Here is a 138,311-nt window from a genome sequence, read left to right as displayed (position 1 = left end):
GTCGGTGGGGATCCTCTTTTTTTTTTTCTTCTCGGAAGCATCCTGACAGGGTTATCTATAGTACATTAGGCGGAGTTTGTGGTCATGCCTGTCTGCATCTGGGGGTCACAAGGCTGTCTGCATCTGGGGGTCACAAGGCTGTCTGCATCTGGGGCTGTTTTTGGCTCCTGGTATTTTTCCATGGGTTTTACATTCCCCCATTTCTCTTGGAACTGAGTAAAATCTTTTACTTATAATCTTATGTCATTTTGGCTTGATGGCTGATACTGACTAGTGAGGACGAACGCCTGGATAACTGAGAGCTTGTCCCGTATAAACTGTACCAGCCTATTGAGAATACATGGACCAAAGGTTAATAGGAGCACAAGAATGAGCAAAGGACCCAGGAGAGTGGATAAGAGGGTGGTGAACCAGGGGGATTTATGAAACCAACTTTCGAACCAGCCCTGTCGTGACTCTAGCAATCTCTGCCTCTGGGCTAGTCTCTCCCTGAGCATTTCCATAGATTCCCGGACTATGCCCGTATGGTCAGCATAAAAACAGCATTCTTTCTTAAGGGCAGCACAGAGGCCTCCTTCTTTTAGAAACAACAAGTCTAGGCCTCTTCTATTTTGCAATACTACCTCTGAAAGGGAAGTAAGGGAAGTTTCTAGAGCAGAAATAGATTTTTCTATGGCCTGTAAGTCTGTGGTTATCGCTTCTTGTAGGGCTCGGGTCTGCTCAGAGTGTACCAGGGCAGTTGTTCCAGTTCCTATCCCCGCTAAGATTCCTCCTGCTCCCAAAAGGAGGGCGATGGTAAGGGTTATGGGCTCCCGCCTAGGTCTGTTTTCAAATACCTGAAGAATGAATTCTGATCTATGGTAGGTAGTGCGTGGCCATAACTGGACTAGGACACAGTAATCAGCAGTAGAATTAAGGACAGTAGCAGAAACGCAAGGAGTCAGTCCTGTATTACAGGCCCAATAGGTTCCATTTGGAGATTCTAAGTAGTAAGCTCCAGGGGACACAGGAGTGGTTTTGTTACATAAATGTTGAAGAGTAGTGGGTATGGTCCCAATACAGGAGCCCTGGCCAGTTACTTCTGCAAGAGTTAATTTATGAGACGCAACAGCAAGACATCGAGTAGGAATGTTAGTGGAGTTGGTAAAGTTTCCTGGTAAGGCTATGCCTTCATAGTAAGGAGGGTCAGCAGTTAAACAGAGCCAGCAGTCTTGGGTATAGTTACTGTCAGAGGCATTTAGGGAGAGATAAGCCCCCTGTATTAGACTAAAGAGTCGATTACCTGTTCCCTGGGGTTTATAGGGATGAGTGGTTGGTCTTTTAGGAGGGGGAATTATAACATTGGTAGGTTTAGAAGGCGGGGCCAAGGAAAGTGGGAGTCGGGGGATAGGTTTTTGATCTGGTAGAACTGGGTTGGGGCCTATTGGACTTATGTCAGTCGATAATTGGAGCTTAATAGTAAGGAGGAAACCTGGGTCTGGCCCATCTATGTAAAGACGGACCCCCCAAGTATGGCCTTTGAGCCATGTCCTATCTGCCTTGCCGGGAGAAGTGAAAGTAATGTTTAGAAGCATCTTGTTACCCTGATTTAGGCGAGTTACAGTAATAAAATCCCAGGAGGATTTGGGTTGCCAGTATACATTTCTAGTGGTTTCATATCCCCAGTTTTTACAATAATAGTCCACTCTAGTTCCACAGTTTGATGCCTGGGCATGTTGGGGGCAAACATATAGAGTGGAGTTTAACAACTGTCTGGCAGGTTTGGAGTAACATCCTGGGCTAACAGGAGGGTTGTGTCTCTTCTGGTGAGTCTTTTTTAAAGTCTCTTTAAAAAGGTTTTCTATGGGCAGTCAAGGCGCACAGATTGGGGGTTAAGGAGGGCCACCATGTCCATAACGGGGCAGGGGAGGTATTAGACCAAATAATTTGTCCTCCCTCAGAAATGACTAGCCAAGTCAAAGATAAGGGAAGGTGAGGACTAGCAGAGACGTTACTCACAAAACTGAAAGTTAAGAAGAGGTATGTTAAGATCGAGAGAGTCTTATCTTTAGGGGATTTGGAGTGCGATGTGCTTTCCATGGTGCGAGGTTTGGTGGTGTGCTGTCTGGGTACTCTGTCAGGGCAGCCTTGACGTGGGAGGCGTGGATCCAAGTGGCGATTCCGTCTACTTTTAAGGCCGTGGGAGTTGTCAGGAGCACGGTGTAAGGTCCTTTCCAGCGAGGTTTCAGATTCTTGGTCTGATGTCGACGGACCCAAACTGAGTCCCCTATCTGGAATGAATGGGGGATTAGCGGTTTATTAGTTGCCTCTTTATAGGCAGCTGCTAGAGGTTTCCAAACTTCCTGGTGTACCAACTGTAGGGCCTTCAAGTGAGCCTGTAGGGTGGGGGTATCAGTAAAATTAGAAATTTCTGTAAGCATGAAAGTGACAGCTGGCGGGGGACTGCCATAGAGGATTTCAAAGGGGGTTAGGCCATGAGGGCCTGGGGTGTTTCGGGCCTTGTAAAGGGTCAGGGGTAGGAGTTGTACCCAATCCTTTGAGCCAGTTGCAAGCGTTAATTTAGATAAAGCCTCTTTAATTGTTTTATTTATCCTTTCTACCTGACCTGAACTCTGGGGTCTGTATGCACAATGTAACTTCCAATTGATCCCCAGTGTCTTGGCCACTGACTGACTTACCTGGGAGACAAAGGCAGGCCCATTGTCTGACCCGAGTGCCTGTGGCATTCCATACTGAGGAAAGATATCATCTAGCAATTTCTTGGTTACCACTCTGGCGGTTTCATGCTTGGTGGGAAATGCTTCTACCCATCCTGAAAAAGTGTCTACAAAAACTAGGAGATATTTGTAACCATACATACCCGGTTTTACCTCAGTGAAGTCGAGCTCCCAACAAGCCCCGGGTTGGTGTCCCCTCAGGCGAGACCCAAGGGCCATCTGGGCTATCCAGCATTTACCTGAGCACACACTTTGCAAGTGTTTGCAACTTCTTTTAGGATTGAACCTTTGTTTAGAAAAAGATGTCCTGTTTCCTTTTGTTCTAGTAGAGTATTCATCTTTTGAGCACTCATGTGGGTTAGCCTGTGAAGTTGCTTAATGAGGAGGGCTGTAATCTTTTGAGGTACAATAGTCTTTTCTAGGTAAGTCCATTTGCCGTGGGCAGCATCATATGATGCCCCCAGTTTCTGAATCAAGTCCAAGTCCTCATTCGTGTATTCCCATCCCGGAGTTGGAGATGCTGCTTTAGGAGTCCCCTCCTCAGTGGCCATCAGAATCAAGAGTTGGGGTCCCAGAGCTGCCTCACGGGTGGCTTTATCAGCGAACCTGTTCCCTATGGCCTCGGGGCTGTTTCCTTTCTGATGACCTGGACAGTGTATAATGCTGAGCTTCTGGGGTAGGTACAGAGCCTTGAGGAGGGCCAATATCTCAGTCTTATTTTTGATTTCCCTCTGAAGTCAGCAGGCCCCTTCTTTTGTAAATTTCCCCATGTATGTGGGCGGTGGCGAATGCATACCGGCTATCAGTGTACATATTGAGTTTTTTACCTTTAGCCTGCTGGAGGGCTTGAGTCAAGGCAATGAGTTCCGCTTTTTGTGCTGAGGTCCCTCCGGGCAGGGCGCTAGCCCAGACTACCTGGTCTCTGGTGGTCACTGCAGCCCCGGCTCGTCTCTCACCATTCAGTAGGAAGCTGCTACCGTCCGTGTACCAGGTGAAATCTGCATCCTGCAGCGGCTGGTCAGTGAGATCCTTTCTGGTTCCGTGTACCTCTGCAAGAATCTGCTGGCAGTTATGGGTCTCTGGCCCCTCAGGGAGGGGCAACAGGGTGGCCGGGTTTAGGGCCACTACCGGACCAAATTGCACACGGTCTTTGTCGAGAAGCAAGGATTGGTAACGAGTCATACGTATATTAGACAGCCAGCGATCTGGGGGCTGTCTCACGATAGACTCAATGGCATGTGGCGTTAGCACAGTCAGAGGTTGCCCCAGGGTTAGTTTACTTGCATCCTTGGTCAAGACTGCAACTGCAGCGATTATTTTTAGACATGGTGGCCAGCCTGAGGCCACTGGATCTAACTTTTTTGAGAGATATGCAACCGGGCGCCTCCATGGTCCAAGCTGCTGAGTTAGCACTCCCTTCGCAAACCCCTGTCTTTCATCTATGAATAGCTCGAAGGGCTTGGTGATGTCAGGCAAGCCCAAAGCCGGAGGAGAGAGGAGAGAGTGTTTAATTTTGTCAAAAGCCTCTTGCTGTGGCTTAGTCCAATTGAAGGGGGTTCCTTGTTTAGTCAAGGGGTAAAGAGGGGCTGCCATTTCAGCAAACCCTGGTATCCATAGGCAACAGAACCCAGCGGTCCCCAAGAACTCTCTGAGTTGTCTATGGTTCTGGGGGACAGGAATGTGAGCTACAGTGTCTATGCGGGCCGGTGTTAACCAGCGTTGGCCATTTCTTAATTTATATCCCAAGTAGGTGACCTCTTGTTGACAGATTTGGGCCTTCTTAGCAGAAGCTCTATAGCCCAAGCGTCCCAGAGTCTCAAGCAGGGCCCCGGTACCTGTATGACAGTCCTGATATGAGGAGGCCGCAAGCAGGAGGTCATCCACATATTGGAGCAGAATTAAAGATGGGTGCTGGACTCGAAAGTCAGCCAGGTCCCGGTGTAAGGCTTCATCAAAGAGGGTGGGACTGTTTTTAAATCCCTGGGGAAGTCTTGTCCATGTTAATTGCCCTGAGATTCCACAGTCAGGGTCCTTCCATTCGAATGCAAACAGTGGCTGACTCTGGGAAGCCAGTCTCAGGCAGAAAAAAGCATCCTTTAAATCCAAGATTGAATACCACTGATGAGAGGGAGGTAAAGAACTCAGCAGGTTATAAGGATTAGGCACAGTGGGGTGGATATCTTCCACCCTTTTGTTAACTTCCCTAAGGTTTTGGTCAGGGCGATAGTCCCCGGTCCACTCTGGGTCTGGGTCTCCTTTGGTCTCCCAACCTATTAGTCCTATCATTGTTCTGTACTACAGTGGCCAAGAGGCGGCTCAATTCTCTGCTTCTCGTGTGTTTCCTAGCATTTTTCTTTTGTTTTTGTTTCTTTTTTTATGCTTGTCTTCTCTATTCTCTGCCTCCCTGTGTAGGTGGTCCTCTCTCTTTTCTGCTGTCTCTCATTTATTAAAAATCCTCTCTGCTTCCTTAATTCTCTCTAGAAAGGCAGCAGGGGATTTATCTGGTTTTTGTATTACTTGCTTTACCTTGGCCAAATTAGTAGGGTGGCGCCCAGCACCACGGAGGCCCGCTATGAGCAACTGGCGATAAAGGCGTAGGTGTCCCCTACCGTCTGCTGAGGTGTGGTCCCAGTCGGGGCGGGTCAAAGGAAAAGCATCATCAATCTCATCTAGTATCTGGGTGGGTCTCCCGTTATCGCCTGGAACATTCTTTCTGGCTTCCAGAAAGACTCTGCTTTTCTTCTGTCCTGAGAAGAGCCTCAAGGGAAAGGCTTGTGAAGTCTCCCCCTGTGGTGGCTGCTCTCGGTGGCTCCGTAGGCGTCCAGCCACTGGGGAAGGGAGTGCAAGGGGGGGCGCGGCGGCGCGGCTGGTGCCTGGGTTTGGGATCCATAGGTAGGGGGTCCTTCCGAGAGGAGATCTATAAGGGGGGGGGTATTGAGGTCCGGGGGAAGTACCGGTTTCAGGGGCTGCTTCTTGGTATCAACCGGACAACAAGAGGAGGAAGTAGGGGCAGGGAGAGGCAGTGGCGGGGCAGGTTGGGGGGGGGATAAAAGGGGCGACCCAGAGCGGTGGGCCAACTGCTAGACACTCCCAGGTGACTATATAGGGGACTTGGTCTGGTTGTCCATGTGGACCGTGATCGAACACCTTTGCTTTCACCTGTAAAATAGTAGAGAGGTTAAAGGTCCCATCCCTTGGCCAGCCCACATTAAAGGTGGGCCATTCCATGGAACAGAAAGTTTGCCATTTTTTCTTTTTGACATCTACTGACTGGTTGGAAGCAATATTTCGAACGTCTTTCCAATGATCTAGGGTTAAACTCAGGGGGGGTCACTATTTTATTTTTTTTGACCCATTTTGTCAAGAGACAACACTAAACAAACACCAAGGACTAAGACAACAGAGAGACAGCCGGCACAGAGACGCGCAGCGCGGCTTCAGTAACAGACTGAAAATGCAGATTCAGACGGGGAGACCATTTGTCCACCCAACAGACTAACGTATCCCTCGGATACTTGTTGAGCTCCGAAAAATCGGGCTCCCAAATTCCCTGAAGCGTCCTCCAGGGTGGCGGGGGAGAAGTCCGAGCCCGTCAGCTCCTTCTCAAGCCGCCCAGATACAGAACGACACGGATCCGAGCCGATTTTCTAACGCAGCGCAAAAAACGGAACTAGACGTAGACAGACAGAATGGTGCACCAAATTAAATGCTTACCTCCCGGTGGGCAGTAATTGGGTTGGGCGGGGGTCCCCAATCCCGGGCGAGCCCCCAGCTGTAAGATTCCCGGGGGAGGGGGAATCTTCCGTGGTGGGAGACCCGCGCCCAAGAACCAAGACCGAGCCACTGGATGCAAAGGCAAGAGGCAGCTTTATTGTTTACACAGGCGCCTGCGGGCACTCCAGTCCTTCGAGAGGCTGAGTGCGCCGGGCAAGGGGAAGGGTCTCTTTTTATAGAGTTAGGGAGAGCAGAAGCAGGTTTACAGAAGCAGAAGCATGATTTCAGTCCCAGCACTGGTTACTGGTTACTTATTAATAGACTTGGAGTCGGTGGGGATCCTCTTTTTTTTTTTCTTCTCGGAAGCATCCTGACAGGGTTATCTATAGTACATTAGGCGGAGTTTGTGGTCATGCCTGTCTGCATCTGGGGGTCACAAGGCTGTCTGCATCTGGGGGTCACAAGGCTGTCTGCATCTGGGGCTGTTTTTGGCTCCTGGTATTTTTCCATGGGTTTTACAGCTCCATCATGCCCAACTCCCACCCTACTTTCTGAATGAAAATTTGCCAAAGGTGAATTAGTTCACCTGGTCTTGTGGCACAAGCCTGTAATCCCACCTGAGGCCTGAGGATCTCAAATTAAGGCCAGACCCTGTCTTAAAGTAAAAATAATAGGCTAAGGATGTAGTTCTGTGGTAGAGAACAGTTGGTTTCTCCCAAAACAATTATGTCTCTACTATACCAGTGGACTCGTTTTGCCTGGCTGATCAGTTGTTTATCTCCAAGGGCTCACTCCTGGGTAAGACTTGGTGACTTTCCTATCCCAGCAGCCTGCATATCACCTTCTAGCACTGGAATGGCTAACTAGCAGGGAGGGAGCTTCCAGCTCAGTTCCAATTTGAGTTTTCAGTGTCTTGCAACCACAACATACATGTGGTGTCTTCAGCAACAGAGTCTCCCTCTAGCTCAGGCTGGCCTGTAATTCACTATGTAGTCTCAGGGTGGTGGTACAACTCTACTGATTTTATCAGAGGATAAGTAGGGGAGCCCAGCCTGGAACAAAAAGTTAGTTTCAGATCAGCCTGGGCTGGAGTGAGACCCTACCTCATTAAACAAAACAAACAATGGGCTGGTTTAGGGGTTAAGGCATTTGCCTGCAAAGCCAAAGGACCCAGGTTCGATTCTCCAGGACCCATGTAAATTAATCCCAGCACTCTAGAGGCAGAGGTAAGAGGATCACTATGAGTTCAAGGCCAGCCTGAGACTACATAGTGAATTCCAGGACAGCCTGAGGTACAGTGAGACCCTGCCTTGGGAAAAATAAATAAAGAAGTAAATCTTGACATAGAAGTATGTTCAAAATGTCTGAATGATGGAGCCCAGAAAAGTTCCCCAGGACAGGGCATCGCATCAGGACATCTGAGTCTCGAATGAGGAGCAGCATTAGTGGAGCACTCTAATGCTGCCAAAGAAACAATGTGGACAAATACAAGGAGGTTAGAAAGCAAGTGATAACTCCCCATGGTGAAGTCTCCATTGCAAGAAGCCACAGCCCTTGGGACTGGGAAAGGAAGCAAGGACCCCACATGGAGCAATCACACACAACTAGATAAACCAGTTTGACTCACTTGCAATAGATTGTTTAAAGATAAAGTAGGAACAGTTCAGGAGTGTGACAAATAACTGCAGTTTTTAGGTTAAATGTATAATACTTTTTTGGGGTAGGGTCTCTAGCCCAGACTAACCTGGAACTCACTCTGTAGTCCTAGGCTGGCCTTAAACTCACGGCAATCCTCCTACCTCTAGCTCCAGAGTGCTGGGATTAAAGGTATGTGCCACCGCACCGCACCTAGAAGAGTATATTTTTAATCTTTAATTATAAATAAAGGTAATTGTCTTTAACTATGAACAGTCAGTGAGATGTAAATTAGAAAGGGTAGTTTTAAGAGATCAAAAAGAGAGGTAGGGGGATCACTGAGTTCCAGTGAACCGCCACACCGGCTTCTCTGCTAGCTTGCCTGGCTGCTTGCTTGCCTGCCAGCCAGCCTGCTTTCTCTCTCTCTCTCTCTCTCTCTCTATTTATTTATTTATTTTATTAGAGAGAGAAAGAGAGTGAGAATGGGTGCGCCAGGGCCTCTAGCCACTGCAAACAAACTCCAGATGCATGTACCACCATGTGCATCTGGCTTACGTAGGACCTGGAGAATAGAACCTGGGTCCTTAGGCTTCACAGGCAAGTGCCTCAACAACCACTAAGCTATCTTTCCACCTCCTCTCTGCTTTCTTTACCTCTTACTTTGAAATAAACTATATTCTAAAAGAAAGGGAGAAAAGAAAAGAAAAGAAAAGAAAAGAAATAAAAGAAAAGAAAAGAAAAGAAAAGAAAAGAAAAGAAAAGAAAAGAAGAGAAGAGAAGAGAAGAGAAAAACACTAGCATAGGCATGGTGGCGCAGATTTTTGTTTTTGTTTTTCAAGGCAGGGTCTCACTGTAGCTCAGGCTGACCTGGAATTCACTATGTAGTCTCAAGGTTGCCTTGAACTCACAGCAATCCTCCTACCTCTGTTCCCAAGTGTTAACAGTAAAGGCATATGCCACCATGCCAGGCCGATTTTTTTTCTTGGCTTTTTAAGGTACGGTTTTGCTGTAGCCCAGGCTGACCTGGAATTCACTACATAGTCTCAGAGTAATCTCTAACTCACAGCAATCCTCCTAACTCTGCCTCCCAAGTGCTGGGATTAAAGGTGTGTGCCAACATGCCCAGCTTTTAACATTATTTTTATTTATTTGTAAGCAGAGAGAGAGAGAGAAAATGGGCACACCAGGGCCTCTAAACAAATAAATTCCAGATCACATGCCACTGTTCGTTTGGTTTTACATGGATTCTAGGGAATTGAACCTAGGTTGTTAGGCTTTGCAGGCAAACACCTTAGCCATTAAGCTATCTCTCCAGCCTATTTTTTTTTCCAAATTTTTTCTTTCAAGTTTTTAAAAAAATTTTATTTATTTATTAGAGAGAGAGAGAGAGAGAGGAAGAGAGATAATGGATATACCAGGGCCTTCAGCCACTGCAAACAAACTCCAGACACATGTGTCACTTTGTGCATCTGGCTTATGTGGGTCCTAGGGAATCAAACCTGGCAAGCATCTTAACTGCTAAGCCATCTCTCCAGCCTGGCTCAGACTTTTAAACCAACACTCAGGAGGCTGAAATTAGAGGATCATGTTGAATTCAAGGCCACCCTGGACTACAGCATGAATATCAAGTCTTTCTAGGTATTCCTGCTAGAGTGAGACTCAAGGAAGGAAAGAAGGAAAGAAGGAAGAGAGGTGTGGGGGGGACTCAATATAGATAGTGGCAGACAGATGGACTGATCTCAAACCCATGGCATTCCTCCTGCCACAACCTCTGGAGTGCTAGAATTACAGGCCCATGCTACAATGTTTTGCTATAATCTTTGGTCTTTTTTTTTTTTTTTAAGGTACGGTTTCACTCTAGCCAGCTGACCTGGAACTCATTCTGTAGTCCCAGTCTGCCCTCCAACTCTCAGTGATCCACCGACCTGTGCCTCCCAAGTGCTGGAATTAAAGGTGTGTGCCACCATGCCTGGCTTTCTGGTTTTTCCAAGGAAGGTTCTTGTCTTCATGCCTCAGCCTCCATGGTGCTGGGATTACATGTACCATCATGTAAAGGATAGATATGAGGTTTGGGGGTGCTCCCTGGAACCCCAAGCCCTGAGTTCATATCTATAAATTAATCAAAGAATTGTCAATTCCAGACTAGATAAAGTGACTTTTTTTTTTTTTTTTTGATTTTTGGAGATAGGATCTCACTCTAGCCCAGGCTGACCTGGAATTCACTATGTAGTCTCAGGGTGGCCTTGAACTCACAGCAATCCTCCTACCTCTGCCTCCTCAGTGCTGGTATTAAAGGCTTGTGTCACCACACCCATGAGAAAATGATTTTTAAACACCACATTTTATTCACATGCCAGCGATATGGGGAAGGAAAAGGGTTGAGGGCTGAGGAAGGTAAGGTAAGGGAGGGAAAAGGGAAATACACCACATGGTCCAGGAGCCCTTGTAAACAAACATGGATTTTAGATTAAAATAATAATAATAATAATGAGTGCCTGAGATTACATAGTGAATTCCAGGTCAGCCTGGGCTACAACCAGACCCTACCTCCACCCCCCCCCCAAAAATAAAAAAGACTTTCCAGTTTCTACTTTCCTGACTCAGCATTTTTAAAGTATTTGCTTCCACCTAGAATGTTTTCCTTGGCCATTCCTTTACCCCCTTTATTTTGTTTGTTTTAAAAATATATATATATATATATATAATTTATTTATTTATTTTGGTTTTTCAAGGGAGGGTCTCACTCTAGCCCAGGCTAACCTGGAATTCACTATGGAGTCTCAGAGTGGCCTCGAACTCACAGTGATCCTCCTACCCCTGCCTCCTGAGTGCTGGGATTAAAGGCATGCACCACTACACCCGGCTTGTTTTTAAATATATTTTTTGAATTTTTTTGTTTATTTATTTGAGAGCGACAAATAGAGAGAAAGAGAGAGAAAGAGGAAGAGAGAGAAAAAAAATGGGCACGCCAGGGCCTTCAGCCACTGCAAATGAACTCCAGATGCATGCGCCCCCTTGTGCATCTGGATCCTGGGGAATTGAGCCTCGAACTGGGGTCCTTAGGCTTCACAGGCAAGCGCTTAACAGCTAAACCATCTCTCCAGCCCTGTTTTTAAATATTTTTATTTACAGGGAGAGGGAGAGATTTTAGAGAGAATGGGGCATTCTGCAAATGAACTCCAGATGCATGTGCTACTTTATGTGTCTGGTTTTATGTGGGTGCTCTGGAGTCGAACACAGGTCATCACTTTACAATTGAGCACTTTAACCATTGAGCCACCTCTCCAATCCCTGTATTTTTTTTCTTTTTTTTTTTTTTATTAACAACTTCCATGATTATAAAAAAAAAAATCCCCATGGTAATACTATCCCTCCCCCCACTTTCCCCTTTAAAACTCCATTATCCCCATCTCAGTCAGTCTCTTTTTTATTTATTTATTTATTTATTTTTTTTTTTGAGGTAGGGTTTCACTGTAGCTCAGGCTGACCTGGAATTCACTATGTAGTTTCAGGGTGGCTTCGAACTCATGGCAATCCTCCTACCTCTGCCTCCCGAGTGCTGGGATGAAAGGCATTGCACCACCACGCCCGGCTCTTTTTTACTTTGATGTCATGATCTTTCGCTCCTATTATGATAGTCTTGTGTAGGTAGTGTCAGGCACTGTGAAGTCATGGATATCCAGGCCATTTTGCGTCTGAAGGAGCACAATGTAAGCAATCCTACCCTTCCTTTGGCTCTTACAGTCTGTCCGCCACCTCTTCTGCAATAGACCCTGAGCCTTGGAAGGTATGATAGAGATATTGCAGTACTGAGCACTCCAGTCACTTCTTTCTGTCACCATGATGCCTTCTGAATCATCCTAAGGTCACTGCCATCTGAAAAGAGAAGATTCTCTACCAAAAGTGAAAGTAGCATTAATATAAGGGCATGAACATTAAGAGAAGTGCTTACCAGGCAATTGATGAGCATAGTATATACATTTAGACAGGCAGCAGCAGACACTATACCCCTAGGGCTCATGATTATTCCTGTTTTAAGTTTTCAATATCAGAGATGTATTCCCTCCCATGGAATGGACCTCCAGTCCAATTAGAGGGCAGTTGGTTTCCACCATGACAGATGTGCCACTATTGCACCTGTTGGCTCATTTGGCCTGGCTGGCCAAATTAAGGCTTTCAGTGTCCACTGTTGAGTATGTTCACTGGTGATTTCTCTTTCTCCCATTGAACTGCATGCAGAATGGTTTCTTCCAGCTTTCTGTCAGCTGTTCTACATAGAAGAGGTTATCAGTTCAGTTCCAACAGGATTTCTCAGTGGCCTTGCAGCCCCAAGTATGTGGAGTCTTCAGCAATAGGGTCTTACCATCTATTCCTGGTGGGGAACCAAGGGCCTTGGCAATGGCCTATAATATTTTGGGGGCATCAGGGATCTCCCTGGCCAGCAACTCACTGGAAGGTATCCCATCCCTGGCACTGAAAATTTTCTAGCAACAATCATGGAAAATGTTACTAAAAATTGAGAAAAAAAAAAAAAAGAAAATTTTCTAGCAACAATCTAAGGCTCCTGAGTGTTCCATTGTTCAAAAAAGTACGTTTCCATATGATTTATTTATATCCTCTTAGATTTTGATTAGCCCTCCCTCCACTTTTCCTTTACTCACTCTCTTCCCCTGACCTCACTTTGGGCCCTTTCATCCCGATTAATCTATTCTTCTACTTACATATATACAATGCCATCATATTAAGTAACCCCCCTCCCTTTCTTTCTCTTCCCCTTATATCTCTTTTCTAGCTTACTGGAATTTGCTGCTGAGTTTTCTTCCTACTCACACAGAAGTCCAGTAATCAGTAGCTAGGATCCACATATGAGAGAGAACATGCGACATTTGGCTTTCTGGGCCTGAGTTACTTCACTCAGTATAATCCTTTCCAGATCCATCCATTTTCCTGCAAATTTCATAACTTCGTTTTTCTTTACCTCTGAGTAGAGCTCCATTGTATAAATGTGCCCTGTATTGTTTCTTTTTTTTTTTTTAAAAAGATTCTCATGGAGCTCAGGCTGTACTTGAACTTGCTATATTACTGAAGATAACCTTGGACTCTTGACCTCTCTGACTGTACCTCCCAAGTTCTAGGATTACCAGCTGTGTACCATTTTGCTGAGTTTCCCATCTACCATCAAGGCCCAAATCATACTGACATTTCACTGTCCCGTCTTCCCAGCATGTGAAACCCTGCAGCCTCTATTTGAGCAACTCATAGGCCTGCTTGTCTTATCTCCCCTATCAGTCAGCAATTTCTTTTCCACAGAACACTTAGCACAGCACATTTCCTCATAAATAGCACAGTAAGTGTGTTGTCCTTCATCTATCCTCTTTGTTAAATACCCATAAAGAAATATGACATGTTGATCATTTAAAAACAGAAAACTTCTGCATTTAAAAAAATTTCCCTTGATGGCTTCAAAATTTGAATACTGTATTGGTTATTCTTCATTGATCACTATGGCATCACCTAGGAGACAGACACACCTCTGGGTGTCCATGAGGGTCTCTAGAGAGGCATAACTGAAGGAAGACTACCTTCACTGTAGGCAGCACCATCTCATGGCTAGGCTCCCAGATTTTTTAAAAGAGGAAAAAAACGAGGAAGCCAACTGAGTGGCAGCATTTGTAGCTCTCTGTTTCCTGACTGTGGATGCACTATGACCAGCTGCCTCCCACTCCTCCCACCATAGCTAGAGCCATTCTTGATACTAAGGCTTCCCCATCATGATGAAAGGTACCCTCAAACCTTTCCTTCCTCAAGTTGCTTTTGTTAGATATTTTGTCAAAGGCCTAAGAAAAGTAACCATTAGGGCAATTAGGAGGTAGTGAAACTGTGGAAGGTGGAGTATGGATGGAGGACGTAGGTCACTGGCCCTCATGTGGAGGTGTGGGGTAGATGGTCCTCCTGTGGAGTTGGAGTGTGAATGGAGGATCAGGTCACTGGTCCTCCACTTATAACTTCCTAGCTTCTGTGAATTGAGTAGCTCTCTTCCTCATGCTCCTACCTCCATTGATGTTCTGGCTCCCAAGAACCATGGAGTAAGTGTATGATGCCACAGGCCAAAGTTAAATCAAATTCTCCCTTAGGCTGTGTTATTAGGTGTCTTGGTCACAGCCCATGTTCCAGTGCCCGTTCTGTCACAGGCACCTTGTCTATCCACTTAGTCATTAGCTTGATTTAATGTGAAATGTTCCTCAGAGCCTACCTTGAAAAACCAAAAAAAAAAAAAAAAAAAAGAGAGAGAAAATTCTCTACCAAAAGAGAGTAGAATTAATATAAGGGTATGAACATTAAGAGAAGTGCTTACCAGGCAATTTGGTGAGCATTATATATACATTTAGACAGACAGCAGCAGATGTTGCACCCCTAGGGCTCATGATTACCCCTGTTTTAAGTTTTCAGTAGCAGGGATGTATTGCCTCCCATGGAGTAGGCCTCCAGTCCAATTAGAGAGCAGTTGGTTTCCACCATGACAGATGGTCTACATAGAGGAGGTTATCAGTTCAGTTCCAGAAGGAGTTCTCAGTGGCCTTGCAGCCCAAGTATGTGAAGTCTTCAGCAATAGGGTCTTACCATCTATTCCTGGTGGGAAACCAAGGGCCTCGGCAATGGCCTGTAATGTTTTGGGGGCATCAGAGATCTCCCTGGCCAACTCCTCACTGGAAGGTATGTATCCCATCCCTGGCACTGAAAATTTTCTAGCAGCAATCCATGGCTCCTGAGTGTTCCATTGTTCAAAAAAGTAGGATTCCATATGATTTATTTATATCCTCTTAGATTTTGATTAGCCCTCCCTCCACCTTTCTTTTACTCAATCTCTTCCCCTGACCTCACTTTGGGCCTTTTCACCCCCATAAGTTTTAATTTTTTTAAAACTTATTTATTTATCATTTATTTACAGAGAGAGAGAAAAAACAGGGTTCTCTGGGGCTTCTAGCCACTAGCAAATGAACTCCAGATACATGTGCTACCCTGTGCATCTGGCTTATGTGGGTCTTGGGGAATTGAACCTGGGTCCTTTGGTTTTGTGGGTAAGTGCCTTAACTATTCAGCCATCTCTCCAGCCCATATTCCATTTATATATTTATTTATTTATGTATTGGTAGTACTTTATTTATTTGAGAGAGACAAAGCAAAAACAGAGAAAGAGAAAGAATGGGTACACCAGGGTCTCTAGCCACTGCAAATGAACTCCAGATGAATGTGCTACCTTTTTTTTTTTTTTTTTTTTTTTTTGGGTTTTCAAGGTAGGGTCTCACTCTAGCCCACGCTGACCTGGAATTCACTATGTAGTCATGGTGGCCTCGAACTCACGGTGATCCTCCTAACTCTGCCTCCCGAGTGCTGGGATTAAAGGCGTGTGCCACCACACCCGGCTAATATGCTACCTTTTGATCTCGCTTTATGTAGGTACTAGGAAATCAAAATTGGGTCATTAGGCTTTGCAAGCAAGTGCCTTAACCACTAAGCAATCTCTCCAGCCCCATATTTTTTTTTGAAGTAGGGTCTAGCTCTAGCTCAGGCTGACCTGGAACTCACTATGTAGTCTCAGAGTGGCCTCAAACTCACAATGATTCTACTACTTCTGCCTCCCAAGTGTTGGGATTAAAGGTGTGTACCACCATGCCTGGCATTAAAATTTATTTGAAGGCTTAGGGACCATTGTGGAAGAGGTGGTGGAAAGAATGTAAAAGCTAAACCAAACGAGGCGGCACACACGTTTAATCCCAGCACTTAGGAGGCAAAAGTAGGAGGATCACCAAGAGTTTGAGGCCACCCTGAGACTACATAGTGAATTCCACATCAGCCTGGACTAGAGTGAAACTCTACCTTAAAAAAAAAAAAAAAAAGAATTACTTGCGAGAGACAAGACAGAATGAGTATGGACAGGTTGTTAGACTTTGCAAGCCAGCACCTTAACCACTGACAAATCTCTCCAGCTCCCAACAGTTCTTTTTCTGGTTTGTCTTGTTTATTTTATTTATTTTGGGGGGGGGAGCATTTTGAGGTAGGGTGTCACTCTAGCTCAGGCTGACCTGTAATTCACTATGTAGTCTAGGGTGGTCTTAAATTCACAGTGCTCCTCCTACCTCTGCCTTCCAATGTTGGGATTAAAGGTGTGTGCCACCACAGCTGGCTTCATTTCTTTTTAATTTCTTTTTTTTTTTAATTAACATTTTCCATGATTATAAAATATATCCCATGGTAATTCCCTCCCTCCCCACCCCCACACTTTCCCATAATTTCTTTTTTTTTTCAAGGCAGGGTCTCACTGTAGCTCAGGCTGACTTGTAATTCACTATGTAGTCTCAGGGTAGCCTTGAACTCACAGCAATTCTCCTACCCCTGCCTCCTGAGTGCTGGGATTAAAGGCATGCGCCACCATGCCCAGCTCTAATTTTTTATTTTACCAACAACTTCCATAATTGTAGACAATAACCCATGGAAATTCCCTCTCTCCCCCCACTTTACCTTTTGAAATTTCACTCTCCACCATATTCCCTCCCCCTCTCAATCAGTCTCTCTTTTATTTTGATGTCATGATCTTTTCCTCCTATTATGATGGTCTTGTGTAGGTAGTGTCAGGCACTGTGAGGTCATGGATATCCAGGCCATTTTGTGTCTAGAGGAGCACATTGTAAGGAGTCGTACCCTTCCTTTGGCTCTTACATTCTGTCTGCCACCTCTTCTGCAATGGGCCCTGAGCCTTGGAAGATGTAATAGAGATATTTCAGTGCTGAACACTCCTCTGTCTCTTCTCAGCACCATGGTGCCTTCTGAGTCATCCCAAGGTCACTGCCATCTGAAAAGAGAAGGTTCTCTAACCCAAAGTGAGAGTAGCATTAATTTATGGGTATGAACATTAAAAGAAGTACTTACTGGGCAGTTTAGTGAGCATGGTATATACATTTAGCCAGACATCAGCAGACATTACACCCCTAGGGCTCATGTCTACCCTGTTGTAGGTTTTCAGTATCAGGGATGTATTCCCTCCCATGGAGCGAGCCTCCAGTCCAGTTAGAGAGCAACTGGCTTCTCCCATAACAGACATGCCACTATTGTACCTGTTGGCTCATTTGGGCTGCCTGGCCAAATTAAGGCTTGCAGTGTCCACTGTTGAGTATCTCCACTGGTAATTTCTCTCTCATTGAACTGCATGTGGCATAGCTTTATATAATATATATATATATATATATATATATATATATATATATATATATATATGCGTGTGTATATGTGTGTGTGTATGTGTGTGTATATATATATATAAAATTTATTTACAGTCAGAGAGAGAAATTAGGTCTGGGGCCTCTAGTCACTACAAATGTACTCTAGATGCATGTGCCACTTTGTACATCCAGCTTTATGTGGGCACTGGGGAATTGATCCCAGGTCATAAGGCTTTGTAGGCAAGTGCCTTAACTATTGAGCTGTTTCTCCAGCGCCCCCCTTTTTTCTTTTGATTTTTCAAGGTAGGCTTTCACTGTATCCCAGGCTGACCTGAACTCACTATATAGTCTCAGGGTGGCCTTAAACACATGATGATCCTCCTACCTTTGCCTCCCAAGCGCTGGAATTAAAGGAGTGTGCCACCATGCCCAGCCAGCCTAGCTTTTTCCACCTTTCTGTAAACTGGTCTACATGGAGGAAGTTTTCAGCTCAGTTCCAGCAGGATTTCTCAGTGGCCTTGCAGCCCAAGTATGTGGAGTCTTCAGCAAGAGGGTCTTACCATCTATTCCTGGTGAAACCAATTTCCTTGACAATAGCCTGCAGTGTTTTGGGGTTATCAATGACCTTCCTAGCCAACAATTCACTGGAAGGTATCCCATCCCTGGCACTGAAAATTTTCTAGTAACAATCTATGGATCCTGAGTATTCCATTGTCCAAAAAAGTAGGTTTCCATATGACTTATTTATAGCCTCTTAGCTTTTTTTTTTTTTTTTTTTTGAGGCAGGGTCTCACTTTAGCTCAGGCTCACCTGGAATTCACTATGTATTTTCAGGGTGGCCTTGAACTCACAGCCATCCTACTGCCTCTGCCTCCTGAGAGCTGGGATTAAAGGAATGCAACACCACGCCCGGCAATCCTCTTAGATTGTTTTTTTTCCCCTCTTAGATTTTGATTAGCCCTCCCTCCACCTTTCCTTTACTGAATCTCTTCTCATGACCTCACTTAGGCCTTTTCACCTCCATTAATCTGTTCTTTCTTCTTTCTTTTTATTCTTTGAGGTAGGGTTTTTTGTTTGTTTGTTTGTTTGTTTTTTGGTTTTTTTGAGGTAGGGTCTCACTCTGGTCCAGGCTGACCTGGAATTAACTCTGTAGTCTCAGGGTGCGATCCTCCTACCTCTGCCTCCTGAGTGCTGGGATTAAAGGCGTGTATCACCATGCCCAGCTGAGGTAGGGTTTTGCTGTAGCCCAGGCTGACCTGGAATTCACTATGTAGTTTCAAACTGCCTAGAACTCATGGTGATCTTCCTACCTCTGCCTCCAGAGTGCTGGGATGTTCTATTTACATATATACAATACCATTCTATTAAGTCCCCCCTCCCTTTCTATTCCCTTTATATCCCTTTTCTAGCTTACTAGATCATAAGATGAAATCTCAAACTAGTTTTAATTTTTATTTGCTTGAGCCAAACCAGGTGTTGTGGCAGACACCTGTAGTCCCAGCTCTTGCGTTTAAGGCCAGCCTGGACTACAGAGTGAGTTCTAAATCAACCTGGGCTAGAGTTAGAACCTACCTTGAAAAAAAAAGGGGGGGGGGGCTGGAGAGATTGCTTAGTGGTTAAGATACTTGCCTGTAAAGCTATAGACCCAGTTTTCCACCAGACACAACCATTCTCTCTCTCTCATGAATCAATGAATAAATTATTTAAAACAACCAAAAATAGCCAGGCATGTTGGGGCATGCCTTTTTTTTCCCCCGAGGTAGGGTCTCACCCTGACCTGGAATTCACTATGTAGTCTCAGGGTGGCCTTGAACTCATGGCAATCTTCCTACCTCTGTCTCCTAAATGCTGGGATTAAAGGCGCATGCCACCACACCAGGCTGTTGGTACATGCCTTTACTCCCAGCACTTGGGAGGCAGAGGTGCTCTCAAGCTAACTACTGCTGCGTGGTCAGCCAGGTCAGGCATCTGTCACAGCCTTTCAACACTCTCCTGCATGGAACACACCCCGGGCTGGCCCAGAGCAAGTGCTTTTGCCAGGAGGCAGCTCTGGAAGTCACAGTCTCTAATGTGACATGAAAGCCTTCTCTGGCTGCTGAAGACAAGATCAACATGTCCTAGGCCAAGTGCGGGTGTGAGGAATTTGGAGAGAGGGTTGCAAAAACAGACAACTTCACTGCTATAGATTAAAGAGGAGAAATGACTGAGAAAATGAACTCAAGAAATGCACCATAGCTGGGTGTGGTGGCACACACCTTTAATCCGAGCACTTGGGAGGCAGAGGTAGGAGGATTGTCCTAAATTCAAGGCCACCGTATGACTCCATAGTGAATTCAAGGTCAGCCTGGGCTGGAGTGAGACCCTACCTAAAAAACCAAAACAAAACAAAAGAAAGAAAGAAAGAAGAAAAAGGAAATGTACCATGGGAGTTGAGAGAAAACGTTGGTAGTATAGCATACAGGGTCCATAACCAAGCCAATGTATTGGTGACAATTCTCCCCTACCAGCCTGACAGCCCTTTGAAAGCAGGTCCAGGGTGGAAGTTTCCAGTTCAGTCCCCTTTCTTTTTTTTTAATCTATAATTTTTTAAAACTTGTATTTACTCATTTATTTGATAGAAAGGGAGAGAGAGTGGGCATACCAGGGCCTCCAGCCACTGAAAACGAACTCCAGACGCATATGCCACCTTGTGCATCTGGTTTATGTAGGTCCTGGGGAATTAAACCAAGGTCCTTTGGCTTTGCAGGCAAATGCCTTAACTACCAAGCCATCTTCTCCAGCCCTAAATTTATTTATTTATTTATTTGTTGTTTTTGTTTTATTGAGGTAGGGTCTTACTCTAGCCCAGGCTGACCTGGAATTCACTATGGAGTCTCAGGGTGGCCTCGAACTCACAGTGATCCTCCTACCTCTGCCTCCTGAGTGCTGGGATTAAAGGCGTGTGCCACCACGCACAGCTAAATATATTTTTTTATTGACAACTTCCATAATTGTAGACAATAATTCATGGTAATTCCCTAACTCCTCTGCTTTCCCATTTGAAACTCTACTCTCCATCACATCCCCTCCCCCTTCAATCAGTCTCTCTTTTATTTTCATGTAATGCCAGACTGGCATCTAACTCTTGGCTTTTTTTTTTTTGAGGTAGGGTCTCACTTTAGCCCAAGCTGACCCGGAATTCACTATGTAGTCTTAGGGTGTCAGGGTGGCCTCAAATTCATGGTGATCTTCCTACCTCTGCCTCCTGAGTCCTGGGACTAAAGGCATGTGCCACCATACCCAGCTGGCATCTAATTCTTGAGCTCCAGTGATCTTCTTGCCTCAGCTTCCTGAGTAGCTGAGATCCAAGGCACAAGGCCTGGCTGTCATTCAAACAAAATTAACTAGCTGTGGTAGCTCATCATTTTAATCCCAACACTTGGGAGGCTGAGGTAGGAGGATCACTGAGTTCAAAGTCAGTCTGAGCTTAAGGGAGACCCTTAAAAAACAAAACAAAGGGACTGGAGAGATGTCCTAGTGGTTAAGGCATTTGCCTGAAAAGCCTAAAGGACCTCAGTTTGATTCCCCAGGACCCATGTAAGCCAGATGCACAAGGGGGTGCATGCATCTGTAGTTTGTTTGCAGTGGCTGGATGCTCTGGTGCACTCATTTTCTCTCTCTCTCCCTTTCTCTCTCTGTCTTCCACTTTCTCTCTCTGAAACAAATAAAATATATTTTTAAAAAAGTGCCAAGCATGGTGGCACATGCATTTAATCCCAGCACTCAGGAGGCAGAGGTAGAAGGATCACCATGAGTTTGAGGCCACCCTGAGACTCTATAGGTCAGCCTGAGCTAGAGTGAGACCCTACCTCAGAAAACAAACAAACAAACAAAATCCAGGCGTAGTGGCACACGCCTTTACTCCTAGCACTTGGGAGGCAGAGGTAGAAGGATCATTGTGAGTTCAAGGCCATGCTGAGACTACATAGTGAGTTCCAGGTCATCCTGGACTAGTGTGAGACGCTACCTCAAAAAAACAAAACAAGGGCTGGAGAGATGGCTTAGCGGTTAAGCACTTGCCTATGAAGCCTAAGGGCACCCTGGTTCAAGGCTCCATTCCCCAGGACCCACATTAGCCAGATGCACACGAGGGCGCACACGTCTGGAGTTCATTTGCAGTGGCTGGTGGCCCTGGCATGCCCAATCTCTCTCTCTCTCTATCTGCCTCTTTCTCTCTCTGTCACTCTCAAATAAATAAAAATGAACAAAATATTAAAACAAACAAATAAATAAATAAAGACCTCAACACCTTCACTCTTGGCTCATGAAACCATCTTCCAGTTTTTCCTGATCCATCATCATCTCATGGGTTTGTTAGGCAAAGTCTAAAGTCACTTAGAGGATTTGAAAATTGATTTGTAAAACTTGTGTGTAACACGCATTAAGCCCTGGGTCCAGTCCCTAGCACCACATAAAAGGTTTGGTGGTGCATGCTTATAATTTCAGAACTCTGAAGTTGGAGGCAGGAAGATAAATTCAAGGTCATCCTCAAGTACATAGCCTATTCCAGGCCAGCCTAGATAAGTGAGACTATATTCTCAAAAATAAGCTTCAGCTGGAGAGATAGATGGCTTAGTGGTTATGGTGCTTCCCTGCAAAGGCAAAGGACCTAGGATCAATTCCCCAGTACCCAAGTAAAACCAGATGCTACACACAAAGTGGTGTATGCATCTGGAGTTTGTTTGCACCAGCTGGAGGTCTTGGCATGCCCATTCTCTCTTCTCTCTGCTTGCAAAAAATAAATTTAAATTTAAAAATAAATAAATAAACTTGCTTTGTGTTTTGTATTTTCTCAGCACTACCTATAAACTTATTTAATGTAGCTTGTGAATACATTTGTGTAAATTTATTGTTCAATTTGTAAATATAAATTACATTAAGTTGCCATATGATATATCTTTTATAAAACATCAACATAAACTATTGGGGTTGATTTTTTTTTATCTGACTCTCCTGTGGAATTTTTAGTGTCTTCCATGACTATTTTATGTCTTTTGCATCCTCCCCAGAACCCCATTTGGCTCTGACTTCATCCCTGCCATGAAGAGCCTGAGAAGCAGGCTGGTGATGCAGTTCAGTGGCAGAGTGCTTGCTGAGCCGGGGTGCAGGGATGCCCTGTGCACATACATAACTTTCCTTACTGGCTCTGAGAAAGGGCCTCTTCTAAGTATTTCAGACAGGCATGGTGGCACCTGGAGCCCCAGTACCCCAGAGACAGGCAGAAAGCCTTGAGCTTAAGGCTACCCTGAGGTACATATTCAGAATCTATGTTAAAAAAATGTAAATAGCCGGGCCTGATGGCACACCATTAATGACTGTACTAGGAAGGCAGACATAAGATCACTGAGTTTGAGTCTAGCCTGAAACTACAGAGTGCTTTCCAGGCTATCATCAACAACAACAAAAATATAAATGCTGCCGGGTGTGGTGGCGCACACCTTTAATCCATGCAGTAGGGAGGCAGAGCTAGGAGGATCACTGTGAATTCTAGGCCATCCTGTGAATACAGAGTGAATTACAGGTCAGCGTGAGCTAGAGTGAGACCTCAAAAAAACAAAAAAAAGTAATTGCCCACATCATTTCTTCTAAGTTTGCTTCTATCCTCCCCCCACTTTGCCCTTTGAAACTTCATTCTCCATCATATCCCCTCCCCCTCTCAATCAGTCTCTCTTTTGTTTTGATGTCATGATCTTTTCCTCCTATTATGATGGTCTTGTGTAAGTGGTGTCAGACACTGTGAGGTCATGGATATCCAGGCCATTTTGTGTCCTGAGGAGCATGTTGTAAGGAGTCCTACTCTTCCTTTGGCTCTTACACTCTTTCCGCCACCTCTTCTGCAATGGATCCTCAGCCTTGGAGGCTGTGAGAGAGATATTGCAGTGCTGAGCACTCCTGTCCCTGCTTCCCAGCACCAGGATGTCGTCTGAGTCATCCCAAGGTCACTGCCATCTAAAAGGAGAAGGTTCTCTTAACAAAAAGTGAGAGTAGCCTTAATGTATAGGTATGAACATCAAGAGAAGTGCTTTCTGGGCAGTTTGATGAGCACAGTATATACATTTAGCCAGACAGCAGCAGATGCTACATACATCCCTAGCTCTCATGACTGCCCCTGTTGTAGGTTTTCAGTATCAGGGATGTATTCCCTCCCCTGGAAGAGGCCTCCATTCCAATTAGAGGGCAGTTGGTTTCCACCATGACAGACATGCCACTATTGCACCCATTGGCTTATTTGGCCTGGCTGGCAAAATATAAGGCTTGCAGCATCACTGATGAATTTAATCAGTCCTTCAGGGAAGAACTAACACCATTGCTTCTTAAGATTTTCCATAAAATAGAGTGATTGTTGGGGCCAGCAGACAATAAGGCAGCCGAGGCAGTGCACTGTTGGGTGGAAGATGAATGCCAGAGGACTTGGATCTCAGCTTAAAGACAGTATTCCAGTTACTGAACAGTCAGTAAGTGGGCCTTTTGAAAGTCATGATCTTCTTCAGAAAGGGTTTTCTTGTGTAAAAACATGAACTTTTGCCCAGCCATCCTCTTGAACTATCAGATAAATATTTCTAGCTTAACCAAGATCAAATGAATTTTTCCACACTGAAGAGCATCCAAGGTCTGTTTGCTCCACTGAAGTTACAAATGGAGTTTAAGGCAGTGCAGCAGGTTCAGCGTCTTCCATTTCTGTCAAGTTCCAACCTTTCACTGAATATTTTGAAAGGCAACGATGAGACCATTGGCTTTGAAGATATCCTTAATGATCTGTCACAAAGTGAACTAATGGGCGAGCCACACTTGATGGTGGAACACAAGCTTGGTTTACTGTAATATGCTGTGCTGTTCATGGGTGACAGGATGCATCTGTTTTAGTTGTTTCTGTTGTAATTTGATGTATAAAACATTATTAAAGTACTGATAAGAAAAAAAAAAGATTTTCCACAAAATAGAAAAGGAAGGAAACCTACCAAACTCCTTCTATGAAGCCAGCATCACCTTGATACCAAAACCAGGCAAAGATAGAAGAAAAAATGAAAATTACAGACCAATCTCCTTCATGAACACAGATGCAAAAATTCTCAACAAAATATTGACAAACAGAATACAAGAATATATCAGAAAGATCATTCTCCCAGACCAAGCAGGCTTTATCCCAGAGATGCAGGGATGGTTCAACGTACACAAATTGGTAAATGTAATACATTATATAAATGGACTGATGGACAAAAATCACATGATCTTCTCATTACATGCAGAGAAAGCATTTGACAAAACCCAACATCCCTTCATGATAAAAGTCCTACAGAGACTGGGAATAGAAGGAACATATCTCAACATAATAAAGGCTATTTATGACAAGCCTATAGCCAACATATTACTAAATGGGGAAAAACTGGAAGCTTTTCTACTAAAATCAGGAACAAGACAAGGGTGTCCACTGTCCCCACTTTTATTTAATATAGTACTGGAAGTCTTAGCCATAGCAATAAGGCAAGAGACACACATAAAACATAAGACACACAAATTGGAAAGAGATCAAGTTATCATTATTTGCAGATGACATGATTCTATACATAAAGGACCCTAAAGACTCTACAGAAAACTGTTAACACCTATAGCCATGAAGCAGGACACAAAATAAACACACAGAAATCATTAGACTACCTATATGCTAACAACAAACACACAGAAGATGAAATCAGAGAATCAATCACTCCCGTTCACAATTGCATCAAAAATAAATAAATAAATAAAGTACCTTGGAATAAACTTAACCAAGGAAGTGAAGGATCTCTACAATGAAAACTTTAAAACATCCAAGCAAGAAATTGTAGAACATACTAGGAAATGGAAAAAGATCCCTTGTTCTTGGATCAGAAGAATCAATATTGTGAAAATGTCAATCTTACCAAAAGCAATCTACACATTTTTAAAAAAATTTTTTTTGTTGTTGTTCATTTATTTATTTATTTATTTATTTGAGAGCGACAGACATAGAGAGAAAGACAGATAGAGGGAGAGAGGGAGAATGGGCGCGCCAGGGCTTCCAGCCACTGCAAACGAACTCCAGAGGCATGCGCCCCCTTGTGCATCTGGCTAACGTGGGACCTGGGGAACCAAGCCTCGAACCAGGGTCCTTAGGCTTCACAGGCAAGCGCTGAACCGCTAAGTCATCTCTCCAGCCCTACACATTTTTTTTTTAAAGATGTTAGGTATTTTTTTAAAGTTTTATTATTTTTATTTATTTATTTACTAGAGACAGAGAGAAGGGTGGGGGGTGAGAGAGAGTGAGAATGGGCATGCCAGGGCCTCTAGTCGCTGTGAATGAACTCCAGACGCATGTGCCACCATGTGCATCTGGCTTATGTGGGACCTGGAGAATCGATCCTGTGTCCTTAGGCTTCGCAGGCAAGTGCCTTAACCGCGAAGCCATCCCTCCAGCCCAACAATCTACACATTTAATGCAATACCCATCAAAATCCCAATGGCATTCTTCACGGAAATAGAAAACACAATCCAAAAATTCATTTGGAATCACAAAAAAATCTCAAGTATCTAAAACAATACTGAGCAACAAAAATAAGACTGGTGGTATCACCATACTTGATTTTAACCTATACTACAGAGCCATAGTAACAAAAACAGCATGGTGCTGGCACAAAAACAGACATGTTGATCAGTAGAACAGAAGAGAGGACCCAGATGTAAGTCCAGGTAGCTATAGCCACCTGATATTTGATAAAAATGCCAAAAATACTCATTGGAGAAAAGACAGCCTCTTCAGCAAATGTTGGGAAAACTGGATATATATCTCAGAAGGATGAAAATAGATTCATCTCTCTCTTCATGCACAAGAATTAAGTCCAAATGGATTAAAGACTTAACATCAGACCTGAAACTCTGAAACTGCTAAAGGAAAAAGTAGTGGAAACCCTTCAACATATTGGTCTTGGCAAAGACTTTCTGAATCTAACCCCAAATGTTCAGGCAATAAAACCACAGATTAACTGCTGAGATCTCATGATATTACAAAGATTTTGTATGGCAAAGAACACTGTGAATACAGCAAAGAGGCAACCTACAGAATGGGAAAAAAAAATCTTTGCCAGCTATACATCTGATAGAGGATTAATATCTAGGATATACAAATAATTCAAAAAATTAAATAATAAGAAATCAAACAAGCCAATTAAAAAATGGGCAATGGAACTAAATAGGGAGTTCTCAAAAGAAGAAATATGGATGGCATATACACATCTAAAAAATGTTCTACATCCCTAGTCATCAGGGAAATGCAGATTAAAAGTACATTGAGATTCCATATCACTCCTGTCAGATAGGCTACCATCATGAAAACAAGTGACCATAAATGCTGGCAAGGATGTGGAAAAAGAGGAACTCTTCTACACTTTTGGTGGGAATGCAATCTGGTCCAGCCATTTTGGAACTCAGTGTGAAGGTTCCTAAGACAGCTAAAAATAGATCTACCATATGACCCAGCTGTAGCACTCCTAGGCATATATCCTAAGGACTCATCTCATTACCTTAGAGATACTTGCTCAATCATGTTTATTGCCACTCAATTCACAATAGCTGGGAAATGGAACCAGCCTAGATGTCCCTCAACTGATGAATGAAGATTATGGCACATTTATACAATGGAGTTCTACTCAGTGGTTAAAAGAAAAAAAAAAAAAAGAAGTTATGACATTTGTAGGAAAATGGATGGATATGGAAAGGATTATATTAAGTGAGGTTACCCAGGCCCAGAAAGCCAAACATCGCATGTTCTCATATGTGGATCCTAGCTACAGGTGATTGGACTTCTGTGTGAGTAGGAAGAAAACTCAGCAGCAAATTCCAGTAAGCTCAAAAAGAGATATAAAGAAAAGAGAAAGGAAGGGAGGGGGGTACTTAATAGGATGGTATCGTATATATGTAATAGAAGAATAGATTAATGGGGGTGAAAAGTGAGGTCAGGGGAAGAGATTGAATAAAGGAAAGGTGGAGGGAGGGCTAATCAAAATCTAAGAGGATACAAATAAATCATATGGAAATGTACTTTTTTTGGACAATGGAACATTCAGGAGCCATAGATTGTTACTAGAAAATTTTCAGTGCCAGGGATGGGATACCTTTCAGTGAGTTGTTGACAAGGGAGGTCCCTTATGCCCCCAAAACATTACAAGCCATTGCCGAGGCACTTGGTCTCCCACCAGGAATAGATGGTAAGACCCTATTACTGAAGACTCCACATACTTGGACTGCAAGGCCACTGAGAAATCCTGCTGGAACTGAGCTGATAACCTCCTCCATGTAGACCAGCTGACAGAAAGCTGGAAGAAGCCATTCTGCATGCAGTTCAATGGGAGAAAGCGAAATCATCAATGAAGATACTCAACAGTGGACACTGCAAGCCTAATATTTTACCAGCCAGGCCAAATGAGCCAATGGGTGCAGAAGTCCAGAGAGAGAATGGGCGCACCAGGGTCTCTAGCCACTAGCCACTGGAAATGAACTCCAGATGTGAGCAGCACCTTGTGCATCTGCTAACGTGGGTCCTGGGGAATCAGACCTGAGTCTGAGTTTCACTTTGCAGACAAGTGCCTTAACCACTAATCCATCTCTCCAGGCCCTGTTCCAGGCTTTTGACTACATTTTCAGGCACGTATTCCTTTCCATGGAGCACACTTCCAGTCCAATTAATGAGTAGTTGTTTTTCCCCATATGACATAACAGACATGCCACTATTGCACCCGTTGGCTCATTTGGCTTACCTGGCCAAACTTAAGGCTTGTAGTGTCCACTGTTGTTTAGCTTCAATGATGACTTCTCTTTCCCATAGGGATGCATTCAATGTAGCTTTTCCAGCTTTCTGTCAGCTGGTCTATACAGAGGAGGTTTTCAGCTCCAGCTTGATTTCTCAGTGACTTTACAGCCCAAGCATGTGCAGTCATCAGCAATAGGATCTTACCACCTATTCCTTGTGGGAAACCAAGAGCCTTGTCAATGACTGGCCTGTAATATTTTGGGAGCATCAAGGACCTCACTGGTCAACAACTCACTGGAAGGTATCCTACCCCTGGCACTGAATTTTTTTCTAGTAGCAATCTATGTCCTCTGGGTGCACTATTGTCTAAAAAAGCAGGTTTCCATGTTTCTATATGGCTTATTCATAACTTTTTAATGTTTTTTTCAAGGTAGGGTCTCACTGTAGCCCAGGCTGACCTGGAATTCACTTGGTAGTCTCAGAGTGACCCTGAACTAATGACGATCCTCCAATTTATGTCTCCCTAGTGCAGGGATCAAAGGCATGTGCCACCATGCCCTGCTATTGATTTTTTTTTTTTTGCCTCTGACTTTTTGTAGGTGTTGAGGAACTGAACCCAGGCTGGCAAGCCTTAGAAGTAAGAAAGCACTTTTAACCACTGAGCCTTTTCTTTAGCCCCCTTATTTATTAAAAATAAAAATTTCAACCAGGCATGGTGGCACATGCCTTTAATCCCAGCACTTGGGAGGCAGAGGAAGGAGGATTCCTGCGAGTTTGAGGCCACCCTGAGACTTCATAAATTCCAGGTCAGCCTGGGGTAGAGCTAGACCCTACCTCAAAAAAATTGTTTTTCATTTGCATATGTGTGCCTGCCAGGGTCTTTTGCTGCTGCAAATGAACAGCAGACATTTGTGTTACTGTTTTTTGCATCCATCTGGCTTTACGTGGGTGGTGGGGAATTAAACCTGTGCCAAAAGGCTTTGCAAGCAAGCATTCTTTTTTTTTCTTTCCAAGGTAGGGTCGCTAGCCCAGGCTAACCTGGGTCTCACTCTGTAGTCTCAGGCTGGCCTAAGACTCACAGAGATCCTCCTATCTCTGCCTTTCTAGTGCTGGAATGAAAGGTGTGCACCACCATGCCTGGCTATTTTCATCCTTCCTTTTTTCTTTTTTTTTTGAGGTAGGGTCTCACTCTAGCCCAGGCTGACCTGGAATTCACTATGGAGTCTCAGGGTGGCCTTGAACTCACAGCAATCCTCCTACCTCTGCCTCCTGAGTGCTGGGATTAAAGACGTGCACCACCACACCCGACTCTTTTTCATTCCTTCTATTTGACCTTGAGCTCTTTGTTCTCTTGTGTCCACATTCCCAGTGCTGGATTACAGACATGCAAGACCATGGTTGCTTATCTTCAGATAGGCTTTTCTTTCTTTTACTTGTAGATTTGAAAATTCTTTTATTTATTTATTTATGTTTTTTCCAGGTAGGGTCTCACTCTAGCCCAGGCTGACCTGGAATTTACTATGGAGTCTCAGGGTGGCCTCAAACTCATGGGGATCCTCCTACCTCTGCCTCCCCAGTGCTGGGATTAAAGGTGTGTGCCACCATGCCTGGCTTTCTTTTTTTAAACATATTTTATTTATGTATTTGAGAGAGAAAGAGGTAGAGAGTTAGAAAGAGAGAATGGATGCACCAGGGCCTCCAGCCACTGCAAATGAACTCCAGATGCATGCCTCCCCTTGTGCATCTGGCTTATTTGGGTCCTGGAGAGAATCGAACCGAAATCCTTTGTCCTTGCAGGCAAGTGCCTTAACCGCTAAGCCATCTCTCCAGCCCAAAATCCTCTCTCTTTTTTTGATTTATGTATTTGAGAAAGAGAGAGAAAGAGAGGCAGATAGAAAAAGAGAATGGGCACTCCAAGTCCTCCAGCCACTGCAAACGAACTCCGGACATTTGCACCACCTTGTGCATCTGGCTGTGGGGAATCAAACTTGGATCCTTAGGCTTTGTAGGCAAGTGCCTTAACCACTGAGACATCTCTTCAGCCCTGAAATCCTCTCTCTCTCTCTCTCTCTCTCTTTTGGAAATCCTCTTCTTAAAAATATTTTATTGACAACTTACATACATATTGACAATATATCAAAATCATAGTACTCTTTCACCATCCTCTCTTTCCTCCCTCCTGAGCTCTCCCTCCACTGAATTCTTTCTTCTTTCCAACTAGTTTTTATATATTTTGGTTTATCGAGATAGTGTCTCACGCTAGCTCAGGCTGTCCTGGAATTCATTATGAAGTCTCAGGCTGGCCCCAAACTCACAGTGATCCTCCTACCCCTGCCTCCTGAATGCTAGAATGGCATGTGCCATCACACCTGGCTCTCTTCTATTTTGATGTCATCATTTTTTTTTCTCCTATTATACAGCCACTGTGAGGTCATGAATATCAAGATCACTTTGTGTCTGGAAGACAGTGTTGTAACCAATCCTATCCTTCTTTTGGCTCTTACAATCTCCCCATCCCCCCTTCTACAATGGGTCCTGAGAGTTACAGGGTGTGATAGAGATGTCTCATTTAGTGTTGAACACTCAACTATCACTTCTCAGCCCTTTGGTGAGTTTTGAGTACCCCCAGTTTTCACCACCATCTGATAGAAAAGTTTCTCTAACCAAGAGTGAGAGTAGGGAGCTGGAGAGATGGCTCAGTGGTTAAGGTGCTTGCCTGCAAAGCTTAATGACCTGAGTTCAATTCCCCCATACCCATAAAGCCAGATGCACAGTGGTGCATGCCTTTGCAATTTGCAGTGCCTGGAGGCCCTGGAGTGCCCATTCTCTCTGTTTCTCTTTTCTTTCTGCTTGCAAATAAATAATAAAAAAAAATTTTTTTTTAAATGAGAGTAGGTGTGGAGAGATGGCTTGGTGCTTAAGGTGCTTGCCTGCAAAGCCAAAGAACCCAGGTTCAATTCCCCAGGACCCACATAAGCCAGATGCACTAGGTAGTGCATGCATTTGGAGTTTGCGTAAGGTGGTGCATGTGTCTGGAGTTTGTTTGCAGTGGCTGAAAGACCTGAAACATCTATTCTTTCACTCTCTATCTGCTTCTTCCTCTCTCAAATAAATAAACAGATAATAATTTTTAAAAAGTGAGAGTATGTGCAGGGGGTGATGGAGCACACTTTAAGCCCCAGCATTCAGAGGCAGAGGGAGGAGGACTGCAGTGAATTCAAGGCCACCCTGAGATTGCATAATGAATTCCAGGTCAGCCTGGGCTAGAGTGAGACCCTATCTCAAAAAACAAAAACAAACACAAACAACAAAAATGCTTTAAAAAGATGGGCTAGCAATGGCTTAATAGTTAAGGCACATGCCTGCAAAGCCTAAGGACCCAAGTTTGATTCTCCAGGTCCCACTTAAGCCAGATGCACGTGGTGGTGCATGCGTCTGGAGTTTGTTTGCAGTGACAGCAGGTCCTGGTGCACCCATTCTCCCTCTCTCTGTCTCTAATAAATAAATAAAAAAAAATAGGGCTGGAGAGATGGCTTAGCGGTTAAGCGCTTGCCTGTGAAGCCTAAGGACCCCGGTTCCAGGCTCGGTTCCCCAGGTCCCACATTAGCCAGATGCACAAGGGGGCGCACGCGTCTGGAGTTCGTTTGCAGTGGCTGGAAGCCCTGGCGTGCCCATTCTCTCTCTCTCCCTCTATCTGTCTTTCTCCCTGTGTCTGTCACTCTCAAATAAATAAATAAATGAATGAACAAAAAATATTAAAAATAAATAAATAAATAAAAATAAATCTTAAAAAAAAAAAAAAAAGAAAAGAGAGAGAGAACCAGGAATGGGCACTCAGGAGGTAAAGGTAGGATCACGATGAATTTGAGGCCAGCCTGGGACTACAAAGTGAATTCCAGGTTAGCCTGGGCTAGAGTGTGAGACCCCTACCTGTAAAAAAAAAGGGGGACTGGAGAGATGGCTTAGTGGTTAAGGTGTTTGCCTGCAAAGCCAAAGGATCCAGGTTTGATTCACAGCATTATCAGTGCTCACATTTAAACACTGTTTTTTTTTGTTGTTGTTGTTTTGTTTTGAAAATATGCTTTGAATATTCTATTGTGGCATCTTTTGGTGAATGATGTCACCAGAATCTTGGACTGGCTCTGGCTGCCCCATAGCTCCCTGGTCCTTGTGATCTCTGTGGAAGAAATATGAGGCACATAGAATAGTTATTTTTTAAAAATTAATTAATTAATTTATATATCAGAGAAAAAGAGGCAGAGAAAGAGAAAGAGAGAAAGGGAATGGTTTCCATGGATCCTGGGGAATCGAACCTGGGTCCTTTGGCTTTGCAGGCAAGTGCCTTAACCACTAAGCCATCCCTCCAGTCCAGAACAGTTTTTAAAACAGGCAGAGCTTATTACAAAGGAATGTGGGTAGCCATGAAAGGCAGCCAGTGGCCAAAGAAACCACTGCAGAGGGAAACGCTCTCATGGGATGAGAGTGGGCAATGGCCAGAGACCACTGTGCTAACCTATATGCTGAGGTGGGCTTCCCATTATATCTCAAGTTTCTAGACCATCTTTCCTGAGGGAGATTTGCCGCCCATGTTATTCATGATTTACAAGCCCTTTTGGTATTAAACTTTTTTTGAGATAAGGTCTCATTTTTGTAGTCATGGTTGGCTTAGAAATTGATATGTAGAATAGGGTGCACTTGAACTTTCAGAGATCCTGCTTCTGTGTTTAACATTATAGCCTTGCAAGACCTCCTGGGTTAACTCTTTTTTTTTTTTTTTTTTTCAAGGTAAGGTCTCACTCTGGCCAGGCTGTCCTGACTTCACTCTGTAGTCTTAGGGTGGCCTTGAACTCTTAGTGATCCTCCTACCTCTGACTCTCAAGTGCTGGGATTAAAGGTGTATACCACCACGCCTGGCTCTGTCTCTCTTTTCTCTTTCTCTCTCTGCTTGCAAATAAATAATACATGCATATATATATATATATGTATATATATATAATTTAAAATATATTTTATTTATTCAAGAGATAGAGAGAGAGAGTACCTCAACAGGGCCTCCAGCCACTACAAACGAACTCCAGATGAATATGCCACCTTGTGCATCTGGCTTTTTGTGGACATTGAGGAATCAAACCTAGGTCCTTTGACTTTGCTGGCAAGTGCCTTAACCCCTAAACCTACAATATTCCTATATACAAATCATATATTTATTTATTTGAGAGAGAGAGAAAGAGAGAAAAAGAGAGAGAGAATGGGCCTCTTGTCACTGCAAGCAAACACCAGACAAATGTGCCACTTTGTACTGTGTGTACACTGGGGAATTGAATGCAAAGCCTGCAAGTACCTTTAACCACTGAACTGTTGTTTCCTCGGCTCACAAAATTATGTAATTTCTTGTTTGTTAACAAAAGTAGAATAAAACAACATATGTTGTTCAACAAATGTTTGAATGATTTCAATTTGAGAGACCTTTCAAATTGTACTTTGTTGTGCTAAGGATTGAACCTGAGGCCTTGCATATGCTAGGCAAGTGCTTTACCATTGACCTACACTCCACAGCCCCCACAAACATTTCTTTTTTTTTTTTTTAATTTTTATTTATTTATTTATTTGAGAGTGACAGACACAGAGAGAAGGACAGATAGAGGGAGAGAGAGAGAATGGGCGCGCCAGGGCTTCCAGCCTCTGCAAACGAACTCCAGACCCCTTGTGCATCTGGCTAACGTGGGACCTGGGGAATTGAGCCTCGAACCGGGGTCCTTAGGCTTCACAGGCAAGTGTTTAACCGCTAAGCCATCTCTCCAGCCCAACATTTCTTGAACACTTCAAAGACCTGACTATTCCATCAAGATTCATCAGACAAGTATCTTTAATCCCAGCACTTGGGAGGCAGAGGTAGGCAGATATCTGTGAGTTCAAGGCCACCCTGAGAGACTACATAGTGAATTCCAGGTGAGCCTGGGCTAGATAGTGAGACCCTACCTCCCCCCCACCCGCTCTCCCCGCCAAAATTCAATCTCAACCTAGCTTCCAGGGAAATGCATGCTTCAGGTTGTCCAGTGAAATAGTAAAAGCCTCAAAACAAGAGCTATTTCTAGGTCACTGAGGCAAGTGTAGTCCCGATATCATGCATGATCCCAACAGGTGTCAACATTGTAGAAAACATCAGCACTTAAAGATTTGATACTGCATATGTATATGTATTCATGTGTATACTTATGAATGTCTTCCCCTAGAGTCTATGCTAGCATAATCTGAGAATGTGCACATGGAGAGATGAGCTTAAATACTTTTGGTTTTTTTTCAAGGCAGGGTCTCAGTGTAGCCCAGGCCACCTGAAACTCACTCTGTAGTCCCAGGCTGGGCTCAAACTCATGGCTATCTTTCTACCTCAGCCTCCTGAGTGCTGGGATTAAAGGCGTGTACCACCACACCTGTCTTAAATCCTTTTTTAGCTCAATTGTGTAATCATGGCTTCTCACAAGTGCAGACTGGCAGTGATGTGGAACTTCTAAGTTTTCTCTTCCCCCAGTATCAAGATAAAGTGGAATAAACAGGCACTTGGAAAATTACTAGTGTTCTTCCTCAAGGCCTGTGAGAAGAGAGGGCAAGCAAGTCATTGTGTTTCCTATATTCTCATGATTGCTTGGATTCACAGCTTCCTGTCCAATGAAATTGTAAAAGCATTTCCTGAATTTTCCTTTTAAAAAGGCCTTGTGAGCTGTCTGAATTTACATTTTTGAGTAAGGTAATTTATTTTTTTTAGCCAAAATTAGGAATTTACCATATGTCTATTTAAAAAAACATATTTTAATTTATTTATTTGAGAGAGGGAAAGAGAGAATGAATGGGCGCACCAGGGCTTCCAGCCACTGCAACCAAACTCCAGATGCATGTGCAGCTGACTGACATGGATACTGGGAAATTGAACTGAGGTCCTGTGGCTTTGCAGGCAAATGTCTAAACCACTAAGCCATCTCTCCAGCCCTACCTTATGTCTATTTATGTGAGATAGTAACATGCTTTTTTTTTTTTGAGGTAGGGTCTCACTCTAGCCCAGGCTGACCTGGAATTCACTCTGAATTCTCAGGGTGGCCTTGAACTCACAGCAATCCTCCTACCTTTTCCTCCTAAGTGCTGGGATTAAAGGCGTGCACCACCATGTCTGGCAGTAACATGCTTTTATTGGGAGGGACTAGGTCATTTCCTAGTGTTTTGCCTGCTTTCAAATTCATTATTTATTTATTTATTTATTTTTGTTTTTGGAGGTAGGGTCTTGCCCAGGCTGACCTGGAATTCACTATGTAGTCTCAGTCTGGCATTGAACTCACAGTGATCCTCCTACCTGTGTTCTGCCTCCTGAGGAGTGGGACTAAAGGTATGAGCCTCCACATCCAGCTTCATTTTGACTTTTTTATTTGAGAGTGAAAGAGAGACAGAGACAGAGATGGGGGGGAGGGAGAAAGAGAGAAAGAGAGAGACAGAGAGGGAAAGGATTGGTGGGCCAGGACCTCAGCTACTAAAATCAAACTCCAAGCACTTGTGCCACCTAGTGGTCATATGCAACCTTGTGCTTGCCTCACTTGGGATCTGGAGAGTCAAACTTGGGTCCTTAGGCTTGACAGGCAAGTGCCTTAACAGCTAAGCCATCTCTCCAGCCCTTTATTTTGATTTTTGAGGCAGGATCTCATTTAGCTTATGCTAGCCTTGAACTCCATAGCCAAGGATGATTCTCTTACCCACTACACCTCCTGAGTGGTAGGATTATGCTTTTATGCTGCCATATTGGCCACCATGCTAGTTCTGCCTTCACAATGACTGTTTTTGTTTTTTTTTGTTTTTTTTTTGTTTTTTGCTTATTTTTGTTTTTTTAGGGTCTCACTCTGCCTCAGGCTGACCTGAAATTAACTATGTAGTCACAGGGTAGCCTTGAACTCATGGCGATCCTCCTACCTCTGCCTCACAAGTGCTGGGATTAAAGGTGTACGCTGCCACATCTGGCTTGCATTGAAATGCTACTTGGATATTTTTTCTTTTTCTTTTCTTTTTTTTTTTTTGAAAACACCTACTATACCTTTGAAGTGAAATTCTTCTCCTTCGACTATACCCTGGATTCTTACGTTTGATCTTTTCAGTGTCCTGAATATATTGAAATTAATATTCATACTTTCTTATTAGCTTGTCTTTCTCTTTATTGGACTGTATTAGATCTACCACCTAGTCTTCTAGTTTAGATATTCCGTCCTCATGCATTCTACTGGTGAGATTTTCTATAGAGGTTTTTTTTTTGGTTTTTCAAGGTAGGGTCTCACTCTAGCCCAGGCTGACCTGGAATTCATCACTATGGAGTCTCAGGGTGGCCTTGAACTCACAGCAATCCTCTACCTCTGCCTCCCGAGTGCTGGGATTAAAGGCGTGAGCCACCATGCCTGGCTATCACTGTTTTTTTTTTTTTTTTTTTAATTTCATTAACTGTGTCTTCATTGCTAGTAAATCTGACTGGTTTTTCTTTATTATTTCTATTTCCTTATTTATGTCTTGTATTGACCTCTTTATTTCATTAAATTGGTGTCCTGTGTCTTCTTTGATTCCTTTAATTTCCTCTTTCATTCCTTTGATTTCCTCTTTGACTTCTTTGAGCACATTTATAATCATTCTTTTGAAATCTTTCTCAGGCATTTCCTTTAACCCATTCTGACTGGAGGTCATTTCTGATGCATTAAAACTTTTTGGTGGATTTATATTGTCTTGATTTTTGGTGTTTCTTGTGTTGTAATGTACATAATTTTGCATCTTGGGTTAATTTAAGGCTTAGATTTTCTAGTTAGCATCTGGTTTACATGGGTCCTGGGGAATTGGTCCTTTGGCTTTGCAGGCAAGTGCCTTAACCACTAAGCCATCTCTCCAGATGAAGCATCTGAATTAAAAAAAAAATTATTTATTTGCAAGGAGAGAGAGGGATGGAGAGAGACAGAGAAAGAGAAAGAGAGAGAGAGAGAGAGAGAGGAAAAAGACAGACACACAAAGAGAATGGGCATGTCAGGGTCTCTAGCCTCTGCAAATGAACTCCAGACATATATGCCCCTTGTGCATCTGGGTTATGTGGATCCTGGGGAATTGAACCTAGGTCCTCTGGCTTCACAGGCAAATTCCTTAACCACTAAGCCATCTCTGCAGCCCCAAACATCTGGTTTCTTAATGAAATAAAGGCTACAGAGAGACATTATAACCAATGGCTTAAACTAACTGCTGACCTCAGTGTCTGTCTCATTTCTTTCATAAACCTGATTTACAGATTGGCACATTAATTCCCACAGGATTTGATTGCTGGGTGTATAATGATGTTTTGCATGGAAGTTTTCAAAGACTGGAATTTAAGAAAAAGGTTTGAAGCCAGGTGTGGTGGTTAGGCCTATAATCCTAGCATTTAGGAGTGTGAGTGAGGTAGAAGGATGGCCTCAAGTTGAGGCCAATCTGGGCTACATAATGAGCTCCAGGTCAGCCCAGGATACAGACTGGACCTTGTTTCAAACCAACCAACAGCGTTTCATAAATAAGAATGTAAGGGCTAAGGAGATGGTTAAAAAGGCATGTGCTGGCGGGCCGTGATGGAACACGCCTTTGATCCCAGCACTCGGGAGACAGAGGTAGGAGGATCACTGTGATTTCAAGGCCACCCTGAGACTGCATAGTGAATTCCAGTTCAAAAACAAAACAAACAAACAAAAAACCCCAAATCCCCCCCAAACCACCCAAACCAAACAATTCCCCTAGAACTGCTCTGTTGTCAAATTTCTATTGCTGGGATGAACCAGCAATAGGAACCAGTTTATGGGAGAAAGGGATTTATTTGAAGCTTACATATCCAGGGGAAGTTCCATAGTGGCAGAAGAGGCTGGTTCCCTTTCACAGGTTCAAGCAGAGACACTATATCACCACAAGCAAGCACACAGGGTCAGCAAGCAGCAAGGACCTTGGCAGAGCACAGACTGCTCTCTTACACCTTTGGGCTGGAAATTAGATTTACCCCAAGTTAACATCTTAGGGCTAGACCCCTAGGATCTGCTCCCAGGGACACCTCCAGCCAGGCAGCTGGAAGCAGGTTTTATTTCATGTTTGTTTATTTAATTATATATTTTTTGAGGTAGGGTCTTGCTCTACCCCAGGCTGACCTGGAATTCACTAAGTAGTCTCAGGCTGGCTTCGAACTCATAGCAAATCTCCTACCTCTGCCTCCTGAGTGCTGTGAACAACGGTGTGTGCCATTTCCCTCAGCATTTTTTTTTCAAGGTAGGGTCTCACTCTAGCTCAGGCTGATCTGAGATTCACTAGGTAGTCTCAGGGTGGCTTGGCCTTGAACTCATGGTGATTCTACCTCTGCCTCCCAAGTGCTGGGATTAAAGGTGTGCACCACCACGCCTGGCATTTTTTTCAATTTCAATTTTTTTTTTTTTTGGTTGGAAAGCTTTAATAAAACATCTAGTGTATGGGAGGGGCATACATTCAAACTACCATACCCCCAAAATAATTTCATCACTTATAACTTACTTTTCTTTCTTCTCAAGACAAGGTCTCACCATGTAGATCAGGCTAGCCTTGAACTGACAGCAATCCTCCTGTCTTATTCTACCAAGTGCTGGAATTACAGGTTGGAGCTTTCAAGGTTGTTTATAATTTATTTTGAGTGTGTATGTTTTTTTTTATTATTTATTTATTTATTTGAGAGTGACAGACACAGAGAGAAAGACAGATAGAGGGAGAGAGAGAGAATGGGAGCGCCAGGGCTTCCAGCCTCTGCAAACGAACTCCAGACGCGTGCGCCCCCTTGTGCATCTGGCTAACGTGGGACCTCGGGAACCGAGCCTCGAACCGGGGTCCTTAGGCTTCACAGGCAAGCGCTTAACTGCTAAGCCATCTCTCCAGCCCGAGTGTGTATGTTTTGAGACAGGTTCTTGCTAGGTCTGGCTGGTTTGGATCTATGCAGATAGACCAGGTTGGCATCAAACTTCTACCTTTGCCTCCCTCCAAGTGCTGGGATTATAGGAATGAATCATCACACTCAGTTATTATTTACTTGGAGTTAACAAGGTGTCATTTCATCCCTATGAGTTAGATTTGCCAGGTGTGGTAGTGCATTCCTAGAACCTAGGGTCTCACTGTAGCTCAGGCAGACCTGGAATTCGCTATGTAGACTCAGGGTGGCCTCAAACTCCTCCTACCTCTGCCTCCCAAGTTCTGGCATTAAAGGTGTGTGCCACCACGCTGGTTTCCTTTAATTAAAAAAAAATATATATATATTTCAGAGAGAAACAGGCAGATCAGGGTGGGGAGGGAGGAGGATGAGCATGCCAGGAACTCCAGATGCATGTGTCACCTTGTGCATCTGGTTTTATATTGGTAATTAGGAAATTGAACCAGAGTCCTTAGGCTTTGCAGGCAAGTGTCAACCACTGAGCAATCTCTCCAGCCCGTTTTGTTGTTGTTAAGAATAACATTAAAAAATATATATGAAGCCAGGCGTGGTGGCGCACGCCTTTAGTCCCAGCACTCGGGAGGCGGAAGTAGAAGGATCGCCATGAGTTTGGGGCCACCCTGAGACTCCATAGTGAATTCCAGGTCAGTCTGAGCTAGAGTGAAACCCTACCTCAAAATAAGAAAAAATACACACACACACACACACATATATATAAAGCTGGCATGGTAGCACATGCCTCTAAGCCCAGCACTCAGGAGGTAGAGGTAGGAGGATAGCTGAGAGTTTGAGGCCATCCTAAGACTACATAGTGAATTTCAGATCAGCCTGGGCTTGAGTGAGACCCTACCTCGAAAAAACAAAATGTGTGTGTGTGTGTGTGTATGATGAGAAATTTCAGTTTTTAGTTCGTTCAACTAAAGAGTTTACTAAATATTTAAAAACTAGAATAGCTTAAGCACATGCACAGAAATCTTGCTGAGGCGAATCCAATTGATGTTGCATTTAAGATACTTGTGAAGGGCTGGAGAGATGGCTTAGCAGTTAAGGCACTTGCCTGCAAATCCAAAGGACCCAGGTTCCATTCTCCATGATCCACATAAACCAGGATACACAAGGTGGCACATGCATCTAGAGTTTGTTTGCAGTGGCTGGAGGCCTGGCACACCCATTCTCTTTCTCTCTCCCTCTCTGTCTCTCTCTCTCTGCCTCTTTCCCTCTCCCTCAAATAAATAAAAATAAAATATCAATTAAAAAAAGATGTTGTGAAGAACCTAAGAGAGATAGGGACACACAGAAACATACTCCTAGACAAAATGACCAAGGATAGAGGGCTTAAGGAGACCTACTGAGCCCCAGGGTGGCCAAGGTCATGTACACTGCACTGTGTCCTTACTGCCTAGCAAAGAGTACATACTTAATGTTTGCTGAATAAATACACATTCTCTTTTTTAAAACAGCCTGTCCATGAGTTTAAAATAACTGCAAATAAATAAATGTTTAGTGGATCAGAGAGATGACATCTCAATCTGAAAGGTGGAGAAGCCAGGTGTGTTGGCACATGCCTTTAATCCCAGCACTTGGGAGGCAGAGGTAGGAGGATCGCTGAGAGTTCAAAGCCACCCTGAGACTACATAGTGAATTCCAGGTCAGCCTGGGTAGAAGGAGACCCTACCTCGAAAAAAAAAAAAAAAAAGTGTGTGTGTGTGTGTGTGTGTGTGTGTGTGAGAAATTAGTCATGGAGATGGGGTTGAGGAACAACCTTCCAGTTCTAAAGGACGACATTAATAAAGGTGTGGAAAGGGAAGTTGAAGCAGGAGTAGAGGGACATAGCTGATGTTGCTATCAGTCACAGTGAGAGAAGATTGAGAAGGGTAGGGCTGCTAGTTACAGGCGCTTACTGGGTGTGTGAAGAGAATCATGGGGTTCATCTCGGGAGACCCCAACCAGGATGCACTGGTGGGAAGCTGGTACACGGGAGGGTCAGACCAAAGGCAGTGAGACCAGTTCATTAATTCATCCCCTAGGTATAAAAGCCACAGATCCACCCTCAGACTGCATAGTGAATTCCAGGTCAACTTGGGCTACAGTAAGACCCTACCTTGAAAAACCAAAAACACAACAAAACAAACAACAAAAACATCCAGAGACATGAGAAAGCCTAGTACATAAGATAGGTGGTTGATTAGCCACAGGCTAAGGGCGTGAGATTGGGAAGAGAGAAAAACAACTCTAGGTCTAACCCCAAGTGACAAGGGAAGCTGGTAGTTTAACCAGAAATAAGAGCAGCTGGCATTATGAGATAGGGGCTCAAAGCCGGGCATGGTGGCGCATGCCTTCAATCCCAGCACTCAGGAGGCAGAGGTAGGAGGATCGCCATGAGTTTGAGGCCACCCTGAGACTACATAGTGAATTCCAGGTCAGCCTGAGCTAGAGTGAGACCCTACCTCGAAAAACAAAACAAAACAAAACAAAACAAACAAACAAAAAGATACGGAGTCAGGGAGCAAAGTTGGATTTACCTAGTCTCAGTTGCCAACCTGGTGGGTATCACAAAGCAGTTTGAGCAATATGTGCTTTGCTTTGTCAGTGGTGTTTTGACTAGGTGACACTCCCTCCCTAACCTAGGGGCCTGGCCTGTCTTCCCTCTGTATAATTAATTGTTCTTTTTTTCCTTTCCTGTTATTCAGTTCTTGCACATATATATTTTATGTTCCTAGGACATTTTTATGTTGTTTAAAAGCTAGAGAAGATTAGATTTTTGGTGTCAGGGTGTCATTTTAGCTCAGGCTGAACTGGAACTCACACTGTAGACCATTTAGTGATCCTGCCACCTCAGCCTTTTGAGTGCTGGAATTAATTAACTCTAACCCAGGCAGACCTGGAATTCACTATGTAGTCTCAGGCTGGCTTCCAACTCACAGTGATCCTCCTACACTTCTGCCTGCCAAATGCTGGGATTAAAGGCGTGTCACCACACCCGGATGTGACTCTGTGCAACCAAAAGAAGAGACAGAGGTTAGAAGCAAACTTAGAGGAGGTGATGTGGGAATTTACATTTTTTTAAAAAAATATTTATTTATTTATTTGAGAGAGACAGACACAGAGAGAAAGACAGATAGAGGGAGAGATAGAGAATGGGCGCGCCAGGGCTTCCAGCCTCTGCAAACGAACTCCAGACGCGTGCACCCCCTTGTGCATCTGGCTAACGTGGGACCTGGGGAGCCGAGCCTCCAACCGGGGTCCGTAGGCTTCACAGGCAAGCGCTTAACCGCTAAGCCATCTCTCCAGCCCGGAATTTACATTTTTGTTGTTGTTGATGATGCCCTGGAAATCACTCTGTAGTTTCAGGCTAGACTCAAACTCAGTGACCTTACGTCTGCCTCCCCAGTGCAGTCATTAATGGTGTGCCAACACGCCCGGCTATTTACATTTTTTTAACATAGATTCTGAATATGTACCTCAGGGTAGCCTTAAGCTCAAGGCTTTCTGCCTGTCTCTGGGGTACTGGGGCTCCAGGTGCCACCATGCCTGTCTGAAATACTTAGAAGAGGCCCTTTCTCAGAGCCAGTAAGGAAAGTTATGTATGTGCACAGGGCATCCCTGCACCCCGGCTCAGCAAGCACTCTGCCACTGAACTGCATCACCAGCCTGCTTCTCAGGCTCTTCATGGCAGGGATGAAGTCAGAGCCAAATGGGGTTCTGGGGGGGATGTAGAAGACATAAAATAGTCATGGAAGACACTAAAAATTCCACAGGAGAGTCAGATAAAAAAAAAAATCAACCCCAACAGTTTATTTTGATATTTTATAAGATATATCATATGGCAACTTAATGTAATTTATATTTACAAATTGAACAATAAATTTACACAAATGTATTCACAAGCTACATTAAATAAGTTTACAGGTAGTGCTGAGAAAATACAAAACACAAAGCAAGTTTATTTATTTTTAAATTTAAATTTAATTTTTACGAGAAGAGAGAATGGGCATGCCAAGACCTCCAGCTGGTGCAAACAAACTCCAGATGCATATACCACTTTGTGTGTAGGGCATCTGGTTTTACTTGGGTACTGGGGAGTTGATCCTAGGTCCTTTGCCTTTGCAGGGAAGCACCATAACCACTAAGCCATCTCTCCAGCTCAAGTTTATTTTTGAGAATAGGGTCTCATTTATCCAGGATGGCCTGGAATAGGCTATGTACTTGAGGATGACCTTGAATTTATCTTCCTGCCTCCAACTTAAGAGTTCTGAGATTATAAGCATGCACCACCAAACCTTTTATGTGGTGCTAGGGACTGGACCCAGGGCTTAATGCATGTTACACACAAGTTTTACAAATCAATTTTCAAATCCTCTAAGTGACTTTAGACTATGCCTAACAAACCCATGAGATGATGATGGATCAGGAAAAACTGGAAGATGGTTTCATGAGCCAAGAGTGAAGGTGTTGAGGTCTTTATTTGTTTTTTTTTCTTTTTTTTTAATTTTTCGAGGTAGGGTCTCACTCTAGGCCAGGCTGACCTGGAATTCACTATGTAGTCTCAGGGTGGCCTCGAACTCACGGTGATCCTCCTACCTCTGCCTCCCGAGTGCTGGGATTAAAGGCATGTCCACCACGCCCGGCTTTGTTTTGTTTTTTTTTTTTGAGGTAGGATCTCATGCTAGTCTAGGATGACCTGGAACTCACTATGTAGTCTCAGGATGGCCTTGAACTCACAGCAATCCTTCTACCTCTGCCTTCCAAATGCTGGGATTAAAGGTGTGCAGCACCATACCCGGCTTATTTTAGTTTTTGAGGTAGGGTCTCACTCTAGCCCAGGCTGACCTGGAATTCATTATGGAGTCCCAGGGTGGCCTCGAGCTCATGACCATCCTCCTACCTCTGCTTCCCGAGTGCTGGGATTAAAGGTGTGCACCACTACACCTGGCTATGCCTGGCATTTAAAAAAAAAATAATTTTATTTGTTTGAGAAAGAGGCGGGGGGGGGGGAGAGGAAAAAAAATGAGGGTGCCAGGGCATGCAGCCACTGCAAACAAACTCCATATGCATGCGTCCCCTTGTGCATCTGGTTTATGTGGGTCTTGGAGAATCGAACCAGGATCCTTTGGCTTTGCAGGCAAATGCCTTAAATGCTAAGCCATCTCTCAAGCCCCACTCCCTGCCTTTAATTACTCTGATGTACCCCAAGAAACAAAATTTCTACTTAGGAAAACCAAAAAGATAGCCAGGCATGGTAGTGCAGCCTTTAATCCCAGCTCTAGGGAGGCAGAAGTAGGATGATCGCCATGAGTTAGAGGCCACCCTGAGTCTACAGAGTGAATTCTGATCAGCCAGGGCTAGAGACCCTACCTCGAAAAAACAAAAAACAAACAAAACCCCCCAAAAGAAACAGAACTTGAAAATTTATACTCTTTAATCATGGATGACACTGTTTACATTTGACTAGGCATCATCCTCTTGTGCGGGTTACCTGCCAGTAAACAGTCTAAGGTGCTGGGAAGGAAGGCTCTATATCACAGCTGCAGTTCTCACTGCTCGAATCTACTTTGGGCTTTCCTCATTAGCTGCCATTGGGATGGGGATGGGGGTGGACTGTATGACCTGAGACTTGACCCTGGGCCTGCACTTGGACGCTGCCTCTGGAAGTGCTGGGCACTGTCCCTAAAGCAAGGAAGGAATGCCTGGCAGCTGTCTGGGCATGGTTCCCTCAGTCTATTAGTCTGGCCAATTTACATAGGTCCTAATGTTTATACCTATATGTCAGGGAGAAACAAGAACAAATGACTTTTTTAAAAAATAACTTTATTTGCAAGTAGAGGGGGAGACAGAATAGAATGGGCATGGCAGGGCCTAGTATCATTGCAAATGAGCTCCAGACACACATACATTGCCTTGTGCATTTGGCTCCATGTGGGTACTGGGGAACTGAACCCAGGCCATCAGGCTTTGTAAGCCAGCTCCTTTAACTGCTCAGCCATCTCACCAGCCCCAAGAACAAATCCATCTTTCCATTCTCCCTTCCTTTTTCTTTCTTTCTATTTTTTCAAGGTAGGGTCCTGCTCTATCCCAGACTGGCCTGGAATTCACTATGTAGTTTCAGGCTGGCCTCAAACTCATAATTCTACTATTTCTGCTTCCCAAGTGCTGGGATTAAAGTAGGACTACTATGTCTGGTTCATAAATGACTTTTATGAATTGGACAAAAACAGGTATCTAACAAAACCTGAGACATTACCTACATTAAGCAAATGTATTGGGGGGAGAGGGCACTTCAGCTCATTTCCTTAAATACAGCCTTCAATAGCTCATATTACATTTTGTGGTTATAAGCCTTAAAAATTAAAAACAATATTATGGTACTATTTATTTTGTATACAGAATATTTACATTAAAATATCAAAGGCACTTTAAGGCTACATGATAAAAATAAATCAATAGAGACAGGATTCCTTATTGTTTGCATCAGCTTCTGTGTCCATGGTGATCAGTGAGAGCCCACTTTTGCACTTCACCTTTGGCAAATAGCATAAACAAAATGGCACCAAATACATTAATAGCAGCAGCAATATAGAAAACAATTTGCCATTCTCTAATAGTGTTCTGTAGAGAAAGAAGAAAAATGCAAATTAAAAAAACTCTTCACACTCCGCTTTATAAGAAAGATGGTAACACAAGGTCATTATAACAGCAACATTTTTCATACAATGTCCATGCTTGAAACAACCCAAATATCCATCTATAGCCAGACTGTGGAGTATTTTATTATATAACAAGATGAATGCACTACAGCAACACAGATACATCTCACAAAAGTATTAAGCACAAAGAAGTTGGCAAACACAGCCAATATTAATTCCATTTATAGAAAACTCAAAGTTATAAGTAATTTAAAAATATCTTATTTATTTTATATATAAAGATAGAGGCACGTTGAGAGAGAAAATGGATGTGCCAGGGGCTCTAGCCACTGCAAATGAACTCCAGACACATGTGCTAACCCTCATCTGGCTTACATGGGTTCTGGGAAATCAAACCCAGACCTTTAAACTTTGCAGGCTAGTGTCTTAACCATTGAGCCATTTCTTCAGCCCCAAAGTTATAAGTAATTAAATATTTTTTTGTTTTGTTTTTTTGAGGTAGAGTCTCACTCTAGGCCAGGCTGACTTGGAATTTAATATGTAGTCTCAGGGTGGCTTCAAACTCACGGTGATCCTCCAATCTCTGCTTCCCGAGTGCTAGGATTAAAGGTGTGCACTACCACATCTGGCTTAAAATTTTTATTCATTTATTTGAGATACAGTGAGAGAATAAGGCAGTATGGACATACCAAGGCTTCCTACCACAGCAAATTCCAGATCCATGTGCCACTTTGTACAACTGGCTTTAAGTGGGTATTGGAGAATCAAACCCAGGCCATCAGACTTTATAAGCAAGCATCTTGCCCAATGAGACATCTCTCCAGCCCAGGAAACTCAAAATCAAATTAAAAAAATATTTCATTTAGGGCTGGGGAGATGGCTTAGCAGTTAAGGTATTTGCCTGCAAAGCCAAAGGACCTCGGTTGGATTCCCTAGGACCCATGTAAGCCAGATGCACAAGCAGGCACATGTATCTGGAGTTCATTTGCAGTGGCTGGAAGCCCTGGCATGCCCATTCTCTCTCTCTGCCTCTTTCCCTCTCTTACATAAATAAAATATTTTAAAATATTACATTTATTTGAGAGAGATAGAGACAAATGGGGGGGGGGAGGGAGGGAGGGAGGGAAGGGGGGAGGGAGAGGGAGAGAATGAGCATTCCAGGGCCTCTAGCAAATAAACTCCAGGGACTTCCAGTTAAGATGGTGGTGTAGGAACCACACCAAAGCAGCCCAGGGGAGAAAAAGCCAAAAAAAACCAACCAACCAAACAAACAAACAAAAAAACCTAAAACACCTAAAAGACAAACCAGCAAAATACACTCTTCTACCTAAAAGTGAGGTGTATAAAAAATTACCAATGGCAGCAGAGAGGTAGAAGACATCCAGAGAATCCAGAGCCCACATAGACAGGCAGAAGCGGCTCCAGCAGCGTTGGCACCAGGTCCGTGGGGCCACAGCTGCAAGGCTTGGCTTAAGCCACAGGAAAAGCCAGGTGAGGGAATTTTCCACTCACACCAGAGCTCTTCACAAACTCAAGAAACATGAAGGGAGGACCACAGCAGCCACTGGAGGTAGAGGATCATGAGGTAGAGGATCACATGGACCAGCAGGAGAACTAGAGCCACCATCCACAGCCTCCCCTCCCCTACCACCAGCATAAGCGACAGCAAGCACCAGAGACCTGGGGAAGAGAGATCCTAGCACCAGTGACCAGACCAGTAATCCAGTGACCCAGCCAGCATACTTGAATGCACAGTGCACCAAATAGGGACACAAGTAGGAGTGCAGCATAAATGAGACCAAAATCATCCCAAAAGGTAACTGGGATTTCACCAGGTCAGTACCCACCAAATAAGCCTGGTATATAAGCTTGAATTGAAAGTGCTAATTGCACCTTCCATATCAGGATAAATTATGTTAAATATGATGGATGGTTGGATTTGCCATTCTTCAATAAGCTATATTTTGGGCTTGTTATTTGTTGCTTCCTGATTTATAGTGTCTTTGTTTACTCTTCTGTTGTTCTAATGAAGGGTCTCACTTGGTCACAAGCTGATTGGAACCCTCAACAGATCAGAAATCTTAACCACCTAGCTGACAGTATTAAGGGTATGGGGCAACACACACCCTAAGGGACAGTGACTTTGTTAGAAGATCTGTATTCTGGGCTGGAGAGATGGCTTAGCGGTTAAGCGCTTGCCTGTGAAGCCTAAGGACCCCGGTTCGAGGCTCGATTCCCCAGGTCCCACGTTAGCCAGATGCACAAGGGGGCGCACGCATCTGGAGTTCGTTTACAGTGGCTGGAAGCCCTGGCGCGCCCATTCTCTCTCTCTCTCCCTCTATCGTCTTTCTCTCTGTGTCTGTTGCTCTCAAAAAAAAAAAAAAAAAAAGATCTGTATTCTGTGTTGTTTTTCATTGAATGTGTACATTGTTTAGTTAAATTTTAGAATCAGCCTGTATTTTGTTCCACTCAGCATACTTGAATACTCTCATAACAGGCAAACCCAACACCTAGGGTCACTTTTGTAGATACTCTGAGAGTCTTTTTTTTTTTTTTTTTTAATTTATTTATTTGACAGTGACACAGAGAGAAAATGGGCATGCCAGGGCCTTGAGCCACTGCAAACAAACTCCAGACACGTGCGCCCCCTTGTGCATCTGGCTAACTTGGGTCCTGGGGAATCGAGCCTCGAATTGGGGTCCTTAGGCTTCATAGGCAAGCGCTTAATTGCTAAGCCATCTTTCCAGCCCACTCTGAGAGTCCTGAGAGCCAAACCTAGCACCTTAAGCTCCAACCATGAAGATATATAACATCTGATTGACATATCTAATAATACTGCAGCTAACTAGAAAATCCAAGCATTAAATTAATCAAAGATGCAAAAAATATACATTATAACAAAAGAAACACCAAAAACCAAGACAATATAAACCCACCAAAAAGTATTAATGCATTAGGAATGACCTCCAATGAGAATGAGTTAGAGGAAATGCCTGAGAAAGACTTCAAAAGAATGATTATAAATATGCTCAAAAAAGCCGGGCGTGGTGGCACACGCCTTTAATCTCAGCACTCGGGAGGCAGAGGTAGGAGGATCACCAGGAGTTTGAGGGTACCCTAAGACTCCATAGTGAATTCCAGGTCAGCCTGAGCTAGAGTGAAACCCTACCTCGAAAAACCAAAATAAATAAATAAATAAATAAATAAAGAAGCTCAAAGAAGTCAAAGACATTTCGAAATCCAAGGAATCAAAGAAGACACAGGAAACCAATTTGATGAAATAAAGAGGTCAATACTAGACATAAATAAGGAAATAGAAATAATAAAGAAAAACCAGTCAGAATTACTAGCAATGAAGAACACAGTCAATGAAATAAAAAACTCTGGAGAAAATCTCACCAGTAGAATGGATGAAAGAGAGGAAAGAATATCTAAACTAGAAGACCAGGTGGCAGATCTAATTCAGTTCAAGAAAGAGAAAGACAAACTAATAGGAAAGCATGAATGGCAAGTTCAAGATATTTGGGACAGTATTGAAAGATCAAACATAAGAATTCAGGGTATATAAAAAGGAGAAGAATTTCACTCCAAAGGCATAGTAGGCATTTTCAATAAAGTCATCGAAGAAAATTTCCCCCAAACTGGGAAAGAGATACCAATGCAGATACAGGAATTCTTTAGGACACCAACCAGATAAAACCTGGAAAGAACCTCTCCTTGCCATATTATAATTAAACTACCAAACATACAAACCAAAGAAAAAATATTGAAAACACTTAGGCAGAAAAATCAAGTGACATACAAAGGCAAGCCCATGAGAATCACAGATTACTCAACACAAACTTTAAAAGCCAGAAGGGCTTGGAGTGATGTACTCCAAGTTCTGCAAGGTAACAACTGTCCACCAAGGTTACTTTTTCCTGCAAAGCTATCCATCCAAATAGATGGAGAAATAAGGACATTCCACAACAAAATTAGGCTAAAGGAATATTTCAAGACAATATCAGCTGTACAGAAAATACTTGAAAGGATCCTCCATGCTAAAGAAAAGCCCACATATAAGGAACCTGGAAAAACAAACCATACTCAAATACTAGTTAATACAGGAGAGCAAAGGTAAAACTGGAACAATTACAAAAAAAATGGCAAAAATAAATACACACCTTTCAATAATATCTCTTAATATCAATGGCCTCAACGCCCCAACCAAAAGACAGGTTTGCAGACTGGGTTAAATGGCAGGATCCTTCAATTTGTTGTCTCCAAGAAACTCACCTTTCTACAAAGGATGGACACTATCTTAGGGTGAAATGGTGTTTCCAGAAAATGGGCCTAGACAACAAGCAGAAGTTGCTATCCTAATATCTGACAAGGTAGACTTCATTCCAACATTAGTTAGGAAAGATAAGGAAGGTCACTTTATATTGATTAAAGGCACACTCTAACAGGAAGACATTACAATCCTAAGCATATATGCACCTAACATGGGGGCTCCCAACTTCATCAAACAAATGCTATTAGAACTAAGGTCACAGATAATACCAAACGCAGTTGTAGTGGGTGACTTCAACACCCCTCTCTCATCAATTGACAGGTCATCCTGGCAAAAAATAGAGGCATCTAGATTAAATGAGGTTATATAAGAAACGGACCTAACAGATATATACAGGACATTTCACCCAAATGCTGCAGAATACACATTCTTTTCAGCAGCACATGGAACATTTTCGAAAATAGGCCATATATTAGGACACAAAGCAAATCTTGGAAGAAATATAGCAAAACTGAAATAATTGTTTGCATTTGATCTGACCACAATGGAATCAAACTACAAATCAATAGCAAGAAAAGCTATACAACATACACAAAAATCATGGAAACTAAACAATACACTACTAAATGATGAATGGGTCAGTGAAGAAATTGAGAAGGAAATAAAAAAATTCATAGCCAGCTGGGTGTGGTGGCGCATGCCTTTAATGCCAGCACTTGGGAGGCAGAGGTAGGAGGATCACCATGTGTTCGAGGCCACCCTGAGACTACATAGTTAATTCCAGGTCATCCTGAGCTAGAGTGAGACCCTACCTCGAAAACACAAAACAAAACAAAACAAACTAAATAAATAAAATTCATAGAGTCAAATGATAATGAGAACAGAATAGAGGACCCAGATGTAAGTCTGTAGCTACCTGGTATTTGACAAAAATGCCATGAATTCACAGGGAATAGGCTCCAGCAGCTCAGGTTCTTTTCCATTAGTCCTCACCAAGTGTGCTGCTCTGGGTGGAGCAGACTGCAGCTTCAGCTGCACCCAGGTTCCCTTCTCTTTAGCTTCCTTCTTTTGATCATTTCCTTCACCTATTTCAGGAAGCTGTCTCAGCTCTTAGAGTGCTTAATGTGCTCAATACACACATTAATTCTCTTGGGAAGAATCTTGCCCTTGACTTGCTTGTTTACAACAATGCCAACACCATGTTGAGTGACACTGCAGACTCTTCTAGTCTTCCCATGGTGACATTTATGAGGAATTCTTTTTTGGACAGTATCCATTCCCTTGATGTCTGTAATATCACCTATCACCCTTCTTGTAGATTCCCATATACATGGCCAGTGGAACAACTCCATGTTTTCTAAAATGCCTAGAGAACATGTACCCATGTACCAGATGCTTCTCCGCTTTCCCTTTGTGTCTGTCACTTTGGCAAATTACTGGGAGATGGTGGTTCCAGCTGAAAGGCTGAAATGGCCTTTTAAAGAAACAGCTACAGCTGGGCATGATGCTGCATGTCTTTAATCCCAGCACTCGGGAGGCAGAGGTAGGAAGATCACCATGAGTTTGAGGCCACCCTGAGAATAGAGTGAATTTCAGGTCAGCCTGTGCTAGAGTGAGACCCTATCTCGAAAAACCAAAACAACAAAAAAACCCCAAAACTAAACCAAACCACCACCACCACCACCACCACCAACAACAACAAAAAAACCAGCTACAGTGCCAACTAGGTGGCAATAGCTTAAGGGCTGGGAGAGTGTCCTCCAGCAGGCTGTATATGCTCTGAATCAGTGTCCTATATATGGCACTGTTTATCCCATAGCCCAGATTCACTGGTCCAGGAATCAAGGGGTGGAAATGGGAATGGTCCTGCTTACCATCACACCAAGTAACCCATTAGCCAAATTTTTGCTTTCTGTTCCCACAATCTTATGCTATGCTGGCCTAGAGGTCTTGGTGCCAGAGGGGGTTGTGTTTTTGTTAGGAAACACAAAGGACACTCCATTGAACTGGAAGCTAAGACTTCCCCCTGGCCACTTTGGGCTCCTGATGCCCTCTGGTCAACAGGCTAAGAAAGGAGTTACAGTGTTAGTAGGGATGATCCAGACTACCAGAGGGAAACTGGACTGCTCCTTCACAATGGAGATAGGGAAGAGTATGTCTGGAGTAGAGGAGAACCTTTAGGGCGTCTTTTGGTGTTACCATGCTCTGTTATCAAAGTCAGTGGAAAACTGCAACAACCCAATCAAGGTAGTGTAATAAATGGCCCAGATCCTTCAGGAATGAAGGTATGGGTCACCCTTCTAGGTAAAGAACCAAGACATGCTGAGGTGCTTGCTGAAGATAGAGGAAATATAGAATGGGTAGTAAAGAAGGTAGTTACATGAGCCGGGCATGATGGCACATGCTTTTAATCCCAGCACTCGGGATGCAGAAGTAGGAGGATCACTGTGAGTTTGAGGCCACCGAGACTACCTGAATTTGCAACATGGTCTTGTGTTTCGGAAATGGCCATGGGCAGTGTGAAGCAGGTTTGCTGGATGCCTGCAATGGAGACCTGATGGGGCCATGAGGAGGGACCATGGGTTGCAGTGGAGACTCAGTGGAGATGCCGGGACAAAATGGTTACTAAGGAGAGCTGCTGGACCCGGATGAAGTTTTACAGGACTGTGAGTAGCCTAGCTGGAGAATTGGAACTCCAGAGACTTGTTGCTGGTTAGAATCACTGGATTTGGAGACTTGTCATTAGCTAGAGTTGTTGGACTTGGAGCTCCAGATGTTTGGATGTTTACTTTGGTTGTTTTAAATCTTGTATTGGTTGAATATTTCTTTGCTATACCCAATACCATCTTTGCAGTATAAATTTTTTTTTTTTCCAAGGGAAACTCTCACTCTAGCCTAGGCTGACCTGGAATTCACTATGTAATCTCAGGGTGACCTTGAACTCATGGAGATCCTCCTACCTCTGCCTCCTGAGGGCTGGGGTTAAAGGTATGTGCCACCACACCTGGCTCTCAGTGAAAATGTTTATTTATTATTATTATTTTTTTGTATCATGGTTCAGTTAAAAGAGCTTGGACTATGGGAATGTTTGAACATCATTAGTATTAATAAGAACTATGGGGACTTTTAAAGCTGGAATGAATGCATTGCATTTTACATCATGGATGGTTATCAGTTTAAGGAGGTTAGGAGTGGAATGTGGTGGTTCGATTCAGGTGTCCCCCATAAACTTAGGTGTTCTGAATGCTAGGTTCCCAGCTGATGGAAATACGGGAATTAATGCCTCCTGAAGGCAGTGTATTGTTGGGGGTGGGCTTATAGGTATTAGAGCCAGTTTCCGCTTACCAGTGTTTAGCACACTCTCTTGCTGCTGTTGTCCACCCAATGACGAGGAGGTGATGTCCACTGCTCATGCCACTGTTTTCCCCTGCTGTCATGAAGCTTCTCCTCAAGTGTGTAAGCCAAAACCCCCTTTTCCCATAGGCTGCTCTTGGTTGAGTGTTTCCTGCCAGCAATGGGAACCTGACTACAACAGCAAGGGTTCTGAACTTACCGTCTATTGTTTAACCAAGTGCAGAATGTAAGCAATCCTATGGAAGGCTTTGCTTACTGCTTGTTTTTGTGCTAGGGATGAACCCAGGGCTTCATACCTGCTAGGCAAGCTCTATTGCTGACCTATATCCCCTGCCCAATAAAGCAGTGGCTTTGAACAAAAGATGTTCCTAATGTGTTCCATAACTCCTCCCTGTCTTTTTTTTAAACCTAAGAACACGTTTTCTTTTTCATTTTTATTTATTTATTTGAGAGTGACAGAGAGAGAAAGAGGCAGACAAAGAGAGAAAGAGAGAGAGAATGGGTGTGCTAGGGCCTCCAGCCACTGCAAACGAACTCCAGATGCGTGTGCCCCCTTGTGCATCTGGCTAATGTGGGACCTGGGGAATGGAGCCTCGAACTGGGGTCCTTAGGCTTTACAGGCAAGCGCTTAACTGCTAAGCCATCTCTCCAGCCCATCCTACCTGTCTTTATAGAACTGCTAAGAGTAAGTGCCCTTTATATATTTGTTTGAGATAAAGGTGTGCGCCACCATGCCTAGCTTCTCTCTCCCTCTCTTTTTTGTTGTTGTTGTTGTTGAGACACAGGTTCACATATCTCAGGCTAGACTTGAACTTGCTTTGTAGCTTAACTCTGGGTCCTCCTTCCTGCCTTCATTTCCCAAGTGCTGGGATTATAGGTGCACACTCCTATGACCTTCTTCTTCTTCTTTTTTTTTTTTCTAGAGGTAGGGTCTCACTCTAGTTCAGGCTGACCTGAAACTCACTATGGAGTCCCAGGATAGCCTTGAACTCACAGCAATCCTCCTACCTCTGCCTCCCAAGTGCTGGGATTAAAGGCGTGCGCAACCACGCCTGGCTTCCTATGACCTTCTTAAATTGGCGTTTGTCATTTAGTGGCCCTTCAAATATCATCTATCAAGTTTCCTCAAGTTTTTTGGTTCTCTAACCTTTCTGGATTATTCCAAGTGTTTCATTAATTCTTATGATCTCTTGATAGTTTACTCACCTTGATGGACCCACTTTCTGGATTATTCTTAAATATTTTTATTTATTTGAGAGAAAGAGGCAGAGAGAAACAGAATGGGCACACTAGGGCCTCTAGCCACTGCAAACGAACTCCAGATGCATGTGCCCCCTTGTGCATCTGGCTTATGTGGGCCCTGGGGAATCGAACTGGGGTCCTTAGGCTTTGCAGGCAAATGTCTTAACTGCTAAGCCATTTCCCCAGCTACTTTCTGGATTAGTCTATATTGACTTTTTTTGTTTGTTTGTTTTTGAGGTAAGGTCTCACTCCAGCCCAGGCTGACTTGGATCTTTCTGTAGTCTCAGGCTGGCCTTGAAACAATCCTCCAATCTCTGCCTTCTGAGTGCTGGTGTTAAAGGTGTGTGCCACCATGCCTAGCTTATAATGACAATTTTTGTCCAAATCAAACATGCAAATTATTTGATAAAATAACACAACTTTTAATTACTTGAGCTACAAGATCATCATTTAATTTAATTCTACTACTCTTCCTAATCCTCAAGCAATATCTATGAAAATAGTATTCCTTCCCACCTATTAAAGCATGTGTTATTTTAATCTTTTTTTTTTTTGGTTTTCTGAGGTAGGGTCTCGCTCTAGCTCAAGCTGACCTGGAATTCACTATGTAGTCTCAAGGTGGCCTTGAACTCATGGCAGTCCTACCTCTGCCTCCCAAGTTCTGGGATTAAAGGCATGTGCCACCACATGCAGCCCTTTAATTTTTTGCTGTAAAGAATTTTCTAAGAGTAAATATTCAGCATTATACCATTAATATTCATTGTTGACACCTATGTGTAGCTCCCAAACCTTTCCAGTATATAAGCAAAATTTCTACTTACATCAGGAGTCAGACTTTTAGCAATGATGGGCCCAACCATGCCTGGAACAGTAGCAAATGTATTTGTGATGCCCAGGAGAATACTGGCATACCTGGGAAAAGAGTTTCATGGAGGTTGTGTTATACTCTTACCCCATTTCCTTCACAGATACTTCTAGTCCCAGGTGTGTTCTTGAGAAATTTTATGTCTCAAAGAAATTATTTACTGAACTAACATTTTATATTCAGGGAAGAAAAACCTTCTATTCAGTACTTGTGCTAAGGGCCACCACAGGGCCTGTGCAAGGAAAACAAGCCTTAAGGGCAGAGTGGTCCCAGGACTGGTCCAACCTAAAGCTGTGTGGCAGCCTGGGGCAGCTTTGGGCAGATCAGTAGCATAGCCTTCTGTAAAACTGCCTACATTGTGCTAAAGACAAGATACATGAACGCCACACAGAGGGACAGGCCACAGGGATGATTCTTTTTATATCATTAATTTTTTTTTTTTTTTTGGCAGAGAGAGAGAATGAATGGGTGCACTAGGGCCTCCAGCCACTGCAAATGAACTCCTAGACACATGCGCCACCTTGTGCATCTGGCTTTACGTGGGTACTGGGGAAACAAACCTGTGTCCTTAGGCTTCACAGAGAGGGACCTTAACCACTGAGCCATCTCTCCATCCCATTATATGATTCTAATATATGTCTCACTGAAATGTAGTGTGGCTACCTCAAAATATATATATATATATATATATATATATATATATATATATACATACACATACATACATACATATGTGTATATGTGTGTGCATGCGTGCTTATATATATTTGAATGCTGAATACATATATATATTTATATATATATTTGAATACATATACATATACATACATACATACATATATATATCTGAATGCTGGGATTAAAGGTGTAAGCCATCATGCCCAGTTTAAAAAAAGATATGTTGGGGTTTTTTAAGTGGTTTAAAAATGTACAAACAGCCAGCACTCGGAAGGCAGAGGTAGGAAGATTGCCGTGAGTTTGAGGCCACCCTGAAACTCCATAGTGAATTCCAGGTCAGCCTGGGTTAGAGTGAGACCCTACCTTGAAAAACCAAAAAAAAAAAAAAAAAAAAGTACAAACAGGGCTGGGGATATGGCTTAGTGGTTAAGCACTTGCCTGTGAAGCCTAAGGACCCCGGTTTGAGGCTGGATTCCCCAGGACCCACGTTAGCCAGATGCACAAGGGGGCACACGTGTCTGGAGTTCGTTTGCAGTGGCTGGAAGCCTTGGCACACCCATTCTCTCTCTCCCTCTTTCTCTGTCACTCTCAAATAAATGAATAGTAAACAAGAAAATTAAAAAATAAATTAAAAAATAAAAATGTACAAACACTGTCAAAAATTTGCAATGCCTCTTCCAGAGGCTACACTACCTCTTCTGAGTTTGTTAAATGGGTTAAAAAATGCACAAACATTGCCAAAAAATATTTTTGGGCTGGAGAGATGGCTTAGTGGTTAAGTTGCTTACCAGCAAAGCCAAAAGACTCAGGTGTGATTCCCCAGTTGCCCATGTAAACCAGCTGCATAGTGGTACATGTGTCTGGAGTTCATTTGTAGTGGCTAGATGCCCTGGTGCACCCATTCTCTCTGTCTCTCTCAACTAACTAAATAATAATAATAAATAAAGGCCTACTGTTTTCTATAAGGAAGTCATATTATAGGCCATAAACATTCCTGTTAGTCCATTATGAATAATAAGAGACCCTGAGCAATGTTTTTATTAACCTCTTTGGGCTTACAAATATATCTATGTAACATGTGTCTCTTCCCCTCCAGGTTTACTAAAAGCTTCTGTGATGTGGTTCATGTGCATTTGTAGCTGGGCTGTGTGGTAGTGCATACCTACACTCCTAACACTCAGGAGGTGGAAGCAGGAAGGTAGCAAAGTTCAGAGCCGCCTGATCAACATCTAGACTATCTGAGTGAATGACAATGTTTATACGCGCACATTTAGTTTTGTGATGAAGTGCTAGACACATGCTTTCACTTTGTAAAAGTTCAGCAATTTAGATACTGATGGAATATGTCTTTTTTGCCTATGTTCACTATACTGAGAAAGTTTTATTTTTTTTTTCTTGAGATAGGGTTTCATGCAGCCCAGGCTCACTCACAATGAATTCATATAGCTGAGGATGACCTGGAATCTCTGATCTTTCTGCTTAGACCTTCTGAGTGCTAGGATTAGAGATGGGTGGCACCATACTGGGTCACTATATATATATATATATATATATATATATATATATATTTTTTTTTATTTAAGGTATGGTCCACTCTAGCCCAAGTTGGCCTAGAATTCACTATGTAGTCTTAGGCTGGCCTTGAATTTACTAGTGATCCTTATACCTCTGCCTCTTGAGTGCTGGGATTAAAGATGTGTGCCACCAAACCTGGCTTAAGAATACATACACACATACATATATACTTTTTTTTTTTTTTTGAGGTAAGGTCTTATTCTAGCACAGTCTGACCTGAAATTTACTATGTAGACTCAGGGTGGCCTCGAACTCATGACAATCCTCCTACTTCCTTCTGCCTCTTGAGTACTAGGATTAAAGGTGTGTACTACCACAGCTGGCTTAAAATATTTTTAAATTAAAAAAAAGGGGCTGGAGGGATGGCTTAGCGGTTAAGGCATTTGCCTGCAAAGCCAAAGGACCCAGGTTCAATTCCCCAGGGCCTATGTAAGGCACACCAAAGCTTGTAGCCACTGCAAATGAACTTCAGATGCATGTACCATTTTGTACATGTGACTTTACATGGGTGCTGGGGAATTGAATCTGGGCTATCAGACTTTGCAATCAAGAGCCTTTAACCACTGAGCCATCTCCCAGGCTTGATAAATATTCTTTTTTTATTTTTCCTCAAATTTATTTATTTGCAAATAGAGACACAGAGAAAGAGACAAAGACAGAGTGTATGGATATGCCAGGGCCTTAGCCACTGCAAAGGAACTCCAGATTCATGCAACACTTTGTGCATTGGGTTTTACAAGGGTACTGGGGAATCAAGCCCAGGGCCATTAGCCTTTGCAGACAAATGCCTTAACTGCTGAGCCATCTTTCCAGCCCTCTACAAACATTCCTAAAGGCACTTCCATATAGATGAATAGCCTTGCATGCTGAACAAAGTACAGTTTAAATAGTCATGATTCTGTCAGTCTACTCTTCCTATGAAGAAGCCTATAAGAAATCATTTACTTTAAGACTGCAACAGCTGGCCATGATGGTGTGTACACTTGTAATTCTAGCACTTGGAAGGTGAGGCAGAAGGATTAGGATTTCAAGGTTATCCTCAGTTACACAGCAAAGTCATGGGTCAGTCTGAGCAACATGAGGTTCTATTTCAAGTCCCTTATTCCCCTCAAAATACGATCACAATAGTCTGGTTTGTAGTGGCCTGGGTTCCTTTTAGACAACCTTATTTCCTAGACCTGCGCAATGACACCTTCAGCTATACCCAGAATGTAGTAAGAGCCCCATGGTCCACTAGCTCAAAAGATTGCCATATTTCTGATCAGGAGTTTTATATGAATAGAATCATATAACATTTTGAATTATATACTAAGATTATTGAGTGTCATTACAGATTGTATGAACCCATTCTTTACTTTAAATTGTTTCTCTCTCTTGTTTTCTAACTGAAGAAAGCTGCCGGGCATGGTGGCACACGCCTTTAATCCCAGCACTCAGGAGGCAGAGGTAGGAGAATCGCTGTGAGTTCAAGGCCACCCTGAGACTACAGAGTTAATTCCAGGTCAGCCTGGACCAGAGTGAGACCCTACCTCGAAAAAACCATAAAAAAAAAAAAAAGCAGATGTTGTCTTTTAGATACTTTTAAAAATTCTGGATTTTATGCCAGGTGTGGTGGTGCATGCCTTTAATCCCAGCACTTGGGAGGCAGAAGTAGGAGGATTGCTGTGAGTTTGAGGCCACCCTGAGACTACATAGTAAATTCTAGGTCAGTCAGGGCTAGGAAAAAAAAATTCTGGATGTTAGGGACTGTATCTGAATTATCATTTAACATAGTCCCATGTACTCTGTATTTCCAACACACTAGTAGGATCTGTAGTCTGGGCCCTAGAGAGCTCAGTGGAATTAGATGTCCTTTTTTTTTTTTTTTTTTTTTTAAATTTAATTTATTAGTTTTCTTTTCAGTAAATACAGGCAGTTTGGTACCATTATTTAGGCTCATCTGTGATCTACCCCCTCCCATTAGACCCTCCTTATTATTGAAAATGGGTCGTGCATTGTGGAGTTAGCCCCCAGTTATTAGTATGATAAATGTCTCTTTTTAATTTTTATTTTTTATTTATTTGAGAGTGACAGACACAGAAAGACAGATAGAGGGAGAGAGAGAGAATGGGCGCGCCAGGGCTTCCAGCCTCTGCAAACGAACTCCAGACGCGTGCGCCCCTTTGTGCATCTGGCTAACGTGGGACCTGGGGAACCGAGCCTCCAACTGGGGTCCTTAGGCTTCACAGGCGAGCACTTAACCACTAAGCCATCTCTCCAGCCCTAGATTTCCTATTTTATTCACATATTTTAGCAAGAAAATGTAAAGGTGGTACCATAGAGTAGGACGTGGTGCACACTTTTTTTTTGGGTTTTCAAGGTAGGGTCTCACGCTAACCCAGGCTGACCCGAAACTCACTATGTAGTCTCAGGGTGGTGCTGAACTCAGAGTTATAATATCTCTACCTCCTTAGCATTGGGATTAAAGGTGTGCGCCACCACGTGTGGCTAGGGAGTGTATCTTAAATTAACCAAGCTTGGCAAGACTTCCTAGCAGTCTCTCTTTAAACCATTAGCACTTTGGCAGAAGAGGCGCCAGCTGCAGTACTGCCAGATATTAAGTGCAGAGGAATGCTGTGAAATTCTCAGTCAGCACCAAGAAGCTCATTCAAATATTTACACTATGCTTGGCCAACAAGAGCCATGAAGGACTGATGGACCGCTGTGTAAAAGAAAGAGTGCCAGTACAGTACTCAGTCAGGACTCTGCTCTGTGTTACTGGACTGCTAGACTCTGGTGGACCTGACAACTGGAAAGCTGTTCCCTTAATAAAATTACAATAAAATTACAGAATAGTTTAGATTTCATTATTATGGTAAGCACCTATAATCTCAGCACTAAGGAGACTGAGGCAGGGGGATTGTTGTAAATTTGAGGCTAGAAAGACCTGGTCAAAACAAAAACAAACAAACAAAAAAACAGGACTGGAGAGACGGCTTAGATGTTAAGGTGCTTGCCTGCAAAGCTTAGTGACCCAGGCTCAATACCCATGTAAAGCCAGATGCACAAAGTCGTGCATGCATCGGGAGTCCATTTGCAGTGGCTGGAGGCCCTGGCACGCCCATTATCTCTTCTCTCTCTGCTTGCAAATAAATAAATGAAAATTTAAAAAAACCCAAAATTTATGATTTCAATTTATGAAAGAAAGGGCTTGGAGATAATAGGATTATTTACTATATTGTAAAGTTTCTTATCAGGTATGGTCATAAACATTTTACATATATTATCTCACTCAATATTAAATCAATTCAGGCTGGTGAGATGGCTTAGCAGTTAAGGCGCTTGCTTGCGAAGCCTAAAGATCTAGGTTCAACTCCCCAGATCCCATAAAAGCCTGATGCACAAGGTGATACATGTGTCTGGAGTTTGTTTGCAGTGACTAGGGGCCCTGGCATGCCTGTTCACTGCTCCCCTCTTACTCTCTTACTCACTCTCTATTCTTATAATGAAAATAAATAAAAATGAAATAAAAATATTAAAAAAGTCAAGTCTATAAGGTGAGGATTATTGCTTTCATTTTATGGGTGAAGACACAAAATGTTACCCTATTTATTGTTATAATTATTATCATCATTAGTTTTGTTTTTTTTGACAATAAGATAATTTTATTTTGCTGTCCAGTTATTTTCTTAAAAAAATTTAATACTTGACAAAATAAAACAAATTTTTAGTACCCTAGAAACCTTCTGACATGTACAATGACTGATTACTACCATGTACAACTTCAAAAACAAATGTTTCCAGCGCCAAGTCATGGTGAACATCCCAACCACAGTCAAGGTGCAGGAAATTTCCTGGGTGGCCAATGTTTTCCTTGGCTTGAAAAAAATCATACAGTTAAAAAATATAAATAAGACCTTCAATGAATTGAGAATCATAAAAATGCTATCTGAAGTTCAGTCCTGTGGCCTTGGGAGTTTGCAGTCGTTTCTCAGACAGCAGCAAGCACAGTGAAACCCTGTGAATATTCTAACTTCAGTTTTCCAGGAGAGGTCCTGTCAGTTCACAGTTGATCTATCAAAAATAAAAGCTATTCCCTATTGTGGGAGAATGTGGTCTATGGTTCATAGCCCATTTTTGACCAGCTCATGGACTCCATTCTCATCAATGATTAAAGGTGCATGGAATTCTTTACCAGCCACATAACTTTCTATTCCTTCTCCAGCATAAGAGATGAGGGGAGAGATTTCACACTGGATTGGTACATCATTGGCATCCTTCAAGCGGGGAATTGCTGGGAGGCGAGAGCCATTTTCATCTATGAAGTGGCCCCCGTATTGAGGACCCAGCAGTGATGAAGGGACAGCAGAGCATGCCTGGCAGTAGTAGGGTTGTCCTTCCCGTTCTGACTGTCTGCATTCTTGAGCGGGGAGAACTCATCTTCCCGTAACACTTCATACACCACGAACTTCTTTGCAAACTGGAAGATGTCAAAGACAAATTTTTCCATCTTTATTCCATTTGGTTTATCTGGCTTAATTAACTGTCCCTGCGAATCCACATACGGAATCTTCTTTTGAGCTACATGGTGTTGTAACTGAGGTTCAAAAACATTGACAACATCTCTCAGAAATGGTACGGTGAAGAAATGATTGGCAATGTTTCCAGCATTGAACAGCAGACGTCCATCTGAGCTTCGTTTTTGAGCTGTTGCCAGAGAAATCTCACTATATTCTACCACGTGGTATACTCCGTCCACTCAGCAAACCACTCCAACTGGTTCTGTGGGGTTCGTTTTCTCTACCACCTTTGCCCCACAGTCTGTTCCTTTCTGAATGCAAAATCCAATGAACCGTGGGTCTGCCACTTTCACCAGAATGTTGTCCACACAGTAGACATGAATGCTCCAAATGCCTCTTTGCTCCATGTCTTCCACAATGTTCTGGGCTGCAAGAGCCCGATAGAGGCCACCATTGCCATCTGGAGCCATAGAGACTTTGTTTTTCTCCTCCAAAATAATTTTCCCATCAAAATTCATTGCAGGTAGCATTCCCTGCTGAAAAAAGATGACATTTTCTTTTTTTAAACCAAAATACTTGTGCTTGATGAAGAACTCCTTTGTAGACTCCATTGTTCTACCACTGGTCATTATATACCATGGAATGACACATTTGTTGCCATAACGTTTCTCATCTAACTGCTGTAGCTTCAGGATGCATTCTGCTTGAATCTGAAAAAGTGTCTTATGGGATGGCAAACCAACATCATACATCCCTTTGGGATATGCAACTCCAAGTCTTGTCCCTTGTCCACCAGCTAGAAGAAGAACTGCTACTTTGTTCTGGGAAATCTGGAAAAGTCCTTCACTTTCCCAGGCCTGGAGCTGATCTTGATCCCTAGTGGCACTGCCCAACACCTCCTGAGAGACAGGCTCCATTCGTGCATCCACCTTCTCCTGGCGAGAGGACTGGTTAAACCCTTCAATGGCCTTTTGGAAGAAGTAGTTCAGCTCTTCAAAGTCAACAGCTTGGAGCTCTCCATAAAGATCTGCCTGCTGGGCTTCTTCCAGCTCATTCCAGAACTGCAGCACATGCTCTTGTCCAGCTTTGGACAACCTCAGTTTGAGGTCACTGACATTCATAGTGTCCTGGTAGCCAAGCTTTGTGCAAGCGCAAGTGTAACGGCTGGGAACCACTCGATCCGCAGCTCTGCCGGGCTCCGGCTCCCTGGGCTCCGCCAGTCATCGGCGTTCCGCGTTCCGCGCCCGCACGGAATATATACCCTCATGGGGGGGGGGCAGGGCGAGGGGCGGGCCGCGAGCTGGGGGCCGAGGGAGCGCGCGCCCCGGCCACCCCGCCCCTCGTGCCGCCCTGACAGTTTTGTTTTTTTGAGGTAGGGTCTCACTGTAGCTCAGGCTGACCTGGAATTCACTATGTAGTCTCAGGGTGGCCTCAAACTCATGGTGATCCTCCTATCTATGCCTCCTTAAAGTGCTGGGATTATAGGTATGTGCCACCACACCTGGCCAAACACAACTTTTCTTTGTATCATGTCATGCTACATATATAGTACAAACACAACTGTTTGCTGAGTGAGTGAGAAGACAGGACTAGTCTAGTGCCTCACCTGAGGCCTTCACAGGCAGCCTCTATCAGGATTCTGCATTTCTCACCAGCTCTCAGATGATGCTGGTTTCACTAGTCCATGGGCCACGCTGAAGGGATGAAATTCCTCAAAATCCTTCCTTCGTATAACTCCCCCCCTTTTTTTTTCTTTTTGAGGCAGGATCTTACTCTAACCTAGGTTGACCTGGAACTCATGGTATAACCCAAGCTGGCCTCAAACTCCTAGTGATCCTCCTACCTCAGCCTGCCAAGTACTGGGATTAAAGCTGTGCACCACCACACCCAGTTCCTACTCTTACTTCTAACTTTCTATGGCTCTATGAACTACATAATTAAGTACTTACTTTAACTGAAATATTTTCCAGATTTCTTCCTTTGATTCCATTGGAAGGATAAATGTATTTCAGTTCGTGTGTGTGTGTGTGTGTGTGTGTGTGTGTGTGTGTATGTGTTGGAAACTAGAGATTCAACCCAGGTCTTTCCATATACTAGGCAAGTGCTCCACCACTGAGCTATAGCCCCAGCTCTTCATTCTTTAATTACTTTCTTTTTTTAAAAAAAAAAAACAACATTTCATTCATTCATTCGTTTAAGTGAGGGAGGGAAAAAGAGTCAGATATATAGAGAGAATGGGTGCATTAGGTCCTTCAGTCACTGTAAATGAACTCCAGATGCATGCACCACCTTGTGCATCTGGCTTATGTGGGTATAGGGAAATCAAACCCAGGTCCTTAGGCCCAAGTGCCTTAGACGCTAAGCCATTCCTCCAGCCCCTCTTCAGTTTTCTAACACTTAATCTGTTTTGTAAATTTGAAATACATACCCTCAGTCACTATGAAGTTGTTAGACAAGCAGACCTCTCCCTGCCATCTTCCTTCAGACAGCTGCCTATGCCTTACTACTTCAACTGAAAGTTCTTTATTTATTTCACTTAATGTTTGATTATCTGTTCTTTCAAATTATCAGTAAATTCAAGAAAGTTTACTTGACATTAATTTGCTTTACAAGTAACCTTTCAGTCTTAAATTCTCTCTCTCTCTTTTTTTTTTGGGGGGGGGGGCTTGAGGTAGGGTCTCACTCTAGCTAAGGCTGACCTGGAATTTACTATGTACTCTCAGAGTGGCCTTGAACCCACCTCTGCCTCCCAAATGCTGGGATTAAGGGTGTGCGCCACCATGCCTGGCTTCCTAAATTCTTGTAGTAAGTACTTTACCAGTATGATTTTTGGTAAATGATGGACTGAATAATAGATCGTTTATTAAATCATAAAACAAATATATTTATAGCTTTGAAAGTATAAATTAATTTTACTATATGAAAAAAATATAACTGCAGATAATTAGTTAAATGAGGTCCCACTGTTTCTGTGAAACAGGTAACTAGTAGTCAGTAATATTGTTCTTATAATTTTATTTTTTTAATTTATTATTATTATTTATTAGTTTTGTTTTTCAAGGTAGAGTCTCGCTCCAGCTCAGGCTGACCTGGAAATCACTATGTAATCTCAATTTGACCTCACACAACAATCTTCCTACCTCTGCCTCTTGAGTGCTGGGATTATAGGAGTTGTTAATTAAAATATAGTAGAGGATTTAAAGTACTTCATACAAAGCCGGGTGTGGTGGCACACACCTTTAATCCCAGCACCCGGGAGGCAGAGGTAGGTGGATCACCATGAGTTCGAGGCCACCCTGAGACTCCATAGTGAATTCCAGGTCAGCCTGGGCCAGAAGTGAGACCCTACTTCAAAAAACCAAAAAAAAAAAAAAAAAAAAAAAAAAAATTAATTCATACAGTAGTTAAACTTACAGAAGCAAAAAGTACATGATTGCCAAAATGTGGGAAGAAGGTAAAACAGGATATTCATGTTTAATGCGCACAGCATTCCAACTGGAGAAGATGGAAGTTGCAGAGACTATTGGTGGTGATGGAGGCACAACAATGTGACTGTACTAAATGCAATAGAGCTGATGGGTAAATGCTGCAGAGTATGGTGGTGCATGCCTTCAATCCTAGTGCTTGGGGTGGATCCACTGTGAGTTGGAGGTCATCCTGAGATTACATAGTGAATTCAAGATCAGCCTGGGCTAGAGAGAGATCCTACTTCAAAACACAAAACAAAATAAAAATTATGGGCAAATGCAAATAAAAAAAATTACTTTGGGGGCTGGAGAGATGGCTTAGCGGTTAAGCGCTTGCCTGTGAAGCCTAAGGACCCCAGTTCGAGGCTCGGTTCCCCAGGTCCCACGTTAGCCAGATGCACAAGGGGGCACACGCGTCTGGAGTTTGTTTGCAGAGGCTGGAAGCCCTGGCGCGCCCATTCTCTCTCTCCCTCTATCTGTCTTTCTGTGTCTGTCACTCTCAAATAAATTAAAAAAAAAATTACTTTGGGGCTGGAGAGATGGCTTAGTGGTTGAAGTGCTTGCCTGTGAAGCCTAAGAACCCATGTTTGACTCTCCAAGTCCCATATAAACCCAATGCACAAGGTGGTGCAAGGAAGCAAGATTGCATGTGCACAAGGTAATACATGTCTCTGGAGTTCAATGGTAGTGGCTGAGGCCCTGGCATACCAATTCTCTCTCTCTTTTCCCTTTCCCTTCTTCTTCTTCCCTTTCTTTTTTTTTTTTTTTTGGTTTTTTGAGGTAGTATCTCACTCTAGTCCAGACTGACCTGGAATTCACTCTGTATTCTCAGGGTGGTCCTGAACTCATGGTGATCCTCCTACCTCTGCTTCCTGAGTGCTGGGACTAAAGGCATGTCCCACCATGCCTGGCATCTCTCTCTTTTGCTCTCACTCTATCTTAAAAAAAAAAAATTATTTTGGGCTGGAGAGAGAGCTCAGCAGTTAAGGCACTTGCCTGCAGAGCAAAAGGACCCAGGTTCAATTCCCAGGACCCATGTAAGCATAAGGTGGCATATGTATCTGGAGTTCATTTGCTGGAGGCCCTGGCATACCCATTTTCTCTATCTGCCTTTTTAAAAAAATCTCTCTCAAATAAATAAAAAATTTAAAAAAATATTTTATGTGTGTGTATACACACACGAGTCAGAGAAACATTCCACTTTTTGTACCTGGCTCTATGTGGATGTTGGGAAACTGATCCTGGACCAGCACAGCAGGCTTTTCACCTTTAACCACTGAGTCATCTCCCCACCCTCTAAATGGAAAATTTTATGTTATCTTTATTTTACCATAATGTTTAAAAAAGAATTCAAAGACAATCACAGCAAGTCTTTATATCTGTACTCACGAAGGAGCAATATCCAGATGGTTGATGCTAAATCCTGAAGAGCAAAAGCCTCCCAGTGTAGTTGATATGGTTAGGAATGCAACAGCCAAAGAGTAATTACAGCCTATAAATCCAGCAGCCACCAAGAACACTGCGGGTCCAACCATTCCTGGATTTAAAGAGTCACAAAAGAAAAAGCTCAAGTATCATATTTGGCTCTACACCTACATAGTATAAATTTGACAGTGCTGCCACCTACTGTTCAAACACTGAACTGCCTAGAAGACAAGTTTTTAACATCAGAAAAACTACCAGAGCCAGGCTTGATTTCCCAAGTCCTTAATCCCAGCATTTGGGAGGCAGAGATAGGTGGATCACTGTGATTTTAAGGCCACGTTGAGATTACACAGTGAATTTCAGGTCAGGGCTAGAGTGAGACCCTACCTCGAAAAACCAAACCAATAACCTGAAAAACTACCAGAAAATATATGGGCATAATACAAAAGAAGAGAAGATCTCATGCAATGCTACTAGATATGTATGTGAACAGAACTCAGAGAAATGTCTACAAATGTCAAGAAGCTGATACAGAATATGATTTAAAGTTCATATAATCAGGGCTGAAGAGATGGCTCAGAGGTTAAGGTGCTTGCCTGTAAAGCATAAGGACTTGGGTTTGATGCCCTAGTACTCACGTAAAGCTAGATGCACAAGGTGGTGCTTGCATCTTGTTCATTTGCAGTGGCTGGAGGCCCTGAAGCGCTCATTGAAAAAAGAATTGCCTGGACCAGAGTGAGACCCTACCTCAAAAGCATAGGGGGAGGGTGGGAGAGGGTTATAAAGAATTAGAGGGGTCTTGATAGAAAAGTTTATAAGCTTGTTTCTCTTCAGTAAAGACTTACCTTGCATCTTGCTGTCAGTAAAGGCAGCTGTTCCTAAAATTTCAGTCACTTAAGTGCACCTACAAACCAACACGTCATCTTCCTTTTCCCTCTATTCTCATTTGCCCAGTTATACCTCAATGTCGCAGCTGCCCTGTGGTACCCAACAGTGCCTTGATCATACTGTGCTTTGTACTGACCTATAGGAGACCTGAGAATGCTTCTCTTACTGCATTTGACTCATGGCCTCCATACGGTCTTTCTTATGTCCTTACCCCTAATGTAAACGTGTGTGATGCTTCTTGCCTGTAGTAGGTAGCATGTGGAATTTAACTGGTTATTCTTGAATTTCTTTCTACAATAAACCAATTTTTATAATCTTCAAAATTTATCAGCTTTTCACATGTCTTCTTTTCAGTTAGGACTTCTCAGACTTACTGAGGATGGAGGGGCACACTGGTTGGCATTTCTGGTCACCCAAAGCACTAGCTGTTATTACCATTTTCTAAATACAGTTGACTTTAAAAAAAATTTTAATTTTTAATTTTTTATTAACATTTTCCATGATTATAAAAAAATAACCCATGGTAATTCCCTCCCTCCCCACCCCCACACTTTTCCCTTTGAAAATACATTCTCCATCGTATTACCTCCCCATTATACTTACATTACATTACATTACATTGTACTTACATATGACTTTTTTTTTTCTAATAAACAGAATGTGAGGACGTGACTGTGATGCAAGTACACTTGCTGTTTTAAGTGTTCATATTAAACAGATGTTTTAGGTGGAAGCTGGAATAGAGTGTGAAAAATAAGTCTCTCATTGTGTAACTCAGAATTTGTACCAATCAGTGTTGAGACTCAAACCATGTAAGTGTGGTGGCAATACCCAGTGATTAGGTTTCCTAGCTTTTGTATATCTGAGTTCTCAGTTGGATTTTACTTTTGCCGGCATGTTTTTATAAGAAAACTAGGTGTGCCTATCATAACTGTTTTCTGTATCTTGAAAAAGTATTCTCCACATTTTAAATGTCTTATATTAGAGATCCCTTTAATGCACACTTGTCAAATATATATATATATATATATATATATATATATGGTACCAATGTTACCCTTTTGTTTGTTTTAGATGTAAACGCATGCTATGTTAGGTACTTACTTACATGAATTGTTACATTATTTTTTTCTTATGTAATACCTTTTTGTTTATGTGGTTCAAATATATTCTTTCCTTAAAAAGAATCATTTTACATAGAAATGTATTAAATATATCATGATGTTTTAATGTGAACCTTACCCTTTTATCTTGCTGTGCAGTGTTGTGATAGAAAAGGCATATTTGAGAACCTGGCGTGGTGGTGCACACCTTTAATCCCAGCACTTGGGAGGCAGAGGTAGGAGGATTGCCATGAGTTCGAGGCCAGCCTGAGACTACATAGTGAATTCCACATCAGCCTGGGCTAGAGTGAGACCCTACCTTGAAAAACAAAAAACCAAAAACAAACAAAAAACAAAAGCAAAAACCTCCCAAAAGAATAAATAAATAAATAGATAGGGTTGGAAAGATGGCTTAGCAATGGTTAAGGAGCTTGCCAACACAGCCAAAGGACCCAGGTTTGATTCCTCACTACCCATATACAGCCAGATGTACAAGGTAAATGCCCTGGTATGGCCATTCTTGCTCTAATGGCCTCTTTCTCTCTCAAATAAATAAATAAAACAAAACAAAAATCAATAAAGACAGACATATTTGGTCTCTGTCTCCTGGTTCTTGACACAGAGTTCCTAATATGCTTTTTTGCTAATAAAATAACTGGTGACACTGGAATAAATGTCACTAGGCAGACTGCTTCCTTCTCCTTCCCTCCTTCCTTCTCTCCCTATCCCCTTTTTAAAAATAAGTAATCTCAGCATTTGGGAGGGAGGATAATCAAGAGTTCAAGGCTACCCTGACACTAGAGTGAATTGTAGGTCAGCCTGGGCTAGAGTGAGACCCTACCTCAAAAAAAATGTAATTTTTTTTTGTTAACTTTCATATATGAACATACTACAAATTAGTCATATTCCCATTGGGTTACCCTTTTTTTTCCTTTCCCCCACACCCATTCCAACAAGGGCCTTCAGTGAGGGGCATCTGTAACCACTGTGGGGTCATGGGTGCATCAGGGAGGACACTGCCTCCCAGTGTTCCTTCCTACTTTGTGCTCTCACATTCTTTCTGCCCCTTCTTTCACAATGTTCTCTGAACTTTGGAGGGTACAAGTCTCTCCCCCTTTTCTTAAATTAATAAAAGTATTTTATTGCATTTCAGGAACTTGGTACTTTTTAAAAATTTCAAATCTTTGCACAGATTACTATTCTGCTTTCTCTGTGTAACAGCAGACACTTGGACTTCACAATTGTCACTTTTCTCCTTGTGTCACACAGCATAGAAAATCCCAAGTCTTAATGCTCATCCCACCTCTTCTGAGAATCCTGTAGCTACTGTGTGATCCCATCAGAGGACAAGGAAGTAGTGATGGGGTATTTATTTGAGACCAACTGTCTAAGCACAACCTGCAGTGCAAGGGAGATCTACCTAGTCACATTACACACTGGAATGCACTGTGTGCTTAGAACATAGGTCTGAGTTTCCCTTTTTCTTGTGTAGTTCAGGGTAAAGCTGCTAAAAATGTCTAGTTCCTGAGGGAGCTCAGAAGTTTGGAAAAAATTAAAGACTTCTTGAGCATAAGGCACTGAAGAACCATCACGGAGTTGGGAGCTTGCTGCACACCATCTGTGGTGTAAGGGTCAGATGGCCCTGGGATGGTCAGTGAGCAGCAGGAACTTGCTTGAGGACTACAATGTAGGAGGCCCAGCACTACGGTGTGTGAAGGGCTCCTGGGAACTCAGCTGAAGATAAAATTCAATCAGTGTCTTAAAGACTGGAAAGAAAACCTGGATACAAGACTTGGCTAATCCATGGTTTGACTTCTGCTCTCTCCTTGACAGTCTTATCTTCCTATGTCCCAAAGCAGCAGCAATGGTGATACAGTAACAAGGATGAGAAAGGCAAGTGCATGCCTCATAGGTGCACAGGCACAGTTCACTCGCTTGAAACTGAAAATGCCACCTTAAAACAAAAACAGAAACCTCAAATAGGTCCTCCTTTCATCTTTAAATTTTGAGTTGGACATTATTCTTATCTCTTACTCCAAGAGAAACTCCTCCAGACCCATAATCTGTTTGGAGCTCGGATTGGTGGATTTCACACACGCAGGGAAAAATTATGCACAGATACCTCCAGGTGCGGAGTGCACAGTTGGTACTGCACGAATTCAGCTCCTCACCTGGTGGTCTCCTGCCAGAACACACCATGTTAGCTGAGGTTTGCAGTTTGGACCACATACAGGACACAGTACACCCAAAGTACTTTACAAACTGCAAATACACAAAAATAAATATGCATTCCAAGGTGCCTATAAAGTGAGAAGGCAGACTGCTGCTCGGAGGGTTCTGGTTCCTGGGATGCAGTCTGAAAGCAGACTCTGCTGCGGGCACACACACGGTTTCACTCACATGATGTCTCACCTTTATTTTTTTATTTTTGGTTTTTCAAGATAGGGTCTTAGGCTGACCTGGAACTCATTATGTAGTCTCAGGGTGGCCTCGAACTCATGGCGATCCTCCCACCTCTGCCTCCCGAGTGCTGGGATTAAAGGCGTGCGCCACCACGGCTGGCTCATCTTTATTTTTTAAGTGGCTGAGTTTATTAGTCCAGCTAGTGTGCAGTAACTTCATAATTTTAACACCCATCATCTGCAGTAACTAGGATGACATGCAATACTTAGAACAGACTTATCATATTTGGTCTTTATGTAAATAATGTTTTAAAATTGCCTAAATATACCATTCTGAGCCATTTCATTCTACCAGGAAAATACAGGGGTTTTGTCCTCCCCTCTTAAATAAAATTAAAAAGGCTAAAGCCCTTTCTGCTTCTGCTTGCTGTTCAGCCCTAACCCTAGAACAGCAAGGCAAGTGGTGAAAAGCTAGAAAGGCAAGTGGTGCTCCTGGGGAGTATAGGCTGGGGCTGCTAGCCTCCTACCTCTCCTTACCCTTGCTTCCTTCCCTCTCAATTTCATTTGTTGTAGAGAGAAGTCAGCCTTAGTATGGAACTTTGTTCTGAAAGGCCAGGGAAGCCTGGGAGCTTCTGATACTTAGCCACAGGGTCTTGTTTCCAAGACCATCCACTTAACTGGCAACTTCTCATCTACAACTCCCACCATGAGTTTGCCATGCAGACAGCAGGTTGGACAATGCTGGAAGCCAGTGCCAATCACTAAGACATCACAAGTAATTCAGAGAGATCTGTGATCCTGGTCTGAAAGAGTATGTGACAAAAGTCTGGATGTTTTCCCTAGAAGGAAGGTAGGGTTCTGTTGCTTTAAGCATACACAATACTTAGGAGACCCGTTTTACTGAAGCAGGAAATTATGCCAAGGACAAAGTCAACATAAAAAGACAGACAACAATAACTGGCAAGCAAGAGCAGGTACACGCAGCTTGGAGGCTCCTGGCCATCCCTTCAACCCCTCTGTTTCTGGCCTCAGTTGTGGGCCCGGCCACCCTACACACTGACATGAGGTGGGTTTAATTCATCAGGCAATTGTTCTAACACAGAAATGGGCAGGCATCCTAAATGAGTGCCACCTGAATGCTGCAGGACAGACCAGAGCAAACCATTCCTAGGGAAGAAAACAAACTATAGAAACAAAAAGAATGATGTTCTTTCCCCCAAGTAAGTCCATAGTAAAGATCCTGTGACTGCAAAATTTCCATAGTAGAAATGGGGTGATGTGAAATGTCAAAGACCGCATTACTTTGTAAAGAAAGTACACCTCAAAGTATTCTAATTCCACATGAGAACAACAAAATACTGTCTTGTCTCTCAGCTATAGCCTATGGTCCTGTGAGGGTAGTGGGTGGCTCCAGCCTTTCCCCTGGAGGAGAGGCCAGCTGGTAAGATCTGCTTGCAGCAGGCAGTGACTGCATGTTCTCAGGAGGCTTGGCCCTTTAGGACCTGGAATTCCTGTTTGTTGGAAAAGCTGAGCTGAGCCCACAGATAGCAGCACAGCAGGCACTCTGTGGGAGACACCATCTCTGGAACCAGGGATGCTACTATGGGTCTGTTCCAGTGTGACTTCTGACTTTAAGGAGTTTTAAGGCCAGCTGGGTTCATATATTCAGTGCTGAAGGTGAAGTCCAACCACAGTGCCCTTTACCCACCAAGAGGATGCACCCTTGCTTCAGTGAGAGGCAGCCTCCTTTTGGCACCACAAGGTTGATGTCTAAAGTAAGAAAAGCTCTCCCACAAGCTAGTTTTGGAGCCCCTTTTTCCTCACAGCTGTTGTGGCACGTCCATACTCAGGGCAATCATAATGCTCTCGCTGTCTTCTGCTTTGATTCTTTTGAGCTCTGGCTGCTGTGCCTGATCACCGTTCTGGCGTTGTGTTGGTAGGGATGCGGACACTGACACATTAGTTGCCAACATGTGGAGAGGACTTGCTGCTGCATTGTTCACTGGGCCATGCACAGCTGTGGGAATTGGTACCATGTGAGTCCTATTTTGTGTTACAGGTTTTATTGGAACCTGTTGTTGACCTAGAGGTGCCTGCTGTACCGTGGTGACCGTCTGGTCAGGGGTGCCCTGTGACATTTGGATGATTCTGCTAGTGGCACCTAGGGCTGCTTGGCTAATTGCTGGAACAGGCTCTACTTTCACATTGACTTCACTGTGGTCACCATTTTCTTGTGGGGATTTTGGAGGGGCCAGAACTTGAGCAACCACAGCCTGTCCAGCAACTGTGTGTTTTCTGGGGCTAGTCTAGCCACACTAATGACTGACACTGCTAGTATCTGGTGGACGACATGGACTGTTTGCATGATCTGTGGCCGGGAGGGGGGATGTGGTCACTGGAGTTGTAACAATATAGGTGACAGGTTTAATTGCTGGGGGTAGCTGTCGCTGGATGATGATTAAGACGGGTTGACTAGAGAGAGGTGACCCTGGTGCACTCTGGGCAAATCGTGCCTCCTGGATGACAGCATATTTGGGCTGTGAGGTGCCAGGCTCAGGTTCTGGGGGTGCCAAGGAACCTTCCTTTGGCAGGCTCTCAGGGGCCTGGATGCCACTGGAGTAAGCAGACTCCTGCAGGGTCAGGAGAGGCTGGAGCACTCCTAGAGAAGAGCGGTCCCAAGGGGGTTCTAAAGCAAGGCACACCCCTAGGCTGTCCCTTCCTAAAAGCCTGCTCTACCAGCTTCCTCTCAGAGGCAGGGTCTATCCTCCAGAAGGAGCCTTTGACTGGTTCTTCCCGGGAACGTGGCACTTTGATGAAATAACGGTTGAGAGAGATTGTGGTGAATTGAATTCTGCCAGCCCTGTCCGCAGTCCTGTAGTATTGGTCATTTTTAGTGATATGTGTATAAATTCCATTCAGAGTGAGCTGTTTATCAGGAGCCACTGTAATTGCTTGTACTATCAACTGTGCATAGGAATATGGTGGCTTTGAAACATCCTTTGGGCTGTCTCTACCTGAAGCTTCCTTTTCATTTTCTGGCTGTGAATGATCAGCCATTAAACTGAGGTCAGATGGTACTACATGGCCAATTTTGTACCCTGAAGACCCTGCACCCCGGGGGCTGGATGGGCGGGAGTTTGCAACACTGATGGAGGAAGGAAGGAGACTAATGAGGTGAGCCATGGTGTCTGGAATGTTGATGGTCAGATGCGAGATGTGTGGCTGCACAGGTTTCACAGGTGACTCAGGTGCTTCCTGTTTCTCCCTCTTCTCACTGGACAGGGCCATGAGTGTTATCTTGATGTCTGTGCTCGGGAACCTGAATGTGCATACATGTGGCAGCTGCAGTGGTGGGGTCCTGCACTGCTGAAACATGCCAGCCATGAACAGGCCGTTCTTGCCGAGGCAGAACAGGTAGAAGTTGACACCTGCGTCAGGACAGGGCTGTGCAGGATTGGGGCGGCCGCCATCCGGGGCTGTGAAGATTTCCAGGTGGCGCTGTGAAATAAAGCTCTTGAGTGGCCTATGCTCACGTCCACTGAGCCCTGCGAGGAGTTGCACCCAATGGTCACCGAGCACTTCTTCATGGGGTACTTGAACTCATGGCCCTCGAGCTGCCATTACAAGTCTCTTATTTTCTTCTTTGATGAATTTTGAGTTTCTTCAGCGTCTACTGTCATCTTCCTGGAGAAATACCTCTTTTCCTTTTTTTGGGGGGGGGTGGGAGTGTCCAGCCTGTCTTTGAACTTTGTAGGTGGGTGTGGTGGTTTGATTCAGGTGTACCCAATAAACAGGTGTTCTGAGTGCTAGGTTCCCAGTTGATGGAGATTTGGGAATTAACGCCTCCTGAAGGCAATGTATTGTTGGGGGTGGACTTATGGTTATTATGGCCAATGTTCCCTTACTAGTGTTTGGCACATGCTACTGCTATCGTTGACCACTTGGTGTTGGCCAGGAGGTGATGTCCACCCTCTGTGCATATTGTTTCCCCTGCCATCATGAAGCTTCTCCTCTGTAAGCAAAAATAACCCCTCCCCTGACACAAGCTGCTGTTGGTCAGTACTTTTTGCCAACAATGTGAACCTGAGTGCAACAGTGGGGATGACCTTGAACCTCTGATCTTCCTAAGTGTTGGGAGTATAGGCCTATGCCACAATGCCTAGCTCTTTCTGTTTTTAGTATATGTGTATGATGTATATATATATATGTATAGGTGCACATGTGCCATAACATGTGTATGCAGGCCGGGGACAACTGTTGGGTGTTGGTCTTCACCTTCCACCTTCTTTGAGGCAGGGTCTCAGGTTCATAGAGGCTAGTGGATTCACTCTCCTGTTTCTGCCTCCTATCTTGTTTTAGTTGTGCTGGAATCACAAACACCCACTATAGCGTCTGGCTGTATGTGGGTTCTGGGGATCAAGCACGGGTACTCATGCTTGTGTAGCAAGTGCTTTACCTACTGAGCCATCTCCTCAGGCATTTCTTATTTCATGGTAGGGTCTCACTGTATAGCCCAGGGTGACCTGGAACTCATCCTGTAGCACCAGGCTGGCCTCGAACTCATAGTGATACTCCTACTTCAGCCTCCCAAGTGGTGGGATTAAAGGTGCGTGCCACCATGCTTGACATTTTTTTTTGGAGATGGAATTTCACTGTATTTCCCAGCCTGGCCTCAAACTCCTGAGCTCAGATGATCCTCCTGCCTAATACTCTCAGTAGCTGCGATGACACATGTATACACTTTGGCCAGACATGGCTTCTGAATGATACTGGTCACCAGAAGGACTCTGAGAGGGTTGGGAACTTTAACCCCACCTCCTAGACTCTGATGCTGAAAACTTGAGTGAATCCCAGTGCTAGTGATTTATTCATTCATGTCTGTACCATGAATGTTTCATAGAAACTCAAAAGAACAAGGTTTGGGTTGGGCATGCTGACCCACACCTGTGATCTTAGCTCTCAGTGGTTGCGGCCGGAGCACCATAAATTTTGAGGCCAGCCTGGATGACACGGGGGCACAAAACCACTACCCAATTGATTGACCACCCTTATCATCTGAGCACTTGTGGACTGCTGGAAGTTTGAGGCTGGATGGGCGACACAGTGAATGCCAATATCCTGGGCTAGAGTGAGACATATCTCAAAACAGCCAACAGACAAGAAGAAGGGTTAGAGCTTCCAGCAGGGATACTTCATGTGGGGGTTTCTGAGGGATGGTGTGCCTAGGGAAGGAGGGCATGGGAACATCACAGCTCTTCCTACATGCCTTGCCCCAAGCATTTCTTTTACCTGACTATTCATTTGTTCCCTTTGTAATACCTTTTTTTTTTTTTTTAAATTTTTGAGGCAGGGTCCCATTCTACCCCAGGCTGACCTGGAACTCACTCTGCTGTAGCTCCAGGCTGTAATAATATAATTTATTTATTTTCAAGGAGAGAGATAGAGGAGACAATATGAGAGAATGGATGTGCCTGGCCTTCCAGCCACTGCAAATGAACTCCAGATGCATATGCCACTTTGTGCAGCTGGTGTTACATGGGTACTGGGGAATTGAACTTGGGTTCTTTGGCTTTGCAGGCAAGTGCCTTAACAACTGAGCCATTTTTCCAGGCCATAATATCCTTTTAAGAAATTAGACATAAATAAAACCTCTCCTCCAGTTCTGTAAGTCATTCTTGCAAATCAATCAAACCTGAGGAGAGGGCATGGAAAACATAATTGATCATCTGCCTGTCAAAAGTATAGGTTGCAACCTTGTTCTTATTAGGCGGGCATGATGACCACTGCATTATGAAAACACCACATACAACCTAGTTCTTAGCCGGGCGTGGTAGCATATGCCTTTAATCCCAGCACTAGGGAGGCAGAGGTAGGTGGATCACTATGAGTTCGAGGCCACCCTGAGACTACATAGTGAATTCCAGGTCAGCATGGACTACAGTGAGACCCTACCTTGAAAAACCAAAAACCAATCAAACAACCCCCCCCCCCCAAAAAAAACCTAGTTCTTGTGACTGGCATCTCAGGTGGGGAGGAAGGGCATTCTTATGGGACTCAAGTCTTAATCTGTGGGACCTACACTATATATTATTTTCAGGTAGATAACATGAGAAATGGTGAAAACACCCTTGGCTGGTGTCTACAGTAAAGTTGATTGTGTAGAGAAAAATCTCATGCCTTGTGGCCAGAGGCAAAGTGTTTTGGTGGTAATATTGTGTTATCTGTGAGTGAATGAAAAAAAAAACAAAAAACAAACCTTGTTCATTTACTATCTCTGAAGAGTGTAAGACAAAACAAAATAATGTTACTATTTTACTTACCTGTAAGGGTAAAAATTCTGCGAACACTTATAGTTGAAAAGTTCCATTTTTCTCTTAAATTGTCAGCTGCTTGACCAGCCAGGATCATACATAACCAACAGCCAAAATAAGGCAGTGCAGACAGAAACCCATTCTGGAGGGAGCGAGAAGATATACAGGGTTAGTTATGGTAGAAGGGATAACACACGTTACAGGCAGCCCTTTCTACCTGAAAAGAAACGAAATATATAACACTGTGTTAATAGTTACATAATCACAGGAAATTGGCTTTTGTTAAGGACCATGGGACTCAGTTCATTGCACTATCCTGTCTCAAAGGGGAACAGTATTTTCTGCTCTGGGTAATCTTAGATGTTACTTGGGATTTGGTAAGTTTTCCAATCATCCAACGGGCACTCTCTCTACAGAACAGGTGCTTTTTGGGGCCTAGGTTGATGGCTCAGTGGTTAAAGATGCTTGCTTACAAAGCCTGTTGGTCCGGGTTCACTTTCCCAGTACCCAAGTACAGCCAGATGCACAAAGTGGCATATCGATCTGGAGTCTGACTGCAGTGGCAAGAGACCATGGTGTGCCCACAGAGGTCTTTTTATTTATTTTGTTTTGGTTTTTCGAGATAGGGTCTCACTCTAGCACAGGCTGATCTGTAATTCACTCTGTAGTCTCAGGCTGGCCTTGAACTCAGAGCCATCCTCTGACCTCTGCCTCCCAAGTGCTGGGATTAAAGGCATGTACCACCACGGCTGGCTAATAAAAATATTTTAAAGAAAAGGTGTTTTTTTTTGTCCCTGCCTCCTAAGTGCTGGGAAGAGGAAGGACCTCTCATTGGCCTATTTCTCGGCTTGCTCCTTTCCTTTCTTTAAGCCCTGAGTCCTTCATGATCAGATTTCTTAGTCTTTCCTGACCCTTATGTGACTGTGAGGGTAAAGGGCTTATACTCCCATGCTCCCCTTCCCATAGGTGCATATGTGCGTCTCTTAAATCTGTTGGTGTGGACTTTCAGGTCCTACTTTCCACTCTCCTCCTCCCCTGCCCCCTGCCCCCCCGGGCAGGGCTAGAAATTCCCTTCTGGCCTCAATCATTCCAGCCTTTTTCTGGATACCATTTCTACCTAAATAAACCTGCTAGAGTTTAAATCTCCAGATTCTAAAACAGCTGGGTGTGGCCATAGAAGAGCAGAAACCCAAAAATCTTTGGAACCTGGCAAGCAAGATTCAATGAGCAAAAGGAACTTCAGGATCAAAACATGACCTGGAGTTGGAGAGATGGCTCAGTGGTTAAGGTGCTTGCCTGCAAAGCCTAATGACCTGGGTTTGATTCTCTAGTACCCATGTAAAGTTAGAAGCACAAAGTGGCACATCTATAGTCTGTTTGCAGTGGCTGGAGGCTCTGTCAAGCCTATTCTCTGTTTGCCTCTTTCTCTCTCTCAAAAACAAATAAACAAACAAAAAACCCAAAAAAACAAAAACAGATTATCTGGAGGTTTAAAAATATTTATTTGTAAGGAAAAGAGAGAGAAAGATAGCCAGGTGTGGTGGTGTACATCTTTAATCTCAGCACTTGGGAGGCAGAAGTAGGAGGATCTCCATGAGTTTGAGGCCACCCTGAGATGACACAGCGAATTCCAGGTCAGCCTGAGCTAGAGTAAGACCCTGCCTTGAAAAACAAACAAAACAAAAGAGAGAGAGAAAGAACGAATGGGCATGCCAGGGCCTCTTGCCATTGCAAATAAACTCTAGATACATGTTCCACTTTGGGCATCTGGTTTTACATGGGTATTAGGAAATCAAACCTGGGATGCAGGCTTTGCAAGCAATCTCCCCAGGCCTATATGGAGTTTTCAAGAGACTGCACTTTGGCTTTTGGACAGTGATGGGACATCCTGCTTCCATCATTGTTCTTTATGAAGTAAACTTTTGGAGCTTTTTTTTTTTTTTTGATTTTTCGAGGTAGGGTCTCACTCTAGCCCAGGCTGACCTGGAATTCACTACGTAGTCACAGGGTGGCCTTGAACTCACTGTAATCCTCCTACCTTGGCTTCCTGAGTGCTGGAATTAAAGGTATGAACCACCATCCTTGGCTGTTTAAATATGTTTATTTATTTATCTAATCCGAGAGGGAGAGAAAACAGGCACATCAGGCCTCCAGACACTGCAAATGAACCCCAGACGCATGCGCTACCATATGCATCTGGCTTAGGTGGGTTCTGGAAAATTGAACCTGGGTCCTTAAGGCTTCACAGGAAAGTGCCTTAACCACTAAGCCATCTCTCCAGCTTAGAGTTTCTTTCATTTTAAAGGCAGACACTACCAAATTTTCCTTACAAATTATACCTCTTTTAAGAAAAAGTTTTTTTCCTTCCCTCCCTTCCTTTGCTTTTCTCTTCTCCTTTCCTCCTTTTTTCTCTTTCCTTTAAAGGAGGATGGATGTAAGTTTGAGGCCAGCTATACACAGCTACATAGTGAAATAAAAAAGAAGCAATTTCAGTTAAGATCCTTCTATACAGCTTTTCAACTCTACTTTTTCCAATGCTTAAAGAATGCTGTATAGCACCCAAGAAACCAGTGTCTACATAGCTGCTTGCACAGGTCCACTACCATCCCTTTTAGAAGTTCTGGTACTACTTGAATTCACCCATTATTCTGGCAAATTACCAGGGACTAAACAAACCTTTATAGATAAAGAATACATGACAAAAGATAAGTGAGTTCAGAGCTGTACAGATAGCCCAGTGGGACTACAGATGCTCAGGTCCAGGTTTAAAGTCTAACTTACTCAGTAGCAGAGGCCAGTAGCTAGAAAGGAGATGTTAAAGGGAATAGAAAGGGAGGAAGAGGGGACTTAATAAGATGGTACTGTATATATGTAAGCAGAACAACAGATTAATGGGGGTGAAAAGGCCTAAGTGAGGTCAGGGGAAGAGATTGAGTAAAGGAAAGGTGGGGGGGGGGTCTAATCAAAATCTAAGAGGATATAAATAAGTCATATGGAACCTACTTTTTTGGACAATGGAACACTCAGGAGCCATAGATTGTTACTAGAAAATTTTCAGTGGCAGGGATGGGATACCTTCCAGTGACTTGTTGGCCAGGGATGTCCCTGATGCCCCCAAAACATTACAGGCCATTGCTGAGGCTCTTGGTTTCCCACCAGGAATAGATGGTAAGACCCTACTGCTGAAGACTCCACATACTTGGGCTGCAAGGTCACTGAGAAATCCTGCTGGAACTGAGTTGATAACCTCCTCCATGTAGACCAGGTAATAGAAGCTGGAAGAAGCCATTCTCCATGTAGCTCAATGGGAAAGAGGGAAATCAACAGTGAAGATACTCAACAGTGGACACTGCAAACCTTATATTTGGCCAGCCAGGCCAAATGAGCCAACAGGTGCAATAGTGGCACATCTGTCATGGTGGAAAGCAACCACCCTCTAATTGGACTGGAGGCCCGTTCCATGGGAGGGAATACATCCCTGATACTGGACACCTAAAACAGGGTTAGTCATGAGCCCTAGGGGTGTAATGTCTGCTGGTATCTGGCTAGATGTATATACTATGCAAATCAAATTACCCAGTAAGCACTTCTTTTAATGTTTATACCCATATGTTAATGCTACTTTCACTTTTGGTGAGAGAACCTTCTGTTTTCAGATGGCAGTGACCTTGGGATGACTCAAAAGGCATCATGGTGCTGGGAAGAAGTGACAGAGGAGCAGTCAGCACTGAAATATCTCTATCACACCTTCCATGGCTCAGGGTCCATTGTGAAAGAGGTGGAGGAAAGAATGTAAGAGCCAAAGGAAGGGTAGGACTCCTTATAATGCACTTGTCCAGATACAAAATGGCCTGGATATCCATGACCTCACAGTACCTGACACTACCTACTCAAGGTCTTCATACTAGAAGAAAAAGATGATGACATCAAAATAAAAGAGAGACTGATTGAGAGGGGGAGGGGATGTGATAGAAATTGGAGTTGCAAAGGGGAAAGTGGAAGCATCAAAATGACTGAATTTGGGCTGGAGATAGCTTAGTAATTAAGGCCCTTCCCTGCAAAAACCAAAGGACCCAGGTCCCACATAAACCCGATGCACAAGGGTGGCACATGTGTATGGATTTTTTTTTTTCAAGGTAGGGTCTCACTGTAGTCCAGGCTGACCTGGAATTCACTATGTAGTCTCAGGGTGGCCTTGAACTCATGGCGATCCTCCTACCTCTGCCTCCCGAGTGCTGGGATTAAAGTTGTGTGCCACCATGCCTGTCTAGCATCTGGATTTTGTTTGCAGCAGCTGGAGGCCCTGGTGTGCCCATTCTCACTCTGCCTCTTTCTCTCTCTCAAATAAAATTAATTAATTTAATTAAATATTTAAATACCCAAATTTCATAAAGATGAAAATAAAATCTGTGTGTAGTCTGAAATACTTATACATAAGCAGCAGATAATTCTTCTTACCTCTTGAACATTGAATCTTAGGATTTCTTTCATGTAAGTAGGCAGTAATGTCAATAAAGTATAAAAAGTCCAGTTGTAAGAGAAATGTGCAGCTACAATAGCCCAAAGTGGCAATGACTTTACGATAGATATCCATGGCACTGACTTCTGTGAAGAAAGCTAAAAGAGAACAGGCAAAGTCAGGGTAAGCTACAGCCATGTTGGTGCTTAGCTACATACCTTATTAGCTAAAACTCAACCCAGGAAACAACTCTGAAATGCTAAACAGTAAATTATATGATAAATGCTTATCTGTTTCACTTAAAAAGTATTAATTAGGGGGCTGGAGAGATGGCTTAGTGGTTAAAAGTTTGCCTGCAAAGGCAAAGGATCCCGGTTCGATTCTCCAGGACCCATGTAAGCCAAATGCACAAGGGGTGCATGTGTCTGGAGTTTGTTTGCAGTGGCTGGAGGCCCTGGTGTATTCTCTCTGCCTCTTTTTCTCCCTCAAATAAATAACAAAAATTACTTTAAAAAACGTATTAATTAGGGCTGGAGAGATGGCTTCACTATTAAGACCTGTGAAGGCTGAGGACCCATGTTCAACTCTCTAGGTCCCACATAAACCAGATGCACAAGGTGATGCAAGCATTCGATTACAGTTCCTGGAGACATTGGCGTGCCAATTCTCTCTCTCTCTTATGCTATCATTAAAAAAAAAAAAAAAAGGCCAGTCTGTTGGGCTAGCCTCAAAATACAAAAACAAGCTGGTTGTGGTGGCACATGCTGGTAGGAAATTGCTCAAGAGGTGGAGGCAAGAGGATCAGGAGTTTGAGGGCAGCCTGGGCTACACATTTAAAAAAAAAAAAAGCTGGGGCTGGAAGTGTGGATCAGTGACATGTGCAAGGCCTTCATCGATCTGTAGCACTTAACTCCCCCACCCAAACATATATATATATTTTCTTTCTTGACCATTTTTAAAACTTTTCATGATGGAAATTTTCATACATACACAAAAATAGTCAGAATATTGAACTTCATGTACCTGGATCAATTATTTTAAGCAGTGATCAATATTTGGCTAGTCTTGCCTCATCCTTTTCTCCTACCCATGTCCACCAGCCTAATTGTTTTAAAACAAATTTCAACTGTGACATCACTTCAGTCTCAAATACTTGCGTATGTACTTTTAAGTTAGAAGGTTTCTGTTTTTCATTTAGTATAGCCACAATGTTTATCACACCCAAAGAGAAAGAACAAGTCCTTACTTGCTTCTAATATCCAGTGCTCAAATCTCCCTGTTTGTCTATATTTTAAGAAGAGTTGGATTGTTAAAATTGTAAGCCAAAAGTCCACACATTGCATTTGATTTCCTGGAGCAGCTTCTTACCATTCCAGATATGTGATTTTAAATTTAGCAAAGGTTAATCACTTTCACTTGATTTTGATTAACAGTTAATAGTTACTTCCACTTCAAAAAGAGCTGAACTCCTTTGATTGTTTGGTGGCCCACCAGGACTACATGGTAAGACCCGATTGCAGACGACATCACATGCTTTGGTTGCAGGACACTGAGAAATCAAGCTGGAACTGAGCTGAAAGCCTCTTTCCTGCTGGCTAGCTGTCAGAGGGCTGGAACATTCTATCGATTCAGGCTTCTGGGGGAGAAAAGTCAGTCTTCTTTATCAGATCAATGTTTTACTAATATTTTCTCCCAGCCTGTGACTATCTTTCTTCCACTTAAAAGTCTGATATTTTAAGTGGCCAGAAAATCAAAAGCAGAATATTTCACATCAAGTGGAAATTACATAAAATCTCATTCTTACTGTCCACAAATAAAACTATTTGGATACCACTAAAAAATAAATAAATAAAAAGCTGGGGCTGGAGAGATGGCTTAGTGGTTAAGGTGCTTGCCTGCAAAGCCAAAGGACCCAGGTTCGACTCCCCAGGACCCATGTAAGCCAGGTGCACAAGGGGGCACACACATCTGGAATTTGTTCACAGTGGCTGGAAGCCCTGGCATGCCTGTTATCTCTCTCTCTACCTGCCTATTTCTGTATCTCTCTCTCTCAAATAAATAAATAAATAATAAAATATTTAAAAAAGCTGAAATTGGGCTGGAGAGATGGCTTAGCGGTTAAGCACTTGCCTGATCCCGGTTCAAGGCTTGATTCCCCAGGACCCACATTAGCCAGAGGCATAAGGGGGCACATGCATCTGGAGTTCGTTTGCAGTGGCTAGAAGCCCTGGCACGCTCACTCTCTTTCTCTCTCTGTCGCTCTCAAATAAATAAATAAAAAGAAGATAAAAAAATAAAAAGCTGAAATTCTATCTTGAAAAAAAAAAACCCAAAACAAAAACAAATAAAAAGAAAGCAAACACAAACAACAACAACAACAAAAACCCATTAACTAGAGCAAGGTATGGAGGCACCCAACTTTAATCCCAGCACTTAGGAGGCAGAGGTAGGAGGACTGTCCTCTAACTCACAACAGTCCAGGTTTGCCTGGACTAGAACAAGACACTACCTCAGAAAAATAGAACAAAACAAGCTGAGTATGGTGGCTCATGCCTTTAATCCCAGTACTTAGGAGGCAGAGGTAGAAGGATCACCATGAGTTCAAGGCCACCTTGAGAATACAGAGTGAATTCCAGGTCAGCCTGGGGTAGAGTGAGACCCTACCTGGAAAAACCAAAAAAAAAAAAAAAAAAAAAAAAAAACCACCCAAAAAACAAAACAAACAAAAAAACCATTAACTAGAGAATCTATGACATTAAGTAGAGAATCCATGTAATCTTAGAGCTATAAATGTCAGCTCTAAATACTTTTAATTAATGTAAGATGCCACCTTCTGCATTAATTTTTTTTTAATAAAATAGAGGATAGCTTAATAATCACTGCCAGAGGTTGACAAAGGGTAAAAGGGAGAGATTGGAAGGTCCTGCTAGAATTCACATTTTATGATCTACTCCTTTTAAAAAAAATATTTTTTATGTTATCTATTTGCAAGCAGAGAGAAGGGAGGGGAGAGAATATATTAATGGGTGTGCCAGGGCCTCTAGCCACTGCAAATGAATTCTAGACACATGGGCCACTTTGTGCTTTTGGCTAGAAACAGTTTGTGTGATAGGCTTGCTGTTATGCCCATGTCCTGAGAACTCATGCAGGGTTGCATTGTGTAGAAATGGACTAGTGTAAGCAGAGGGATAAGGCACAGAAAGAAATGAAATATTGGGACCGAAACTGCTGTCCAATCAGCTGCAACTGTTTGAGAGATTACAACCATTGTGATTGGGCCATCTGATTTGTATTAGGACAATAGGAAGAATACAGACTTTTTTGAAGGGGCCTCAATCTTAAAGGAGTGTCTTGTTCTTCAGTCTGCTTATTTCCTTCTAGTTTAACAAATTGGTAGCCCATCTGGTACTATGGAGTATAACAAATGTAGGAAAGAGGGTCACTGAATTTGCAACATGGTTTTGTATTTTGGAAATGGCAATGGGCAGTGTGAAGCAGGCTTGCTGGATTACCTGTGTGGAGACCTGATAGAGCCATGAAAATGAACTGTGGGTTGCAGTAGACACCCAATGGAGATGCCAGGATTATGGGATGGCCGCTAAGGAGAGAGGTGCCAGCACCAGATGAAGTTTGCTGAACTGAGAGTACTAGCTGGAGGGGTGGAATTAGAATTCCAGAGACTAGTCACTGGTTAGAATTATTGGCCTTGGAGACTTGTCATTGACTAGAATTGATGGACTTGGAGCTACCGAGTTGTTTGCCCTATTTTAGTCGGGTGTGATGGTGCACGCCTTTAATCCCAGTACCTGGGGGGCAGAGTTAGGAGGATTGCCGTGAGTTTGAGGCCACCCTGAGAATGCACAGTGAATTTCAGGTCAGCCTGAGCTAGAGTGAGACCCTGCCTTGAAAAACAAACAAACAAAATTTGGACTATGGGGATGTTTGAAACTACTGGGACTTTTAAAGTTGGACTGGATGCACTTCATTTTACATTATGGATGGTCATCAGTTTATGGGGGTCAGAAGCAGAATGTGGTTTGACTCAGGTGTTCCCCCATAAACTTAGGTGTTCTGAATGCTAGGTCTCAGCTGATGGCAATCTGGGAATGAATGCCTCCTGGAGGCAGTGTATTCTTGGGGGCGGGCTTATGGGTGTTATAACCAGCTTCCTCTTGCCAGTGTTTGGCACACTCCCTGTTGCTAATGTCCATATGATGTTGGCCAGGAGGTGACATCTATCCTCTGCTCATGCCATCGGTTTTCCCTGCCATTATGGAGTTTTCCTCTTGAGTCTGTAAGCCAAAATTAAGCCCTTTCCCTCCTACAAGCTGCTTGTAGTCGGGTTCTTTGTGTAGCAACTTAAAACTGACCATAACTTACTTCACCTTATTCATCCTTTGAAAGTATTTTTGTATATAAGTCATGATGTAGATTACTTGTGGATAAATATAAATGCATTCTGAGTGAAGCCCCCATCTACTTATAGATGGATAGGGTATCTTTTCCTTTTCCCTCTCCTTCCCTTCCTGCCTTTTTCGCAGGGTCTCAATTTAGCCCAGGTTCACCTGGAACTCACTGTGTAGCCCTAGACTGGCCTCAAACTAACAGCAATACTCCTACCTCAGCCTCCTGAGAATGTGTCACCATGCCCTCCTCTTTCTTCCCTGAGACAGGGTTTTGTTCTGTAGCCCAAACTGGCCTAGAAACTCCTAATCTTGCTACTACCTCCTAAGTGCTGAGATTCCAGCTGTGCACCAACATGCCCAGGCACCCTCAAGCCCATTCAAATTATAGGTGCTTGCACTCTACCCTAGACTTACTGAACAAGAAAAGTGAGCAAAACAATCAAGCAAGAAAACATGAGAGTAGTGCCAAGGAATTGACATTTTCAAATGCTTTATGGGTTATCCTTTAAAGCAACGGTTCCTAAACTTTTCTGCATGCTAGAGTCACCCAGGAAGCTTTGAGAGTTCTGAGAAAACCCCTCCATAGTTTTTACCCCAGGTGAGGGTGGGGCTAGGGCTCAGTAGTACAGCTTTTGCCTAGCATGAATGAGGCTTTTGAGTTTCATCCCCAGCACTGGAGGGTACGTAAGTTAACTAATCAAGACAGATGTAAGCATACTAATTGTCTAATAATTAGCAATAACAACAGAGCTACAAGAGTCCTTTTATGAAGAATGTATTTTACTTTCTTTAAAAAAATAATGTATTTATTTGCAAGCAAAGAGAGAAATAGAGAGGAAGGAGACAGATGGAAAAAGAATGGGAATACCACGGCTTCCAGCTACTGCAAACAAACTCCATAGACATGCGTCCCCTTGTGCATCTGGCTTCTGTGGGTCATGGGGAATCAAACCTGGGTCCTTTTGGCTTCGCAGGCAAGCACCTTAATTGCTAAGCCATTTCTCTAGCCCCTGTATTTTACTTTCTACAAATTAAGAAAAATAAGCTCAGGCTGGAGAGATAGCAGTTAAGGTACTTGCCTGCAAAGCCAAAGGACCCAGGTTCGATTCCCCAGGATCCACCTAAGCCAGATGCTCAAGGGGATGCATGTGTCTGGAGTCCGTTTGTAGTGGCTGAAGGCCCTGGGGTGCCCATTCTATTTATCTGCCTCTTTCTTTCTCAAACAAATAAAGTAAAATAACAGTTTTTTTTTTTTTCAAAAAATAAATAAGCCTTTAATCCCAGCACTTGGGAGGCAGAGGTAGGAGAAGCACCATGAGTTCAAGGCCACCCTGAGACTACATAGTGAATTACAGGTCAGCCTGGGCTAGAGTGACACCCTACCTCAAAAATATATATGTTTTTTGGTTTATTTTTATTTATTTATTTATTTGAGAATGACAAACAGATAAAGAGGCAGAGAGTGGGGGGGAGAGAGGGGGGAAGTAGGGAGGGAGGGAGCGTGCACGCACAAGTGTGTGTGCAAGCGAACAGGCAGGCCAGGGCCTCCAACCACTGCAAACAAACTCCAGATGCATGCATCACCTTGTGCATCTGCTTATGTGGGTCCTGGGAAACTGAACCTCAAACTGGGGTCCTTAGGCTTCATTGACAAGTGCTTAACCGCTAAGCCATCTCTCCATCCCTCCCATTTTTTTTTTTTAAGGATTCAATGCTAATCATTACTCTGAAAGACTTTTTTTTGGGGGGGGATGGTACACATGCATGTATGTATGTGTAGGTACATGAGTGTGTGCCTGCTTATAGAGGACAGATATTGGCTGTCTTACTTGATATCTCTCCATCTTATTTACTAAAGCAGGGTCTCTCACTTGAACTCAGAGATCACCGAGTGGGCTAGTCTAGCTAGCCAATTTACTTGAGGTATTCCCATTTCTGTCTCCCAAGTACTGGGATCCATCATACTTGCTCTGAATTTACATGGGTGCTGGGGGTCCAAACTTGGGTTTTCATGCTTATATGGTAAGTGTTTTATACAATCAGCCATATCCCCAACCCTGCCTTTTCTTTAAAACTGTCTCATGGGCCAGAGAGATGACTTAGCGGTTAAGGCACTTGCCTGGGAAGCCTAAGGACCCATGTTTGATTCCCCAGTACCCATGTAAGCCAGATGCATAAGGTAATGCATGCGCCTGAAGTTAATGTGCAGTGGCTGGAGGCCTGGTGTGCCCATTCTCTCTATCTGCCCCCCCCCAACAAATAAATAAATAAATAAATAAACTTTTTAAAAAATTGTCTCAAAAAAACCAAAACAGGAAAACAGTGTCTCATGTAGTCCAGGCTAACTTAGAACTTGCTATGCACTGGGGTATGACCTTAAACTCCTAATCCTCCTACCTCCATCTCCCAAGTTCTGGGATGATGTGTGTCATTGCACCTAGTTTCTAAGGTTTAAAATGACTGTATTTTATTTTGGGGGTTGGGGATTTAATTCAGAGTCTGGTGCATAGAAGACAAATGCTCTAACTCTGAGCCACACCCTCATTCCCTAAAATGAGAGTAATATTTCACAATTTAGCCTTAGAAAGAACTATAATTTAACAATATTTTGCACATTTCATTTGTTCACACTAATTTGCCTAAGGAACGCACACCAAAAATATTTATTTAAAAGGATTAGTATGTCAAATTTTAAAGTGTGTCACAGATCCATACCTGATTTTGTAATGATGCAAAAATGTATTCCTTCTCAGTAGGGGAGATTGTCCTGTGGGCTTTTGGAGTATCACTAACTGTCCACATCCAGAAGATAAACCAAACTATTCCTGCTATTCCTTAAAATAGAAAATAAAGTTAGATAAAAATATGAATATGTCAACAGCAATTTTTACATGTTGAAAAAAATTATGTAACTATATATTGCTGAAGACTCCACATGCTTGGGCTGTACAGTCACTGAGGAATTGACCTACAGCTGAGTTGAAAACCTCTTCTCTGTAGACCAGCTGACAGAAAGCTGGAAAAAGCTATACTGCAAGCAGCCCTATGGGAGAGAGAAGTCATCAGTGGATATAAAAAACAGTGGACACTGCAAGTCTTGTTTGGCCAGCCAGGTCAAATGAGCCAATGGGTGCAATAGTGGTATGTCTTGTTATGGGGGAAACCAACCACTCTAATTGGACTGGAGGCCTGAAAACCTAGTCAAAAGTCTATGATGGTGTATGGGGGGGGCGGGGCGGCAAGGAAAGCTTGGAGAGATGGCTTACTGATTAAGGAGCTTGCCTGCAGAGCCAAAGGCTGCCTATTATTCTCTCTGTTTCTTTTCTTTTCTCTTCTTTTTTTTTCAAGGTAGGGTCTCACTCTAGCTCAGGTTGACTTGGAATTCACTATGCAGTCTCAGGGTAGCCTCAGACTCACAGTGATCCTTCTATCTCTGCCTCCGAGTGCTGGGATTAAAGGCATGTGCCACTATGCCCGGCTCTCTTTCTTTTTTTTTTTTTTTTTAAAGTTCAGAGAACTTTATTAGATTAACAGAAGGAAAGAGGAAGTAAAGAGAGCTCCTACCATGAGGGAGGTAAGGGGGTTAAGTCCCCATTCTCTGTTTCTATTTGCCTGTTTCTCTCTCTCAAATTAAAAAAAAAAAAAAAAAAAAAAAGCCTATGACAGGGGGAGGTCAGGAGCTCTGGAGGTATAATGCCTGTTGGTGTCTAGCTAAATGCATATATTATGTTCACCAAACTGCTCTGTAAGTACTTTTCTTAACATTCATACCCATATATTAATGCTAGTCTCACTTTTGGTTAGAGAAGCTTCTCTTTTCAGATGGTGGTGACCTCTGGGATGACTCAAAGATATCACAAGACTAAGAAGTGACAGAGGCGAGCTCAGCACTGCAATATCTCTATTACACCCTCCAAGGATCAGGGTCCATTGCAGAAGAGGTGGCGGAAAGAATGTAAGAGCCAAAGGAAAGGTAGGATTGCTTACAATGTGCTCCTCCAGATACAACATGGCCTGGATACCCATGACCTCACAGTGCCTGACATTACCTACACAAGACCATCATAATAGGAGGAAAAGATGATGTCATCAAAATAAAAGAGACACTGATGGGGGAAAGGATATGATGGAGAATGGATTCATGAAGAGGAAAGTGAGGGAGGGGAGGGAATTATCATGGTTTATTTTCTTTAATTATGGAAGTCAATAAAAGTTTAAAAGTTATGTAACTTAAAACCAATGTAAATTATAATTTCACATTTCATTTTTTAAAATTTATTTACTAGAGAGAGAGAGAGAGACAGAATGGGAATGAATGGGTGTGCCAGGGTCTCTAGCCACTGCAAACTCCAGATGCATGAACCATCATGTGCAACTGGCTTACATGGGTACTGAGGAATAGATAGAACCTGGGCCCTTAGGCTTCACAGGCAAGCCACCTTAACTGTTAGGCCATCTCTCCAGCGCAAGTTTCAATTCTTTTATTTTTTTTGGTTTTTCAAGGTAGGGTTTTACTGTAGCCCAGGCTGACCTGGAATTCATTATGGAGTCTCAGGGTGGCCTCACAGCGATCCTTCTACCTCTCCTCCCAAGTGCTGGGATTAAAGGTGTGTGCCACCACGCCTGGCTATTTTTTTTTTTTTTTTTTTTTTGAGGTATAGTCTCACTCTAGTCCAGGCTAACCTGGAATTCATTATGTGTCTCAGGGAGGTCTTGAACTCACAGGGATCCTCCTACCTCTGCCTCTCGAGTGCTGGGATTAAAGGTGTGCATCGCCATACCTGGCTAAGTTTCAATTCTTTAATGGAATAACTGCCACAACTATTATTTCCTGTACAATTCTGGGGTGGGAGGGAGGGGTTGTTGATTTGTCCTGGCTGGCCTGGTAATCACTATGTAGCTCAGGCTGTTCTCTTGTAGCAGTTCTCTTGTCTTAACCTGCCATGTACTAGAATTACCGTCTCATGCCACTATGCTCAGCTATTCTGTATACAACTGAAACAAAGTTTCAACCAAATAATTCAGTCTGTCATGGTTTATCAGAATTTTTAAAAAATATTTTTATTAATTTATTTGAGAGAGAGGGAGGGAGGGGAGAGGAGGAGGGAGGATGGGCGTGTCAGGGCCTCCAGCAAACGAACTCCAGACACATATGCCACCTTGTGCATGGGTCCTGAGTAACTGAATGGAGGTCCTTTGGTTTTGTAGGCAAGCGTCTTATCCACTAAGCCATTTCTCTAGCCCAGAATTTTTTTTTTTTTTTTTTTGAGGTAGAATCTCATTTAGCCCAGGCTGACCTGACACTCATTCTGTAGTACCAGGCTGCCTCCAACTCATGGTGATCCTCCTACCTCTGCCTCCCAAGTGCTGGGATTAAAGGCATGGGCCATCACACCGAGCTTTTTTTTTCTCCCCCTGGTGAAATGCACAGATCTCTCTCTCTCTCTTTTTTTTCCCCCTTATTTTTCGAGGTAGGGTCTCACTCTAGCTCGGGTGGACCTGGATTTCACTACATAGCCTCAGGGTGGCCTCAAACTTACCATGATTCTCCTAACCTCTGCGTCCCGAGTATTGGTATTAAAGGTGTGTGCCACCATGCCCAACTATTTTATTCATTTGAGAGAAAGAGGCAGAGAGAGAGAGGTAGAGAGAGAATGAGCATGCCAGGGCCTCCAGCCACTGAAAATGAACTCCAGATGCATTTGCCCCTTGTACATCTGGTTTACATGGGTTCTGGGGAATTGAAACGAGTTCTTTTGGCTTTGCAGGCAAGTTCCTTAACCTCTAAGCCATCTCTCCAGCTCCGGATCTCTTTATGTAACTCAGGCTGGAGTTAAACTTTAAATTTTATTTATTTATTATTTATTTGCAAGCAGAGAAGGGGTGGGAGAATGGGCATACCAGGGCCTCTTGCTACTGCAAAAGGACTCCAGATGCATGTGCCACATTGTGCACCTAGCTCCACATGGAAACAAGGGAATCAAATCTGGGCTTTGCAAGCAAGTGCCTTGAACTGCTGAACCATTTGCCTAATCCTGGCTTCAAACTCTTGAGCTTCATTCCCACTTAAATTCCCCAAGTGCTAGGATTATAAACATGTACCATCACTCTCAGCTCAAATCCTGTGTGTGTGTGTGTGTGTATGTGTGTGTGTAATTTTAGCATACTTGTTTCACTCTACCAACATAACTAGTAATTTCTAATTGAAAAACTAATGAACAGTTAGTCCTAACTCCTCCTTCCTTGCCCTGACAACCAATCATTATTATGTCATTATAGATTGTTCTGGACAAGATAAATCTATAAAAAATAAATTTTCACAATGTGTATTTTTTGACATTTACCTGTGATATATCTTACATTTATTTTAGATTAAGGATGATTACAGTCAGGGATTCAAAGATAAGCAATACATATCTTTACATTCTAAGAATTTTGTTTTCTTTTTTTGTTTCATTTGCTTGAAGGTCTGTTTCCTATAGGAAATATTAACTTGAAAATTATTAAAAATATGTACCATTTTACCAATCAGTTTTGAGAAATGAAATGTTTTCACATGAGATGAAAATAATTAAAACTCTCAAGGGAGAGCCATCCTATTTTGCCTTTGAAATTTTTTCTTTTAAATGTTTTGAAGTAGGATCTCACCCTAGCTCAGGCTGACCTGGAATTCACTATGCATTCTCAGTGTGGCCTCAAACTCACAGTGATCCTCCTGCTTCTTGAGTGCTGGGATTAAAGGCGTGCGGCATTATAGCGGCTTCCTTTTTTTAAAAAAAAAATATTTTAACAAAAAAAAAATATTTTTATGGTAGGCAAGTTCTTGTTGATTTCTATGGGCCATGCTGACCAACAGACAGAGGCTGGAAGAGAGCAGAACTACTCAGAAAAGTTAAAGCCCCCTCACACTCAGCTGCTGTTGCCACCAGCCCGCCTGCCCGTGAGGGAGGCCGATCCCACTTAACTAGGATTTTTTTTTTTTTTCTGAGGTAGGGTTTCACTCCAGCCCAAGCTGACCTGGAATGCACTACAGAGTCTCAGGTGGCCTCGAACTCACGGTGATCCTCCTACCTCTACCTCCTGAGTGCTGGGAAAAAAGGTGTGCGCCACCATGCCCGGCTTGGCTTTTTTTGTTTGTTTTTGATTTTCAAGGTAGGGTCTTGCTCTAGCCCAGGCTGACCTGGAATTCACTATGCAGTCTAAAGGTGTCCTTGAACTCATGGCGATCCTCCTACCTCTGCCTCCCAAGTGCTGTGATTAAAGGTGTGTGCCACCATGCCTGGCTTTAACTATGGTTTTTTAAACTTCTACTCACAACCTTTTTCCTTCAGAAAGTTTTACATTACTCTGGTTATATAGGTATACAAAACATATATATGGGGCTGGAGGAATAGCTTGGCAGTTAAAGCACTAACCTGTAAAGTACCCAGGTTTGATTCCCCAGGACCTACATTAGCCAGATGCACAAAGTGGCACATGTTTCTGGAGTATGTTTGCACCAGCTGAAGGCCCTGACACTCCCATTCTTTCTTTGCCTCTCTCCATCTTTCTCACATATAAATATAAATAAAATATAAAAAAATATAGCCAGACATTTGTGGGGGAAGCCTTTAATCCCAGCACTTGGGAAGCAGAGATAGGAGGATTGCCATGAGTTCAAGGCTACCCTGAGACTACATCGTGAATTCCAGGTCAGCCTGAGCTAGAGTGAGACCCTACCACAAAAAAAAACACAAACATATATATATAAACCAGATGTTTAATGATAACATCTCCCAGCCTAAATACCACTTTATTTTTTGTTTTACTTTTTTGAGGTAGGGTCTCAGTCTAGTCCAGGCTGACCTGGCACTCATTCTGTAGTTCCAAGCTGACCTTGAACTCACAGTGATCCTCCTACCTCTGCCTCCTGAGTGTCGGGATTAAAGGTGTACACCACTATGTCAAACAGCAATACAATCCAAAGATACATTAATTTGATTCTTACATAATGAGGAATGACAGTAGGAAAATATTAAGTCATTGCTTTCCATAAGAAATCATTATGTTTCTATAAGAGCAGAAAACTATGTGTATCCAGCAGAAAGACTGCAGTAGTGCTGAATCTGAGCCAAGCTGCTCCCGGTAGTGCTCACTGGTACTGTGCAGGGTGACAGCATGTGCACTATAATGTAAAGTCACAGGATGCAACATGGGGAGTGCTGCCAGAAAGATCATGGGACTCATTACTACTTCTTTCTTCCTCTTCCTCCCTCTTCTCCTTTATCCTTTCCTTTTCATATTTTTTGTTTTTTCAAGTTAGGTTCTCATTCTAACTGAAGTTGACCTGGAACTATGTAGTCTCAGCTGGCCTCAAATTCACAGCTGATCCTTCTACCTCTGCCTCCAGAGTGCTAGGATTAAAGGTGTGCACCACCACACCCAGTTTTGTAACTTATTGTTTTTTTTGTTTTTGTTTTTGTTTTTTTCCTGAGGTAGGGTCTCACTCTAGCTCAGTCTGACCTGGAATTCACTATGTAGCCTCAGGGTGGCCTCAAACTCATGGCAATACTCCTACCTCTGCCTCCCAAGTGCTGGGATTAAAGGTGTGCACCACCATGCCCGGCATTAGTTTTTTCAATGCAGGGTCTTGCTCTAGCCCAGGCTGACCTGGAATTCACTATGTAGTATCAGGGTGGCTTCAAACTCCACATGATCCTCCTACTTATGCCTCCTGAGTGCTGAGATTAAAGTGGTGCTACACCACGCCTGGATATTATTTCTTGATTTTGAAATGTTTGGTTGTTTTGTGTTCAAGAAACCTTTTACTGTTGACAAATGTTTCATGACTGTGGTGGTTTGATTCAGGTGTCCCCCATAAACTTAGGTGTTCTGAATACTAGGTTCCCCCAGCTGATGGAGATTTGGGAATTAATGCCTCCTGGAGGGAGTGTATTGTTGGGGGTGGGCTTATGGGCTTTATATCCAGTTTCCCCATGCCAGTGTTTGGCACACCCTCCTGTTGCTGTGGTCCATCTTCTGTTGGCCAGGGGGTGATGTCCACCCTCTGCTCATGCCATCATTTTCCCCTGCCATCGTGGAGCTTCCCCTCGAGCCTGTAAGCCAAAATAAATCTCTTTTTCCCAGAAGCTGCTCTTGGTTGGGTGATTTCTAACAGCAATGCAAACCAGACTGCAACAATGACCCATCACATTCAGTTATTCAATCCCATGGGACTGTGACTCACAATTTAAGAAGCTAGGACTTAGTATACATATTTTATTTTTTATTTTTGGTTTTTCCAAGATAGGGTCTCACTCTCACCCAGGCTGACCTGGAACAGCCTGTAGTCCCAGGCTGGCCTCGAACTCACAGTGATCCTCCTACTTCTGCCTCTCTAGTGCTAGTATCAAAAGTGTTTACCATGACGCTCAGTGTTAGAATACATATATAAACTTACTATTAGACAATTATCATAGTTTTTATTGTTTATTTGCAAGCAGAGAGAGAGAGAATGAGAAAGAAGGAATGGGCTTCTTACAATGTAAACCAACGCCAGATGCATATGCCACTTTGTGCATTTGGTTTTATGTTGGTACTGAGGAGTTAAACCTAGGCCATCAGGCTTCTCAAGTAAGCAACTTTTTTTTTGTTTTTGCTTTTGCTTTTGTTTGTTTTTCGAGGTAGGGTTTCACTTTAGTCCTGGCTGACCTGGAATTTACTATGTAGCTTCAGGGTGGCCTCGAACTCACAGTGATTCTCCTACCTCTGCCTCCCAAGCGTTGGAATTAAAGGCGTGTTCCACTGCATGCAGCTCTCAAGCAACTTTAACTGCTGAGCCATCTCCCTAGCCCAATACAGTTAAAAACATTTTTTTTTCTTTTCCAATACGGTTTTGATTTGTTATAAATTAGGTTAAAAATTTTAAACTTACCAAAAAAGTAGAAAACATAATTCCAATTCATATAGTAGCAAATTATTCCAGAAAGGGGAAGTGAAATTACTGTTCCAAGCTGTGCTCCTAGAACAAAACAGAAGTCTTTATGACGTTTGGAGAAAGATGAACGAAGAAGGGGCAAGTCCACTGCTTAAAAAGGTCGGGTCCAGTGTACAGAGCAGGAAGAACCATGCTAACTGGAAGGAGTTATATTACTGTCATGTACATGTGAACAACTGGGCACGTTACAGGATAATTTTAAAAATCAAATCAACAAGAAGTAAAGCATATCCATTAACACAACCACATTAGTTATAAATATGTAGCTATTGATGAATTAGGAGGCATCAATCAATATGAGAGTGATACATGTGGAGCATGGAGGCTACTAAGGTAGGAGGATCACTATCAGTTCAGGTCAGCCTGGGTACTGTGAGATCCTGCCTCAAAAAACAAACAAGATAAGAAGTTCAAGATCAGCCTGGGCTGCACAGGAACCTGTCTCAAAAAAGAAAAAAAAGGGAGCCGGGTGTGGTGGTGTGTTCCTTTAATCCCAGCATTTGGGAGCAGAGGTCAGATCGTTGCGAGTTCAAGGCCACCTTGAGACTGCAGAGTGAATTATTCCAGGTCAGCCTGGGCTAGAGCCAGACCTTACCTCAAAATAAAATAAAAAAAAAAAAAAAAAAAAAAAAAAAAAAAAAAAAGGATGGGTATGGTGGCACATCTCTTTAACCCCAGCTTTTAGGAGGCAGAGGTAATAGAATTGCCATGAATTTAAGGTCAGCCAGGGCTAGACTGAGACTCTAGCTCAGAAAAAAAAAAAAAAAAAAAATCTAGGTATCTGGAAAAAGATGATCCCTAAGGCTGACAGATGGTTTACTGCGGTATGCTTGCTAGAGTAAAGAATGAAGCTTTTAGCTAAGTGTGGTGCCACTCGCCTTTAATCCCAGTACTTGAGAGGCAGAGGTAGGAGGATCACCATGAGTTCAAGGCCACCCTGAGACTACATAGTGAATTCCAGGTCAGCCTGAGCTAGAGTGAGACCCTACCTCGAAAAAACAAACACAAACAAAAGAAGGTTTTAATGATCTCATAAATTACAAACATTTTGGGGGGATAAATAAGAAGATACATTTAAAAAACTTACTTGCTCTCCAGACACAAGTGAACCCCAGAAAAATGTAAACTCTAGATGAATGTGCCACTTTTGAGTCTGACTTTATGAATACTGTGGAACAGGACCCAGGCTGGCAATCTTTGCACCCCCTGAGTCATCTCCCCAGCCCAAAATGTAAGATACATTTTGCGGGGGGTGGTGGTTTGAGGTAGGGTCTCACTCTAGCCCAGGATGACGTGGAATGCACTGTGTAGTTTCAGGGTGGCCTTGAAATCACAATATTTCTCTGCCTCCAAAGTGCTGGGATTAAAGGCACGCATCACCACGCCAGGGGCAGGGGAGGGGAGGTAAGATACATTTTAACCAACAAGCAAGGCATTTCGGAACTAAAATGATGCTCATTTATCCTTCCCTCTTTCACTCCCTATTTTTTTAAAAAAAATATATTTATATAGCTGGGCATGGTGGTAAATACCTTTAATCCCAGTACTCAGGAGGCAGAGGTAGGAGGATTGCTGTGAGTACCAGGCCAGCCTGGGCTAGAGATCCTACCTCAACAATCCCCACTCAACTGGTGACCCCCCTACCTCTGCCTCCCCAGTGCTGGGATTAAAGGCATGTGCCACCATGCCCAGCTTTAATTTCTTTTTAGATGGTCTCATTCTAATGCCCAGGCTTATTTCAAGCTTATAGCAATCCTCTTGCCTTAGTCTGCTAAATCTGCATGAATGACCACACCCAGCTAGATTTAAGTAACGATTAAGTGATCTATTTATTTGAGGCAGGGTTTTGTATAGCTGAGAGTAGCCTTGACCTTGCTTTATATCTGAAAATGACCTGAAATTCCTAATCCTCCTGCCTTTATGTCCAAAATGCTATGACTATAGGTATGTGCCATCATATTTGGTTTAGATATCATTTTTTAAAATTTATGGCCAGGCGTGGTGGCGCACACCTTTAATCCCAGCACTTGGGAGGCAGAGGTAAGAAGCACACCATGAGTTCAGCCTGAGACTACATAGTGAATTTCAGGCTAGCCTGGACTAGAGTGAAACCTTATCTCTAAAAACAAAACAAAATTTATGCTTATTTCTTTGAGAGAGAGAGAGAGAAGCAAGTAAGAGAATGGGAGCGACAGGGGCTCTATCCACCACAAATTAACTCCAGATACATGTGCCACCTCATCCTCTGGCTTTGCAGGAAAGTGCCTTAACTGCTAAGTCATCTCTCCAGCCTTTAGATATCATTTAAAAATTACTTATTTATTCATTTGAGGGAATGAGAAGGAGGGAAAAAGAGAGACGGGAAGAGAGAGAATGGGCATGCCAGGGCCTCTAGCTGCTGCAAATGAACTTCAGATGCATGTGCCACCTTGTGCATCTGGTTTACATAGGTACTGGGGTACTGAACCTAGGTCTTTTGGCTTTGCAGGCCTCCAGCCCTCTTAGATATCATTTTTTTTTTTAATAATTTTATTTATTTGAGAGCGACAGACACAGAGAGAAAGACAGATAGAGGAAGAGAGAGAGAGAATGGGCGCGCCAGGGCTTCCAGCCTCTGCAAACGAACTCCAGATGCGTGTGCCCCCTTGTGCATCTGGCTAACGTGGGACCTGGGGAACCGAGCCTCGAACCGGGGTCCTTAGGCTTCACAGGCAAGCACTTAACCGCTAAGCCATCTCTCCAGCCCAGATATCATTTTTTATTCCAAATTTTTAGTCATAGGTAGGAGATAAATAGAAACTAATAATTATTGCATGTTAGCAAGTATTAGGAGTCACTGAGCAATGTGGAGAGACTATGTATCCAGATTATTTCTGACCTCCAGAAGTGAGGGAAAGATAAGTAAGCATCAGCAACTAGACTTTGAGAAGGTGGCTTAGATTTGGTTTCATAGCAATGAAGTAAGGGTGCAGAAAAGGAAGTAGTATAATAGGATGAACAGAGAAGAATTTGGGAAATTCGTTTGGGCAAAGGAAAAGAAGGTAAAGCTAGAAAAATCAGTTGAATGGTATGGTGGTTTGAATGTAAATGGATCCATAGCCTCAGGTATTTTTTTGTTTGTTTTTGTTTCTCAAGGTAGGGTCTCACTCTGGCCCAGGCTAACCTGGAATTCACTATGGAGTCTCAGGGTGGCCTTGAACTCACTGAGATCCTCTACCTCTGCCTCCTGAGTGCGGGGGATTAAAGGCGCCCAGATGCCTCAGGTATTTTTTGTTAGTATTTTTTTGCAAGCAGGGAAGGGGGTGTAATGGAGGAAGGGAGGGAGAGAAAGAGATAATATGAACTCCAGATTTGATTATACTTCCTATTTAGTCTGCAGTAGGCAGACACCTACTGGAGGTGTGTCACTGGGGGTGGTTCTTGAGTCCAGCCCTACTAAGGGTGTAGAGAACAAGCTTGAGCTTTGGCTGTTTGTGCTTTTGGGTGCTGGCTATTGTCTCTGCTGCGGATGCAAGATGAAGTGAACCAGCTTCTTCCACCGTGATGGAACTTCCCCTGGAATCTGTAAACCTGAAATAAACCCTTTGCTCCCATAAGCTGCTTCTGGTCAGGTGTTTGTCTCAGCAACAAGAAAGTAACTACCCTAGAAAAATGCAGAATAGAGGTGGTACACACCTTTAATCTTAGCACTCAGGAGGCAGAGGTTAGGAGGATAACTGAGTTTGGGGCCAGCCTGGGATGACAGAGTGAATTCCAGGTCAGCATGGGCTAGAGTGAGACCCTACCTCAAAAAAAAAAAAAAAAAAAAAAGACAGATGTAGAATACATATTTATTTTGTAAAATAGCATGCTTCTTCCACCCCACCAACCCTCTTTCTGTGCCCTGTGAGCATTTAAAGGGGTTGGGTGCCAATTTTAGGTGACAGCTTGAATGACAGGGCATGCTGCCTGCTATTTAAATGTCATTCCTGACCCCATTTCTTGTTTGCCTAAAATCTCAGGCCCCCTGAATCTGTGGCTGCTGTGAGTAAACTGCTGCATATAAGGTTTTCTCCCCCCACCCCCACCGCAAGGTAGAGTCTAGCCCAGGCTGACCTGGAATTTCCTATGTAGTCTCAAGAGTGGCCTCTAACACACAATTCTTTGTTTCCAGAGTGCTGGGATTAAAGGCGTGTGCCACACGCTCAGCTATCAGGGGTTTTTATGCTACTGCTCTTTTTTTTTGGTTTTTCAAGGTAGGGTCTCACTCTAGCTCAGGCTGATCTGGAATTCACTATGTAGTATCAAGGTGGCCTCGAACTCATGGCGATCCTCTAATATCTGCCTCCAGAGTGCTGGGATTGAAGGCGTGTGCCACCACACCTGGCTGTGCTACTACTGTTTTATATGTTTTTTTTTTTTTTTAATCAGCAATATTGGGAATTGAACTCAGGGACTCACACACAAGAACTCTACCACTGAGTTGCCATTTCTCCCTTTTAAAATCTCGAGACAGGCTCACAAAGTTGCACAGATTGGCTTTGAACTTGTGATCCTCTTGTCTAAGCTTGTTCAGTAGCTGAGATGACAGGCCTGTACCACAAGAAACACCAGCCTCATGCTTCTTATAAAAAAGAATGGGCTGGAGAGATGGCTTAGCGGTTAAGCGCTTGCCTGTGAAGCCTAAGGACCCCGGTTCGAGGCTCGGTTCCCCAGGTCCCACGTTAGCCAGATGCACAAGGGGGCGCACGCGTCTGGAGTTTGTTTGCAGAGGCTGGAAGCCCTGGCACGCCCATTCTCTCTCTCTCCCTCTATCTGTCTTTCTCTCTGTGTCTGTCTCTCTCAAATAAATAAATAAATAAATAAAATTAAAAAAGAAAAAGAAAAAGAAAAAGGCAACTAGAACAAATGATCACTAAGTAGTTATCTCTGTGCCAGGTGCACTATGGGGTTAGGGCCTAGGCTTGCGAAGCAAAGTGATGGAGACTGGAAGAAATCTTAACCCCTAAGAGTTTGGCTTTATTCAGTAGTGGGAGGAACCAGAGACAGTTAAGGAGAAAAAGGAGAAAAACATTTTTATAGGCAGCCAGGAACAAGGCCCAACTAAGGACAAGGAGATGTCACCCTGCCTGTTCTGGCAAAACTGGCTTCTGATTCAGTCCCATCCAAGATGGCTACAAGCTACACTTTCCAGCAGGACCTTCCTGCTTCTTCCTCAACTTAGTATTCCTACATAGGTTAGCCCCTGAGGCCATGATCAATTGGGTCTTGGCTCCTATTGGTCAGCCAGAGTCCATGAACCAATCAGGTCTCTCCCTACACACTTGGGGCTGATAACAAGGATCATCTTATAAAGGAAGGCTGACCAATAAATAGTAGCTTTCTTGAGATTATCATCAGCTTTCTCATGTTAGTCTCATATCTGTAAGAATCATCTTCTTAAGGGTTAGAGTGATGCTCAGTGATTAAAGATGCTTTCTTGCAAAGCCAATGGCCCAAGTTTGATTCCCATCTGGAGTTCATTTGCAATGGCAGGAGGCCATGGCATGCCCATTTTCTCTTTTTCTCTCTCTGCTCACAAATAAACAAAGAAAAATATTAAAAAAAAAAAACACCTCTAACCATATTCCTTCCTGTAGCCTATAAAGTCTGATAAGATCTTGTTCACTGTCTATTTCTCTAGCCTTAATTTGGTCATCATTCACTTTACTCATTAAGTTCTATCTAACCACTTGTGTTATTTATTTATTTTTGATAACTAGTTCCTTTCTCTCTCCTTCTTCCTTTGTTTCTGAAACATGGTCTCATGTAGCCCAAGCTGGCCTTGAACATTTTATATAGTTGAGCTCCACCTCCCAAGTGCTGGGATTACAAGTATGCCCCACCACACCATGATGAGGACCAAGCCTAGAGCCTTCTCCATGCTTGACACTACCAACCTGGTTACATCGCTAGCCTTGACTAGATGTTCTTATCCTTCAGACTTTAACTTACAAATAAGCCTAGACAAACTTTTATCAGTCACTGTATTTAAACTCAGTCAGGAAGAAAACTTACCATTCAGTCAGTGGATGAAAGGCAAGAAGTTTTTATGTCATCTGATGAAATTACAATCCAATGTATAAAGCTCATGTTATCTCATAGCTCCAAATGACAACAAGCAAATGCACAGAGAAAAGATGCATAAAGAGAAGGACTGAAACAGGATGTGCTCATTGCAAAATCAAACTAGAAACCACAACTGAAGAACAAAAGCATTCAATTTTCCGTCTGCACTATTTTAGGCACATCACTATGCTTCTCAGCCAAAGGAAAAACTGATACCAAAGTTGTATTCCTAAGGGCTCACTTTCCTTGAAAGGACATCCACTCATGCGATTGTGGCATGCAGGTATTTTTTTTCCTCAAGGGTAGGATATACATAACAAATTACAGCAAAAATGTTATAAGAAGAGTTATCTTACCTGCATATGAAATGCTAAGAAGCTTGCTTCTTTCAAGAGGGGGAGCCCAGGAAGACCACATGGCATGCATAGCTGGAAATGTAACACCCTGGAGGAGGGGATATTTCTGATAAAATACAAAGTTGTTTCAAAATCAGATACTAAGGATGAAAAATTAAGTTTGTGGATGAAGCATGTGACGAAGGGTGGTGAAGATGAGAAAACACAATAAACATAATTTAAATTCTAAATAAACTAGACGGGGGGGTGTATACCTTTAATCCCAGCATAGATAGGCAGTGGTTGGAGAATTGCCACACACACACACACACACACACTCTCTCTCTCTAAATAAAATGGTCACTGGTACTATGAACAATAGGCATGAGTTAAAGTAGTGGTATAAGCAGGAAGCTATAATATGAGACTATATTCAGCAAAGGGATTCAATATTTGGACCAAAGAAAATAGGCTACAAGTAAATGTATTACTTAAGAAGAAAAAAACATGACTAAAGGGCTCATAATTTAAAAAACAAATTTTTGTTTGTTTTTTTGAGGTAGGGTCTCACTTTAGCTAAGGCTGACTTGGAATTTACTATGTAGTCTCAGGCTGATCTCAAACTCATGGTGATCCTCCTACCTCTGCCTCCCAAGTGCTACGATTAAAGGCATATGCCACCAATTGGGTTATTCATTCATTCATTTCAGAGAGACAGAGAAAGTGAGGATGGGTGCACCAGGGCCTCCTGCCACTGCAAACAAACTCCAGATGCATGCACCATTTTGTATCTCGTTTTTCTATGTTGGGTACTGGGAAATTGAACCAGACTGTTAGGCTTTATAAGAAAGTGCTTTTAACTGCTGAGCCATCTCTCCAGCCCTCATAATTTTTATTTTGTGCTGAGCCATTTTTCCAGCCCTTATAAGTTTTATTTTGTAACCAGGAAAGATGTACTTAATAGACCTCTATCAGAATTTCTGTGAGGATAAGGACAAAATCAGAACAGGCACATGAATGATAAAACTTTAAAGTGAAACAGTATACTTGGTGATTTCCAAAGTACCCTAGAAACTTGGTCAATATCTATCCTATGACTTAAGATGGGGAGTTATTTTATTTTAGTGCCAATTCTTAAAATAATGGACCTGATAGGTTCGAAGGTTAAGACTTTCCTAAGTTCTCACATTCTGATTTTCTCAGAATATGCCTATTTTATTACCATCTAATTTTCTGATTCAATTCTAGTGTCCTTTCCAATGCAGTATGGTAAAATATCATCTGTCATTACTTTCATGCTCTAGAGGCCATGGCCATGCTTGAGTGGAAGATGTATAAGAAAAAAACCCAAAGTTATGCCTGAGTTTCACAGATGGAAGTTCATGTTACAAAGGAAAAGAAATAAGTGGGTTGGAGAAATGGCTCAGCAGTTATAGGTGTTTTGATTGCAAAGTCTGACTGCTTGGGTTCAATTCTCCAGGACCCAAATAAAGCCAGATGCATAAAGTGGTGCATGTGTCTGGTTTGTTTGCAGTTGCACTAGGCCCTGGCATGCCCATTATCATTTTCTGTTTGTAAATAAATAAATAAAAGGAAAAAAAAGATATTATTATTATTATTTGTTTTTTTGAGATAGTTTCACTCTAGTCCAGGCTGACCTAGAATTCACTATGTAGTCTCATGGTGGCCTTGAACTCACAGTGCTTGTCCTACCTCTGCCTCCCAAGTGCTGGGATTAAAGTTGTGATCCACCATGCCCGGCTCCAATTTTTTTAATTTTTATTTCATTTATTTTTGTTTATTTTATTTACTTATTTGAGAGCAACAGACAGAGGCACAGAGAGAGAGGGAGGGAGAGAGAGACAGAATGGGAGCATCAGGGCCTCCAGCCATTGCAAACGAACTCCAGATGCAAATGCCACCCTGTGCATCTGGCTTATGTGGGTTCTGGGGAATTGAGACTCAAGCCAGGGTCCTCAGGCTTCAAGGTAAGCCCCCCCCCCTTTTTTTTAGAGAGAGCAAGAGCACAAGAGAGAGACAGAGAGAGGAGATAGAAAACTCAGCCACTGCAATTGAACTCCATATGCTGTGCCGCCCAGTGAGCACGTGTGACCTTGTGCTTACCATACCTTTGTGCATTTGGCTAATATGAGACCTGGAGAGTCGAACATGAGTCCTTAGGCTTCACAGGCAAGCACCTTAAGCACTAAGCCATCTTTCCAGCCCAGTAATAGCAATTCTTTAATTAAAATAGACAGATTGACACTTAACTTTTTTGCTTTTTAAATATTTAAAAGGGAGAGTGGGAGCAAGAGAGAGAGAGAGAACAGCATATGAATGAGCATGTCTGGGTTTCATGTTACTGCAAAGAACACCAGATGCTTGTACCACTCTGCATCTGGCTTTACATGGGCACTGGGGAACTGAACTCAAAACTAGGTTTTACTCTGCAGTCTCAGGGTGACCTTGAACTCTCAGCAATCCTACCTCGCATCCTAAGCGCTGGGATTAAAGGCGTGTTCTACGATGCCTGGCCTGTTTTGGCTTTTTAAAAACCATGTGTGAGAGCTGGAGAGATGGCTTAGCAGTTAAGTTCTTGCCTGTGAAGCCTAAGGACCCCAGGTCAAGGCTCGATTCCCCAGGACCCACATTAGCCAGATGCACCAAGGGGGTGCATGTATCTGGAGTTCATTTGCAGTGGTTGGAAGCCCTGGTGCCCCCATTCTCTCTCTGCCTCTTTGTCTGTCACTCTCAAATAAATAAATAAAAATACAAAAAAATTAAAAAAAAAAAAACGTGTGACTTGGGCGTGGTAGCGCACGCCTTTAATCCCAGCACTCGGGAGGCAGAGGTAGGAGGATCGCTGTGAGTTTGAGGCCACCCTGAGACTACAGAGTGAATTCCAGGTCAGCCTGGGCTACAGCAAGACCCTACCTTGAAAAACCAAAAAAAGTCTGTGGCTGGGTGTGATGTTGCATGCCTTTAAGCCCACCACTTAGGAAGCAGAGGTAGGAGGATTGTTGTGAGTTCTCATCCACCCCAAGACTACATAGTGAATTCCAGGTCAACCTGGGCTTGAGGGAGGCCCCACTTCCAAAACCAAAAAACAAACAAACAAACAAAAAGTGTGTGTGTGTGATAATGGTTTGCATGTGAAGATCATAGGCAAACCTCAAGTTGTTTACCTACTCCTTCTACCTTCTTTGAACTAGAGTCTCTCTTGATGTTGTTTTGCCATTGCGTGTGCCAGACTAGCTGGCTTGGAGCTTCCAGATTTGCTTGGGTCCACTTCCCATTGTCATAGGTGCATTCAAATCACAGGAGGCAAGAATGACCTACCTTAACCACAGTAATAGTACTTTATGTTCCTGCTTGCTCATTATGAGAAATAGTTTCCCCTGGAAAATGCTTGCTCCAGTCTTAGTATAAAGCTTGTGATGGCTGCAAGTTCCACTCAACAGCCGCATCTACTCTGGATTCTTTTTCAGTTAATCTAAGCTCTAATCTGTTATTATTCAGTATTACTTCTTGGTCATATTCATACCAAAAGAATGGTATCTTTAATTTCTTGGGTCTTTTTTTGTCTTTCTGTCATTTAAAAAATATTTTACCTGCTTTTGGGGACTGAATCCAGGATGCTCTAAGAATAATATCTTTAAGAAGAAACAGAGTAAGAAGTAAAACAAAAAGACAAAACATTATTACCTCTCCTAGTCCCTCTACGGCTCTGAGTACAATAAGAGCTATAGCTCCTAAGTCTGCAGCAATGGGGGTGAACAGTGTGAAGATAGCAGTGCCCAGGACCCCAAATCCTAGCAGCAGTTTTCCCCCAACTTTGTTGGCAATATATCCTCCAGGAATCTGGGTAATGATGTAGCCATAAAAAAAAGAACCAAGAATCCATCCCTGAGTTTCTGCATCCCACTGGTACCTTCTGCCCTGTAGAAAGTAAAAGAAAAACAACTGTTTAGACATTGCTTTGCTAGCTACTTCCTCTTATTGGCATGTAAGTACATACCAAATGAAATACAAATTGTAGAGCACACCAACTTTCTAGCAGGTGGTTAGTCACAATACACACTAGCACTCTAGCAGCTGTGAGTCGCACTACAGACATGCATTCTAGCAGCTGTGTGAGTCACAATATAGACATTTCTGTCCCATGCTGCCACTGCTGCATGTGAGATCACACACACCCTCACACTCTACAACTGTGTTGGGAAGCTGTCAATGGAGAGTCACAACTGGTCAAGTGCTGAAAATAAGTGGCCAATGAGTGCCTGGCCCAAACGGAGACATCAGCCCCACCCCCAACCCACTCAGGGCTCAAGGAACATCTTAGAAGATGGGAAGGAAAGAATGTAAGAGCTTGATGGGGAAGAGTGCTGAGGAACAATGGTGTCTGGAAATGACCATGCTATTTCACCTATAAACTCACATCAGATATGGTACATGCCCAATACTGGCACATGATGGAGCCAGTCAATAGTCTGTTATAGATAGGGGATGGGCTCCCATCCCTAATGAGTTAATGACAGCTAAAGGTTACCTGAGAGGGGAAGTCATTCTCTTCTGTGACAGCCACTAGTAAGAGATGAGAAGGAGTACAGTGAGACTATGGGGTTTAAGGAGGGTAACGAGGAGTACATATGATCAAAGTGGAACATATGTACGAAAGTGTCTCAGTTTTCTTAGAACTGTACCCCTTTAAGTAAACAGCTGTCAAATATTAACTGTGTAGGGCTGAAGGGATGGCACACCAGTTAAAGGCACTTGCTTGCAAAGCCCAGTAGCCCAGAGTCAATTCCCAAGTACCCATTTAAAGCCACATGCACAATGCAGTGCATGCACTTGGAGTTTGTTTGCACCAGCAGGAGGCCCTGGTGTACCCATTTTCTCTCTTCCTAAATAATAAATAAATATTTTAAAATGTTAGTTCTATAAAAACTACTTAGCAAGACTTAAAATCCAATGTTCTAATGTGCCAAACAATTTTTTTTTTTCAAATTCTCTTCAAGAACTTATGCTGGGGCTGGAGAAATAGCTTAGCAGTAAAGGCAATTCACATGCAAAGCCAAAAGACCCAGATTCAATTCTCCAGGTCCCATGCAAGACAGATACACAAGGTGGCACATACGTTTGAGTTTATTTGCAGTGGCTAGAGACCCTGGTGCACCCCAATCTCTCTTCTCTCCTCTCTCTGTCTCAAATAAATAAATAAAAATAAAATATTATGGATGGAAAGATGGCTTAGCGGTTAGGGTGCTTGCCTGCAAAACTAATGGACCTTGGTTTGATTCCCCAGGACCCACATAGCCAGATGAACAAGGTGGTGCATGCATCTGGAGTTTGTTTGCAGTGGCTAGAAGCCCTGGTGTGCCCATTCTCTCTCTTTCTCTCTCTTGCTCTGCCCCTTTCCCTCTCTCAAATAAATAAATAAAAATAAAATATTAAAAAGAGCCAGGTGTGGTGACACATGCCTTTAATCCCAGTACTTGGGAGGCAGAGGTAGGAGGATTGCCGTGGGTTTGAGGCCACCCTGGGAATACAGTGAATTCCAGGTCAGCCTGGACGACAGTGAGATACCTGGAGAAGAAAAAAAACAACAACAAACAAATTGCTGGGCATGGTGGCACATGCCTTTAATCCCAGCCCTTGGTAGAAGGATCCCTGTGAAGCTACATAGTGAATTCCAGGTCAGCCTGGGCCAGAGTGAGACTCTACCTCGGCAAAACCAAACAAAAGAAGACTAATGCCAGTGGTGGTACACACTTATAATCCCAGCAATGAGTATGCTGATATAGGAGGCTCACTGTGAGTTTGAGGCCAGCCTGGGCTAGAATGAGACCCTGCCTCAAAGAACCCATCCCCGAAAAAAAAGATGGAGATTGAAGAAGAATGTTGACTCCCTGGCCTCCCCATGCCCATATACATATATACATATGCACATACCAGGGCAACCACATACATAAGGAACATGTATGCATACCACACACACTGCTCACACAAAGATTGGTTTGCTTAAAAAGTAGTACTTACTGTGTGATTGTGAAGAACCTTTATGGGAGCAGAATGTTCTGCACATTCTTGGGAAGTGCTATTATCTGTCAGAGTTGCATTTGAATCCACCATATCCATTAATGCAACACTCAGGTTCACACGCAATGCATAGAGAATGAAAAAACCAAAAAAAGCCAAAAGTGCTAAGTTATAACGAGCAGAGCAGCATACTGGAGCTGAAATAAAGGTTGAGAGAAATTTTTAATAAAAAGAATGAACTATATGATATCTAAATCAGGAAAAAACTTTCTATAGGAACAAAAACAGTATGATAGTAGCACAAAAACAGATACAAATCAATGGAACAGAATACAGGATCAAGACATAAACTCAGGCAGCTACAGCCATCTGATTTTTGTCAAAAATGCCAACAAATATTCATTGGAGAAAAGACAGCCTCTTTTTTTTTTTTTTTTTGTTTTTCAATGTAGGGTCTCACCCTAGTCTAGGCTGACCTGGAATTCACTCTGTATTCTCAGGATGGCCTTGAACTCACAGCGATCCTCCTACCTCCAATCCTGATCCTCCTACCTTCCGAGTGCTGGGATTAAAGGCATGCACCACCACGCCCGGCAAAAGACAGCCTCTTTAACAAATGGTGCTGGGAAATCTGGATATCGACATCAGAAGGATGAAAATATATCCATATCTCTCTCCACGCACAAGAATCAAGTCTGAATGGGTCCAAGACTTTAATATCAGAGCTGAAACCCTGAAACTGCTAGAGGAAAAAGTAGGGGAAACATTGGCATAGGCAATGCCTTTCTGATAACTCTAGTTGCTCAGGAAGTAAAACCACCAATCGACCACTGGGACCTAATAAAAATAAACAAATAAAGAGAAACCAGGGCTGGAGAGATGGCTTAGCGGTTAAGCGCTTGCCTGTGAAGCCTAAGGACTCCGGTTCGAGGCTCGGTTCCCCAGGTCCCACGTTAGCCACATGCACAAGGGGGCGCACGCATCTGGAGTTCGTTTGCAGAGTCTGGAAGCCCTGGCGCGCCCATTCTCTCTCTCTCCCTCTATTTGTCTTTCTCTCTGTGTCTGTCGCTCTCAAATAAATAAATAAAAAAAAAAAAAAAAAAAAAAAAGAGAAACCAGACCTGAGCCTTTAACCCCAGCATTTGGGAGGCTGAAGTAGAAGGTCAAGGCTAGCCTGGGCTACAGAGTGAGTTCCAGGTCAGCCTGGCCTAGTCTGAGACCTTCCCTAAAAAAATTAAAAAATAAAAAAGGGAGGGTGCTGGAGAGATGGCTCAGCAGCTAAGGCAATTACCTGTGAAACCTAAGGACTCGGGTTCAATTCCCCAGAACCCACATATGCCAGATGTACATGGTAGCACATGTGTCTGGAGTTCATTGGCAGTGGCTAGAGGCCCTGGTATGCCCATTCTCTCTCTCTCTCTCATAAATAAATAAAATTAAAAAAAAAAAAAAGTTAAGGGTTAAGGAGATGTCTAAGTGGTTAGAGGTATTTGCTTAAAACCTGTCACCCCAAGTTTGATTCCCCAATACCCAAATAAAGCCAGATGCACAATGTGGCACATGCATCTGGAATTTGTTTTTCAGTGGGAAGGGGCTCTGGTGCATGCAGGCTCTCTTTTTCTTTCTCTCTCAAATAAATAAATAAATAACAAAGAGTTTAAGCAGCAGTACCCTGTGGAGGTGGATAATGTTGCTCTCAGAAGCCATAGTGCCAGGGGTGGGATACCTCCCAGTGAGTTGTTGGTCAGAAAGGGCCCTGAAACCCCCAAGACATTACCCGATGTCATCAGTACTCTTGGTTGCCCCCCAAGAACTAGACAGTAAGACCTTGTTGCTGAAGATACCACGTTTCAGTTGTAGGACACTGGGTAATCAAGCAGGAACTGGGCTGAAAGGCTCCTCCCTGCTGGCTAGCTATCACAGTGCTAAAAAGGGCTTTGTAGGCTGCTGGGGGCAAGTGGAAAGTCAACAGTCTTATACAATAGTGAAACCAAGATGTACTCACTGGTGCTATAAACCCAGTCTAAAGCTCAAGCTTGGGAATTCCTAGGCCCTTTTGATGAAGCCACTGCTGTTTTTGCTAACATGTCCTTATCAAATTGCCTTCTAACCCCCTCTGTACACACACACACACACACACACACACACACACACACACACAGTGCCACTTAGTGCATCTGGCTTTACATGGGTATTGGGGAATTGAACCCATTGTAAGCAAGTGCCTTAACTGCTGAGTCATCTCTCCAGCCTCCTAAATAGTTTTTAATGTTTATTTATTTATTTTAAAGAGACACAGAGAGAACAGGTGCACCAGGGCCTCTAGCCACTGCAAAGGAACTCCAGATGCATGAGCCACCTTGTGCATCTGGCTTATGTGGTACTGGGGAACAGAACCTGGGTCCTTCGGCTACACAGACAAGTGCCTTAACCACTAAGCTATTGCTCCAGCACCTAAGTATTTTATTTGTATCTATTTATGAGCGAGAAAGAGAGAAACAGAATGGGTGTGCCAGGGCCTCTAGCCACTGAAAATGGATTCCAGACACATATGTCACCATGTGCATCTGGCTTACCTAGGTCCTTAGGCTTCTCAGTCAAGCATCTTAACCATTAAGCCATCTCTCCAGCCCATCTAAATATATTTTTTAATTGTGAAAATAAAATAAAGACCAAAAAAAATTTTTATATGCTCATGGATTAGTATTGCTGTCATTGATTAGAGGCTTCTTGCTACAGAGACCCAAGGGTGTTCAAACTGCTGAGAACAACTGACAGTTGAAAGCTGGCCCTAAATGGGACAGAGTCATCTTTATGAATTCCATCAAGGCTCAGGGGTGGAAAGAATGTAAGAGCTAGAGTGGCAGAGTGTTGCCCTCAAGAACTCCCAATAGCTATGATTATCAGCACATGACCTGCACATGCAGAAGGGAGGAACTCTCAGCAAACCTATAGTCAGTTAATGGTTGCTGGGGGAAAGAGGAGACTCTTTTTAGTGGTATAACCACTGATAAGGTGTCCATGCTCCTGCAATAAAGAAAAGATATAATCATGGAAGGATGAGGGGAGGTGGGGGTACTAGTTGGGGAAAGGAAGAGAATTAGTTGGAGTGAGAGGGTTGGGGGGATATGAACAAAATATATTATATACATATATGAAAATGTTACATTGAAACACATTATATAATATATGCTAATAAAAATTAAAAACAAGACATGCTCTTGGTTAATGAAATTTACAACTCAACTCTCACACATATTTGGATGAAAATGGATTTGTTCATTAGTTTTCATTGTATGTGAAGCAGCTCTACAGAGTGTAGAGAAATTTATGAAAGATACACATTTTTGTTTCTTGTGGTAGTTAGGCAAGTGCTATACCACTTAACTACATCCCCAGCCAAGGAAGGTACTGTTTTTTAGGCTTTCCGAGGTAGGGTCTCACTTTAGCTCAGGCTGACCTGGAATTCACTATGTAGTCTCAGGCTGGCCTTGAACTCACAGCAATCCTCCTACCTCTGCCTCCCGAGTACTGGGATTAAAGGCGTGTGCCCACACCCGGCCTCTACTTACTTTATTTACTTGTGTTTATTTATTCGAGAGAGAAAGGAGAGAGAGAGGGAGAGGGAGAGAGAGAAAGAGAGAGAGAGAGAGAGAGAGAGAGAGGGAGGGAGAGAGGGAGAGAGGGAGCGGGAATGAATAGATGCACCAGGGCCTCCAGCCACTGCAAATTAACTTCAGATGCATGTGCCACCTTGTGCATTTGGCTTATGTGGGTCCTGGGGACTGGAACCTAGGTACTCTGGCTTTGTAGGCGAGCGCCTTAACCGCTAAGCCATCCCGGATGATACTTCTGTAAATCTCCTTTTCGTCTTGTACATTATCTTTGGCATATTACGCTAGCGCTAAATGCTCTTATCTTGAGGATAACAACTGAAATTATAGGCTGCAAAACGGTAAGAAATGGAACCGTCTGCAATATTTTCAGTTTTACAGCACACTATCAGGCTATTCGCTGCGTTAAGCAATCAGTGCCCTCCTCACACTCGAGTGTTAAACGTTATCCTTGTTTTGTGTGCCTCTCGCCCAAGAAGTTCCTGATCACACGCTTGCAGATAGCAGCCGCGGAAAGCCGGACGTCCGGGGTAGGGCAGCTGCGGGCCGCGGCTCCGGGATTCTTGTACCTCCTTCTCTCACGGGGGTCTCCTGCTCAGCACGACCCAGACGGCCACGCGCGCAGCACCGCCCGACCCGGCCCGCGGGCTGCACCTGCCGAGGCCCACTACAGGCCCGCCTCGCCGCGGGCGTCTCCTTACGGCCGGCCCGGTACCCCCCGTAGCCCCTCGACTGGGCCGCCGCTCACCGGCTTCAGGCTGCTGGGCGCGCTGCAGGAGGGGGGTGCTGTCCACGCTGTCCTCTTCGCCGTTCACCGCCAGACCCCGCACCACGGGCCTCATGACGCCTATGGAGAGCAGGCGTGTTTGGGTGGCCCGGCCCACACCCACAGAGGCGCTTCACACAGTCTACGCCCGAGGCCGTGCAAGCGGGCGGGGCGGAGAAGTAACTCCGCCCACAGGAGCCCGCCCCTCGAGTCCCGAGACCTGCGGACAGGGCGTGGCTCCTCGCCCTCACGTGACGCCACCACGCCCCGCCCACCCCGCTGGCGGCCGCGCTTTGCCCGCCCGCCATTTTAAGTTAGGGCGGCTCTGGCGTGGGTTGGGCTTCGAAGCCGCTGTGGGCGGTTCCGGTCTTGCTGGCGGGCGGCCCCGGGTAGGAACGCCCCGCTCGGGCATATTGCGCAGCGCCCGGGCCGCTCTTCCGAAGCCTGAACGCGGGAAACCGGCCTGCTGAGGGTTGGCCTTCTATGCAGCCCAGGAATTAAGTTGCCAAGACTACTAGCAACCTTTGTATTCTACCCTGCGACAGTAAATTGTGTAAAATCGATTTAGAGGTGGAAAAGCAATAACGAAACTGCACATTTTATATAGGTAAAACCCCAATGGAAACAGTTTGCCCTCTTCTTGAGCATTGACACATGGTAGTGGACCAACCTCTCAGGATAGGCACATCCAGCCGCCCAGCAGGCTATCTCATGGACAGAGGTGTGTTTTCTTTACAAGTCTGATTCGGACAGATTCTCTAGTGCTGAAAGATGGATAGGATACCAGGTGTGTTGGTGCACGCATTTAATCCCAGTACTTGAGCGGCAGAGGTAGGAGGATTGCTAGGAATTCCTGGGCACCCTGACACTGCAGAGTAAGACCCTACCTCAGGAAAAAAAAAAAGAAAGAAAAAAAAAGAAGAAAAGGAGGGATAGGAAAATCCACGACCTTCAGCATGTCTGAGGCCTGGAACCTTGATTTTAGGCTGCTCCCAGTGGGTTATCAATACTAATAAATGGGTAATAAATATATTCCTGCAGATAGAACAGATAAGATGTCAATCCTCAGAGTTTGGAATAGGCCAGTAAGGTGTGTGCAAGCCTTTGTCCAGAGAGTGTATGGAGATTTCTGAAGACATTCCTAACTTCTGCACCAGTAAATGCTATGCAAGTTTTCATGTTAAAACAACCAGTGAGGCTTTGTTAATGATTGACTAATTTCACACCAAAAATTGCAGTGACCTTTGTACTTGCAAATGGACATACTTACCAGGCGTTTTATTTTATTTTATTTTATTTTTTGGTTTTTCGAGGTAGGGTCTCACTCTGGTCCAGGCTGACCTGGAATTAACTCTGTAGTCTCAGGGTGGCCTTGAACTCACGGTGATCCTTGTACCTCTGCCTCCCAAGTGCTGGGATTAAAGCCGTTGTTATGAGCATGTAAGGACCAGCATATGGTCCAGGGCCAGTTTAGATAAATAAGTTTTTTTTTTGTGAGAGTAAAAATGCAAAGTCAAACCTTGTAAGCTAAACTCTGTGTGCAGTACATAGTAGAGATTAACAGATGTGTGTGTGAGACTATTAGATAAGCATTAAAAGGTATAAAAACCCCAGCTGCTCAGCAACCATTATCTCAGTCTTCCCGACACTATGACTGACTGAAAGGCTACTCAGCAGTCCTGACTGAGACCCCCGCGAGTACATCACCGATCCGAATTCATCAGCCCGACACTCTGTCCGAATGCTGTCTGAACGCTGTCCGAACGATCATCCGTAAGCTAAAGCACTAGCTTACGCCAGCGGACCGAGACTCGGCTGGAAGCGCAGCGAACCGGAAAACGTCGCAGCTCGAACTTTGCGTTGTCAGGCCGTAAAACATTGCAAAGCGTCGCAGCTCAAATCTCGCATTGTCAGGTCGTATACATGTTAGACTCATTAGAAATATTCTTGTGTTAGTAGCGATGAATATACCTTGGTTGTATATTATATTAGCTATATTATTTGTGATAGTTTGGACTTGCTTGTGTGTGACTTTCATCCCAGTAAGCTCCTTTGCGAGTACACCAGTGTCTGAGTATCATTGACCTTCGCCGGCGGAATCCTCTCAACCAATCATCTTTGAGAGTGCTCGCGACAGTCTTGCACCACCATGCCCAGCATTTATTTATTTATTTTTCCTTACCAGGCATTTTAAAATGTAGGTTCAGACAGCAGGTCTGGTGTGGTGGTTAATGTATGTGTCAACTAGAGCGGCTTTTGCTAGATTTTGAGGTCAGGTAGAGGCAACAAGACAAACGATTTCTTGAGTTTAAGACTTTATTGTAATGGGTGAAAGAGAGAAGGGGGAAGCAGAGAGAAAGAGAAAGGGAGATAGGAGAAGTGCACATGACAGGGAACAGGAAAGCCAGAGAGCAAGAGAAAGCCAGAGAAAGGTTTTATGGGAAGAGAAGAAAACTGTCCTGTGAGGGTGGGGGGTCTTGGGTGATGTGTTGAAGTAGGGGTCAGGGGAAGGTGGTGGTCTTCTCAGGCTGAAGGTATCCTCAGGTACCTTAACAGGTTACATCTTTGTGCAACCCTGTGATCCATGGTTTTATCTTATCATATTGCAGTCAAGACACCCCCGAGCCACCCCATCGTCTTATAAGATATAAATAAGAAAAAAGAGTTTCTTAACAACCCCTTGAGATATAACTTGAGAGCCACCAAAATTGTACATATATCTACTAATTTGTTTTTATTTGAGTGAGAGGGAAAGACAGATATGAGAGAGAGAGAGAGAAAGAAAGAAAGAGACAGAGAGAATGGGCACACCAGGGCCTCCAACCATTGCAAATGAACTCCAGACTCCTGTACCACCATGTGCATCTGGCTTATGTGGATACTGGGGAATTGAACCTGGGTCCTTAGACTTCACAGTCTAGTCCCTTAATGGTTAAGCCATCTCTCCAGTTCATGTCTACTAATGTAACAAACAGGGTTTGTTGAAGTTCAAGAAGAGTCTCTGAGTTTTTGTCTTTTTTTTTTTTTTCTTCAAGGTTAGCGTGTCCCTCTAGCCCAGGATGACCTGGATTTCACTATGTACTCTCAGAGTGGCCTCAAACTCATGGCAATCCTCCTACCTCTGCCTCCTGAGTGCTGGGATTAAAGTCATGCACCACCATACCTGGCCTTTTTTAATCAAAGAATCGGGATAAAGAAGACTGAGAAGGATAATTATTAAATTGCCACATTTGTTCAGGGACGTATGAACCAAGGGAAGGGAAATAGATACACTCATGTAGTCAGGGGTTGGAGTCTCCCCTGGTCTCAACCTGGCTGGACTTCCCAAGACAGAAAACTGGAAGTTCAGGAGATGAAAAGCCAACAAAAAGGGTTTGCCCAATTGGTAAGTAGGTATGTTTAATCTTATTGTCAGTCTGAGAAAGAGCTGATTGGTGGTGAGCTAGTTGACTTGCTCCAGACTAGAGAGAGAGCGCTGATTGGATGGGCTCATCAGACTCTTAATTCTGGTTCTGCTGAAGCAGGCAGGCACTGCATTTCCTCTTTGGGCCCTCTTTCCTGACTGGCTACCTAACTTCCCCTCACTAAGACACCTTAAGTGCAAATCTCTTTGAAGCTTTGAAAAGCCCACACCCACATATGGGTGTATATTATCCATTTCCTAAGCATGGCTCTGCCTCTTTCCTAATGCTTATGTTTAAGTCTCTGTTAAAAATCTCTTTCTCGGAAAGGAAGGGAAGAGGATACTTAATAGGTTGATATTGTACATATGTAATTACAATGAATGTAATGGGGAGGTAATATGATGGAGAATGGAATTTCAAATGGGAAAGTGTGGGGGTGGGGAGGGAGGGAATTGCCATGGGATATATTTTATAATCATGGAAAATGTTAATAAAAATTAAAAAAAAAATCTCTTTCTCGGACTGATTGTAATGGGGAGGGGATATGATGGAGAATGGAGTTTCAAAGGAAAAAGTGGGGGGAGAGAGGGTGTTGCCATGGGATATGTTTTATAATCATGGAAGTTGTTAATAAAAATTTGAAAAGAAAGAAAAATCGCTTTCTTGGGCTGGAGAGATGGCTTAGCATTTAAGTTGCTTGCCTGCAAAGCCAAAGGACCCTGGTTCAATTCCCCAGGACCCACATAAGCTGTCTCTGCCTCTTTCTCAAATAAATAAATATGAAAAAAAAATTAAAAAAAAAATCTCTGGGCTGGAGAGATGGCTTAGCAGTTAAGGCATTTGCCTGCGAAGCCTAAGGACTCATGTTTGACTCTTCAGGTCCCATGTAAACCAGATGCACAAAGTGACCCAAGCACACAAGGATGCACCTGTCTGGAGTTCTATTGTAGTGGCTGAAGGCCCTGGCACACCAATTTTTTTTCTCTCACTGTCCTTCTCTCTCTCTCTCTTGCATAAAAAAGGGCTAGTCTGTTGGGCTTACCTCAAAAAAATTCTTTCTCATAAACTCCAAGTATAATTCATACTTGGCCTGATTTATTTTTATTTTTATTTTTCGAGGTAGGGTCTCTCTTTAGCCCAGGCTGATCTGGAATTCACTATGTAGTCTCAGTGTAGCCTCAAACTCACAGTGTGACCCTCCTACCTCTGCCTCCTGAGTGCTGCTGAATTTTTTTTTTTTTTTCCAGTAAAGTCAGGAATCCTGGCTTCACTTGAGTGGAGGTCTCTGAGAATTCCTCAGGCTGCTACAGATGGCAGTGTGAAGCTATCTCTGGCCCTTGCCCAACTGTCACTGACAAGTTTTCCATACCTTTTGCCTAATTTGCTGTGTTGTCAAGCTCTTGGATTAGTATAATTGCTACTACTGTTGAGCCAATATTTGTATTATTAACTGTATTTTATACTTTGTTTGAATTTCTTTAGTTTCTCAGAATTCATCCAGGGAGCCATATTAGATGCAGTCAGTGCATCTCCTCTTGGCTCTGACGGTTTCTCAGACTTTCCTCATTTTTGCTGATCTTGACACTCAGTCAGGTTATCTAATGTTTTCCTTAAAACTGAGCTGCGAGGGCGACAAGATGGCGGCGTCGGCTGAGAGACCCTCGGCCCGGAGCCCGCGGCAGCGGAGGCAGCGGCAGCGCCGCCCCAGCTCAGTGCGCGGCCTCGCCAGCCCGCCACGTCGCCGCGAAAGCGACTGCACGGCAGCCGCCGGCGACGGGCGGCCTCGCCTGAATAGCCGCACGCCTCGCCAGACGCCCGGGCGAAGAAGCCGAGCGGTCAGCGGGCCGTTCCCCTTGGCCGATCGTGGCCTGAGATGCCAGAGCGGCCGCCGTCGCCGCCCCCCGCCGCCTTGCCGGGGAGCAGCCCCGGAGGCCTCCATCCCGGCTCAGAGGTGTCGGGCTTGGCCCCAAGGCGCGGAGCAGGATGGTGAGCAGCAGCGGCTCCATGGGCCGAGATCGTCATCGGAGTGAAGTACAAACTGGTGCGGAAGATCGGGTCCGGCTCCTTCGGGGACATTTACCTGGCGATCAACGTCACCAACGGTGAGGAAGTGGCAGTGAAGCTCGAGGCTCAGAAGGCCAGGCATCCCCAGCTACGCTGGTATGGACAGGAAAAAGACTATAATGTGCTAGTCATGGATCTTCCGGGACCCAGTCTCGAAGACCTCTTCAATTTCTGTTCAAGAAGATTCAAACTGTACTTATGTTACCTGACCAGATGATCAGTAGAATTGAGTATGTGCATACAAAGAATTTTATACACAGAGACATTAAGCCAGATAACTTCCTAATGGGTATTGGGCGTCATTGTAATAAGTTATTCCTTATTGATTTTGGTTTGGCCAAAAAGTACAGAGACAATACACAAGGCCACACATCCCATAGAGAGAAGGTAAAAATCTCACTGGCACTGCCCTATATGCGAGCATCAACGCACATTTTGGTGTAGGCCCTCTTGTAGCCCATGATTGATGGTAGCTTCATATTGGAGAGTGGGCTTATGTTTGGATATGGTTCTGATTTGTTTCCCAGCTCCAGCTATGGGTCCCAAACCACTGAGGGGATCAGTTAGCCAAATCAAGAGCAATTGGTTCACCACCACGGCTGTGTGCCACTATGCACTTGTGTGGGCATCACAACAGGTTATTTGCTGCTACGCAGTTTAGACCATGACTTGCTCAGACAGATATTGGTCATTTTCCCCCACTTGCCCATGTAGCACCATCTGGCACTAGGTGCGCTGACTGTGGGGACTGATTCTCTGATAGCTCCAGCCATGCCATTCCATTTTATGGGTCAACTGAATATGGTGTCTTCAGCAATAGGGTCTTACCACTAACGTTTGGTGAGTCACCAAGTACTCTGACAGAAATCTGTCTTTTAGGAAAACATAAAGGTATCTCTGATCAAAAGCTCATTGTGGATGATAGCCCCATGCTATTATGGGAGTTACAGGTCAGTGACCACCTAGAAAAAGAAGAAAAAGATAACTAATATACAAGAATTAGATAGAAGAGAGTGAGAGGGAGAGGAAGGGAGGGAAGATGTAGAAGATTAAGTTAGCCTTGAAACTACCCTCTCCAGTGTCTTGGGGTTCAGGTGTTCCCTGTAAGGGCCTGATGAAGGTTCAGCCATATTGGCTGCATTTTAGGAAGTAGAATTTTATGGTACCATTGCCCTTTGGGTCTAGATTTGTGTTTCCCACCCCTTCGATGCTCGCCCCTTCCACTCCATCCATCCTAGTGTCTAGTGCATGAGATCCTTCCTGGGTATGTCAGATATCTTGGGTAGATTCAGAATAGGTGCTGTAGAAGAGTGAGACTATGTGGCAATTGTTTTTCTGTGATTGGGTAAATTCCCTGAGAATGATCTATTCCAGGTTCAACCATTTTTTTTCTCAAATTTCTATGTAGCTGAATGCTGGAGGATCGGGGTTCTGATAATGGGAGATGGGAGAGTTCAGACTGCTGGAGTTGATCACACTTTCAGTAGCTCTTTAGTTAATCTCAGCTGTCTTACCTTCAGATGTCTTAACTTTGCAAGAAATCTCATGGAGTGAAAAATCTGTAGCTTCGTCTCTGCTGCTTCTACTGCTGCTGCCCCTGCCTAGCATGCCTGGCAGGACTGCCCCAGATAGGTGCCCACGAATCACGGGCCATGATTGTCTCAGTGGGACTCTGGCCATTTTCCTCCTTTCTGGTGGGTTTTGGAATCTCAGGCTTCTCTGCTGTGTCTAAGAATAACCTATTCTCCTTTACTTTTCAGAAGAAGAGTAAATTTTGCTGGGGTTTTGCTTAAATCCCTCTCTAGGCTGGTTTGGCATGGCTCCAAAGCTGCCATCCTACCTGGAAGTTCCCCCTTCCACTCCCTCTGTAATTTTTTTTTTTAATCTGAGAATTCTTGGTCAAAACAAATACTGAGAGGAGGATACTTAATAGTATGATATTGTATATATGTAATTACAATGATTGTAATGGGGAGGTAATATGATGGAGAATGGAATTTCAAATGGGAAAGTGTGGGGGTGGGGAGGGAGGGAATTACCATGGGATATATTGTATAATCATGGAAAATGTTAATAAAAATTAAAAAAAAAAACTGAGCTGTGAATATGGATTGTTTTGGAGAAATGACTTTGAACTTGCTATGCAACCAAAAATGACTTTGAACTTCTGATCCTCCTGGCTCCACTTTACAAATCTACATGTTTACAAACATGTACCACCATGCTCCACTTAGAACCATTGTTGTCATGTAATTTCAAGAGTGCTGGTAGCATAGTTAATCATGATTGTCATCACTGGTGTTTCTAAACTTCCTTACATGCCTGGCTCAGGGTTTGTCAGGTTTTTCTACTGCAAAATCACTTAAAAATTTTTTTTTTGATTTATTTATTTGACAGAGAGGGGGAGAGAGAAAATGGGTGTGTCAGGGTCTCTAGCCACTGCAGATAAACTCCAGATGTGTGCGCCCCTTGTGCATCTAGCTAATGTGGGTCCTGGGGAATCAAACCTGGGTCCTTTGGCTTTGCAGGCAAACACCTTAACCGCTAAGCTATCCCTCCAGCCCTGAAGTCACTTTTTTAAACTTTTCATTGACAACTTCCATAAGTATAGACAATAAACCATGATAATTCCTTCCCACCATCCCTGCTTTCCCCTTCTCAAATCTACCTGAATCCCTTCTTTTTCCAATTAGTCTCTCTTATTTTGATATCATCATCTATTCCTCTTATTATGAAGGTCTTGTGTAGGTAGTGTCAGGCACTGTGAAATCATGAATATCAAGGCTATTTTGTGTCTGGAAGAGTGCATTGTAAGCAGTCCTACCCTTCCTTTGGCTCTTGCATTCTTTCTGCCCCCTCTTCCACCACAATGGACCCTGAGCTTTGGAAGGTATGATAGAGATATCTCAGCACTGAACACTCCACTGTCACTTCTCAGCACTATGGTGAGTTTTGAGTGACCCCAGTGTTTAACTGCCATCTGAAAAGAGAAGCTTTTCTAACCAAAAGTGAGAGTAGCATTAATATATGGGCATAAATATAAGTGCTTAGAGGGCAGTTTTTTATTTATTTATTTATTTATTTATTTATTTATTTATTTATTTATTTATTTATTTGAGAGCGACAGACACAGAGAGAAAGACAGATAGAGGGAGAGAGAGAGAATGGGCGCGCCAGGGCTTCCAGCCTCTGCAAACGAACTCCAGACGCGTGCGCCCCCTTGTGCATCTGGCTAACGTGGGATCTGGGGAACCGAGCCTTGAACCGGGGTCCTTAGGCTTCACAGGCGAGCGCTTAACCGCTAAGCCATCTCTCCAGCCCTAGAGGGCAGTTTTATAGGCATAGTATATCTGTTTAGCCAGACAGCAGTACTCATTACTCCACGTGGGCTTATGACCTCCACAGCCATAGGCTTCTTTTGTTAAATTTTTCTTGTTGACAACTTCCATAATTATGGATTATAAACCATGATAATTCCTTCACCTCCCCACTTTCTCCTTCACAAATCCATTCTTCATCATATCCCCTCCCCCTCTCAATTAGTCTCTCTTATTTTGATGCCATCATCTTTTCCTCCTATTATGAGGGCTGTAGCAGACAGATTCAGTTTCGCTGAAATGAACTTCCAGACCAGGCACAGTTATGGAGGAAGGGATATTTATCAAAGTTTACAGATCCAGGGGAAGTTCCATAATGGCAGAAGAAGCTGTCCTACCTTCACAGGTCCAAGCAGAGAGAGGAAAGTACAAGCCAAAAGGTCAAAAGCCACAGCACACTTCAGAAACTCCAGCTAGGTACACTTTGCATATCTTTAGATTGAAATCTGAAACCCACCACCACACCTTAAGATCACCCAGTGACATTGCCTCCAGCCAGGTAGCCAGCAGGTGTAAACTACAAATAAACAACTGAATATATTGGGGGCCATCTATTCTATTCAAACCACCACAAGGTACTGTGAGGTCATGGATATCCAGGCCATTTTGTGCCTGGAAGAGTGCATTGTAAGCAGTTCTACCCTTCCTTTGTCTCTTACAGTTTTCCACTACCTCTTCCACAATGGACCCTGAGCCTTGGAAGGTGTGATAGAGGTGTTGCAGTGCTGAACACTCCTCTGCTACTTCTCAGTACTGTGGTTCCTTTTGAGTCATCCCAGAGGTCACTGCTATCTGAAAAGAAAAGCTTCTGTAACCAAAAGTGAGAGTAGCATTAATATATGGATATGAGAGCTGGGTGTGGTAGCACATGCCTTTAATTCCAGCACTTGGGAGGCAGAGGTAGGAGGATCACTGTGAGTTCAAGGCCACCCTGAGACTACCTAGTGAATTCCAGGTCAGCCTGGGCTAGAGTGAAATCCTACCTTGAAAAAACAAAAACTGTACCCCCCCCCCACACGTGTGAATGTTAAGAAAAGTGCTTACAGAGCCAGGTGTGGTGGTGCACACTTTTAATCCCTTTAACTTGGGAGGCAGAGGTTGGAGGATCACTGTGAGTTTGAGGCCATCCTGAGAAGACTACATAGTGAATTCCAGGTCAGCCTTGGCTCTAGCCTTACCTTGAACCCCCCTCCAAAAAGAAAGTGCTTACAGGACAGTTTGTTGAGCATAACATACACATTTAGCCAGACAACAGCTGGCATTATACCCATAGGGCTCATGACTTCCCCCATCATAGGTTTTGACTAGGTTTTCAGTAACAGGCATGAATTGCCTACCATGGAGCAGGCCTCCAGTCCAATCAGTGAGTGGTTTCCTCCATAACAGACATGCCACTATTGCACCTGTTGGCTCATTTGGCCTGGCTGACCAAACAAGGCTTGTAGTGTCCACTGTTGTTTATCTCCACTGATGACGTCTCTCTCCCATAGGGCTGCATGCAGTGTAGCTTTTTCTAGCTTTCTGTCAGCTAGTTTACAGGGATGAGGTTTCCAGCTCAGGTCCAGCTTGATTTCTCAGTGACTTTGCAGCCCAAGCATGCGGAGTCTTTAGCAATAGCATCTTACCATCTATTCCTAGTGGGAAACCAAGAGCCCCAGCCATAGGTTTAAAAAAATTATTTATGGGCTGGAGAGATGGCTTAGCGGTAAAGCGCTTGCCTGTGAAGCCTAAGGACCCCGGTTCGAGGCTCGATTCCCCAGGATCCATGTTAGCCAGATGCACAAGGGGGCACATGCGTCTGGAGTTCGTTTGCAGTGGCTGGAAGCCCTGGCACGCCTATTCTCTCTTTCTCTCCCCCTCTTTCTCTCTCTGTCTGTTGTTCTCAAATAAAAAATAATAAATTATTTAAAAAAATTATTTATATTTATTTATGAGAGAGAGAGAGAGAGGGAGAGAGGCAGATAGAGAATTGGCACACCAGGGCCTCCAGCCACTGCAAATGGTCAGAGCAATGAGGTTACATTTTGATGCAAAACTTGATGTGGTAATAATCTATATAACTAGTTTTTTTTTTTTAATATGGGATGAATTTTTAAAGATCTGAGTAATAATGAATGGTAAGGTTTAAAAAAAAAGGCAAGAGCAATGATTTTCTTAACACCACCAAAAAAATAGCTATTTTAATATTTGTTTTTACAACTATTACAAACAACAACAAAATTCTGGTGACAGTGTTAAATAAAGTAAGCTTGCTAGAAGCAGTTTTCAGTCATGACTATTATCACTACCAAGGTCACTGGACCAAACAAATATCCCTGTTTTATGGAACACATGCCTTAGGTTGCAAAAAGAAAATAAGGAGACTACCATAAAGATTAGAGTAGCTCTGTTCTTGAGTCAGCACACTGCTCTGTGTTATATGACAAAGGCAAAAGTTTAACTGATATTTCATTTATATAGTTCTGTTTGCTTGTTTGACTACTCTGTGGGACAACATTCTTTGAAAACTGTATAATATATATTTCCTGAAAACTAAAATAGTGAAACTACCTCAGTGTCAAATAGGAAAAAAAGGTCAATTAAGACTACAAAAGGCGGCACATAAACTTTGGTCTTGTTTTGTTTCTTGCCCTTTTAAAAAACCCAAATCAACATTATAGTAATTTTCTGTTTTTTTTTTTTTTTGAGGTAGGGTCTCACTCTGGTACAAGCTGACCTGGAATTAACTATGAAGTCTCAAGGTGGCCTCAAACTCATGGCAATCCTCCTACCTCTGCCTGCCAAGTGCTGGAATTAAAGGTGTGCACCACCAAGCCTGGCTGATTTTCTGTTTTTTTTTTTTTTTTTTTTTTTTTTGGTTTTTCGAGGTAGGGTCTCACTCTGGTCCAGGCTGACCTGGAATTAACTATGTAGTCTCAGGGTGGCCTCGAACTCTCGATGATCCTCCCACCTCTGCCTCCCAAGTGCTGGGATTAAAGGCGTGAGCCACCACACCCGGCTGATTTTCTGTTTTTTAAGACCATTCACAAGTAGCTGTTAGGATTTATTCTAAAACAAAACAAAACAAAAGGCTGTAAGTAGTCTTGTTGCTAACATAATCCTTTAAAAGACAGCTGAGTTACACTTTAAAATTATGTATAATTATTCTAAATTGTATTTGTTTTTAGCACAATAATAGATATTTTATAGTCTGGCAGTTTTATTCCCATTAACAACAGGTCAAGATAAAGGAAAGGCTAAGAAAAATGTTTTGCTTATAGTCATGCTTTTTTTGGTTTTAAAAATAGCAGTAAACATTAGGTTTTCTAAGAGAAAATAAATAGTAGACTTAGCAGACTTACTGGGGGACAAAAGAGTGTGTTTCTGAGTTTGTCATTTTTTGTCCAAAATATTTATTCGAAACAATATGATAAGTACACAAATATAAACATCACTGCTTGATGACATGGGCACTTGATAGATTCTGAGACTGAATAGAGAGTCCAAGGGGCTTTAAAAACTTTTTTTTTTTTTTTTTTTTGAGACCTACATAGTAAGGCTGGCTTGGAACCTGTTCTATGGCCCAGGCTGTGTTTAAATATGAATCTTCAGCCTCTTCAGGGCTGGATTACAGCTGTGTGTTCCCATGCCTGGCTCCTAAGAGCCCATTCTGAGACTGTAGCAGAGCTCAGAATCATCATAGCAGGTGGAGCCAAAGAAGACAGAAAATTATGGCTCTAAACACTGAGTTCAAGCATTACTTACACATAACCCATTACAATATTTACTCTTATAGATTTTATAACATTCTATGAGCCACTGGGAAATTCTGAAGCTCTCCAGTAAATTGTCAGTTAAGATAATGCATAAGTTTTTATTTTTATCTTATATGGAATACATATATTTAAAAATTTCACAAAAAAACCCAGAGGTTTTAGCAGAGGTTGCTATTGTTAAGTGTGTGCTGCTATTTTTTAAAGTCCTGAATCTAGATGTTTTGTGTTAAAGTTAAGATATCTTTTTTTTTAATAATCATGGAAAAGTTAAGATATCTTGAAAAGTGATATGACAATAATCCTGAGAATAGTAAATAAACTTAACATTATGCCAGGTCAACAGTAAAACAAAATCATTGCTTAGAAGATATTACATAAATGCACACCAAAATAAAAACACACAAATCTAATTTTTCCACCACCCTGATACTTTTATTTTTTAAAAAACTATGTCAACACAAATATTGTAGACATCTATAATTTAAATAGCAAAGAGCTCAATGTGGACAACATTGATATGCAACAGCTATTTTTTTTGTTGTTTGTTTTTGAGGCAAGGTCTCACTTTAGCCCAGGCTGACCTGGAATTCACTATGGAGTCTCAGGGTGGCCTCAAACTCATGGTGATCCTCTTACCTCTGCCTCCCAAGTGCTGGGATTAAAGGTGTGCGCCACCATGCCTGGTGCAACAGCTAATTTTAGACACAATCTGATGACTTCAAACATGCTCTTCTAAAAGAACATCCTACTTTTCCAAATATTAATTTGGTTCATTTTTCCAATCAATAAAAATGTATAAAATATGCATATGTATATGAACATTAAAAGAGTGTATGTTACCTATACAAGACCATCATAATAGGAGGAAAAGATGATGGCATCAAAGTAAAAAGAGAGACTGGGCTGGAGGGATTGCTTAGCAGTTAAGGCACTTCCTGCAAAGCCAAAGGACCCAGGTTCAATTCCCCAGGACCCACATAAGCCAGATGCACAAGGGCACATGCATCTGGAGTTCATATGCAGTGGCTGGAGACCCTGGCATACCCATTCTCTCTTTCCTTCTTTCTGCTTCTTTCTTTTTTTCTCTCTCTCTCAAATAAATAAGAGAGACTGATTGAGGGGAGGGATATGATGGAGAGTGGAGTTGCAAAGGAGAAAGGTGGGGGGAGGGAATTACCATTAGTTATTGTCTACAATTATGGAAGTTGTCAATAAAAAATAAATTAATAAAAAGAGTATATGTATGTATGTACATTTACACACACACACACACACACACACACACACACACACACACCCTACACAAATCCCTGAAAAGGATTCAAATATTCTTTCAGATTTAAAGGACTTCCCTGCTTTAGAATTATATTCAACATCATGATTTCCTTTCTGATTTGGGTAACTTTTGCTATACTTATTCTGGATGTTATGAGACTCATGAATAAATTAAACTCCCAACTCAAAACAAATAAAGCAATCCAATTTAAAATACCACTAAAAATTATTACAGTGCCTATATGGAAAGAAAAAGAAGGCAAATTTGGGGAGATTATCCCACTTTTTTTATTCTTCCTCTACTTATTATTCAAGCAAAAATATATTTCAAATATAAGTGGGAAAACACCCAAGTAGAGAATTAACTGCAACTCTCTATTCAGCCAATACTCAATTGACTCATCTGAAAGGCCTTGACTTAGTGTTCACCATCCTATTTCACCAGCTGTTGCTCAGTGCTGAGTGAATTCTGATTTTTAAATAACCTGTAATTTCACCTTCTATTTTTCTGTAAAATTTCTTTTTGAAACAAACAAACAAAACCATTTTCCTATGTCTTAATGTTTGAAAGCAAAAGGCTGAGATCCTCTTTTAAGGTTGAGATGAGCCATTTTGAGAATAGGAAGGTGTAAAAAGCATGGATAGCCAGGTGTGGTGGCTCACACCTTTAATCCCAGCATTTGGGAGGCAGAGGTAGGAGGATTGCTGCGACTTCAAGGCCACCCTGAGAATACAGAGTGAATTCCAGGTCAGCATGGGCTAGAGTGATGCCTTACCTAAAAAAAAAAGAAAAGAAAAAGAAAGAAAGCATGGGCAATTTCTGTCTTAAAAAAAATCTGGCCAAGGGCTGGAGGGATGGCTTAGTGGTTAAGGCATTTGCCTGCAAAGCCAAAGGACCCAGATTCAATTTCCCAGGACCCACATAAGCCAGATAGATGTACAAGGGGGCACATGTGTCTGGAGTTTGTTTGTGCTGGCTGGAGGCCTTGACACACCTTTCTTCCTCTTTCCTTCTTTCTCTCTGCCAACTAACTAACTAACTAAATAAAATAAAATATTAAAAAAAATCTGGTCAAGCATTGAAAGAATAGTTATAAAAGCAGTTTCATATAAGGAAACAATTTTACATGATATAATCACTAACGCATGATGAACACATACTATTACATTCAATCAAAAATGGAGAGGGACAGAGGATTAAAAAGTAACCCACCTTCTCATATTCCAAATATGTGGACATTCAGTGATGATATTCCATTAAGAAAAGCCAACTACTCACTAGAGTACTGAGAAAAAAAATTAAGTAATACTGAGACAAATTCTAACGGGCGGTAAAAATTAACAAGACCTAGAAACTGAGATTGTAGATTTCTAGATCCAAATTGGTATGTAATAACTGTCAATAATTAATGCCAGTCATATTATAAAGAGGCCTACAAGTATGCACTGAATTATTTCTGAAACCATTCACCCTTCCCCACCCTATCTGTACACCAAAGCACCACAATTTTTTTTAATGGTTTTCTTTTTTTTTTAATTTTTAAATTTTTATTAATATTTTCCATGATTATAAAAAAATATCCCATGGTAATCCCCTCCCTCCCCACCCCCCACCACAATTTTTAATAAGAGTTTATTGAAAACCACTTAAAACTGCAAAAGAAAACAAAAACTTTAAAATCCTTGCCACAACAGGGGAAGAAATAATATAATGCTCACCAAGCCCACAATTTATCATTCAAATTATTTAGATAAAACTCTAATCTATTGTATTCTTAAGCAAATAATAAGGCACATAAAAAGAAATTAAGTGAATACACAGCAATTCTGAATAAGTATTAGAGATTATAATGGTACAAAATCCTTGAGGTTTCTTCTTTTTTTTTTTTTTTTAAGAGAGAGGGAGAGATAAAGAGGAGAGAGAACTGGTGTGTGGGGGGGAACTCAATCGCTGCAATTGAACACCAGACACTTGTGCCACCTAGTGGGCATGTGCGACTTTGCGCTTGCCTCTCATTTATGCTAGCCTCACCTTTGTGAGTCTGGCTAAGGTGGGATCTGGAGAGTAGAACATGGGTCCTTAGGCTTCGCAGGCAAGTGCCTTAACCACTAAGAAATCTCTCTAGCCAAAAATTAGTATTATTTTTTGAGTGAGGGTCTCACTCTAGGCCAGGCTGACCTGGAATTCACTATGCAGTCTCAAGGTGGTCTTGAACTCATGGCAATCCTCCTACCTCTGCCTCCCGAGTACTGGGATTAAAGGTGTGCACCACCACACCTGGCTACAAGATTAATTTTTTAAAAGAAGACCTTACCAAAACAACTTTTAAAAAATCTGTCAAACCATATGATAGGCTTGAATATTTTTCTTAAGGCCACAAACTTTTTCTGAAAACAATTATTAAAAAGTAGTTTATAATCAGGATTGTTTTTCTTTAAAATTTTTCCAAGATCATGTTTCTTGAGAAATAAGTATCACTTTGAAATTTGAAACATGATTTTTTTCTATTAAAATTACTAATCACGGGCTGGAGGGATGGCTTAGCAGTTAAGGTGTTTGCCTGCAAAGCCAAAGGGCCTCAGTTCAATTCTCCAGGACCCACATTAGCCAGATGCACAAGGCACATGGGTCTGGAGTTTGTTTACAGTGGTTGGGGGCCCTGGCATGCCCATTCTCTCCTTTTCTTACTGTCAAATAAATAAATAACTAAAAATATTTTTAAAAATTTCTAATAATTCGAACATCTTAATAGATCCAGGTTGGATCCCATGTAATTTCCCTGGGGACAGTTGTAACATTTCATTTTTCCAAATGTTTTTAAAAAGTTAAAAAAATTAAAAATAATTTTAGTTTATTTATGTGACAAAGAAGGAGGGAGGGAGGGAGAGAGGGAGGGAGGGAAGGAGGGAGGAAGGGAGGGAGGGAGAGAGAGAGAGAGAGAGAGAGAGAGAGAGAGAGGGAGAGAATGGGCACACCAGGGCCTCTAGCCACTGCAAGCAAACTCCAGACACATATGCCTCCTTGTGCATCTGGCTAATGTGGGTCCTGGAGAACTGAACCAGGGTCCATTGGCTTTGCATGCAGACACCTTAACTGCTAAGCCATCTCTCCAGCCTGGGAATTAAATTATTGAAAAAAAAATTTCCTGAAAGTTATTTTCATAGAAACCATGTGTAGCAGACAGTTTCAGGTTCACTGAGATGAACTTCCAGACCAAACACAGTTATGGAGGAAGGGATTTATTGAAGCTTACAGATCCAGGGAAAGTTCCATAAATGGCAAAAGAAGCTGACCGGCCTTCACAGGACCAAGTAGAGAGAAGCACAAGCCAAAAAGCCAAAAGCCACAACACACCTCAGGAACTCCTGCTAGGCACACTTTGCATATCTTTAGATTGAAGTCTGAAACCTACCACCACACCTTAAGATCCACCCAGTGACACTGCCTCCAGCCAGGTGGCTGCAGATGCAAATTACAAACAAATAGAAAACTGAATATATTGGGGGCCATCTATTCAAATCACCACACCATGGTACAAAGGAAAATGAAACCTTTGACCATTGTTGCAGTCAGGTTTACATTGCTGGTAGAAAACACCCAACTAAGGCCAGCTTGTGGGAAAAAAATAGGGTTTTTTTTGGCTTACAGGCTTGAGGGGGAAGCACCATAATGGCAGGGGAAAACGATGGCATGAGCAGATGGTGGACCCCACCTCCTGGCCAACATCAAGAGGACAACAGCAACTGGAGAGTGTGCTAAACTGGCTATAATACTCATAAGCCTGCCTCCAACAATACACTACCTCCAGGAGGCATTAAATCCCAAATCACCATTAGCTGGGAACCTAGGATTCAGGACACCTAAGTTTATGGGGAACACCTAAATCAAATCACCACATTCCGCCCCAGCCCCATAAACTGATATCTACATGATGTAAAATACAATGCATTCAGTATGACTTTAAGACTCCCCATAGTTTTTTTTTTTTTAATCAGTCCTAATGATGTTCAAACATCCCATAATCCAAGGCCTGTTAGCTGAGCCATAATGCCAAAATAAATAAATAAAATCAATCCTCCCCAAACCCTTGATGGCACAGAGTAAACATTCACACTGCAAAAGATGGCATTAGTTTTTCAAAGTAGGATCTCGCTCTAGTCCAGGCTGACCTGGAATTAACTATGTAGTCTCAGGGTGGTCTCGAACTCATAGTGAACCTCTTACCTCTGCCCCCCTACCAGTGCTGGGATTAAAGGTGAGTACAACCATGCCTGTCTATCACTCCCCTTTTAATCCTTTACTCTATTGGTTGCTTCCTTTGTTTTGTGTATGTTCTGTTTGTTTCATGTAGACACACACACACACACACACACACACACACACACACACAGACACACACACACATTGAGTTCCAGGTCAGCCTAGGCTAGAACAAGACCCTACTTTGAAACAAACAGCCGGGCGCGGTGGCGCACGCCTTTAATCCCAGCACTTGGGAGGCAGAGGTAGGAGGATCGCCATGAGTTCGAGGCCACCCTGAGACTACAGAGTTAATTCCAGGTCAGCCTGGACCAGAGTGAGACCCTACCTCGAAAAACCAAAAAAAAAAAAAAAAAAAAAACCCCAAAAAAACCCCCAAAAAACAAACAAACAAACGAACAAAAATTCTTTAAAACAAACATAAGTAAGTTCAGGGGCTGGTATTGGAGCCTAATCAGTAACATGCAACAAGACTAAAAGGCAGATTTGGAATTTGAAAAAAGATACATGCTAGCCCACTGCATATACTAGCATTGAGGCCAGAGGTAGGACCATGGAATGTTATAGAATTTGGGGGGTACAGGGAGGTTTTCCTCAGGCCTGTGTATCCCAGTGTTTAGATTCTTGCCCATTTATCAAAAAATTGAGGACATGCCAGGCGTGATGGTACACGCCTTTAATCCCAGCACTTGGGAAGCAGAGGTAGGTGGATCACCATGAGTTCGAGGACACTCAGACTTCCACGTCAGCCTGAGCTAGAATGAAACCCTACCTTGAAATACAAAAAAAAAAAAAAAAAAAACAAACAACAAAAAAAGAGTTGAGGAAATGGACTCTGGGAGGGTTAAATTTTGTTTTTGTATTCTTTTAAAAAAATATTTTATTTGAGAGAGATATAGGCAAGGAGAGAATGGGCACACCAGGGCCTCCAGCCACTGCAAACGAACTCCAGATGCATGTGCCCCCTTGTGCATCTGGCTTACGTGGATCCTGGGGAATTGAAGCGGGCTTTTCAGGCAAGTGCCTTAACTGCTAAGCCATTTCTCTAGCCCTCTTAGAGGGCTAAATTATTAATTGTGCGATTTAATGGACACACACACACACACACACACACACACACACACGAACTGAAAGCCCTTGCAGGAAGCTGAGAGAAGACTTAGAGCAGAATAATAAAATAAGAGGGAAGAAATTCTCCTTCGGTAATCATGAAGGAGCACCCGCACACTCACGTGGGAAGTGGAGCAGAAGGGTGTAAGCCTTCGCCTTTACAACAAAGAAAAAAGCTTAGAGGGGAGGAACAACACAGGGAGAAAGACATTTTCCTTCCCCTCTCCTGGCCAGCCTGGCTTACCAGAACAGGGACCCGGAGTTTCGGATGGCAGGAGGAGAGTGAACCGCCAAGCCCCTTCACCCACGTGGCAAGTCCTTTTGTTGGAATGGGCTGTACTGCCAGACTCAGGCTCGCAAGGGAGAGCGCTGATTGGTTCGGACTGAAGCTGACCGCGGAGAGCCCACTACTCTAGTGTTCTAGATTGGCGGAAAAGTAGGGGTCTCTGTTGCTGAAGAGTTGTTCATTGCCATGGCCAATAAAGCTGGGTTCCAGCTTTGTCAGGAAAGCGAAATGGCACCTCTTCCTTCCCTCTCTTTGGGCCTTTGTCCCTGACTACCTATTTAAAAAACAAACCAAACCCACCTTGCTCCTATTTTCTCCCTTAAGAAGATGAGTGCTAGGGAGGTAGGGGAAAGAGGAGGAGATAGTCTGGAAAGATTCAAGCATCAGATAGTAAGTAACCATGACAGCATCAATTTCATGGGAGTCATTTAGCTCAGATCAATTTGTGTCAAATAGACAAACTAAAAGTCGCTTTGTTCTGGTTGAGAACCGGAACCCTACTCCTAATGGAGGCAACACCATTACAAAACAGCAAAGAGTTAAAAAAAAAAAAAAAAAAAAAAAAATTGGATCAGTGCTGTCACTGGGAAGCCAATTTAGGCTGAACCCTTTTGATTTCTCATAAAGAGTGAAAGGGGGTAATTTGTTGACTGCAGTGTTTAGATTGAAACTGTAGTTAAATTTTTCTTTATAATTTCAATCACCACTTCTAGACTTTTATAAAAAATTGTTTTTGTATGTTTTTAATTCGTTGTTACATGGTTACAGGAGAATTCAGAATTTTAGTTTGTGGCTTCTCTAAATTCTAGTTATTTATCCAGGGCCTTTGGAATATATCACGTTAGCAAGGAAATAATTCTATTATTTACAAAGTAAAGAATTCTATTATCTCCAGTAGGACCCTTAATATTTGTGTTTAAATGTCTAAAAGGAGAAATGAGGGAGAATTGTAACTGCAGGTACATAAGCTGACAGATACTTGAATTCATCCAGATCTTACACTTACAAGTGGACGTTATCATGCCAGAGTCCATAAAAGCCAGAGTCAGCATCCTGTTTCTCCCAACAGTGGCTATTCTGTACCAGCCTGCCACCTAGTGCTCACAGAGGTTGCTGCAGCACACAGCATATAGTCAAGCACAAGGTCATTCTTTTTCATAGGGAGGAAAGGAGAGTAGACACTGCTATGACAGCATGCCTCAGACCCCTGCTATAACAGACTGTATGGCATATAAAATTAACTTTCTCACAGATATGGAAATTGGGAATTCCAAGCTGGTGGTTTGATTCAGGTGTCCCCCATAAACTTAGGTATTCTGAATGCAAGTCTCTCTAGCTGATGGCAATTGGTAATTAATGCCTCCTGGAGGTGGTGTATTGTTGGGGGCAGGCTTATGGGTATAATAGCCAGCTTTCCCTTGCCAGTGTTTGGCACACTCTTTTGTTCCTGTTGCCCACCTTATGTGGGGCAGGGAGTGATGTCCACTCTCTGCTCATGCCACCATTTTCTCCTGCCATCGTGGAGCTTCCCCTCAAGTCTATAAGCCAAAATAAACCCACTTTTCCCACAAGCTGGTCTTGGTTGGGTGATTTCTACCAGCAATGCGAACCTGAATGCAACAGTAAAGTGGTACCGAGGAGTGGCATTGCTGCTAGACACCTGAATGTGTGGCCTTTTGAAGCTGATTTTCAAGAGGAATATGGAAGGATTTGAAACTTTGGCCTAAGAGACACCTTGCAGTGCTTTAAATACAGCTTGATTGATTGACTATTCTGGTCAGAGTTGAAAGACCTGAATGCAGTGAGAACTATGGACTGTGAGGTTTGGCTTATGAAGGTGAGAAAGAGCTTTGCTTGGATTGGGCTAGAAGCAGTTTGAGAGGCTTGCTGTTATACCCATGTCCTGAGAAGCTGTGCAGGGTTACATTGCATAGAAATGGACTGGTGTGAGCAGAGGAATATGGCACAGAAAAAGTGAAATATTTGGGCCTAAACTTCTGTCTGTTCACTTGCAAATTGTTTGAAAGATTACAACCATTGAGATTGGACCAGCTGACCTGAACTGGGGTAATGGGAAGAATGTAGACTCTTTTGAAGGGGCCTGAGTGCTCAAGGAGTGTCCTGTCTTCCATGTCTGCTTTATTCTCCCCTGGATTAACAAATTGGCACCCTACCTGGTATTGTGGAGCATAAGAAATGAAGGAAAGAGAGGCTCATTGAGTTTGGGACACAGTCTTGTGTTTTGGAAATGGCCATGGGCAGTGTGCAGCAGGTTTGCTGGATGTCTGCATGGAGACACAATGGGGCCATGAGGATGAACCATGGATTGCAGTGGAGACCCTATGGAGATGCTGGGACCATGTCATTGGAATTGATAAAAAGTATGGGGACTTTTAAAGTTGGACCGAATACTTTGTATTTTATCTCATGTATGGATATCAGTTTATGGGGGCCAGGGGCGGAATGTGATGGTTTGATTCAGGTGTCCCCATGAACTTAAGTATTCTGAATGCTAGTCTCCCCAGCTGATGGCAATTGGGAATTAGTGCCTCCTGGAGGTGGTGTATTGTTGGGGGTGGGCTTAGGGTATAATAGCCAGCTTCCCCTTGCCAGTGTTTGGCACACTGTCCTGTTCTTGTTCCTCACCTTATGTGGGGTGGGGGGTGATGTCCACTCTCTGTTCATGCCATCATTTTCCCCTGCCATCGTGGAACTTCCCCTTGATCCTGCAAGCCTAACTACACCCCCTTTTCCCCATAAGCTGCTCTTGGTTGGGTGATTTCTACCAGCAATGAGAACCTGACTGCAACATCCCTTTCCGGGTTTACAGATTGTAACCTCATCATATCCTCATGTGTTGGAAAGGCGAAAACAGCTCTCTGGAGGCTTGTATATGAGTTCTAGACACATTCAGGAGAGCTTTGCCTTCAGCTCTCAAGGCTTATCTCTGAACACCATCACATTGGTTTCAACATGTGAAGTAGAGGTGTTGGGGCACAGACATGGATCACAGTGTAACTATGGTAATACAGGTGTTGATAAATTTCTTACAAGAAATATTCCCACTTACAAGGAAATAAATTTTTTAAAAAAAATTTATTTATTTATTTGACAGAGAAAGGGAAAGAGAGAGAGAATGGGCACTCCAGGGCCTCTAGCCACTGCAAATGAATTCCAGATGCGTGCGCCCCTTGTGCATCTGGCTAATGTGGGTCTTGGGGATTCAAGCCTGGGTCCTTTGGCTTTGCAGGCAAGTGCCTTAACCGCTAAGCCATCCCTCTAGCCCAAGAAATAAAATTTTTCATTTGTTATGAAATTGGGATCTACTTGAAATAATTGTTTAACATCACCTTCATAAACAATGGTGGAGCTTGGGGGGTGTCAGTGATACATTTGTCTGCCATACATGAGGTCCTGAGGTCAGTCCCCAGCAGAACAAAACAGTCAATGAATAAGCTCAGCCTACACCCCAGTTACATGCTTGGCTCAGCCTTATAGACATTGCTGTGGAAAAAGTATTTAAATTCACTCAATGAAACATGAACACAACCTTAACTCAGAGCCAAGTTCAGCCTAGGACAAATATCACTGTCTTAAAAATATCTTCCTGCTGGGTTTGGTGGCACACTCCTTTAAGCCAGCAGTCAGTAGGCAGAGGTAGGAGGATCACTGTGAGTTCCAGGCCAGCCTGTGCTAGATTGAGACCCTACCTAGAAAAACAAAACAAAACAAAACAAAACAAAACAAGGCAAAACAAACAAGTGAAAAGAATAGAGAGCATGCTGTCTACCATGAGATGCCGTGGCCCAGAAATCATTCCAGAGGAAGTGGTGACATGACTATTACTCTTATAGCTAGCCTGAAAACCAGTTGCAGGGAGATGGTGTCAGATACTGTGGTCACTCAAACCTCATAAAAACAGAGATCCAGAGTCTACAGAGAAATCAACACTAAATCAGATCTTTATCTCGCCTGCCAAGATTCAGGGAGCATCTTGGAAGAGGGGGTCAAAAGAGTGTAAGAGCCTCAGGGTACATGGGAATAGTCTGAGACACCATGTTTCCCTTGCAGAGACTGACTGAGGCCGTTTGGTCTCCACAATGAATACCAATAACCCCACCGATGAAGACCCTCAGTAGAAGTGGCGTGGAGGTGAGGGGGCGGTCTGAGAGAACAACATTTTTTTAATTATAAAAAAAATCAGAGCCAGGCATGGTGGCACATGCCTTTAATTCCACACTCAAGAGACAGAGAGAGGTAGGAAGATCGCTGAGTTCTAGGCCACTCTGAGATTACATAGTGATTTCCAGCCTGGCAAGACCCTACCTCGAAAAACAAACAAAAAAATCGATAATTAAAAAAAAAATAAGAGACTAGTTGAAAAGAAGAAAGGATTCAGTTGAGGGGGAATTTGGAAGGGGGAAATGGAACGGTGGTGTGAGGGGATTATGATCATGGTATATCATCTGTATGTTTGGAGGTTGCCAAGAAAAGTTAAAAAAAAAAATAGGGCTGGAGAGATGGCTCAGTGGTTAAGTGTACTTGCTTGCAGCAGGCCTGAGTTCCGTTCCCCAGTGCCCATGTAAAGCCAGATGCACAAAGGGCACATGTGTCTGGAGTTACTTTGCAGTGGCAGAGAAGCCCTGACCTGCGCATACTTTCTATCTCTCCCTCTTTCTGCCTCTTTCAACCAAGACACTTTTTTCCCCCACTAGGTAGAGTATCACTCTAGCCCAGGCTGATCTGAAATTCACTATGTAGTCTTGGCTGGCCTTGAAATCACAGCAATCTTCCTACCTCTACCTCCTGAATGCTGGAATTAAAGGTGTGCGTCACCATGCCTGGCTCCTGCCTCTTTCAAATAAATAAATAAAAAGTTTAAAAAAATCTAGAATGTATGAATTTTCTGCAAATCCCTAATAGAAAGTGAGTGAAGCATCTTATGAGCACTTATGGGATATGAAAACAGAACGATAATACATAACAATATACTGAATCTTACTAGAAAAAGCATAGAATAGACAGGTGTACAATAAATTATGATGTAGTTGCATTTAGACAGGCAATACCAAGTATCTGGTGAAGAAGAGGAAAAGGAATGGAGGAAGCAACAGAGAAGTTCACCTTGTTATATAACTCCTAGCTTTTGTTTAAAAAAATGAAGGCGGAGGGGCTGGAGAGATGGCTTAGTGGTTAAGTGCTTGCCTGTGAAGCCTGAGGACCCTGGTTCGAGGCTCAATTCCCCAGGACCCACGTTAGCCAGATGCACAAGGGGGCACATGCGTCTGGAGTTCGTTTGCAGTGGCTGGAGGCCCTG

General features: G+C 43.1%; 1 protein-coding gene, 1 long non-coding RNA gene and 4 pseudogenes across 7 annotated transcripts; 2 read left to right on the top strand and 4 right to left on the bottom strand.

Moving 5' to 3' along the window:
• Nucleotides 1–2,222: 2,222 nt before the first annotated feature.
• LOC123464080 lies at nt 2,223–6,615 on the bottom strand. Its single transcript, XR_006639337.1, has 2 exons — nt 6,432–6,615; nt 2,223–2,270 (listed from the first exon to the last, which is right to left on the bottom strand). It is a non-coding gene; the product is annotated as an uncharacterized LOC123464080 (long non-coding RNA).
• A 17,103-nt stretch (nt 6,616–23,718) lies between these two features.
• On the top strand, nt 23,719–24,145 carry LOC101597485 (annotated as a pseudogene).
• Nucleotides 24,146–45,100: 20,955 nt separating this feature from the next.
• On the bottom strand, nt 45,101–113,643 carry Slc17a5 (solute carrier family 17 member 5). 6 transcript variants are annotated; one of them, XM_045160619.1, is made up of 11 exons: nt 113,445–113,642; nt 109,083–109,279; nt 106,749–106,982; nt 103,065–103,170; nt 96,559–96,645; nt 89,361–89,479; nt 82,239–82,397; nt 77,790–77,922; nt 67,041–67,188; nt 55,389–55,479; nt 45,101–45,660 (listed from the first exon to the last, which is right to left on the bottom strand). In XM_045160619.1, exons 1-11 carry the CDS (start codon nt 113,536–113,538, stop codon nt 45,523–45,525), a joined length of 1,506 nt encoding a protein of 501 aa, XP_045016554.1. In that variant the 5' UTR covers nt 113,539–113,642; the 3' UTR covers nt 45,101–45,522. The 6 variants fall into 6 exon arrangements, with proteins under 6 accessions (XP_045016554.1, XP_004660547.2, XP_045016557.1 ...); XM_004660490.2 differs by having other exon boundaries at nt 103,065–103,152; nt 113,445–113,641; XM_045160622.1 differs by lacking the exon at nt 106,749–106,982 and having other exon boundaries at nt 103,065–103,152; nt 113,445–113,643.
• LOC123464058 lies at nt 61,478–63,361 on the bottom strand (annotated as a pseudogene).
• LOC101605422 lies at nt 73,148–77,734 on the bottom strand (annotated as a pseudogene).
• Nucleotides 113,644–118,843: 5,200 nt separating the features above from the next.
• Nucleotides 118,844–120,459, top strand: LOC123463953 (annotated as a pseudogene).
• The last annotated feature ends 17,852 nt before the right edge of the window (nt 120,460–138,311 follow it).

This window comes from Jaculus jaculus, chromosome 10, assembly GCF_020740685.1.
Source record: "Jaculus jaculus isolate mJacJac1 chromosome 10, mJacJac1.mat.Y.cur, whole genome shotgun sequence".
Lineage (NCBI taxonomy): Eukaryota > Metazoa > Chordata > Mammalia > Rodentia > Dipodidae > Jaculus > Jaculus jaculus.
Note: the sequence above shows the minus strand (reverse complement) of the source record. Positions and strands in the feature narration are given on the sequence as shown.

Coding starts and splice junctions, on each gene's coding strand:
- Slc17a5 (XM_045160619.1), bottom strand. CDS start 113,538: ATGAGGCCCGTGGTGCGGGGTCTGGCGGTGAACGGCGAAGAGGACAGC. Junction 82,398..89,360: donor TTGCATCATTACAAAATCAG/GTATGGATCTGT, acceptor GTTCTCTTTTAG/CTTTCTTCACAGAAGTCAGT. Junction 55,480..67,040: donor CATCTGGATATTGCTCCTTC/GTGAGTACAGAT, acceptor CTCTTTTCCCAG/GTATGCCAGTATTCTCCTGG.